This window comes from Schistocerca nitens, chromosome 1 (assembly GCF_023898315.1).
Source record: "Schistocerca nitens isolate TAMUIC-IGC-003100 chromosome 1, iqSchNite1.1, whole genome shotgun sequence".
Taxonomy (NCBI): domain Eukaryota; kingdom Metazoa; phylum Arthropoda; class Insecta; order Orthoptera; family Acrididae; genus Schistocerca; species Schistocerca nitens.
Window position 1 is genome coordinate 1,231,106,550 of NC_064614.1, and position 144,179 is coordinate 1,231,250,728.

General features: G+C 44.4%; 1 non-coding gene across 1 annotated transcript; it reads left to right on the plus strand.

Moving 5' to 3' along the window:
* Positions 1–18,321: 18,321 nt before the first annotated feature.
* On the plus strand, positions 18,322–18,396 carry Trnat-ugu (transfer RNA threonine (anticodon UGU)). The gene has a single exon. It is a non-coding gene; the product is annotated as a tRNA-Thr (tRNA).
* The last annotated feature ends 125,783 nt before the right edge of the window (positions 18,397–144,179 follow it).

Sequence of the window (144,179 nt, forward strand, 5' to 3'; positions counted from 1 at the left end):
TGTTCAGCGCTCCGATCCTGTGTTAATTAAGCAAACATGTGGAAGTAGAAGCTAATATAGGGCACAAGGGAGAGCTTAGTCTGTGCAGCATTGGAGATTTGGTGACAACTAGGGACTTGGACAGTATTTCCCGATAGAGTGCACGACCGCTTCATCGTCGCAGCAAATAGAGGACCTGAACACAACCGTTTTACGAGAATATACTCATCAACACGCAACGCCTCAAGATCAATACCGTTATAATTCACATGGTACGTCTTATTGGGAAAACCGGGTGGAAGTGAACACAAAAAGATAAGTGTTGTTACTGTGCATCTCAGGTCACCTTTAATTAGATTACTGTAAATAAATATGTTGTTAAATCAGTGAATGGAGGTATGTTGGCAAAGCGTAAGATGAATCAAGGAAGATTGGGTTTAACGTTTATCGAGATCTCTAGAGACGGAGCACAAGGTCGAATTGTGTGAAGGATTGGGAAGGAAATATGCAGTACCCTTTGACACAAACCATCCTGTCATTCCTAAAGTGATTTAGGGCAATCACGGAAGACCTAAATCTGTATTGCTGGACGCGGGATTGAACCGTCGTCCTCCAGAATGCGAGTCCATTGTGCTACCCACTGCGCCACTTCCCTCGGTAACCGTAACAGGCATTATATGTTCCGAAAGAACAGATACCATCATCATATAGTTAAGGCTAACCGGCCATTGACCTTCTTCTTCTGTGCTAGATGCACAAGCATTGCCCGAAAGCATTGCCCGAACTCTTACGGGACTGGGTAAGATTGTCTGCCGCGAGTAATGTGTGTAATGGGCAGGGGCACTACGAATGTAGTGTGTGGACATTAAGTTGGGAACGCGGACCTCACGGGGAGCGTGCAAAGCATAAATCCCTGCAGTCACACTCTCCGCTATGCCCTCAGTGGCTCAGATGCATAGAGCGTCTGCCATGTAAGCAGGAGATCCCGGATTCGAGTCCCGGTCGGGGCACACATTTTCAACTTTCCCTGTCGATGTATATCAACTCCTGTCGACAGCTTAGGGTCTTGATTTAATTATCATTTCATAACAGGCATTTATGGCACTGTTCGTTGAAATGGACGTCTCTTCCTTGGCGTGACCTCTGTGATCGATTTGACCCGAGGAATAATCAAAAGTGGAATGTTAGATGATTCTAGAAAAAAGTGGAAGTCTGCACGGTGCTTTAGCAACTACTACCTGCCACGTGTACTTGGCCGACAGTATCATATTGGATCGTTTGAATACGATAAGACAGTATACTTCACGCACACACGTAATGTTTATTTTCTCTCTCAACTTTTTTATCTTTTGACCATGGATGTAGTATAGGGAGTAAAATGTTTACGTGAACACCATTCTACTAAACCAGAAGAGCTATCCATGCTCTCATTATATGATAAAGCCACATTGCGTTATTCCATGCTTTTGAGAACTGTACAAGGTGATCTGTCAGATTTATTGGTAGAAAATTTAGAAGATGTAACAAATCTACTAAGGAGACTGCCTATGCCACACTTGTTCATCCTCTTCTGGCGTATTTCTGCGCGGTGTGGGATCCTTCCCACACATAACTCAAGGAGGAAAAGTTCCTAGAAAGGTAGACAATCTTGTTTCGTTGCGAAATAGAGGAGAGAGTGTCGTGGTTATAATTAGCGAGTTGAGGAGGGAGTCATTTACACAAAGGCGTCTTTCATTGCTCCAAAATCATTTCACGAAATTTCAGTTACTAGTATGTTGAGCACGACCTACATAGGATCGTGATGAAGTAATAGAAATCCGAGCTTGCACGGAAATATTTAGGTGTTCATTTTTCCGCCGTGTTGTGCTGAAGTGAATACGCCACGAAATAGTCCGAAAGTAGTTCTATTAACCCTCTACCAAGCATTTAAGTGTGCGCTGCAGAGTTATTATGTAGTTTTAGATGTAATGCTGGTTGTTAGCACTCTGTTCTCTAATTTAAAACGTATAAATAACATAATATAAAGTATCCTCAAACATTTCGCAGATGATGCGGTTATCTATAAAGAAGTACCGTCTGATAAAAGCTGCACAGATACGGAGTTAGATCTTGGTAACATCTCACATTGGTGCAAAGACAGTAAGCTAGCTTTTCAATGTTCAGAAATGTAAAATTGTGCATTTTATAAAACGAAAAAGTAAACTGTCGTATGACTACAATACGTCACAACTAGAGTCAGTCAACTAACACTGTTGTACCATTGAATCTATTCGCAATTGCGACTATGTACAACCATCAGCTATATAAAGGCATGACGGAAATGAAAATTTGTATCAGACCGGGACTCGAAACCGGATTTCCCGCTTGTTGTCCTTAAGGAACCTTCCTGACGCCCAAATGGAGGAGTGGGGGCAAAGTAGGCAGGAGTCGCAACCCGAGGTCTGGTCACCATGTCCAGTTTCCTCCCCCAGGAACGAAGGAAAGATCGCCAAGGCGGGGTAGAGATTCATAGAACGTCAATGTTTTTTTTATTTCCTTTGTTTTTTAACTGATTTTTTTTGTGAACATTCCAGTGACCAGCTAATAACCAGTTCTAAAAGTGGGAATGACGTAGGTCAACTCCTTATTGCAGCAACACTCCAACGTTGTGGTGGGTTAAGAAAGACACTACAAAGGAAATTCGAGAAAAATTGTCTGTGTTTGGCATTGCATGAAACAGCAAAATCGCGTTCGTCAAGGAAGTGTAAAAAATCAAGGATACTTTTTTCGCCGTCAGCAAACAAGTAGTAAACTACATGGCCACAAATCCACTTCACCGAGTTCGTCTTCGCTTGCGGGAAGTACCCCAAGTCCGGATAGAGGAGCAGGCGAGGAGGTATCTGATGAGGAGTCATACGGGTAATTAGGGCAGGCTTCTATCGCACCAAGAACCGCACACCTCGTACCATATCTTGAACAGCAATCCGCGGCAAACATACGAACCCAAAACCGCTAGCATTCGATGGGCCTTGGATGGAGGAATAGGAAGTGTCTGTGCCACGTGGGGGATACGTGACGCCAAACATACATTTACATATTGTGTACGCTGCAGAAGATCGAGAGCTCGTGAACAATGATCTAGGCGCCCAGATCGTAGTTAGGACAGTAGATGATGGCAGTTGTGGGCAATTTTGTGTCGCATGGCACTTGCGAAATCGAGTCCTAAGCATCGGATAGTAGCAACGCAAAGCAGCAGCACTGTCTGCAGGAAGCCCCGCACCTATAGACATAGCACTCGATTAGTGGGCGTTCAGGCAGCTACCAGAGGCTTCGCCACATATGGTCACCCATGCCAGGGACTCCTTGTCCTGAGCACCGCTACGAAGAACGATTATGAGATCGCCAGCATAAGCAGTGCGTTTGATACATGACCAACGAGAGACATCCCACCCCTATGGATTTGAATGATGAGACCGTCGAGGAAACCTTTTTGGATCTGCATGAGAGGCGACATACGGTCCCGACAAATTTTCGTCCACACTGGCGCCATTAGGGGACGAAATGTCCCATAAAACTCCTGTGGGAGGCCACCAGGGCTAGACGACTTGTTTGTAGAACCTCCCTGGATAGCACCATGGACTTCGTCCTCCATGATATCCATCATTGCTTCCCTCGGAACCGAACCAAAACAGAGTCGGGAGACTGCCGTAATGTTGGCAGTGAAGTATTACGACGGAGGGCCGTTCCCCTATGAAATGATACATAGATGGATGCTCCTGCGCTAAACCGTCGTGTGTACACGCCCTGACTATATAGCTCCTACAAGGTGATGGCGAGAGAGGGAAGTGAGCTGTACCCTGGCATGATTCATCATCGTCTGGCGCTTTAGCGGAGACGCCATCGTAGTACATTCCCGGAGAATGGTGAAATAGAAATCCTGGGATCATCACCGCCTCGCCGTAAACTCCATTCCATACCATATCACCGTCTTCCGGAGGGCAGGCTTTGAGCAGAGCACCCACCATGAGGGCAGGATGATGTGCATCATGGCGTCGACGACAAGCTGTCCCACGTGGTCTCGGTGAGTTGCCAGCAGTCGAGTGAAGTAAGATGTGTCGTGTTCAATTTCGATGGTCCCCGGCCGCGCCACACCGTTTGGCGGTAGAGACTGATGGCACAGATATATGCGTGAAGATCAGAGAATGTAACGGGCCAGACTTCAGCTGCCTGTACCCCGCAGACAATATCGCGGGAGATATAAACACGATCGAGGCGGCTGGAAGAATGGCTAGTGAAATGTGTAAATCCCTGACGACCACCATGAACATGCTCCCAACAATCCACAAGGTTGAGGTGCTCGAGAATTGCACTAGCACCGTGCACGGAGAGTGAGGCATCAGATGGTCTTTGGACGCCGGGGTGGAGTTGAAATCGCCTCCCACGATCAATGCAGCCTGCCGACCCAGGAAGAGAGGCGTGACTGTCCCGGAGAAGACGAGACACTGTTTCCCCTCAAACGCACCACCCGGTTTCTTTTTTTGCCTATGATTTTATTTCACTTCAACAAAATTTGCAAACAAAACCAACAACCGTAATGCTTGGTTACCCGTTTGTCTTCAAGTCGAATACTCACTCTACCGTACTGACTTTATTAGATGTTAAGATAAATCGTAATAAGACAAGTTGTGCTGTAATGTCGCCGATAAGACTGAAAAAAATCTCACAACCACACAGATATTACCGGCACATTTGCGGTGACTGGCCATTCCTGCCAGCAGACTCAAAGTTATGTGACCACCTACATATAATTTTTGTAGACGACGACTGTCAGAGAAACAACTAAAAAGCAAATGCTAATTGATTTTAAGACAATGAATTCAAATACAGTAAAACTTCGGAAATATGAATTTTAACAGCTAGGTGGAAAGCGGTTGCCAATTCAGAAAAAGAGCAGTTAAAGAAATTTACGCCGCTGTAGGCAGAACTTACCGTCATTAACTCATCCGCTTATCCTTTAACTCACTCGATATCTGAATCCGATGGATACAGGTCACCACTGGAGCTGTTGTTAGTCTAATGACGAGCTGATCACTGACACAATCCACAAAACCATCCAAGACCAAAATCCACAATTTCTCTTCTTCGTTTGTGGAATTCAGAGTGCATTTGGCTACAGCACTTTATCGGCATCTGTGATTAAGGATCATTCGCTTAGGGGAATTCCCTACGCAAGCAGTTGAGTTACCGAGCTTAATGCCGTATTACGGCTTGCCCGCTACGACGTGCCCCTGGCTGCCGTGGATAATTCTGGGATCGTGCGGAGCATAGCATTGGCAGACGCGGGGAAAGAAGGTCGGTGGTTTCCAGGGCCTGCAATTTTGCGCGCAATACCTATCGTTTTCGACGTTAGAAATGACGTGCTGCAGTAACAATGTTTCGTAATAATACATTGTGGAGACTTCATTTGCAATTGTGGTCACACATTGTATTCTCAAACACACTCGTAGTAATTTGGCAGCACCCACCGTTTGTTCGCAAAGATTGGCAGCCATGGCAACTGCGACTTCAACCGACAACACTCAAACAGCGGCAGGGTCCACGTCTCAGGGGACAAGCGAGGTTTGTTAATCAGGGTCCAAAAAGTTAATAGTCGAAAATTTTTGATTCAACTAGGATATCATATAACTTTTTCGAACGTCGTACTTGGAGGCCGAGGGGCACTACAGCCTGGGTGTCCAGGGGCACTGCCCTGCTGAGCCCTATCGTAGCTACGTCATTGGTGCTCTTCATAGTCACTGGCAGAGTTTAGAAGTACACAGAGAATGAGAACGACATGTGTCATAATGTACATTATAACGAAACGACCGACTGAAGCATTTATAACGCTAGCACATCTGAGCAAGGCGTTCTGCAGATCGTGTCAACGAAACGTCCGAGCAATCAACACAGAAAAAGGCAAGAACTTGTCGGGGCACGCAGCGTTGGCGATGCTGTTGACACGTCACAGCCAGGCACAGCCCTATAGGTGCACACTGCCCCGCTAAATCGATTAGCCGCGGATCCGAACTGCGGAAACGTAACGTTCCGCAGCTGTCTGGCCAGCCGACCAGATAACGGTTAACAGTAACACGTGAGCTGCAGATTCGAGCCGGCGATACGCGGTAATTGCACTCGACGCGCAGTTGCAGTTATCCTGATGGCTATGTGTTGATCGGCAGCGCAGACCTGATGTTTGCTGATACGTCCAACTAATAACAGATAATCATATGAAGAAGGGTCCTGTTTTCATTCTGTAGCAACCAATTGAACGCACATTTTTATCCCTAGTGACGTTTCCAGTGCGTGTCGAATAGAGCAATCTGAAATAAAGATTTTGGGATACTTCATGAAGTGATAAAATTCTTTGATTTAGCTCCAAATGAATAACCGACAATGTCCAGGTGAGTATTTATTGCAGTTCTATTGGTCCGTCTCCTCCCCCCCCCCTCTCACTCTCTCTCTCAGTCCATATGTTCTTTCCCTGTCTATCCATCTCCTTCACCACCCTCTGAGCGTCTCCTCCCGCCCCCTCTACCTACACTTCCTATCTGCTCTCCGCCGGCCGCGGTGGCCGTGCGGTTCTAGCGCTGCAGTCCGGAACCGCGGGGCTGCTACGGTCGCAGGTTCGAATCCTGCCTCGGGCATGGATGTGTGTGGTGTCCCTAGGTTAGTTATGTTTAAGTAGTTCTAAGTTCTAGGGGACTGATGACCATAGATGTTAAGTCCCATAGTGCTCAGAGCCATTTTTTTTATAATTTGTTTTTATCCCATCTCTCTGTCTAGCTCGTCCTCCACCTCTCTCAATCCATCTCCTCCTCTCTCCTCTAAATACTAACTTATTGTACTACACCATGCCTCAAGCGAGTTTTCATGCATTTTATTCCTTGTATACTCCTGGTTTATTTTTCGATGTCCGCTGCTGTTGTCTGCTGACGCTGAAGTGGCCAGGAAGTGTGTCTACTCAGTCTGGTACTGGTGATTTGCCTGAAACCTTTGAAGTGGCATTTTATGACTGTTTGCACGCAATTTTACGTAGTATAAAGATGCCTCCTCTCAAATAACTTCCGGGAATTCAGCCAGGTAACACTTTCAGCAACCGCCGATATTTCGGCGGGAGAACACCCCGCCATTTTCAAAGCAAACTGCAACGGACAGGCGGCGTACATGCAGATTTAATACCTCGGTTCTCCTACAGAAGCAGGAAAGATAACACACACACACACACACACACTGAACACTAGTGCCACCAAAGATGACCAAAGTCAGAGCTATCGATAGTGAGACTATGAATTCGCAGGTGAGGCAGCATTGACTCTGTTCCTCTGTTTTTTGACAAGGGAGAGAGCCGGATTCCAAACAGAGTTTAAACAGAAACCTCCATCCCTGTTAACAAGGTTGCTCGCTAATTTAATCTCAACTGCCTCCCTAATGACACTGTCCCAATAGCTGGTCGTGCATGCCAATATCTCGGTATTATTATATAACATGGGGTGACCAGTATCCAAGCAATGTTCGGCAATAGCAGATCTATTTGGCTGCTGTAATCGTGAGTGCCGTTTATGCTCAGTACATCTGTCCTCCACGGTCCTGATAATTTGACCAATATATGCCATACCGCAGCTACAAGGAATACGATATACACCCGCCTTACGCAGTCCAAGATCATCCTTAACGGAACTCAAAAGTGCTCTAATTTTACATGGAGGTCGGAAAACACATTTCACATCGTATTTCCGTAAAATACGACCGATCTTATTGGACGTGTTTCCTACGTAAGGCAAAAAGGCAGTAGACTTAGGTGTTAGAATTATCAATCACCCGATGTCCAGTTGGTCGATAGCGCAACGCACGTTCAATCTATCACTATAACCATTTTGACGAAATGTAACTTCAAGATGGGACAGCTCAGCTGGCAAAGTCTCAGCTTCAGAAACGACATGTGCCCTGTGTACCAAGGTGCGAAGTACCCCTTCACGCTGAGCCGAATGGTGACAACTATTAGCTTGTAAGTACAAGTCGGTGTGAGTACGTTTCCTGTAGACTGCATGTCCCAATGATCCATCATCGTTCCTCCTAACCAACACGTCGAGAAAGGGAAGGCAACCATCCTCTTCCACCTCCATCGTAAAACGAATGTCCGGGTGGATCTAGTTCAGATGTTCTAGAAAGACATTCAAATTCTCCCTACCGTGAGGCCAAACAACGAAGGTATCGTCAACGTATCTAAAGAAACAGGCGGGTTTTAAAGGCGCCGACTCCAATGCACGTTCCTCGAAGTCTTCCATAAATAAATTTGCGATCACAGGAGACAACGGACTACCCATCGCAACTCCATCTGTCTGCTTGTAATACTGGTCACTAAATAAAAAGTAAGTGGATGTCAACACATGCCTAAAGAGATTAGTTAAATCAGCAGCAAACCTGGCTTCAATTAACCGCAACGAATCAGACAGAGGAACACGAGTGAAGAGAGAGACCACATCGAAACTCACTAAAATATCAGAGTCATTCAGCCTCAGTCCCTCCAAACGTCGTAAAAAATCAGCTGGGTTCCTGATATGATGTTCACACCGTCCTACTTGTGGACTCAACAGAGAAGCAAGATGCTTGTATACACGATATGTCGGAGCGCCGATGTTACTCACTATAGGACGGAAAGGAACCCCTTCCTTATGAACCTTTGGATGGCCATATAACCTAGGGGGAACGGCACTATAGGTGTTAAGGCTCTTGATTGTGTCCTGCGACAAACCACTTTTCTTCAGGAGGCTGTTGGTCTTTCAACACTTTTCGTGAGGGCAGCATCGATTCTGCGATACGCTGAATCAGATAGTAAACGTTGCATCTTTTGTACATTATCATGTTTATTTAAAACAACGGTGGCATTGCCCTTGTCAGCAGGTAAAATAACAATACTGGGATCAACTTTGAGAGAGCGTAAAGCAGCCCTCTCTGCTGCTGTTACATTACTCTTGGGTGGACGAGCCCTAGTCAAAACACGGCAAGCCTCCCTCCTAACTTCCTCTGCAGCGTCAGGAGGTAGTTTGCAAACTGCCTGTTCAATTGAACTAATAAAATCAACTACCGGCAAATTCTTCGGAGTGGGTGCAAAATTTAAACCCTTCCCTAACACGGAAAAGGTTGCGTCGTCAAAAGATTTGTGAGATTTATCACAGAACGTCGAGATATAACATCCGACTCCGCGCGATGAAAACGTTCATACTTTGTCAAATGCCGGGCAGTAACGGAGTTGTACTCCCAGTCGACTTGGTTCCATGAGGCACCGTCCAACCAATCCCAAGTGAAATCAAACACTTCAGATGCAACCATTAAATGAAAACGATACAATTCTTTGGAAACAGAATCCAAACGTCGACGAGTAAAACGAATCCTTTCGCGAACAAGAGCCAAGCCAGCACGTTGCTTGATACGATTGGCGGCAGGAGAACTAATATGGTGCACAACCTTAGCAAATGTTGGGACATGATTTTCATCACGACACCTCAATATAAACGACAAAGAACATTGCAGTCTAACTCGACAGCTACGAAGTTTATCCAACTTACGTAAACACCGATACATTTCCTCCCCGTAGAGGTAAACAATGTGAGACCTGAGTTTCTCCTGGCGTATACAACTTTCAAATAACTTCCGGGAATTCAGCAAGGTAACACTTTCAGCAACCATGTTGTTGAGTCCACAAGTAGAACGGTGTGAACATCATATCAGGAACTCAGCTGATTTTTTACGACGTTTGGAGGGACTGAGGCTGAATGACTCTGATATTTTAGTGAGTTTCGATGTGGTCTCTCTCTTCACTCGTGTTCCTCTGTCTGATTCGTTGCGGTTAATTGAAGCCAGGTTTGCTGCTGATTTAACTAATCTCTTTAGGCTTGTGTTGACAACCACTTACTTTTTATTTAATGACCGGTATTACGAGCAGACAGATGAAGTTGCGATGGGTAGTCCGTTGTCTCCTGTGATCGCAAATTTATTTATGGAAGACTTCGAGGAACGTGCATTGGAGTCGGCACCTTTAAAACCCGCCTGTTTCTTTAGATACGTTGACGATACCTTCGTTGTTTGGCCTCACGGTAGGGAGAATTTGAATGTCTTTCTAGAACATCTGAACTAGATCCACCCGGACATTCGTTTTACGATGGAGGTGGAAGAGGATGGTTGCCTTCCCTTTCTCGACGTGTTGGTTAGGAGGAACGATGATGGATCATTGGGACATGCAGTCTACAGGAAACGTACTCACACCGACTTGTACTTACAAGCTAATAGTTGTCACCATTCGGCTCAGCGTGAAGGGGTACTTCGTACCTTGGTACACAGGGCACATGTCGTTTCTGAAGCTGAGACTTTGCCAGCTGAGCTGTCCCATCTTGAAGTTACATTTCGTCAAAATCGTTATAGTGATAGACAGATTGAACGTGCGTTGCGCTATCGACCAACTGTACATCGGGTGATTGATGATAATTCTGAGCCGGCCGAAGTGGCCGTGCGGTTAAAGGCGCTGCAGTCTGGAACCGCAAGCCCGCTACGGTCGCAGGTTCGAATCCTGCCTCGGGCATGGATGTTTGTGATGTCCTTAGGTTAGTTAGGTTTAACTAGTTCTAAGTTCTAGGGGACTAATGACCTCAGCAGTTGAGTCCCATAGTGCTCAGAGCCATTTTTTTGATGATAATTCTGAGTCAACACCTAAGTCAACTGCCTTTTTGCCTTACGTAGGAAACACGTCCAATAAGATCGGTCGTATGTTACGGAAATACGATGTGAAATGTGTTTTCCGACCTCCATCTAAAATTAGAGAACTTTTGAGTACCGTTAAGGATGATCTTGGACTGCGTAAGGCGGGTGTATATCGTATTCCTTGTAGCTGCGGCATGGCATATATTGGTCAAACTATCAGGACCGTGGAGGACAGATGTACTGAGCATAAACGGCACACACGATTACAGCAGACAAATAGATCTGCTATTGCCGAACATTGCTTGGATACTGGTCACCCCATGTTATATAATGACACCGAGATATTGGGACAGTGTCTATAGGGAGGCAGTTTAAATTAGCGAGCAACCTCTTTAACAGGGATGGAGGTCTCTGTTTAAACTCTGTTTGGAATCCGGCTCTCTCCCTTGTCAAAAAACAGAGGAACAGAGTCAATGCTGCCTCACCTGCGAATTCATAGTCTCACTATCGATAGCTCTGACTTTGGTCATCTTTGGTGGCACTAGTGTTCAGTGTGTGTGTGTGTGTGTGTGTGTGTGTGTGTGTGTGTGTGTGTGTGTGTTATCTTTACTGCTTCTGTCGGAGAACCGAGGTATTAAATTTGCATGTTCGCCGCCTGTTCGTTGCAGTTTGCCTTGAAAATGGCGGGGTGTTCTCCCGCCGAAATATCGGCGGTTGCTGAAGGTGTTACCTGGCTGAATTCCCGGAAGTTATCTGAAAGTTGTATACGCCAGGAGAAACTCAGGTCTCACAAATATGCCTCCTGTTTCCTCTGTCAGGATCGCTGCTGCTGAAATTAAACAAAAACATTATGCGTTATACACACACACACACACACACACATATATATATATATATATATATATATATATATATATATATATATATATATATATAATTTTCTAATTTAAGTCTCATCCATGGTCCATCATTTCGTTTCTGCTTTCTATTTCTGGGTCTGGGGTTTGCCACTCTACTATGACTTCTACTTGCCGTGCTAATTCCCCATACTCAATATTTTGCCGACGGCGCTCACATGGCACTAGCAAAATTCCACCACGAGACAGGCTATGTCGCACGACAGGCGATGGCTCATATCACACCGAGTCTTAGCGTCGACACACGCCCAAAGCGTGGACTGCTAACACCGTACGAAACACATTGGAAAATCGAGATGCGCATGCTCTATGACACGATTTACCGTCTAGACACCACGAAAAACAATGTGGCGTACATCCGTCCCTTGGACAGTGTACAACAAACCATGGAAAGTAAACAGAATCCATTTCATCAACCATGGTGACTATCGTGAAGGCTCTTCTACGGGAATGCTATTACAGAGTACTGAAACGCACGCTAAACACGGTGGGCAGGACAGGTGATTCGGATTGTAGAAAGGGCCAAATAAGGTGGCGGTCAGTTTCAGTTCTGAATTGTAATTTATTGTAATTTAATAACACATTTAAACCAAAGCGGCACATAGCCGAACCTTTACAACTTCGAGTTTCAAAATCCAATTCTTTAAGTCACTGAAGACATGCAGTTAAAATTGCCATTAATATATATTATTTTCTCCGCTCAGGGACTGGGTGTTGTCCTAATCATCATCAATTCATCCCCACGGAGATATCCTCCCTGGTCCTCACCAACTGACCGACTGCCGTCAGAAAGCCGACAGCATCTAAAATATTCGTCAGTGGAAATAACGCCAACTACACACACAACCTGACAAACACTTGCACGAAGACCTGAACGATACCCAACAGTAACTAATCACGCACGAAGACAAATCGGGAGTCAGATGCACACACACACACACACACACACAGCCGGCTCATGAACGATCAGCGAGCCAAAACGCGTCGTCCGGTAGGACGACTGACCGACGATCCACCAAGACCGTGGTCCGGCTCAAGTGATGCGAGGTAGCAATGGTCGGGCGGGCCATGTCGACGCAGACCTCACTGCTCCGACACGACTGTACTGGTGCCGCATTGCAACTCCCCGACTGGCAGGTCCGTACTGCGCTCCAGACGCATTCCAACTGACTGGCAGCCCGAACTCGCGACCCAAACTGGCTTACGACAGGCAACGACCGGTTAGTAATAGCAGTAGAGTAAAGATACTACCAGAGGGGATATATTGATACGCGCTGCTATCGCCGCTCACGGTCAGACAAAGCAGCAACTCAGTGACACCAGTAGTTTAAATTAACGTAGTGAGGTGGAAGTATGTTGAAAACAGGGTGTAAAATACATGATGGCAAGAACATGAGCCACGCACGGCTCAAGTACGACGCTCAGTTGCGGAAATCGGACAACAATTGTGAGGCCCACAGAAATAATTGCATTATTCAGTTGTTTCGAGTACTCATTATTGCAACGTGCCTGGTTTGGTATGCACAAAATTGGCAACGGAATTTTAATTCAATCTGCCACCTGGCAGTGCATGTTGGCGTGAAAAAGTCACAAATACGCAACTCATTTGACCACGTTCAACAAGGACTCATGCTGAAAACTAATGGAAATGACAAACAAAATAACACCGCAATACAACAAATGAAAAATTACAATATCAGCATTAAATTACGTTAAACATTTCATCCATGGAGACTATTTACATACTGCACCTTCTCTCTCCGTTGTAGTTCTCTTGTATCTTCGTACTCTAAACCACTCGTTCCGATAGTTTCTGCGGCATTGTTTTGAGCTGAGTCCGTAGCGGTTGTGTGTTAATTCCTGTTTGAATTTTCTCTTCGTAACACCTGCCATGGGTTAGGTGGCCTCAGTACCACATACTCGCTACGTTGGTCATTCCATTGATTTTGACTGTTAGATGTCCTGCTAATGTTTTGCTGTTGGTCCCTAGAATCCTGTTGATCCTGGTCCGAGTTCTGTTGCTCTCTCCAGTTTCCGTTTCGTCAGTAGTTGTTGTTATGGTTATAATTTCCTCGTCTCGTTCTATTCTCCCATGACGGCTGGTTATTCCCATTGAAGTTTGAATTTTGGTTTCGATTCGATCGATGTTTTCCCCCATTTCGTCCACCATCATTCCTCTCTGGCAATTCTGGCCAGTTACGGTCATCATTTCTACTTCTTTCCCGCGAGTTGTGAATTTCATTCACGAACTCCAGTTCGCACTACGCATTCTCGAAAGCTTCGATTGAATCGCTGCATCTACCGATGAGCAGTTGCTGGTAACGCAAAGGTAATTTACTGTAGCAGTGGCTTATAATTTCCTTGGGACTGTACAGTTGATCCAAGAATCGGTTCTTCTTGACCAGGGATTCGAAGAATTTGACAGGAGTGCGGAATCCTGATGCTTCTCTTTCCTAACATGATCTCCTGTTATCCTGTCCTGTGTGTCTTGCGACCAATATGTGCCAAGGAAAGCGTCCTTAAACTCCGCAACTCCGCGCATATGTTCTGCAATCGACCCTTATAAGAAACCACAGATAAACTGGAGTTTGTACTTCAGTGGCCAAGATTCTGGTAGCACGTAATCCAGGTCTTTGGATGTAATGCGTTGTTTTCCTCCTTGTAGACTTGAAAATACTGGGTGGAGGACGTTCTGAAGCCGCTACGGGACATAGACGTTCACACAGGAGAGGAAAGTGTTGCTAGCTTTTTCATGGTAGCCGAAGGACTTACTACAAAAACAAATTAACATGTTGGATATAACGTGAGTCGTCGCAAACCGCCATGTACACGCAATGGAAGAAAATATACACTGATTGCCTGGAAACATAGATTAGTGCAGATTATCATATGAACGGGTGGGTGACTGACATTCTGATTTAATTGGCCTCTAGATTTTTGTATTGTATCAGACGTTGCGATCAGCCAGCAATGTCTCTGAATAGTGTGCTAAAGAATGAAATTAAAGTTAATAGGAGAGAGAAAATCAGTAGCACAAGAAGACAATGTGGTGAAAAATGCGTTAAGTAATTCAACCCTGAATAACCAGGTTTTGCAGCACGGATTGCTGTGGGACAGAGTCAGTTCTGGAAGGTACCAACAAGCATGTGGAGTCATGGCTGGCTGCAGTGCCATAGCCGGCTGACCTAGGTTCGACGATGGCGCGTACAGTCTGCTCGAGGTGGGCCCTCAGCTTCTCGACTGTGTCTAAATCAGATAAATTTGGTGGCCAGTGAGTACAGTGAACTCATTCTGATGCTCTTCAAACTACGCCTGTACGCTTGAGCTGTGCGACACGTTGCGTCGTCCTGCTCTAAGATGTCATAGTGCCGAGGAAAAACAAAACTGCATGTAAGTGTGGACATGGTCTCCAAGGATAGATGCACGCTTGTGTTGACCCACTGTGTATTCCAGAATGACGCGATGACCCAGGCAATGCTACGATCATAACGCTACTTTCGCTGGCCAGGACCCTTCCTACTACTGTTCCATGGAGTTTACTTTCAGATGTTTCACGCAGTTCACGCCAACGGCCATCTGTCCGATGGAGAACTGAGCGTGATTCATCTGTCAAGGTACCTGTCGCCACCCAGTGGACGCCCAGTTGCGGTACTGGCGTGCAAATTCCAGACTTCGTCTCCGATGAACAGCAGTCGTAATGAATGCATAAACCAGGCACCCGCTGAACGGTCGTTGAGGAGACACTGTGGTAGCCCCTTGGTTCATCTGGTCGGTCAGTTACTCGACAGGTGCACGTCTTTTACCTCGTACACATCTTCGCAACCGTCGTTCACCGCTGATACAGGGTGTTTCAAAAATGACCGGTATATTTGAAACGGCAATAAAAACTAAACGAGCAGCGATAGAAATACACCGTTTGTTGCAATATGCTTGGGACAACAGTACATTTTCAGGCGGACAAACTTTCGAAATTACAGTAGTTACAATTTTCAACAACAGATGGCGCTGCAAGTGATGTGAAGGATATAGAAGACAACGCAGTCTGTGGGTGCGCCATTCTGTACGTCGTCTTTCTGCTGTAAGCGTGTGCTGTTCACAACGTGCACGTGTGCTGTAGACAACATGGTTTATTCCTTAGAACAGAGGATTTTTCTGGCGTTGGAATTCCACCGCCTAGAACACAGTGTTGTTGCAACAAGACGAAGTTTTCAACGGAGGTTTAATGTAACCAAAGGACCGAAAAGCGATACAATAAAGGATCTGTTTGAAAAATTTCAACGGACTGGGAACGTGACGGATGAACGTGCTGGAAAGGTAGGGCGACTGCCTACGGCAACCACAGAGGGCAACGCGCAGCTAGTGCAGCAGGTGATCCAACAGCGGCCTCGGTTTTCCGTTCGCCGTGTTGCAGCTGCGGTCCAAATGACGCCAACGTCCACGTATCGTCTCATGCGCCAGAGTTTACACCTCTATCCATACAAAATTCAAACGCGGCAACCCCTCAGCGCCGCTACCATTGCTGCACGAGAGACATTCGCTAACGATATAGTGCACAGGATTGATGACGGCGATATGCATGTGGGCAGCATTTGGTTTACTGACGAAGCTTATTTTTACCTGGACGGCTTCGTCAATAAACAGAACTGGCGCATATGGGGAACCGAAAAGCCCCATGTTGCAGTCCCATCGTCCCTGCATCCTCAAAAAGTACTGGTCTGGGCCGCCATTTCTTCCAAAGGAACCATTGGCCCATTTTTCAGATCCGAAACGATTACTGCATCACGCTATCTGGACATTCTTCGTGAATTTGTGGCGGTACAAACTGCCTTAGACGACACTGCGAACACCTCGTGGTTTATGCAAGATGGTGCCCGGCCACGTCTTTAATTTCCTGAATGAATATTTCGATGATCGTGTGATTGCTTTGGGCTATCCGACGCATCTCGTGGTCGTGCGGTAGCGTTCTCGCTTCCCACGCCCGGGTTCCCGGGTTCGATTCCCGGCGGGGTCAGGGATTGTCTCTGCCTCGTGATGGCTGGGTGTTGTGTGCTGTCCTTAGGTTAGTTAGGTTTAAGTAGTTCTAAGTTCTATGGGACTTATGACCACAGCAGTTGAGTCCCATAGTGCTCAGAGCCATTTGAACCATTTTTGGCTATCCGAAACATACAGGAGGCGGCATGGATTGGCCTCCCTATTCGCCAGACATGAACCCCTGTGACTTCTTTCTGTGGGGACACTTGAAAGACCAGGTGTGCCGCCAGAATCAAGAAACAATTGAACAGTTGAAGCAGTACATCTCATCTGCATGTGAAGCCATTCCGCCAGACACGTTGTCAAAGGTTTCGGGTAATTTCATTCAGAGACTACGCCATATTATTGCTACGCATGGTGGATATGTGGAAAATATCGTACTATAGAGTTTCCCAGACCGCAGCGCCATCTGTTGTTGAAAATTGTAACTACTGTAATTTCGAAAGTTTGTCCGCCTGAAAATGTACTGTTGTCCCAAGCATATTGCAACATACGGTGTATTTCTATCGCTGCTCGTTTAGTTTGTATTGCCGTTTCAAATATACCGGTCATTTTTGAAACACCCTGTATCTATAGCCCGTCGTGCACCACGCCAGTTTGAATAGCACTGTTTTGCCTTGCACGGTATACTTTAACCACAGCGGTATACAAACAGTTTACAAATTTAGCCGTTTCGGAAAAGCTTCCATCTTTGGGCCGAAAGCCAGTGACCATGTCTCTCTGGACGTCAGGTAAATCGCACTGTTTTCAGCGTGCCCCCGATACGCTTTTTATAGTTTCCACTGCTAGTGCGGCCAACAGCCGCCTGTGAGTGGTTAGTGCGCGATGGCGTCGAAAAAAGGCGGTGATCACATCGATGTGACTGGACTATATAATTTGTGTATTAGTGTAATTTCGGCACCTTATTTTATTGTGATCATTCAGCAAATGTCCGCTCCCGGTAGCCGAATGGACAGCGTGACGGATTGTCAATCCTCTGGGGCCGGGTTCGATTGCCAGCTGGGTGGGGGAATTTTCTCCGCCCAGGAACTGCGTGTTGTGCTGTGCTCATCACCATCGTATCATCCTCATCGACTGCAGGTCGCCAAAGTGGCGTCAAATTGAAAGACCGGCTCCCGACGAAAGGTCTGCCCGACGGGGGGCCCTAGCCATACGAATAAACAAATAAAATTCAGCAAATAATCGCGGATAAGCCACAAAGAGCATATGCCAAACGATCTGTATGTCAGTTAAGTGGTGGTCAATTGTCGCTATCCTCCGGTGCAAATTGTTAGGCTTGTAAAAGCCTTTGTCACTGCCTACCAGTCTAAAAATTAATTTGCATAACAGATTTTCATAACGAAAACAACTTTTTTGCTTAACAGTCTCATCGTTTTTTATATTTTTGCTGTCTGACTGGGTACACCTAAGACAGGCATACAGCTTGTTCGGAAGACATTATCTAATTGTTCTACACCTTCACAGAAATTATTCCCTTGCAGAATTGCACACACAACAGAATGAACAATTGAAAATGCACTGCAACAATGACGAAAAAACGAGAGCATAACATCTTTCGACACAAGCAACAGAACACTTGTTATGGGACACTACGAATGTAGTGTGTGGGCATACAAGGTGAGAATATGGGTCTCGCGGGAGGCGTGCACGAGATAGTCCCTGCAGACGCGGTATCCTCTGTGCCCTCGGTGGCTCAGATGGATAGAGCGTCTGCCATGTAAGCAGGAGATCCCGGGTTCGAGTCCCGGTCGGGGCACACATTTTCGCCGCCCCCGTTGATATATATCAATGCCCGGCAGCAGCTGAAGGTATTAATATAATTCTAATTTCGTTCTAGACAGCTGCAGGTCATCAGTTGTGTCCATATAAGTATGTACAAATCCATATCTGTTTTCCCTACTGATTACGAATTATGATCCACACAGCGTACGAATGTTGCACATGAGGGAATCTGGCTCTCTTCTCTGCTTGGCGTGTGAAAGGACCGCTTGTATCGAATAGGCCTCAAACTGACCCTGGACTAAGCTGTCGTATCTTAACACACTGAACAGATTTCGTATAAGTGGAATCATCAAAATAAGACACAAAGTCATATCAGCAGATACATTCCCAACCTGCATCCACATACCCATTCGTACAAGTTAATCATTGTTAACCAAGATAATGGGCGCTTAAATACATATATGTTACCTTGTAAATACTCCAGTGAATTTACCGGGTCATCATACTTTTACAATTCTGAACTAGCTCCTAGATATCATAGCACCAAAGTATAAATGTTACAATGCGTGATGCTACTATAGTCGTCGGCCCTCAGCCCCTTTAATGTGCACGTTCATGCCAAGAAATTTGCGCTGTGCTTCGTGGTTACTCCAATGTTAGTCGCGAATTAGTGTTTCACCACTAACCGCCATTCATCTCGCTATAGCATGATTTCTCAGTCCCACAGATGGATGAGGGCTATCTGTGTTGTATCTCGTGCAGTGCTCTATCTGATGGATTATTTCGCTTTCACTGTGACAGAAGCGAACTGACAACTCGATTTAAGCCAGCAACTTGTACAAGGGTTTTACACATGTAGTATGAGCTTAGTGCCTGTTTTCATACCAGATAATTTAAATGGCTTGGTGTTAAAGAGTACTAACATTTCAAGCAGTATTTTATGTTAAATACACTCCTGGAAATTGAAATAAGAACACCGTGAATTCATTGTCCCAGGAAGGGGAAACTTTATTGACACATTCCTGGGGTCAGATACATCACATGATCACACTGACAGAACCACAGGCACATAGACACAGGCAACAGAGCATGCACAATGTCGGCACTAGTACAGTGTATATCCACCTTTCGCAGCAATGCAGGCTGCTATTCTCCCATGGAGACGATCGTAGAGATGCTGGATGTAGTCCTGTGGAACGGCTTGCCATGCCATTTCCACCTGGCGCCTCAGTTGGACCAGCGTTCGTGCTGGACGTGCAGACCGCGTGAGACGACGCTTCATCCAGTCCCAAACATGCTCAATGGCGGACAGATCTGGAGATCTTGCTGGCCAGGGTAGTTGACTTACACCTTCTAGAGCACGTTGGGTGGCACGGGATACATGCGGACGTGCATTGTCCTGTTGGAACAGCAAGTTCCCTTGCCGGTCTAGGAATGGTAGAACGATGGGTTCGATGACGGTTTGGATGTACCGTGCACTATTCAGTGTCCCCTCGACGATCACCAGTGGTGTACGGCCAGTGTAGGAGATCGCTCCCCACACCATGATGCCGGGTGTTGGCCCTGTGTGCCTCGGTCGTATGCAGTCCTGATTGTGGCGCTCACCTGCACGGCGCCAAACACGTATACGACCATCATTGGCACCAGGGCAGAAGCGACTCTCATCGCTGAAGACGACACGTCTCCATTCGTCCCTCCATTCACGCCTGTCGCGACACCACTGGAGGCGGGCTGCACGATGTTGGGGCGTGAGCGGAAGACGGCCTAACGGTGTGCGGGACCGTAGCCCAGCTTCATGGAGACGGTTGCGAATGGTCCTCGCCGATACCCCAGGAGCAACAGTGTCCCTAATTTGCTGGGAAGTGGCGGTGCGGTCCCCTACGGCACTGCGTAGGATCCTACGGTCTTGGCGTGCATCCGTGCGTCGCTGCGGTCCGGTCCCAGGTCGACAGGCACGTGCACCTTCCGCCGACCACTGGCGACAACATCGATGTACTGTGGAGACCTCACGCCCCACGTGTTGAGCAATTCGGCGGTACGTCCACCCGGCTCCCGCATGCCCACTATACGCCCTCGCTCAAAGTCCGTCAACTGCACATACGGTTCACGTCCACGCTGTCGCGGCATGCTACCAGTGTTAAAAACTGCGATGGAGCTCCGTATGCCACGGCAAACTGGCTGACACTGACGGCGGCGGTGCACAAATGCTGCGCAGCTAGCGCCATTCGACGGCCAACACCGCGGTTCCTGGTGTGTCCGCTGTGCCGTGCGTGTGATCATTGCTTGTACAGCCCTCTCGCAGTGTCCGGAGCAAGTATGGTGGGTCTGACACACCGGTGTCAATGTGTTCTTTTTTCCATTTCCAGGAGTGTATTACGAACAAGAAGACGTTATAAGAACAGACAAAACAATGCTGTGCTATTGCTGCAACCTTCATACGCAGATTAAATTGCTGTCGAAAAACGACATTCCGATACTGTATAGAGGAAGGTCCATTGATAGTGACTGGGCCAAATATCTCACGAAATAAGCATCAAACCAAAATACTACAAAGAACGAAAAGCGTCTAGCTTGAAGGGGGAAACCATATGGCGCTATGATTGGCCCGCTGCCATAGGTCAAACGGATATCAGCTTCGTATTTTTTAAATAGGAACCCCCATTTTTATTACGTATAGTACGTAAAGAAATATGAATGTTTTAGTTGGACCACTTTTTTTCACTTTGTGGTAGATGGCGCTGTAATAGTCACAAACATATAAGTACGTGGTATCACGTAACATTTCGCCAGTGCGGACGGTATTTCCTTCGTATCAAAATGGATCGTTCACCAATTCCGGAAAAGGTCGATATCGTATTGATGTATGGCTATTGTGATCAAAATGCTCAACTGGCGTGTTCTATGCATGCTGCTCGGTATCCTGGACGACATCATCCAAGTGTCCGGACCGTTCGCCGGATAGTTATGTTATTTAATGAAACAGGAAGTGTCAAGCCACATGTGAAACATCAACCACAACCTACAACAAATGATGATGCCCAAGTAGGTGTTTCAGCTGCTGTCACGGCCAATCCACACATCGGTAACAAACAAATTGTGCGAGAATCGGGAATCTCAAAAACGTCGATGTAGAGAATGCTACATCAACATCGACTGCACCCGTACCATATTTCTATGCACCAGGAATTGCATGGCGACGACTTTGAAAGTCGTGTAAAGTTCTACCACTGGGCACAAGAGAAATTATAGGACGATGACAGATTTCTTGCACACGTCCTATTTAGCGACGAAGCGTCATTCACCAACAGCGGTAACGTAAACCGGCATAATATGCACCATTGGGCAACGGAAAATCCACGATGGCTGCGACAAGTGGAACATCAGCGACCTTGGCGGCTTAATGTATGGTGCGGCATAATGGGAGGAAGGATAATTGGCCCCCATTTTATCGATGGAAATCTAAATGGTGCAATGTTTGCTGAATTCCTACGTAGTGTTCTACCGATGTTACTACAAGATGTTTCACTGCATGACAGAATGGCGGTGTACCTCCAACATGATGGATGTCCGGCACATAGCTCGCGTGCGGTTGAAGCGGCATTGAATAGCATATTTCATGACAGGTGGAATGGTCGTCGAAGCAGCATACCATAGCCCGCACGTTCACCGGAACTGATGTGCCCGGATTTTTTTCTGTGGGGAAAGTCGAAGGATATTTGCCATCGTGATCCACCGACAACGCCTGACAAAATGCTTCTGCGCACTGTCAATGCATGTGCGAACATTACGGAAGGCGAACTACTCGCTGTTGAGAGGAATGTCGTTACACGTATTGCCAAATGCATTGAGGTTGACGGACATCATTTTGAGCATTTATTGCTTTAATGTGGTACTTACAGGTAATCACGCTGTAACAGCATGCGTTCTCAGAAATGATAAGTTGACAAAGGTACATGTATCACATTGGAACAACTGGAATAGAATGTTCAAACGTACCCACGTTCTGTGTTTTAATTTAAAAAACCTACCTGTTACCAACTGTTCGTCTAAAATTGTGAGCCATATGTTTGTGACTATTACAGCACAATCTATCACAAAGCGAAAAAAGTGGTCCAACTAAAACATTCATATTTCTTTACGTACTACACGAATATGTAATAAAAATGGGGGTTCCTATTGAAAGAAACGCAGTTGATATCCGTTTGACCTATGGCAGCGCCATCTAGCGGGCCATCTGGTTTCCACCTTCAAGCTAGACAAGTTTAGTTCTTTCAGGTTTTTTCATTTGACGCTTATTTCGTGAGATATTTGGTGACGATCAATGGACCTTCCTGTATATTTAGAAGGGGTGGTCAGAAAGCTTCCGTCTAAGGGCGTCACAGCAGATTATATGCAGCGTAGCATGACCCCGATGCGGGTATGTAAGCACCGACACGTACGCTAGGGATTAGTGTGACATTCGTGTCTTTCCGACGTGCGGAAACGTGAACAGTGTCGGCGTTATTACTACATGCGTCCAAAGACGACCGACATGCTGTTATTCGTTAGTAAACTGCCGAAGGACAACCACCGGTAGATATCCATCGGATAGTAAACAATATGGATCAACGTGTCTGTCGACTGCCAAGGGGTGCTGTAGCTTCCTGATACCTCACGCAGCTATAGACGTAAATATCGTAACGCAGAAGTTATGCCATCTCAAGTCGTAATCACTCGAGTAGTCGCCCTATAGTCTTTGAAAAAGGCCCTGAAGGGCGAGAATGTGCAGCTGACTGGGACAGACTTCTTCACGCAGCAGGACATCGTGTTTTACCAAACGGGTGTCTTCATCCTGATGCTTCGGTGGGATGGTTGCCTCATCTTTCACGGGGATTTTGCATGACTGACATACTGATACTGGATTCGAACGGAAACTTTTCGATCGCCCCTTATATGCTAACTATTTATACAGAGGTGATGCGATACAGTATATAGACACGCGGAGAAAAGGTAGGTGAATTCTTAAACTGTCGTTCGCTCCTGAATTCACAGAGCACTTGCCATTTCCGACGCCATACGCTGTGTTCGAGAACTGCATAATTAAGGAGACGGACCTGAGGTTTCTGGAGGCTGTTGTCGCCAAATTTGACAGTAAATTATTACGCCATCTGTACTCAATCAGCTAAACGTAGGGCGAAACCTGACGAGAACGGGCATCAACAGAACAACTGAGAAAATCGGTCGGTATCGAGGGAGTCACACGTATCGCGGTGAACACATTTGACCGTTTTGTACCATATTTGTTCAACATATGTAAAACATTAATTCTTTACATATGAATGGAAAAACTGGTAGAAGCCAACCTCGGAGAAGATCAGTTTGGATTCCGTAAAATATTAGAACACGTGAGGCAATACCGACCCTACGACTTATCTTAGAAAATAGATTAAGGAAAGACAAACCTACGTTTCAAGCATTTGTAGACTTAGAGAGTATTCCAGACTTAGAGAAAGCTTTTGACAGTGTTGACTGGAATACTCTCTTTCAAATTCGGAAGGTGGCAGGGGTAAAATAAAGGGAGCGAGAGGCTATTTACAATTTGTACAGAAACCAGATGGCAGTTATAAGAGTCGAGGGGCATGAAAGGGAGGCAGTGGTTGAGAAGGGAGTGAAACAGGGTCGTAGCCTATCCCCGATTCAATCTGTATATTGAGCAAGCAGTAAAGAAAACGAAAAATTCGGAGTAGAAATTAAAATTGATGGAGGAGAAATCAAAACTTTGAGATTCGCCGATGACACTGTAATTCTGTCAGAGACAGCAAAGGACCTGGAAGAGCAGTTGAGCAGAATGGAAGGTGTCTTGAAAGGAAGATGTTAGATGAACATCAACAAAAGCAAAACGGGGATAATGGAATGTAGTCGAATTAAATCGGGTGACGCTGCGGAATTTATGTTAGGAAATGAGACGCTTGAAGCAGTAAATGAGTTTTGCTATTTGGGGAGCAAAATAACTGATGATGGTCGAAGTAGAGAGGATATAAAATGTAGACTGGCAATGACAAGGAAACCGTGTCTGAAGGAAAGAAATTTGTTAACATCGAGTATAGATTTAAGATTCAGCAAGTTTTTTCTGAAAGTATTTGTATGGATTGTAGCCATGTACGGAAGTGAAAGATGGACGATAAATAGTTTAGACATGAAAAGAATTGAAGCTTGCGAAATGTGGTGCTACAGAAGAATGCTGAAGATTAGATGGGTAGATCACATAAGTAATGAGGAGGTATTGAATAGAATTGGACTAGAAGAAGGGATCGGTTGGTAGGACATGTTCTGAGGTATCAAGGGATCACCTATTTATTATTGGAGGGCAGCGTGGAGGGTAAAAATCGTATACGGAGTCCAAGAGATGAATACACTAAACAGATTCAGAAGGATGTAGGTTGCAGTAGGTACTGGGAGATGATGAAGCTTGCACAGGATAGAGTAGCATGTAGTGCTGCATCAAACCAGTCTCTGGACTGAAGACCACAATACCAACAACAACAACAACAACAACAACAACATGTAAATCAGAAAACATGGTTGCAATTGGAGCCATGAGACAAATATGTACTGCGCCTACAATGTAAGAAAACCCGTAGTGTAAATACACGATTTCAGAAAAATCACTGGGGAAAGGCACTTACATTAAATGTCTGGGCGTATACGAACGGTGTGGTTTAAAATGAAACGGCTACATGAAACTAACCGAAGGGAACGCAGATGCCAGACAATGGAAGAATCCTGAGACAGTGTGGTCCCTGTCGTTGACTGATATTTGAATATTGCTTATGGGTCTGTGGCCAACGCCGTTGCCCCAGAGCTAACACCGGTTCTCGTCAGATAAACCTAAGTTGAGCGCTGTCGGGCTTGGCTAGCACTCGGATGGGTCACTGTACGGGTCTGCCGACGGCTGTAGGCAAGCGGGATGCACTCAGGCCTTATGAGGCCAGATGAGGGTGACATGGCGGCCGGTCGATTGCGGTGAGGCTTTAAGGTCTTTTCGAACGGTTCTTTTATCAGTCTAGGGCCCATAGTACCAAATATGATTAACAGAGAGAATAGAAGCAGATGCTCACCCAACTCCAGAACCAGGCATTAAAAGTGGGGCGTTGTGCATAACGTCGTGGTTTACTGTTAAAATCAAAGAGCATGCGGCCTTAGAAGAGGTAATCGATATCTTCTTCACTCTTACGTATCTCATAAAAAAAAGAACATAATGGTAAAGTTAGAGAGATTCGAGTTCTCACAGAGACTTACGACTACAGTTTCCTCCACTGACCACTTGCGACCGGAAAGGAGTAAGCGTGTGTATCCTCCGCCACACATCCTAAGGCGGCTTGTGGAGTATAGATGTAAATATGTTTGTACGTTACCTGCTTCGGTGGGTCGAAGTGCATTGCGAGACTCTGCCTGCGATGGAGACAAATAACGCGCAGAGGGAACTCATTCTGCGAATCGACAAGCAGGAGTATGCAAACACCCGTAGCTACAAAGGAAATGATCGAGAGAGGCGGACGCGTCAGTATATAAGGTGGCGGGGACTATTGCGCTGTCAGTAGAGAAGCAATGACGGCAGACTGAGTCTCTCAGGATAATCACCGACTTTGTACATGCACTAATCATTGGATGACACCTGGGTAACAGATCAACCAGGAACATTTCAACCCTTCTAAAGCTATCAAAGTCTGCACCTGGTGACTGATTGTGAAATAGAAACGCGAAGGAACAAACAAAGCTAAGACCTGGCAGATTTTTTTTATTATTATAGCCAGATTTCGCAAAATAAAATTTTACATTTTCCGCTACCCCAAGACTACACATAAAATTTGATTTTCATCCTGCCTTTTCCTGTCTATCCACAAAATTTCTTCAATATTTCTTCTTATGATAGAGGTCTGAATTCATTGAATCCATGTGCTCGGCGGTCTCTCCCTTTCGTTTCTTCGTGGAGGCTCCAATTCCATAATTCTCCGTGGAAATCGGTCCTTTGACATCCTTTTTGTATGTGCATACCATAACAGTTGTTTTTCTTCAATAAAATCTGCAACTATAAAATCTGCATTTTCTTCCGGGTGACTCCATTTCTGATTCTTTCTCGCCTAGATATCTCTGCGGACCACCTCCACAAGTCCTTCTCCGTTGCCATCACCCTTTTTGCTATTTGTGATGTAACTGTCCATACGTTTGATCCATGTGTTACAATGCTTCTGATAATTGTGTTCAAGATTTTTCTCTTTGTTTCGTTCCTAATCTGTTGGTCCCATAAAATACCAATTTACATTCCAATAGTAAACTTCCCAGCATTCATTCTTGAATTAATTTTCTTGTCTTGTTTTCCATCTTGAGTGATATTGACTCCTAGATATTTGTACTCTTCAGTGCGTTTAATATTTCCCACCATATCGTTCCGTTTCAAATCTTGATTTGTGTCTCCTATTACCATATACTTTCTTTTATTTTTGTTGACCTCAGCTTCCCATTTCTTATACTCCTCTATTAGTTTCCTTGTGATGTAATCTATGTCTTCTCTATCTGCTGCAAAAATTAGGTGGTCATCGGCAAACTGTAATGAATATATCGTTATATCATTTACTGGGATCCCCATGTTTTTACATTTTCTTTTCCAGTTTCCCAATGCTTTTTCCATATATATATTTTGTAAGGTGTTGGGTGACAGACTACATCCTTGATGTGGCGAACGATGCAGGCAGCAGTCGTCGCAGCTCATGGAATTGTGCGCTACAATGTAGGCGAGCCCCATCTTTCCTCCATTAGAAATAAAATACTTCATATACGTCACTCCATTACATTTCTCACGCGACAGCCTCGACTGTACTTAGAAATATTCAGTCAGATAATTATTCAAGTTGAGTAGGCGTGGCTCTCAGCCATTCTACCGAGTAAATAACATTCTTAAAGAAAAGGGCTAAAAGAGCTTTCCCACAATTTGTATATAAATGTCATTAACAGAATTCCTATCCATAAGAGGTAACCTCCTATTTCGAAAAGCACTCGGAAATTTGTGTATCAGTTTATAAACAGATGTTTCACTTGATTTTCTTAAATTTTGCAATAAATAATATTTTCCGTTCGTTTAATGTTTTTCTTACACTAACAAGGAATACTCCAGGAACCAAGTATCCCCACTAGTTGCGTAAGAAAACAAAATATTTTAGTGTCTTTTCCTTACAGCGGACGACTCCAAAAGATATTTAGTGCTGAAAGTTTTTCAGGCATTTCTTTTTCGTACGTTAGAAGCGTCTGTCTGACTTCTGTAGTAGTGTGGGGTAGAAATTGCTTCTTGCTGGGGCCAAAGGGTACTTGTCAGGTCAATCCGTTGTGCAACTCGTCAACATAATACCCACACACTAACAGGGTGTGATTCCCTTTTTGTGCTTAGGAAGACGTTAAATGCTGAATGATATACATTTTTACTGCATGGTACAGTGCTTACAGCAGAAGGACAGCTCGATTTTTTGTATCGCTTGACAATGCACCCTGTCATAAAGCAGCATATGTGACGCAATGGTCTGTGAACAGTAACATTCCTGAAATGGAATGGCCTATCCAGGCCCCAGGGTGCAAAATCACTAACTTGAGGAAGAATGGACTGTTATTTCTCCACAGACACTTCACTGAAAGCGTTCCTAGGAGAATTCAAGGTTCAAGTCCTTATAAAGAAAAAGCGTGGACACGCCCTACGTTAATGTCCACTACCAGGTGTCAGGATACTTTTATCAGATAGCGTACACCGCGTAGCCTCTGCGCTGTGCTTTGCTGATTTTCCAGTGATATTGAAAGTAGTATGTTGTTGGAAAAGCACCAAAAATAGAAGTGTTGGTGACTTCCCAGTTTCCTGGGCCACATCTATGGAGATCTTAAACAGGTGTAATGACTGAGGATTGTTGATGGAGAACGCAACCAGCGGCAAATACTTTGAATACTTTCCTGCCAAGGCTAGTTGCCATTCTTAATACGGCTGTATTTGATTTATTACGGTATTGGAATCGTCGGCGACATGTTAATTCCTCCTCTAATTTTTTCGAGTGAAGAGAGTTTTGTATTTTTCATTTTTCTGGTTCTTATATTCCAGATTATTCTTCATTTTCCTTCAGACATGTGATTTACACATTATTTTTTGGGCAAGATCCAGCATAGGTAAGAGAACGTTGTGTACTGATTCTTTATTTTTGTTCAGCTTCTCACCACTTCGCGACTAAAACGATAAAATAGTCTCTAATTACGATTTTTTACGGTTGGAATGAAGGAATAGGCTGCAGCGGGTCTAACATTTCACTACAGGATTAATCCGTTATTCTAGCAGACGTCTTTGCCTGCTTTATACTTTACGAAACAGTTATGTTTTCGGCTCTCTTTGGGTATCGTCTCTTCACAGACGGACGGCGACATTCTTGGTTCTGTGTTCAAAGCTACTCTAGTCAATGTAGCATTACCAATTTATCAATACTATTAGTGGCTCACCTTCGTAGCTGTAGACTGAATTAATTGAAGTAATACAGCAGCCAGTAACTTTTTATCAAGCTGATTTTATACAACGTTACGTTTCGGACTTTCAACTGCCTTTAACTGGCGTAATTCCTTTAGGTATTCACCAGTATATCGTTTTCAATTATCACATTTTGAATGCTGCTGCTACTTCATACCCGTTTAGATTCGCTGAGCCATTGCGTTGTGTGTTCACGGTGAAAAAAGGTAGCCGCAAATTACAGACCAGGCTACAGATGCTGATGAAGATCTAAATGTATTACGCAAACTGGAGGTGGATAAAAGCCCGAAACACGTCCTTAAAAGTGTAGAAAAAGTGGGTAGTTGCCGTACTTCTCAAGCAGTCTGATAATATCTACCAGTCGGACCACCATATGCGGCCACATTATTGCCCCGTGCTTCGAGTTCCATGGATACGGTAAGTACAGTGTCTCACTCATAACCATCATCGCTATTTAAAGCGCTGTTTACATGACAAATAATTTGCACGATGCTCCAATTTCTTTAAAGAAGTCGTAGAGAGCACTGACAGTGTATTGTCAATCTTTTTCTTCTTCTTCTTCTTCTTCTTCGTTCTCCTACGCCAGTCCACTGATGAATATGGCCTCATTCATTTGTTTTCAGTGCCTCCGTTTTTGAGCCACCTGGTGTCATCGTGTTCCAGCCAGCGGCTTCACGTCATCAAACCGTCTCTTTTCGGTTTTCCTGCTGCAATCGCTAATCTCCTCACGTTCTCCTCCTCCTCTTTCTACTTCTGACTGAGGTTCTCTCATATTTGTGACCTCATTCCGTGGACGTAGTGTACCAACTATTGCCCCACCTCTTAAATGGTTGTCCAGACTATCGTCCACATTTAAAAACTTCAAGTAGTCTTGTGTGGTCTATGCTTTCCATATGACGCTTTCAATTCGCTTTTCTTGCCTTTGTCTATTTATTTACATCTTGTATTTCACACTGTTTCTTGTTTCACATGGCTGCTTCTTGGATCTGTCATAGTACTTTCATTTCCATTGCCGTTAACTTTTGTTTTCTCTTTTTCTCCCACGCCCGATTTGCTACTGTATGTATCGTTACAGAACGCACCATTGTTTCACAAATTTTTATTTTCCTCTCAGTCGTCATAAAAGCGTTTCTCCATACAGTATTTTGCAGGCTTGCCGCTACATTTACTGCTGTTGTCACTTGGTGTTCCACTTCCATGTTTAAGTCCTTGTAGCTGTTGATAACAGTCGCTATATAATTAAAGCTGACACTTGTTTAATTAAAGCACCGTCTACTTCTAATTTACATCTTACAGGTATTTTTGATACTATCATTCTCTTTGATTTTGTGGACAAGCTTTCCTTGTTATATAGCTTACCTGTTTCCAGAATTAGTGAAGTTAGTTTTGTAAATTATCCTCATTATTTCCTATCAATACAGTACCATCAACATAACATAAAATATTTGCCATTTTATTTCCCATTTTATATTCTGGTTACTTTCTTACGGCATCAACCATGTGGTCCTGTATTAAGTCGAACCGGAATGGGCTTTATTAGTCCCCTTGTCTATTTCCCTTATCTATAATAATTTCATCTGGAAGACTACGCGTTTTTATTCTCATATTATAACCTCTATGCTTATAGCTTCTGTGATTTTCATTAAACCCTTTGGCACTCTATTGTCAATTAACGTTTGAATTGTATCCCTTTTCTAATTCTATCAAAGGTTTTCGACAAGCCAACAAGACACAGGTAGGCTGGACTATTAAACGATATGAATATCTCCATAAGTTGTCTTTGAACGAAAACAGCACTTATTACGCCCTTGTTTCTGCTGAATCCGGTCTGTACTTCTGCTATTTCTATATAATTCTGTAATCTGTCTCTGTTTAGTGATGTCAACACACTGAAGCTGTAAGCAGAGTAAGTCCCCAGTAATTATTCAATTGTAGTGATCCTCGTTTTTTTTTTTTATTTATTGGAACTGTAATACTTTCTTTCAATTTTCTTGATTTCCAATCTTCCTTCATAATGTTGATGAATAAAGTACTAAGTTGCTGATATTATCCTTACCGCCTGTAAGGTAGCCCTTATTACAAAACCACGTTTTATTTCCAGGTTTATATTTTATGTCACGCCTGTAAATATCAGTAGCATTCAATAAGCTCGGATAACGCTGCAGAACGCAAAGCAGGGAGTAATACTACAGTTACTACGCTGGCTGAGTAGGTGATCGACCGTATGGCGTTTCCGTCATTTGGGGGAGGGGGGCGGGGGGGGGGGGGGGAGAAGAGGAGCTGGGGCTAGCTGTGAGAAAGACAGCTACGCCACCGCGTGATTGGTAGGCGAACTACGGCCGTTCTTGTACAAAGCAAATAATTCTTTTAACACAAATTTACTGATAAAAGCCACCTATTCCACAACAGAGATTAGGAGAAGCCTGCTGCTCATTAGCACTTTCTTACAATAATATTACGAAAGCAATCTTTTCATAAACAAATGAGTAATGTTTAAGGTAACGAAGTTCTACGAACAGCGGCGATGTTTCACGATTCTAAGTACGAGATGTAGACTGCGCGCCGTAGTCGCCAGTCGCACATAGGATCGTTTCAGTCTATTTCTGTCGTGAAATAATAGTCTAAGGCAACAACTGGTTTTGAGTTAAAAATAGTGGATTGTTTCGTTATTGTCAGATAACGTGTTTTGGTAAATAAACAGAAGGGCATCCGAGAACATTATTTCAACTAACATAGCTTCCCGCTTTCATCACTTAGAACCTGGATACAGAATTTCACTTTCTAGACGGTCCGATGGCGCTGATACTGCTTTCCGACGGACGTCAACTGGGAGGGCTTTGCGGTAAAACAAGCAGGAGGAAATCCTACGCGACAACGCACTAAGATAATCCAAGGACGGGTTGTCTTAATCTCTGTAAGCCTCTGATGGGAAAGCACGGCCAGTGATACCGCACGCCTCTTATGCCACCGTCTGTGGACTTCTGAGACTCTTCTGGGGCTTTAGTAAAAAGGCGGGCCGGATCTGACTCTCCCACATTCCATTAATTCGTTATAAGGGTGGTCAGAAACAGTATGTAAATCTTACAAGGGTGTTGCAGGGTAGGTTCTGCTGAGAAATAATTGTTAAGAAAAAAATTGGATACTCTGCGCTTTTTCCGAGTTAATTAGCATCGAAGTTAGCCAGTCAGGCTGTTGCGCGTGCAAACTGAAACGCCCCGCCAGATACAATTATTAGGGTCAGTTGTTCTCATAGCGCACGAGATTGCTCAGTCTTTCGCTCAGGCTGGGTTCTTACTGACGACTCACGTCCAGTTTTTCTTTTGTCTGTTCTTCGGTTTCAGAAAACCAGACGAAGAACACGTTTTGTGACACCGCCTCTGGCGGACCACGTGGACTTGGGCGTGCAACGCCCTGATTGGCTGACTTCAGTGGTAATTGATTCAAAACTTTTTTGAACAATTATTTATAGCGCAACCCACCCTGCAGCAACCCTTACACGCTTTCCACACTGTTTCTGATAACTTGTATATGCCAGCTGTGCCTCTATGTCTTTGGTTTCTTAGTCCTTTTATTGCAGTGGGTATTTCCTCCAATGGGAAGTCTATTTGGTTGTTGTTTTCTGTGCTTTGGAATCTAGTTTTAGTTTTCACATTTGATACGTCCTCATAATGCAATTTAAAATATTTTTTTCCATAGAATTGTGCTTACTTTCTATCTCTGAATGTGTCATCAATATCTTTGTTTTGCCTTTGGAACATCCAACATTCTTTCATTTGTGTTCCGTTAATACACTTGTCCGGGAGGTGTCCGTGGCGTCGAACGTTGTCAAGAGAATCGGACTGTAGCTTATCTCACTGTCGTATTTTGCCGCAAATTGTGTGGGAATTAACGCTCTAAGGGAAGGCGTATCTTCATTGTCGTTCTCTATGCCACCTCCTCCGACATTTTCGTGACGATTCTGAGCGTCGGTGAGTCTGGAATGTATTACTCGGTCACTCATAAGGAAACGGAATGATTTCAATGTTCGGCGTAATGGTTCTGATCTCCATAGCGAACGGTTCAAAATAAGGGGTTAAACTTGGGTAAAAGCTTGTGTTACGATCTCCCCATCATGTTGGCGATGGCGTTGCTCAGAACTGTGGTGAAATTTTTTGCCAGTATGACGTCCTTAACCTCACATGAACTTCTGAGCTCCGTCCTTTTTCCCGCTTGTGTCGATACCTCGCTGTTTTAAGCGTCGTCGAGCCCGAGGGTTATGTCGCAGCGTGCCATGCTTCTACGCCATTACAGAAGGGATACCTTTAAGTCAAATTTTCAACTTTGTGTTGCAATGGTAGTCAGTTACACGGTTTCAAAAAACTTATCCTCTAATTGTGTAGCGCACATTCCTGTGAAACACTGACCCTTCGGAACCTAATCTTGCGACACGCGATTCGGTGACAGCTCAGAAGCAAAATTAGACGCCCTCAAAAACTCGGCGCTATGCATCGTAAAGGGCTTTTCCTAACACTACGGAAATACCGATTGGTAGTGTTGATCCCAAAGTATCCGAAGGAAATCGTCCTAGACCAACACCGACTCTGTGGAGTGAGTTCGTGCTGCCTAAATGCGGGCAGTAGGATGTGCATCACACTGACGGCCAACAACGCAAAACTATCCGAACACATGGTGAGCATGTCACAGTGTACCACTCTCCGACGTATGATAATGCCCCTCAGCAGCACAGCCCAGAAACTGTGGATGCCAGTCTGAGGCAACGATCAGTGTTTTATTGGCTGAGGTACCGAGATTTAACAGGAAGTTTACTACTTCACTAACTTGAGTAGTGTCCGGCACCGAGATATTAAATTTCCATCAATGTTTGTATAGTGAAGACGTGTATGTCACGTTTCTTCAATGGGACGCCGATAGTAAACTAGCAGTCACCACTGGCTACAGCAAAATTATCAGTATTGCCCCGGTACTGTGATCATGTTCACGCAAATAAACCCGTGTATTCTGCAAGACCTCGTCCTCTCTGGGCGAGGCATACCCGCTCGGTTACATGATCTGCATTTGATAAATATATGTGATCCACGGGAACGAATCGCAGAGCGCAAAGGCGTACTTCTACGATGAGTATGTGCGGTGTTTGGGGTACAGGTGGTGGTGGTAAGTTCCTATGGGACCAAACTGCTGAAGTCATCGGCGCCTAGGCTTACACAGTACTTAATCTTACTTACACTAACTTACGCTAAGGACAACACAGACACCCACCTCCGAGGGAGGACTCGAACCTCCGACAGGGGCAGCCACGCCAACCGTGGCAAGGCGACTCAGTGGGCTGCAGGTGCAGGTATTTTGATTGATGGCTGTTGACAGTATACTGAACAACATTACATCAGTTTTTACTTCATTTGCGGACCAATGATTATAGCTAACACGAGTAGTATGTTTCTCGGTCGTTGGCAGCTCGACGCATGCAAAGCACAAAAAGCAATTAATGTTTATTTTCGCCTGGGCAGTAAATCAGGTATTGAAGTGTGGACGCATGGACGCAAGTGGCCAGTCTTTACTGACAGACGTAGTCCACTTGGTGGTGCAGTTACAAACAAGGCCGGCCGCTGGTGGCCGAGCGGTTCTGACGCTACAGTCTGGAACCGCGCGACCGCTACGGTCGCAGGTTCGAATCCTGCCTCGGGCATGGATGTGTGTGATGTCCTTAGGTTAGTTAGGTTTAAGTAGTTCTAAGTTCTAGGGGACTTATGACCTCAGCAGTTGAGTCCCATAGTGCTCAGAGCCATTTGATTTTTGAGTTACGAACAAGGAAGAAAACGTCAAGTTATGTGACATGTTTCCGTGTAGTCTGTTTGGCAAAGGAAAAATACAACCAAGATGACAATGATACAATATCCGTACTTACAACCCTAACGCCAAGTATAGTGTAGCTGTTCACATTTTTACATCGACGGATAATTCAAAGCGGAGATTTGCGGGTTATTTAAGAGGATCAAACCCTAGGCTACGATCATTCGGAGCAGCTTCTCGCACTTTCTAACAGAAATGATTAGAAGAGGTTTGGCGGTGACAGGAACTGAATACCGTCGCTAGCACCTTTCTCGCAGCCACTTCAGCTAACTGTTTTGATAGATTCTGCTTATGAAGAGATCTCTCGCCGTATATCGTTGATTGTGCAATCGGGGGCAGCTAAATTTGGAAGATCACTTCGAGTAAGCCCGGCAATAGTGCGTGGCTGCCGACCAAAATTTCAGTCCAGCCAGTTTGCTGCACCAGACACGTTAAGATTAAATTCATAAACTGCTCAAAAAGCTACGCAGTTAATTGACGAGATGAAATTAGTCAACGAAAAAATGTTACTTCCTGGAGTTTGAACCCATTCGCTCCATCCAAAACATCGCCACACTCAAACAGATCAAAGCCAGAATTACTAATATAGTACACCAGACCTCCACCGGTTCCAGAGTTCGTACCCCGGACAATGCTGGCCGCATTTATCAATACTCATCCATCCAACACGCAGTTCGAGAGTAGCAGAGGGCCAGCCTTCTCTTAGTGTCCACTATGGGTGATAGCATGGGCAGGCAGATAGGCTGATACAAAAAGTTTCATTACAGAGTCTAAATTAAAGTACACTAAAGAAATCATAGATCTCGTACATACCGAATCATGGCTCAGAGCACTTCGTCAATTCGGAGGGACCGCCGACGAATAAAGCAGAACTGTAACCGCAAGATTCGCAACAGAGAAACACAACTCACCTTTAAAAAGTTGGTCCACGACGAAAACATCTCGGTGTGGACGGATTTTAAGTAGAGTTTAATGATCGCTGTTGTGATGCATTCAGCGATTTCGTTCAATAAATCATTAACGAACCTCTTCTGGGTGCGTTCATACCAGTGGAATTCAGTTACGGATTGCATTCATTCCCAAATCGACGAAAGCGCTATCGTAAAATCCGGGAGGCAGTAGCGGTAGATGTGCTACGAATACTCAAGAATACAGTTGGTGGCGGAGTGTTTGTTGCTGTTTGGAACAGTTTATCTTGTAGCGAAATTGAAGTAGACAGTCCCTGTGAGTAATGGTAGAGGCTTCACTTGGTAACTAGACCGAATCCCATATCGCCCCTCAACTCACATGATTCAATTGCTGAATATCTCACAGAGGAGTTGAATATTACCTCATATAGGTACCACACTCAAACACTTTTACTTGGTGGTGACTTCAGTCTGCGAAAGCCGGTGGTAGGTGTAAAACTACATCAAAAACTGTACTAAATGCACTTTCCGAAAATTATTTTGAGCAGTTCTGGAGCCCTCTCGAAGTGTAAATGGTTGCGAAAACATACTTGACCATTTAGCAAAGTCAAGAGGGTTGAGGTCAGGAGAGCGTGGAGGCCATGGAATTGGTCCGCCTCTACCAATCCATAAGTCACCGAATCTGTGGTTGAGAAGCGTACGAACACTTCGACTGAAATGTGCAGGAGCTCCATCGTTCATGACTCACATGTTGTGTCGTACTTGTAAAGGCACATGTTCTAGCAGCACAGGTAGAGTTGTTGTTGTTGTGGTCTTCAGTCCTGAGACTGGTTTGATGCAGCTCTCCATGCTAATCTATCCTGTGCAAGCTCCTTCATCTCCCAGTACCTACTGCAACCTACATGCTTCTGAATCTGCTTATTAACCTCTTGGTCTCCCTCTACGATTTTTACCCTCCACGCTGCCCTCCAATGCTAAATTTGTGATCCCTTGATGCCTCAGAACATGTCCTACCAAACGATCCCTTCTTCTAGTCAAGTTGTGCCACAAACTCCTCTTCTCCCCAATTCTATTCAATACCTCCTCATTAGTTATGTGATGTACCCACCTAATCTTCAACATTTTTCTGTAGCACCACATTTCGAAAGCTTCTATTCTCTTCTTGTCCAAACTATTTATTGTCCATGTTTCACTTCCATACATGGCTACACTCCACACAAATACTTTCAGAAACGACTTCCTGACACTTAAATCTATACTCGATGTTAACAAATTTCTCTTTTTCAGTACGCTTTCCTTGCCATTGCCAGTATACATTTTATATCATCTCTACTTCGACCATCATCAGTTATTTTGCTCCCCAAATAGCAAAACTCCTTTACTACTTTAAGTGTCTCATTTCCTAATCTAATTCCCTCAGCATCACCCGACTTAATTCGACTACATTCCACTACCCTCGTTTTGCTTTGATTGATGTTCATCTTATATCCTCCTTTCAAGACACTGTCCATTCCGTTCAACTGCTCTAAGTCCTTTGCTGTCTCTGATAGAATTACAATGTCGTCGGCGAACCTCAAAGTTTTTATTTCTTCTCCATGGATTTTAATACCTACTCCGAATTTTTCTTTTGTTTCCTTTACTTCTTGCTCAATATACAGATTGAATAACATCGAGAGAGGCTACAACCCTGTCTCACATCCTTCCCAACCACTGCTTCCCTTTCATGTACTTCGACTCTTATAACTGCCATCTGGTTTCTGTACAAATTGTAAATAGCCTTTCGCTCCCTATATTTTACCCCTGCCACCTTCAGAATTTGAAAGAGAGTATTCCAGTCAACATTGTCAAAAGCTTTCTCTAAGTCTACAAATGCTAGAAACGTAGGTTTGCCTTTCCTTAATCTTTCTTCTAAGATAAGTCGTAAGGTCAGTATTGCCTCACGTGTTCCAACGTTTCTACGGAATCCAAACTGATCTTCCCCGAGGTCGGCTTCTACCAGTTTTTCCATTCGTCTGTAAAGAATTCGTGTTAGTATTTTGCAGCTGTGACTTATTAAACTGATAGTTCTGTAATTTGCACACCTGTCAACACCTGCTTTCTTTCGGATTGAAATTATTATAGTCTTCTTGAAGTCGGAGGGTATTTCGCCTGTCTCGTACATCTTGCTCACCATGTGGTAGAGTTTTGTCAGGACTGGCTCTCCCAAGGCCGTCAGTAGTTCTAATGGAATGTTGTCTACTCTTGGGGCCTTCTTTCGCCTCGGGTCTTTCAGTGCTCCGTCAAACTCTTCACGCTGTATCGTATCTCCCATTTCATCTTCATCTACATCCTCTTCCATTTCCATAATATTGTCCTCAAGTACATCTCCCTTGTATAACCCCTCTGTATACTCCTTCCATCTTTCTGCTTTCCCATCTTTGCTTAGAACTGGGTTTCCATCTGAGCTCTTGATATTCATACAAGTGGCCCTCTTTTCTCCAAAGGTCTCTTTAATTTTCCTGTAGGCTGTATCTATCTTACCCCTACTGAGATAAGCCTCTACATCCTTACATTTGTCTTCTAGCCATGCCTGCTTAGCCATTTTGCACTTCCTGTCGATCTCATTTTTGAGACGTTTGTATTCCTTTTTGCCTGCTTCATTTACTGCATTTTTATATTGTCTCCTTTCATCAATTAAATTCAATATTTCCTCTGTTACCCAAGGATTTCTACTAGCCCTCGTCTTTTTACCTACTTGATCGTCTGCCCCCTTCACTACTTCATCCCACAGAGCTACCCATTCTTCTTCTACTGTATTTCTTTCCCCCATTCCTGTCAATTGTTCCCTTATGCTGTCCCTGAAACTCTGTATAACCTCTGGTTTAGTCAGTTAATCCATGTCCCATCTCCTTAAATTCTCACCTTTTTACAATTTCTTCAGTTTTAATCTACAGTTCATAACCAATAGATTGTGGTCAGAGTCCACATCTGCCCCTGGAAATGTCCTACAATTTAAAACTTGCTTCCTAAATCTCTGTCTTACCATTATATAATCTATCTGATACCTTTTAGTATCTCCAGGATTCTTCCATGTATACAACCTTCTTTTATGATTGTTGAACCAAGTGTTACCTATCATTAAGTTATGCTCTGTGCAAAATTCTACCAGACGGCTTCCTCTTTCATTTCTTAGCCCCAATCCATATTCACCTACTATGTTTCCTTCTCACCCTTTTCCTACTGTCGGATTCCAGTCAACCATGACTATTAAATTTTCGTCTCCCTTCGCTACCTGAATAATTCCTTTTATCGCATCATACATTTCTTCAATTTCTTCATCTGCAGAGCTAGTTGGCATATAAACTTGTACTACTGTAGTAGGCATGGGCTTCGTGTCTATCTTGGCAACTATAATACGTTCACTATGCTGTTTGTAGTAGCTTACCTGCACTCCTATTTTTTTATTCATTATTAAACCTACTCCTGCATTACCCCTATTTGATTTTGTATTTATAACCCTGTATTCACCTGACCAGAAGTCTTGTTACTCCTGCCACCCAACTTCACTAATTCCACTATATCTAACTTTAACCTATCCATTTCCCTTTTTAAATTTTCTAACCTACCTGCCCGATTAAGGGATCTGACATTCCACGCTCCGATCCGTAAAATGCCAGTTTTCTTTCTCCTGATAACGACGTCCTCTTGATTAGTCCCCGCCCGGAGATCCGAATTGGGGACTATTTTATCTCCGGAATATTTTACCCAAAAGGACGCCTTCATCATTTAACCATACAATAAAGCTGCATGCCCTCGGGAAAAATTACGGCTGTAGTTTCCCCTTGCTTTCAGCTGTTCGCAGTACCACAACAGCAAGGCCGTTTTGGTTAGTGTTACAAGGCCAGATCAGTCAATCATCCAGACTGTTGCCCCTGCAACTACTGAAAAGGCTGCTGCCCCTCTTCAGGAACCACACGTTTGTCTGGCCTCTCAACAGATACCCCTCTGTTGTGGTTGCACCCACGGTACGGCCATCTGTATCACTGAGGCACGCAAGCCTCCCCACCAACGGCAAGGTCCATGGTTCATGGGGGGGACAGGTAGAGTATCCCGTATGAAACCATGATAACGTGCTCCATTGAGCGTAGGTGGAAGAACATGGGGCCCAATCAAGACATCACCAACAATGCCTGCCCAAACGTTCACAGAAAATCTGTGTTGATGACGTGATTGCTCAATTGCGTGCGGATTCTCGTCAGCCCACACATGTTGATTGTGAAAATTTACATTTTGATCACGTGGGAATGAAGCCTCATCCGTAAAGAGAACATTTGCACTGAAATGAGGATTGACACATTGTTGGAGGAACCATTCGCAGAAGTGTACCCGTGGAGGCCAATCAGCTGCTGATAGTGCCTGCACACGCTGTACATGGTGCGGAAACAACTGATTCTCCCGTAGCACTCTCCATACAGTGACGTGGTCAACGTACAGCAGCAACTTCTCTGACGCTGACATTAGGGTTATCGTCAACTGCACGAAGAATTGCCTCGTCCATTGCCGGTGTCCTCGTCGTTCTAGGTCTTCCCCAGTCGCGAGTCATAGGCGAGATTGTTCCGTGCTCCCTAAGACGCCGATCAATTGCTTCGAACGTCTTCCTGTCGGACACCTTCGTTCTGGAAATCTGTCTCGATACAAACGTACCGCGCCACGGCTATTGCCCCGTGCTAATCCATACATTTTATGGGCATCTGCCAACTCCGTATTTGTAAACATTGCACTGACTGCAAAACCATGTTCGTGATGAACACTAACCTGTTGATGCTACGTACTGATGTGCTTGATGCTAGTACTGTAGAGCAATGAGTCGCATGTCAACACAAGCACCGAAGTCAACATGACCTTCCTTCAATTGGGCCAACTGACGGTGATTCGAGGAAGTACAGTACATACTGACGAAACTAAAATGAGCTCTAACATGTAAATTAAGCGTTTCCGGACACATGTCCACATAACATCTTTTCTTTATTTGTGTGTGAGAAATGTTTCCTGAAAGTTTGGCAGTACCTTTTTGTAACACCCTGTATAAATGGTTACCAGACGTGGCTTCGATTCAAAGAGATAGTATTTGGGGCAACTGAGGGATTTATACCTAATACATTAATAAAAGATTGTACTGATCCGCCTCAGTACATAAAGGAGATGAGAATATTGTTGAAGAAACAACGGAAAAATAATTCCAAATTTAAAATAAAACCAATGCTCCAAGATCGGTGATGTTTAACTGAACCTACAAACTCACCCCAGACTTCAATACATGATGGTTTTAGTAGTTTCCACGACGAAATTCTGTTTCAAACTCTGACAGAAAATCCAAAGAGTACGTATGTTAAATACACCAGCGGCAAGACATCAGTATCTTCACTGAACCAATGGTAATACTACCAATGACAGTGCCACTAAAGCGGAGCCCCATACTTGGGAATCATATGTAACCGCTCACTCTACGAAAGACCCATACCAAAAGACTAGAAAGGCTTCTGACATCGTTCCTCACACGAAACATCTACTGAAACCCCTTGCCTATGGAGTGTCGCTTCAGTTGTGCAACTGGATTCATGATTTCCTCTCAGAAAGGTCAACGTACGTAGTAAACGACGCAAAATCATTGAGTAAACAGAAGTGATATGTGACGTTCTCCAAGAGACTATTATTGGCCGTCTGCTGTTCCTAATCTATATAAACGATTTAGGGAACAATCTGAGTAGCCCTCTCCGACCTTATGTAGATGATATTGACATTTACCGACCAGTAAAGTCATCAGAAGATCAAAACCAACTGCAAAATGATTAAGACAATATATTTAGTGCTAAAAATGGCAGCTGGTTCTGAATGAGGAAGTGTTTGTGGTCACCCATATCAGTACGAAGTGAAATCCCTTAGATTTCGGTTACACGATAAATCACACAAATTTAAAGACTGTCAGTTCAACTAAATACCCATAAATTACAAATCCGAACAACATAAATTGGAACGCTCACATAGATAATGTTGTGGGGAAGCAAACCAAAGACTGCGTTTTATTGGCAGAACACTTAGAAGATGCAACAGTTCTACCAATGAGACTGCCTAGTCTACGTTTATTCGTCTTCTGCTAGAGTACTGCTGTGCGATATGGAATTATTACCAGATAGGATGGCGGAGAACATTGAAATAGTCCAAAGAAGGGTAGCAGGTTTTGTGTTATCATTAAGTAGGGTAAAGAGTATCACTGGTATAATCAGCGAGGTTGGGTGGCAATCATTAAAACAAAAGCGTTTTTCTTCGCAGCGAGATCTTTTCTCAAATCTATCCTATTATGAGAAAATGTTTTACTGCCTCTAAGTTACATAGGGAGAAACGACCATCGTAATAAAATAAGAGAAATGAGAGCTCGTACAGAAAACGTGTTAATTTTTCCCACGCGCTATTGTAGAGTAGAACGGTTGAGAATAGTCTGAAGATGTTTCGAAGATACCTCCGCCAGGCAGTTAAGTAAGATTTGCACAGTAGCGAAGCAGATATAAAAGTAGATGAATTTCGCATGTTAAATTAAAAAAAAAAAATCTGAAGTTTGAGCCCTTGCCCGAAAATACGAAGCTCCCTGGTTCGAGACCGGTGCGGCACAGATTTAACCTGCCAGGAAATTTCAAATCACTGTTCACTCTACTGCAGAGTGCAGATGCACCGTAGAAATTTTATTAATTTCTGTGATTGAAAATTAAATCGTGTCCTGATAGTCACTCACTTGTTCTGGATACATTTCCGATATTTTTATTGAACTATATCGCCAGCACTCTACTTATGAGTTCGCCACAATGTAAACTGCGTTTTGTACTTCTCTTTTTCGTATTTAATTAAATGTTGTATCCGTGAGTTCGAGAAACCTCATAGAAGGGTGTCTCAGCACGTAGAAGTAAAAATAGCGTGAAGCAAATATTGATTAGGTCGTCTGATAAGCAGACCTGCGGTAGTTCCGACAACAAAGCCCAAACGTCCCCTACAAAGCTTGCGTCCGCTACCTCGTTATCGGTTGCCGTCTGAAAGCTGGTGGCTCGTACGCACATAATAACCTTTACAAACGGACAAGCGCTGGTACACAAAATATAGCAAGCGCACGAATTATACTGAAGCCTTTTAAATCACTCGCAGTATACGGTTTGCAAATTAATACAGTCTCATTTCTCTGGACCAGATAAAAAGACTCAACTTTAATTACTTGCAGATTTGTATGGAAAGTTTCACTCCGAATCCACTTTCCACGATAACGAGTCAAATACCTGAAATGAAGTCTTTCACGCCTCCTCCTGTTTGTCTTTCAAAACATGGCGCCGAAAGTTCTCTCGCCTCCGCCGTTTGGGCAAACACTGAAGCCAAAGAACGGACGAGAAAGCGGACGAAGAAGCTTGTTATTGAATTCTTAACGAATTGCTCGCGAAGAGCGACAGATTTCTGAAAAGTTGCCTCGTTAAATATCGGAAGCGCGTGAGGTAAAATTATTGCGAAAGGAAGTGGAACCAGGACACGCCGTCTTTCGGGTCGTCTCCGACATGGGTACAAATATAGCAAGATACATAGATTTCTTGTTTAGATTACCAAAGACAGACTCTGTCTCTCATCACACACGTGAAATATGCGAACTTTTTTGAGTGCTATCTTGTAAACTGCCTACTGTGAATCTTATATTTAAGGGGACCACACACTGCCTATCCAACCCATGTTAATTTAGGCAAGTATTAGACTCATTTCTGAAAAAACTATTTGATACGGGACCTTAATATTTTTCCTGTATGTTACCTGATGCTAATAGAGCAACTGTACCAAAAACCTATTTTATCCATTTTATAGTTTTTAGGAAATACTTTTTCAAATTTATTAACAAAAAAATTAAGTTTTTTCTGCAGAAAATATTTTTTGTGGACTTCCTAATGGGAGAATATTAATGAATGTAGTACCAGAGGTGCCTTTTTATGTTATTCTGAGTCTCTGAAAATGTCATTCATTTATCTATTATAGTTTCTGTGGTGTCACCGCCAGACACCACACTTGTTAGGTGGTAGCCTTTAAATCGGCCGCGGTCCGTTAGTTTACGTCGGACCCGCGTGTCGCCACTGTCAGTGATTGCAGACCGACCGCCGCCACACGGCAGGTCTAGAGAGACTTCCTAGCACTTTCCCCAGTTGTACAGCCGACTTTGCTAGCGATGGTTCACTGACAAATTACGCTCTCATTAGCCGAGACGATAGTTAGCATAGCCTTCAGCTACGTCATTTGCTACGACCTAGCAAGGCGCCATTATCATTTGCTATTTATCTTGTGACGCATGTACCGTCAAGAACGATGTTCACCAATTATGGATTAAAGTTAAGTATTCCAGAAGCTACGTACCTTTTGTACTAGTCTCATTTCCGTGTCCTGTTCCAGACCTCACGCCAGCCTGCGTGAGCTTAACGCGTGCCTTTCGGCTTCCTCCAAACCCCGTGGATTGGCTCCTGCCAATACACAACATATGGCGACGAGAATTTTGCGTTCGTGTTGATATTCCTGATTTACTTGTGTCATGGCTTCGCCACAATCTCCAGATGTACTGTCCGAATTTTATCGCTTGCAGAATCAGCAGACGCAGGCCTTATTGGATGCACTTGGACAGCTCGTCCAGGGTCAACGCGCAATGCAAAACGTTGCGGCGGCCGCCGCTCCACCGCTCACGCAGCCACAACACGCAGTTGCACCACCTTTTCGTCCTTTTGATGCTGCACTGGAAAGCTGGACGCAGTGGTAACGCCAATTTGGATTCCATCTCGCCGCCTACAGAATTCAAGGTAATGAGTGGCAGCCTTTTCTCCTTTCTTGCGTCGGAGTGGCCACGTACCGTGTGATAGTGAAATTATTTCCCCGACGCGACGTAGCAACTCTGTCCTACGACGAAATTTTGTCTGCATTAGATGCATATTTCAAAGAATCAGTCAATGTAGTTGCAAAAAGGTATACCTTCTTTCGTACAAAATGTACGGCCGGTCAAACTAATCAGGAGTGGGTTGCAACCTTGCAAGGCCTTACTAGGGATTGTGCTTTTGAGTATCAATGTGGACTCCCTTATTCAGATATTATGGTACGTGATGCAATTGCACAGAACGTTTCTGATGTTCGTATACGGGAACAGATTTTGAAACTAGTCAATCCCTCCCTTCCACAAGTGATGGACATATTGGATCGGCAGGACACACTTGACTTTGCTCAGGAATCATTTGAAACTTCACCAGCCGTGTGTCACGTTAACCGGCCCGCCGGGCGAGCTACACGGAACAGTAAACAGCCCTCGTGCCCATCCACGCAGCTGCCGCCAAGCTCTCCGCCACGTGTGCCGCGCAAGCAAGCAAATGCAGTGATCAAATCATGCCCGCAGTGTGCTACTAGACATTCGCATGAGAATTGCCCGTCACGCTAGGCTATTTGCTTTTTCTGCCATAAAAAAGGACATGTTCAAAGTGTTTGCCAGAAAAAGCTCAGAACGGACACTCACAACCATTCCAGGCCCTTTGCTTCGCGCCGGAATCGGAATCGAACCAAGAATACTCAGGCTCGTGAAACTGCGCGCATGGAAATTCATGTAGTTCATTCCACTCCGCCCAGTGCCACTCTCTCTAACAGTGACTGTGTTCGTCCCACAAATGGTGTGCGTCGACATCGCCTGAAATCCCGTCAAGTCGCAAGTGATTCTGTACCAGTGTCAGTTCACGTTGCACGAGACAGTCGCTCTTGTCGTCAGCAGGACAGTAAACTTTTTGTAGATTTGGACATTAACGGCAAAGTGATCCCATTCCAGCTCGATACCGGAGCTGCAGTTTCACTGATCAATCACGACACGTACAAACAGCTGGGCACACCTCCGTTGCGTGCCGCAAATGTTAAGCTCAGTAGTTATTCAGGACAAGCAATCCCTGTGTTAGGACAGTGCAGCCTTCTTGCAACATACAAGGGACAAACTAAACTTGTGTCATTTTACGTTCTTCGTTCTTCTTCTGCAGTGAACTTGTTTGGTTTAGATTTATTTCAGTTGTTTAATTTGTCTATAGTCAATCAGGTCCTATCAGTGAACCAGATTGTACCTTCAGACAGTGTTTCTCGTCTATGTGAAGAGTTTGTAGACATTTTTGCACCGGGCCTTGGTTGCGCTAAGAACTATACAGCACATTTGGAACTGAAAGTCAACACGCAACCGAAATTTTTCAGAGCGCGCAGTGTTCCCCACGCATTGCGTGATGACGTCGCAAGAACGTTAAACGATTTGTAATCACAAGGTGTAATTGAACGTGTGCAGGTTTCTCTGGGTATCACCCTTAGTAATTTTGCCAGAAAAATTGAGACTTTGTGTGGACTTCAAGGCAACAGTGAATCCACAACTATTTATTGCAACTTTTCCTTTACCCCGCCCGGAAGATCTTTTTGACAAACTGTGCCCGGGTAAATATTTTTCGAAGTTGGACCTAGCAGATGCATACTTGCAACTACCGGTGGACGAAGACTCCCAGCGCGTTTTGGTGGTTAACACGCATCATGGTTTGTACCGATTCAGACGACTGCCATTCGGGTGTGCATCCGTCCCTGCATTGTTTCAGCAATATTTACAAACTGTTTGTGCGTCGGTCCCTACTGCAGCAAACGATCTGGACGATATTGTGATCTCCGGAAAGACGGAAGAAGAACATTTACGAAGAACATTTAGCCAATCTCAGAACGTTATTTCAGGTCTTGCGACAAAATGGTCTTCGCTTGCAGAAGGACAAATGTGTGTTTTTTGCTCGTGACTTACCCTATCTGGGACATGTACTCGATGCCCAAGGCATACATCCCAGTCCAGAGCACCTCGGTGCCATACAAGACTTGCCTTCGCCACAGAATTTGAAGCAGCTACAGAGTGTGCTGGGAAAAATCAATTATTATCATCGCTATGTGCGAGACGCCTCTTCCATTTCAGCTCCACTTCATCGCTTACGCCGTAAAGGTGTTCCGTTCGTCTGGACGACGGAATGCGAACGCGCCTTTCGCCAGTTGAAATCGGCGTTGCTTTCCATTACTTGCCTTACGCCGTTCGATCCCCAGAAACTCCTTTTGTTGATGGTAGATGCATCGGATTTCGGGATCGGTGCTGTGTTTCCGCACAAAGATGGATCGCATGATCGCCCTATTGCCTTTGCGTCCAAATTGCTCTCGTCTGCGCAAAGAAATTATTCACAGATCGAGAAAGAAGCATTGGCTCTCGTATTTGGTGTTACTAAGTTTCATGATTTCTTGTATGGTCGTCACTTTACCGTCATCACAGACTACAAACCTTTGACGTCGCTTTCTCATCCGAACAAGCTTGTGCCTCCGCGTACAGCGCAGAAATTCATTCGTTGGTCTATTTTCCTCTCGCAGTACCACTACGATATCTTGTATCGGTCCACTGCTAAGCACGCAAACGCCGATGCATTGTCCCGTTTGCCTGTTGCTGAGGATAGAGCATTCGATTCTTCCAAAATTGCTTGCATGTTCATTGATGCGGAAACCGATGACGTGGTCGAATCGTTTCCGATTGATTTTCGTCGTGTAGCTACAGCCACAGCTGCTGACCCTGTCCTAGCTACCGTTTTGCGTTTTGTTGCTACGCAATGGCCCTTGTCAAAGTCACGGATCGAGGATCCGTTGGTTCGCCGATTTTTTGCTCACAAGGAGAGACTTTATGTACGACGTGGTGTTTTGCTGTTGCGTTCTGATAATGATCAGACCAGCGTCGTGGTCCCACGTTCGTTACAGTCCTCTGTCTTACGGCTTCTCCACCAAGGACATTGGGGTATAGTGTGAATGAAACAACTTGCTCGTCAGCACTGTACTTGGTTCGGAATCGATGCTGCGATTACGAATATGTGCTCTTCTTGCATGGCGTGTGCCGAACAACAATCCGCACCACCGCGGAAATTCTTTACATGGCCGAAAGCCACTACCCCTTGGCAACGCTCACACATCGATTTTGCTGGTCCATTCTGGAATGCTCGATGGTTGGTTGTGGTAGACTCATTCAGTAATTTTCCTTTTGTTGTCCGGATGTCTTCCACGACGTCATCTGCCACCATCCAAGCGTTATCCGCTATCTTTTGCATTGAAGGTCTTCCACAGAGTATTGTTTCCGACAATGGCCCACAATTCATGTCTGCAGAATTTCAGTCATTCTGCAGGGCCAATGGTATTCAACATCTGCCGTCCGCGCCGTTTTCGCCACAGTCAAACGGTGCCGCTGAACGATTGGTCCGGACTTTCAAGTCACAGATGTTGAAGCTGAAAGAGTCGCATTCTCGGGAGGACGCGTTATTGCTCTTTTTGTCCTCGTATCGCTCTCAGCCCCGAGATGGTCGCTCGCCGGCTGAGTTGCTCCACGGTCGTCCTCATCGAACCTTGATGTCTTTGCTACATCCGCCACCTCAGGTTCCTGTGCAGCGGCAGACACCTGCTTTTGCTCCAGGCGACGTTGTATACTATCGCAACTATCGCGGTTCACGGCGTTGGCTCGCAGGGCGCATTATTCGCCTCGGCCGCGCTATGTATCTGGTTTTGGGGGGCTCTGGTGAGATGCGTCGGCATCTCAATCAGCTGCGCCTCTGTCGTCGCACAGGTTCTACCGCTCCCCGTCTGCTCTCAGCGACGGTGCCGTCCGGTCAGCGCCCTGGGGACCCATCGACTGGCTCGCCTCAGCCCCAGGTGTTACCGACGCTGCCTTCCATTTTGCCCCATGGCGACACGCCGCCGACGCCGCCTGTTCTCCCGCCGGCGACGCCCGCAGAGGACGCGTCGCTGCAACCGCCGGGCGCCTCCCTGGGTCACGCGCCGCCGATCGCTTCCCGTCACCCGTTGTCCTCCGCCATGGACTTCTTGCCCGCTCCGGACCATAGGACGGCTTCGCCCGTCGGGTGCCCCGACCCGATGGAGGTCGACCCTTTGGCCCCTGCTGTCTCGCTGCGGGCGCGTACACCGCATGTTGGCGTGCACCCTGGACTAGGTTTTCAGGTGTTTCCTAGCTCCCCTCGGACCGAATGGCAGGGTGTGGCTGGCACAGCCTCGCCTGTTGTTAGGCTCCCCACCTCGTCGCATACGTCAACATGGGGTCCTCCCCACGGCGGGCGGAAGCCTTATAACACAACCGTACGCCGATTTGCGGGGGAGGAATGTGGTGTCACCGCCAGACACCACACTTGCTAGGTGGTAGCCTTTAAATCGGCCGCGGTTCGTTAGTATACGTCGGACCCGCGTGTCGCCACTGTCAGTGATTGCAGACCGAGCGCCGCCACACGGCAGGTCTAGAGAGACTTCCTAGCAGTTTCCCCAGTTGTACAGCCGACTTTGCTAGCGATGGTTCACTGACAAATTACGCTCTCATTAGCCGAGACGATAGTTAGCATAGCCTTCAGCTACGTCATTTGCTACGACCTAGCAAGGCGCCATTACCATTTGCTATTTATCTTGTGATGCATGTACCGTCAAGAACGATGTTCACCAGTTATGGATTAAAGTTAAGTATTCCAGAAGCTACGTACCTTTTGTACTAGTCTCATTTCCGTGTCCTGTTCCAGACCTCACGCCAGCCTGCGTGAGCTTAACGTGTACCTTTCGGCTTCCTCCAAACCCCGTGGATTGGCTCCTGCCAATTCACAACAGGGTCTGATATAATGGGGCATATGTACTGAAAATTTTAGTTTGTGGGAAATTGACTTTAGAGAAAAAACTTTTGAAATTTGTTACTTACAGTTAATTAAAACTGTCTTGCTGCATATGATGGCCTTTCGTTGGCCTCTAGCAGGCCTTCCAGCTTCTCTATCACCTTCCTGGATGTATGTCTTGCTTTCTTGGCCATATTAGATGGAGACCTGTCTGCATCGGCTATCCTCATTTTATCGCAATGTTGCAGCCCAGTGATTATATTTTCATCAGGATTTATTCCCAGCTTTTTCAGTACCCAGCACTTTCCAATATTACCACAACTGAATGTAATAACAGCATCATGAACTCCTAGTTTTATTGTATGATTGCCTACAAATAAAGTTTAAGGAAGGTGGTTCCAAATTATGCTGTTCAAACATTCATTTGTGTTCTGTGTCTGTCCATGCAGACATTTCCTTAGAAAGTCAGGATGAGGCAAGTCTCTGAAAACAGGTTTAATTGCTGTAATAACAGCAGCAGTAAGAGAATGCTGGTGAGAATAAGATTCTCCAGTTGCCTGAGCCTTATTGTATTTGCACCACGAATTTTCTCCTGATGGACACAATCCATGGCATGGCTTATCATCAGTAGAGGACTCATGGAAGAATATGGCCCAAAAATCTCTCTTCATTGCCTCCAGATTTTCTTTGTTTCTCCTAATTGCCTGCAAGTTTTCTATAACAACTACTCGCAATCACACTTGAACAAAACTAACAGCGTGTTTGAAAGCGTGTTGTTTACAAATAGCAGAAACAACAGAATACCGACCGTTGCGTTCCAAGGATAGCCAACACACTCGGGAGTAAAAAAAAAATCCCTAACGTGAAATGTAGGGGATATAAAGATCTAAAATATATGCAGAAAAGTGGGTGATAGAAAAGTGGGCGTGGCTCATAAACACATGTGGTAGGAAAATTCTCTTTAAATGCTCGAAAAAATTTTTTTCAAGAAAATCCTTTTGAGAGTACTTAAATAACACCTTAATCTATCGAAATATGATGAAAACCTAAAATCGATTTTTTTTATCTGAACCACTGTGTGATCCCCTTAATCTGCAGGGCGTGACCACCACATCACATACAGTAATGAATTTCAAGTACCGTGCTTGTCTAAATTGAACATGTTCCTAGTTACAGACTATTAAATTATTAATTTCGTCTGACGTGAAAATGTAAAAATTCAGTTTACTCACTGCAACACAGACAAAAAATTCCTAATAGCTCTTCGTTACGAACAGTATCGCATCCAGCCACAGTGTGAACTTTCATATGTATAATTCACCATTACCTTTAAATTGATTCTCAAAGTTAGTGTAAAGATGTGGTTCTGTTGCTGATCTGCCCCGTCGCTACTAAACAAACATGGTTGTCGTACATGCAGTGCAATAAGGAACGCAGTACTTTGTATCGCAACATCGGATTATATATCAGGTAATCTTTTTTCCTACATATTGTGTGTATATCACTACAAGACCGTGAACCTGATTTCTTCGGACCTACTGTTTAACATGGTTTCAAAATCACAGTGCGTCTGCGCATTTTGTATAACTATAGACAAATCATTTTTAAATTTCCATATCACAAAACACTTCAAGACATTAACTGGTTTCGGCCTACACAAGCTGTCAGCGGAACTGAAAGAGAAACACAGCGAAATAAAGACGCAGAGCATTATTAATTTATCCATGATACTGCCGACCGACCTCCGTGGGTTTGTACGATATTACTTGAAGGAATATAGCAACTATCAGCTAATTGTTTGTATTGTTTTGTGTGAAGAGGCGTTTCGGATAACCAATAGTGTAGAGCGCTAGTCATTAAATTACAAACATAGCATGTTAATAATATATGTGACACCAATCATTTTTCATTTGTGCTGATTGCATGACGTCTTTCTATTGAATATGGCCTGATTATGTTACGGTGAGTAACACTTTCTTGTGACTGAGTCGCACACAGAAGTTACCCCAACTACAAAATTCAGATTAATGTAACGCAGTCTGACTAGTCGCAGTTAAGGTTCTCAGACACAGACACCTAAATAGCGTAATGGACATTACATTTGGTATCTGGAATAATTTAACATCTACCATTGGTTAACCTTCCATTTGCTGAAACCAGAGTAACTCTCCATGACTGACTTAAACTCCTCTATAATTAGTAAAAATATGGTTGCATGTTTGTGCATTCACGTATAACCTGATTATCTGTCAGCGTAGGGAAGTTGTAATGCCACCGTAGTACAAAACACGTGCCCGTAATAGGAATGTACTGTAACTGCCCTCTCGAACTTTGCGTGACAGCTTGATAACACGAACATTGGTTTATTTCTGAGTATTCGATATCAGCAAGAGTGATACTGAATCAAACACGAATTGAATCGGGACTAAATTGTTTGGTTGAGTTACTTCGAAATAAACATTCATTAAAGGTCTTATATTTGCTTGTTTGCTCGTGTGTCTTATCTCACAAGCATTGTATCTCATTTAATATGTGAATGGTATGGATATGAAATAAACGGCATAAGAAATACACAGGATGTCCGGAAAAAGGGTTCCAATATTTACAGATGACATAGTACATAATTTGCATCAACGAAAGCAAAAAAGTTCCATTCAACGTTGGTCGTAAATCTCAGAGCTTTGGAGTTATGGCCTGCATGTGTTTAGTGATTATATGTGGCACATCGAGCATTTTGTCACGAGGAGAATGACGAAACAGCGTACTTTCTAGACGTTTACGCAGCACAACTTGTCTGCATTGGTATCAAGCACAGACCTAAGAAAGAACACGTATAGTATTCCACTGCCTACTACTGTACTTAGTGTTTTAGTCAGGTATGTTATTTTCATATGGAGTACGCATAGTGATGATATGGCGCGTTGTTTGTCGTGACACAGCAGTACATCACTGTCATTTGGTTCCATGTCCGTCATGGAAGTGCGGCCCCCGAATGGACTGTTCAGACACAGAAGATGGTAGATGTAGACTTACGATACATCAAGCAGATTGAAGCAGCTTACGGGCGTGCATCATGTATGTTGCCAAATATCCTCGACGCTGTACACCTTCTGTAAAGATGTTTAGTACCCTGCTCCAGCGACTTTCGGAAACGGGATCTCTTGCACTACGAACACAGGGTGTGGCAGACCATGAACAACTCGAACACCCAGTACGGAGCAACGGGTATTAGAACATGTGGAGGACAACCATTTAACGAGTGTCTGAAGAATAGCTGCAGCGAACGGTGTTATAAGTCTGTTGTCTCGACAGTCCTCCAAGAACAGTTGCTCTATCCCAACCACATTCAGAGAGTCCAAGCTCTGCGTCACACGACAGGCTCCACAGAGGGCAATTCTGGCAGTGGTTTCTCCAAACGTGTGGTCATGAACTGAGTTCACGGCGAAGGTGTTGTTTACTGATGAGGTGGGCTTCACGAGAGACTGTCCCGAAAATTATCACAATACGCACGTATGGGTCGATGCCAACCCGCAAGCAGTTGAATAGTATCAACGTCTGGGCAGGTGTCAATGGGGACACGTTGTTAAATCCCTAAGTCTACACAACACACTGAATGGTGCTAGGTATCGTTTCTTCATTCGGAACCGATTACCTGTGTTGGTAGAGACTGTACCATTACTTGAACATCTGCAATGTGGTACATGCATAATGGAACACCGGTCCATTCCAACGTTGGGTGAGGCGATATCTAACGCGAGTCTTTCAGGGTCGATGGATTGGTCTACTGACCTTAATCCTTTGGATTTTTGGCTTTGGGGCCTTTGTTATGTGGCGCCCATAAATGATATGGATACACTACGAGAACAATACCTGCAACGTAATCCGGAAACAACCGGGAGCGATCCAACGAGTGCGTGATTCCATGGGATGTAGCGTGGAAGGCGGCATTACAATGGATGGTGGTCACATCGAGCACATGTTGTTAAATTTAGTGCAGAGACATGATGATCACTGACAGTAGCGGAGTAGTAGTAGGCAACATTCATAGGAACTTTGTTTCTTCCCTTGTTGCATACAACGCCGTCTGTAAATACAAAATCTGTGTAGCCCACACCCACTACAGTAACTAAAAACACGTGTTGTCTTTAGTATTCCCATACAAAGACCATTTCACCGTACACTGAAAAATCGCGGAAGACACAGCTAATGTGGTGAATTAAAGTACTGACTTGCTAAACTCGATAGCGAGATATATACAATTCATGAACAGAACGGAAATTACCCCAATGATCACATTCGCGAGAGACATTCGGTCATAGCAGTTAATATTTAACCCGAACAGATTTCAACTAGCCACCACGGCTCGCCCGCATTTAGCAAAAGCAAAATTGTTACATTTTGGCCAGAATCGTCGGATGACAGGAGCAAAATGTCTCACACATACAAACCATTGCTACTTTCATATACAAGGTGTTAGCGACATAAGTTCAGATATTTCTATTGGTGACTCAGGACAGTGTACTGAGTGACATTACATCGGTATTTCCTTCATTTTCAGACTAATAATTATAATTACTGCGACTAGTTAGTTTTAGGCTGGTTAGTAACTCCAAGAACGAATGGCTCAAGCACGCTTTTAATGTTTTTTTAAAAAATATTTGCGCCATCAGCTGTGCAACTGTTTATTTATTGTCTACTGGTTTCAGTTATAACAACCATCTTACCCGGAGAAAACTGGAAGATGCAAAAGAGGGGCGAACATATATATACAGGGAGCGTAGAGATTGGGGGAAATTAAAAAAGATTTCTACGAACAGTAGTTCTTACAATGCATACTCAAACGCCTTTTCATCATGTTAGGATACAGCGAAATGTAGAACAATGATAACTTCATGATTCTGTCTGAACATAATCCATACAAATTCTGTTCATTAGCGCAATTACAGTACCTGTGATGTATATTTGGTGAGAACTTCATACTTAATAACCGACATGTTATAATTTTCAAATGCACGAACATTCTGCAATCGTCGAAGAGATCAGTTGAGAGAAATACAAAGTGTGAATACCAAAAATGTTACAAAAGATCTTCGATCTAGTTAAATATAGCAGTAACAAAAGTATAGCGATGACATGACGCCCATTCTCTGCAAAATAACACAGATAAATAACCTGATACAATGCGGTATGCTGGCCTTAGTATTGCAAGACTTAAATAACAGGCTTTTATCTCAACTAAACACTGTGAAGGGACTCAGTCTAGAGGTTCGTATTGGAGTGGGACTTTCGAAGCATTACCTTTTTTTTTGGCGGGGGGGGGGGGGGGGGGGAGGGGAGAGGGTTGTCATCAGTCTTCTGACCGGTTTGATGCGGCCCGCCACGAAATCCTCTCCTATGCCAAACTCCTCATCTCAGAGTAGCACATGCAACCTACGTCCGCAAATATTTGCTGGATGTATTCCAATCTCTGTCTTCCCCTACAGTTTTTGCCCTCTACAGCTCCCTCTAGTACCATGGAAGTCATTCCCTCATGTCTTACAGATGTCCTATCATCCTGCCCTTCTCCTTATCAGTGTTTTCCACATATTCCCTTCCTCTTCGATTCTGCGCAGAACCTCCTCATTCCTTACCTTATCAGTCCACCTAATTTTCAACATTCGTCTGTAGCACCACTTCTCAAATGTTTCGATTATCTTCTGGTTTTCCCACGGTCTATGTTTCACTATCATACGATATTGTACTCCAGATGTACAATCTCAGAAATATCTTCCTCAAATTGAGACCTGTTGTTGATACTAGTAGACTTCTCTTGGCCAGGAAGACCCTTTCTGCCAGAGCTAATCTGCTTTTGATGTCCTCCTTGCTCCGGCCGTCATTGGTTATTTCATTGCCCAAGTTGCAGAATTCCTTAACTTCATCTACTTCGTGACCATCAATCTTGATGTTACGTTTTTCGCTATTCTTATTTCTGTACTTCTCATTCCTTTCGCCTTTCTTGGATTTACTCTCAGTCCATATTCTGTACTCATTAGATTGTTCATTCCATTCGGCAGATCAAGTAATTCTTTCTAACTTTCACTGAGCATAGAAATATCATCAGCAAATTATATCACTGATATACGTTTCACCTTGAATTTTAATTCCGCTCCTGAACCTTTCTCTTATTTCCATCATTGTTTCTTCGATGCACAGATTGAATAGTAGGGGCGGAAGACTACATCCCTGTATACCTGCCTTACACCCTTTCTAATCTGAGCACTTCGTTCTTGGTCGTCCACTCTTATTATTCCCTCTTGGCTCTTGTACATATTGTATGTCACCAGTCACTCCCTATAGCCAACCCCTATTTTTCTCAGAATTTCGAACATCTTGAACCATTTTACATTGTCGAAAGCTTTCTCCAGGTCGACAGATCTTATGACTACGTTCTGACTTTTCTTTAGTCTTGTTTTTATTATCAACCGCAACGTCAAAATTGTTTCTCTCGTGCCTATAGCTTTTCTAAAGCTAAGCTGATCGTCATCTATTTTCTATTACATTTTCTGTATATTATTCTTGTCAGCAACCAGTCTTCGGAATTGTGTAGATGATATTTTACCGAATGTCAGATAGTTGTCGCCAGTCTCATACACTCTACACACCAACGCGAATAGTCGTTTGGTTGCCATTTCCCAATGATTCTGAAAATTCTGATTGAATGTTGTCTATGGCTTCTGTCTTATTTGATCGTATGTCTTCCAAAGCGCTCTTAAATTCTGATTCTAATACTGGATGCCCTGTCTCTTCTAAATCGACTTCTGTTACTTTTTCTATCACATCAGACAAATGAAGGGCTTATTTCAATAGTGGTACAAGTCCATTTTTCTTCATCCTGAGATACAGAGTCCTAAAGTTAAATGAGCGCTGAAAAATCTGCAGTTGAGATACCACAAATATTCAAGTGTATGACTTGTTGCAAGATATGAACCTTTCTTTCTATTTGTTTGGATGATTAATTTCAGCAGCATTATAGGCAGAAAAGTGGAGGTAATGGAGCTGTACCACTATTGAAATAAAATAAATCCAACATTGTATATAAACCTGTTAATGTATCACTTTCATTAGTGTTAGGGCAATGTTTATGTTCCTGTTTTGCCCACCACACGTTTCACTATACGCAACTACCTGTTTTTGAGAAGTGACACATGTTGTGCCTATAGCCATTGCTTTTCTGGCAGCTTGAGCCCTCCTAAAGTAAATCTCCTTTTCATTTTGAAGCTTCCTTTTTTCTTCTGCATTTGTAGCAGCGTTCATTTCACAGGTCAATGTGTCACAAAAAGAGCAAGTGTCCTTACTTGGTGGTCAAAATATCATGTTGAAGTCTTTGTTAAAGATTTTTCGATAGATGTGCTCCCCACAATTTCTTTAATCTGTGATGTGAGTTTACTTTTGTGCAAATCGTACATTTTGGCCATACACAGCTCAGGATTTAAAAACCTTTTGTGGGGATTAATCTTCCTTGCATAATGGCTCTCGGAAACAGGAAAGCTTTGGATGTGTTCCTTTACACCATTGATCAGACCTTCCAGTACACAGAATTTGTCCTGATGTTTGCCCCTTCCATCAAGGTGAGATGTACCTTCTTACTTGCTTTTTGTTAAAAGCCTTGAGAGTCGTCCATTAGAAATGTCAAAAGTGTTCAAGAAAAACTTCTTACATACTATTGCACAGTTACCGTTCACATGCAATCGATATTCATAAATACAGCTTTTCTGAGAACCAGAGCCATCTCTTGGCTGTCGGCGGTTAACTGAATGATACGTTCATAAACCATTCAGATAACTATTTTGCCGATTAATATCACCTATATCCCAGAAATTGTCAAATAACGTCTTCCTAATCCTCTGAAAATCTGGAACATCAGTTGTATCACAATCACTCGATAATGCTCCTGAATCCATCATATTCGCAAGAAATAGCAACAGGCTGCGATGCACAAAAGCACAAAGACTTGTACCACTACTGAAATAAATTCCTGCTTGCTTTCTCTAATGCGTCAGCATTGAGGTGCTCTTTGTTGGCAGCTGTCCTACAATACAAACAAATTAAAAACGACTTTTGTGAGTACGTACGTGAGGATAACTCCATTGTTTTGAAAAGTGGATTTGTACCACTATTGAAATAAGCCCTTCAAATCTTCCCACTCATAGAGGCTTTCAATATATTCTTCCCACCTATCCGCTCTCTCCTCTGGATTTAACAGTGGGATTCCTGTTACACTCTTAATGTAACCACCCTTGCTTTCAGTATCACCGAAGAGTATTCTGACTTTCATGTACGCTGAGTTTGCCCTTCCAACAATCATTTCTTTTTCGATATCTTCACATTTTTCATGCAGCCGTTTCGTCTTAGCTTCCCTGCACTTCTTATTTATTTTATTCCTCAGCGACTTGTACTTCTGTATTCCTGAGTTTCTCGGAACATCTTTGTGCTTCCTCCTTTCATAGATAAACTGATTATTGCTTCTGTTACCCATGGTTTCTTCGAATTTACTTTCTTTGTACCTATGTTTTCCTTTTCAACTTCTGCGATGGCACCTTTTGGAGATGTCAATTCCTCTTTAACTAAACTGCCTACTGAGCTATGCCTTATTGCTGTATCTATAGCCTTAGAGACCTGCAAGCGTACCTCGTCATTCCTTAATCCTTCTGTACATTATAATCTGTGATAACAGATAAGGCTACTAGTGTATGTAGACCAACAGAAGTAATAAAAGTCTGAAAAGAGGCGTAGAGAACATCTATTTGTAATCAACAATTAATCCTATTCAATCTTAAATTTATATTAGAATGGGAAGCAACTAGAACTGATGTAATATTTGCCTCGTGTTGGCATCGATAGCTGACGGTAGAAGACCGACAGAATTATGTCGGTTTAGCTCATGTAGACAAGTGGTCATACCACTGAATATATCTATCGAGCTGTTAATGGTGTTGGTTTACATGTGAGACAGTGAAGGCAGATAGGTAATCTATTCGTTAACAGAGAGCTTCAGCAAAATTAAACGATGTATTCACAAAGAACGTGTTTGTTAGACCTAGTAATACATCGTGAAATTATCTTAAGTGATAGGTTTCGTAGATTCCCATAAAAAGATCATACAAGAGTGAGAATTAGACCTCGCGTGACGGCTGACATGAAACCTAAACCTCGAGTAACAATGTATAAAATAAGCTGTGGTTGCCAATACTATAAAATAGTCTGTTCTTGTAGATATTGAAGCCCCATTCAACTTGGGACACATCTCAAAGAATTATGACTAAGTGCTCAGACCAACGCCCTACCTGAGGGGAGAAAGATATACTAGTTTACCAAGTGGAACAGAGCCCTCAAACTCAAATGACATAGTAGAATTCATATCCAGCAGAAACCAAAAAACGCTTCTCGAATTGTTGGAGCAAAGACTACTTGCTGCTTCTGAGGAGCTTGCATCAAGTTCAGAAAGTTACTATAAGCCAGAAGATCAGAATCGGCGACTTCGTCCTTCTCCAACGAGACCACTTGCCCGACGTATATATTTAAAAACGGTGCGAGCTACACTACTGGCCATTAAAACTGCTACACCACGAAGATGACGTACTACAGATGCGAAATTTAACCGGCAGGAAGAAGATGCTGTGATATGCAAATGATTAGCTTTTCAGAGCATTCACACAAGGCTGACGCCGGTGGCGATCCCTACAACGTGATGACATGAGGAAAGTTGCCAGCCGATATCTCATACACAAACAGCAGTTCACCGGCGTTACCTCGTGAAACGTTGTTGTGATGCCTCGTGTAAGGAAGAGAAATGCGTACCACCACGTTTCCGAGTTTGATAAAGATCGGATTGTAGCCTATCGCGTTTGCGGTTTATCGTATCGTAACACTGCTGCTCGCGTTCGTCGAGATCCAATGACAATTAGCGGAATATGGAATCGGTGGGTTCAGGAGGGTAATATGGAACGCCGTGCTGGATCGCAACAGCCTCGTATCACTAGCAGTCGAGATGACAGGCATCTTATCCGCATGGCTGTAACGGATCGTACAGCCACGTCTCGATCCCTGAGTCAACAGATAGGGACGTTTGCAAGACAACAACCATCTGCACCAACAGTTCGATGACGTTTGCATCAGCATGGACCATCAGCTCGGAGACAGTGGCTGCGGTTAACCTTGACGCTGCATCACAGACAAGAGCGCCTGCGATGGTGTACTCAACGACAAACCTGGGTGCACGAATGGCAAAACGCCATTTTTCGAATGAATCCAGGTTCTGTTTACAGCATCATGATAGTCGCATCCGTGTTTGGCGACATCATGGTGAAAGGACATTGGAAGCGTGTAGTCATCGCCATACTGGCGTATCACACAGCGTGATGGTATGGGGTGCCATTGGTTACACGTCTCGGTCACCTCTTGTTCGAATTGACGTTACATTTCAGATGTGTTACGACCCGTGGCTCTACCCTTCATTCGATCTCTGGGAAACCCTACATTTGAGCAGGATAATGCACGACCGCATGTTGCAGGTCCTGTACGGGCCTTTCTGGATACAGAAAATGTTCGACTGCGACCCTGGCCAGCACATTTTCCAGATATCTCACCAATTGAAAACGTCTGGTCAATGGTGGCCGAGCAACTGGCTCGTCACAATACGCCAGTCACTACTCTTGATGAACTGTGGTATCGTGTTGAAGCAGGTGTACCTGTACACGCCCTCCAATCTCTGTTTGACTCAATGCCCAGGCGTATCACGGCCGTTATTATGGCGAGAGGTGGTTGTTCCGGGTACTGATTTCTCAGGATCTATGCACGCAAATTGCGTGCAAATGTAATCACATGTCAGTTCTAGTATAATATATTTGCCCAGTAAATACCCGTTTATCATCTGCATTTCTTCTTGGTGTAGCAGTTTTAATGCCCAGTAGTGTAAATCATTTACTTCGTAGTAATTTGTAATGTTCGTACACATTCTGTGTTCCAAATTCCTCCTGCAAATCGACGATAGTGGCGACCGGGAATGCATGTGCAGAGATTCGGTGCTTGTAGGTGAGCACCAGTCAGTGTGAAGGCGGTGTCGCGATTGTCACCCGACAGCGTCCATGCGCAGCGGACTGGCACAATGGTCCGGGGTTCCGACGCGCAGGAGCGCCGTGACGTCACACAGTCACGCGCCGGCTCTGGGGATCAGGCGAGCTAATCAGCCGCAGGTCCGAACGTGACGGCTCGGCACGGCCGCCGCGAAACAAGCGCGCCGAAAAAGCCGCGCGGCCAGGGGGCAAAAAGCGAACCACCGAGGCGAGGCGAGGCGAGGCTAGCCGGACCAGAAGTCACGCCCCGGCCGGCACGTACGCCGCCGGGCCAGGGCGAAGCGCAGCGCCGGGCCAAACTGGACCAAACTCGCTGCAGTGGGTCGACGCGGCGCTGCGAAATCAAATCACAGTGTTTGCCATTCGTTGTCATACGTAACCGCGCGACGGGAGTTCATTATTATTTCCCATATTCTATAGATTGAGGGTAACTGGAGTTCACAGACTGAATTCGTTATTTTCTTGACATTGCAACAAAATGTAGGGAAGCTGTGGTGTCACCGCCAGACACCACACTTGCTAGGTGGTAGCTTTAAATCGGCCGCGGTCCATTAGTACATGTCGGACCCGCGTGTCGCCACTGACAGTGATCGCAGACCGAGCGCCACCACACGGCAGGTCTCGAGAGACGGACTAGCACTCGCCCCAGTTGTACGGACGACGTAGCTAGCGATGCACACTGACGTAGCCTCGCTCATTTGCAGAGCCGATAGTTAGAATAGCCTTCAGCTAAGTCAATGGCTATGACCTAGCAAGGCGCCATTAGCATTACATAGCAATTGATAGTTATCGTATGAAGCATGTCTCATCAAGAGCGATGTACCACAAGGATGGATTAAAGTATTCCAGGAGCTACGTACTTTTCTTTATAGCATTCATTACTTATCCTGTTTCAGACCTATCTACTCGCCTGCGTGAGTTAACGCGTGCCTTTCGGCTACTTCCGAGTGGTGTGGCTGTCTTGTTACGCCACAACAGAAGCTGCAGACGAAGGTTCGAAGAACAGTTGACGAAGCACTCGATAGTATAGAATATACTGAGGGTTTCGTTGGGCTCTGGAGCTTCGTTGCGTTTCGGTGGCTTCGTCTAATTATCAAAGATGCTAATCCATACGGAAGGGCGAGAATTGTATTGGGCTCATACTCCCGGCTTTTCCGTTGTTCTACATCTTGATCTGCATACATACTCCACAAACCACTATATGGTGCGTGGTGGAGGGTGCCCAACATGCAATCTTTGTTGGTGGCCGTAGGATAATTCTGCAGTCAACTTCAAATGCCGGTTCTCTAAATTTTCTCAGTAGTGATCTACATCTACATCTACACTTATACTCCGCAAGCCAACCAATGGTGTGTGGCGGAGGTCACTTTACGTGTCACTGTCATTACCTCCCTTTCCTGTTCCAGTCGCGTATGGTTCGCGGAAGAACGACTGCCGGAAAGCCTCCGTGCGCGCTCGAATCTAATTTTACATTCGTCATCTCCTCTGGAGGTATAAGTAGGGGGGAGCAATATATTCGATACCTCATCCAGAAACGCACCCTCTCGAAACCTGGACAGCAAGGTACACCGCGATGCAGAGCGCCTCTCTTGCAGAGTCTGCCACTTGAATTTGCTAAACGTCTCCGTAACGCTACCACGCTTACCGAATAACCCTGTGACGAAACGCACTGCCCTTCTTTGGATCTTCTCTATCTCCTCTGTCAACCCGACCTGGTACGGATCCCACACTGGTGAGCAATACTCAAGTATAGGTCGAACGAGCGTTTTGTAAGCCACCTCCTTTGTTGACGGACTATATTTTCTAAGGACTCTCCCAATTAATCTCAACCTGGCACCCGCCTTACCAACAGTTAATTTTATATGATCGTTCCACTTCAAATCGTTCCGTATGCTTACTCCCAGATATTTTACAGAAGTAACTACTACCAGTGTTTGTCTATGTTAAGGGTCAATTGCCACTCCTTGCACCAAGTGCCTATCCGCTGCAGATCTTCCTGCATTTCGCTGCAATTTTGTAATGCTGAAACTTCTCTGTGTACTATAACATGTGTATACTACAGCAAATTGTTGGTCTGTAACTTTGTCGGTCGGCTCTTTTATCCTTTGTAAATACAGGAGTCACCTATTCTTCTTTGCCGTCGTTTAGGACTTCCCGATGGGAAAGAGATTCGCTATAAATGTTAGCTAATTAAGGGGCCAATGCTGCTGAATATTCTTTGTAAAACCTAATTGGGGTTCCATCTCTACCTGTGGACTTATTTGTTTTCAACTGTTTCAGTTGTTTATTTACTCCAGGGATGGTTATTATAACGTCACTCTTACGAGAGGCTGTGCGATAGTCAGAGAACAGTATGTTTGCACGATTCTCCTGCAAGAACGGTATCTTAAAAGCAAACTCCAACTGGCACACCAGACTGGTTAATGAGTGACTAGATGGAAGGTTCAGGCCCGCTTAGTGATTTTACGTAGAACTAGAGTTTTCTCGGGTTCTCAGCTACATTTTTTGCTGAGGAATGACGGTAGTAGTTGTTGCATACATCGCGCATAGATTGTTTCACAGGTGCACGAATGTCTATAAACTTTGCCTGTCGTCACTTGCGAGTTCTCTTTTGGACCGAGCGTGCAACAGCCTTTGCTACCTCAGCTTTTCCGAAATTGGTTGCTAAACCACGGTGGATCTTTTTCGTCCTGAATCCACTTACTAGGGTCATAATAGTTCAAAACAGGATTTAAAATCTGTTTAAACTTTGCCCATAATTTCTCTGTGACCTTCATTCCGGAACACATGAAAGCTCTATTCATCATTTCTTCTTTTCGACTGCACACACTATTTGACTTGCTGCCTCGATGACGAGGGCCTGAACATTGCCTCTCACGACGTGTCAGTTCGCCTCGTACTTGAGAATGGCGATAAAGTCGGAAACATGACTGTGTGAAATAAATGGATATCGTTTTGCAATGAGACGCGGAAATTTCTGTCAAAACGTTTCATGGAAGGTGCTATCATGAATGGCGGACGGCTTCTCCATGGCGTACGGCCTCTGTAGAGAAATTTGTAAAGAAACACTGGGAAAGGAAAATCCAGGAGCACTATCCAGAAGGGCGATGTACATGAGGACAATATTATGGAAATGGAAGAGGATGTAGTTGAAGATGAAATGGGAGATACGATACTGCGTGAAGAGTTTGACGGAGCACTGAAAGACCTGAGTCGGAACAAGGCCCCGGGAGTAGACAACATTCCATTAGAACTACTGACGGCCTTGGCAGAGCCAGTCCTGACAAAACTCTACCATCTGGTGAGCATGATGTATGAGACAGGCGAAATACCCTCAGACTTCAAGAAGAATATAATAATTCCAATCCCAAAGAAAGCAGGTGTTGACAGATGTGAAAATTACCGAATATCAGTTTAATAAGTCACAGCTGCAAAATACGAACGCGAATTCTTTACAGACGAATGGAAAAACTGGTAGAAGCCGACGTCGGGGAAGATCAGTTTGGATTCCGTAGAAACGTTGGAACACGTGAGGCAATACTGACCTTACGACTTATCTTAGAAGAAAGATTAAGGAAAGGCAAACCTATGTTTCTAGCATTTGTAGACTTAGAGAAAGCTTTTGAAAATGTTGACTGGAATACTCTCTTTCAAATTCTAAAGGTGGCAGGGGTAAAATACAGGGAGCGAAAGGCTATTTACAATTTGTACAGAAACCAGATGGCAGTTATAAGAGTAGAGGGACACGAAAGGGAAGCAGTGGTTGGGAAGGGAGTGAGACAGGGTTGTAGCCTCTCTCGATATTATTCAACCTGTATATTGAGAAAGCAGTAAAGGAAACAAAAGAAAAATTCGGAGTAGGTATTAAAATCCATGGAGAAGAAATAAAAACTTTGAGGTTCGCCGATGACATTGTAATTCTATCAGAGACAGCAAAGGACTTGGAAGAGCAGCTGAATGGAATGGACAGTGTCTTGAAAGGAGGATATAAGATGAACATCAACAATAGCAAAACGAGGATAATGGAATGTAGTCGAATTAAGTCGGGTGATGCTGAGGGAATTAGATTAGGAAATGAGACACTTAAAGTAGTAAAGGAGTTTTGCTATTTGGGGAGCAAAATAACTGATGATGGTCGAAGTAGAGAAGATATAAAATGTATACTGGCAATGGCAAGGAAAGCGTTTCTGAAGAAGAGAAATTTGTTAACATCGAGTATAGATTTAAGTGTCAGGAAGTCGTTTCTGAAAGTATTTTTGTGGAGCGTAGCCATGTATGGAAGTGAAACATGGACGATAAATAGTTTGGACAAGAAGAGAATAGAAGCTTTCGAAATGTGGTGCTACAGAAGAATGCTGAAGATTAGATTGGTAGATCACATAACTAATGATGAAGTATTGAACTGAATTGGGGAGAAGTGGAGTATGTTGCACACTTGACAAAAAGAAGGGACCGGTTGGTAGGACATGTTCTGAGACATCAAGGGATCACCAATTTAGTATTGGAGGGCAGCGTGGAGGGTAAAAATCGTAGTGGGAGAACAAGAGATAAATACACTAAGCAGATTCAGAAGGATGTGGGTTGCAGTAAGTACTGGGAGATGAAGAAGCTTGCACAGGATAGGGTAGCATGGAGAGCTGCATCAAACCAGTCTCAGGACTGAAGACCACAACAACAACAACCCAGCTTAATTATAGCACCGTCGCAAAGATGGGTGATATAATGCACCGCGTTGGACAACAATGAGGTCATCGATTCCAGTGAGCAGATTACTTTTGCTATGATAGGTGTCTAGCCTGGCATTGCAAACGCGAGAGCAGGTATGTAAGAATTGCTTAAAATACGCGATTGCTCAGTAGCGAGTATTTTAGTCTTTAGGAGCCCTAAGTTAGTCTGTCCTCTACACTGGTAGCCCCACGTTGTGGTTGTACTTACGAGTGCTATATTCTGTTTTCAGTTTTTTTTTTACCATAAAAGCTAGCAATAAGACCAGCAGTCATCGAGTAGGTACATCTTCAAGCACTTGAGTACTTTAACTGCACCATTGCATTGCATTATGAAATTCATCATAAACAGTACATCACAGTTTCAGAAGCGGAATAATATCCACAGCTACTACGCTAGAGGAAAAATTACCTTCATTACTCGTTATTAAATATGTCAGTGGCTCAGAAGAGAAGTTCAGAACGCAGCATCAAAAATTTTTGATCCTTTTTCCACTATTGTATAATGTCCGACAGCTGGAAAAGCAACTTTTAAATCTAAGCTACAATCATTTCTCCTGGACAACTCCTTCCATCCCATGGACGAATATATAATTAAATGTGGTATAAAATATTTTAAATTGTAATTGCGTGAGTAGGACTAAAAATAAAGCGCCGATAATGTTAACACGAATCATGTGTACATATCCTGTAAACTCACCCGTTCCACGTCATTCCGATAAAGGAATCTTTCAAATGGTGTATCGAACATGTAAATAACTTATAACCACTGTTGTGATTCAGTGCCGGCCGGAGTGGCTGCGGTTCGAGGCGCTACAGTCTGGAACTGCGCCACCGCTACGGTCGCAGGTTCGAATCCTGCCTCGGGCAATGGATGTGTGTGATGTCCTAGGTTAGTTAGGTTTAAGTAGTTCTAAGTTCTAGGGGACTGATGACCTCAGATGTTAAGTCCCATACTGCTCAGAGCCATTTGAACCATTTGTGATTCAGTTTTGCAATCAGCAGCTATATGAGGGCTGTATGAGGTATTGCCAGAGAAAAAATAGAATTTTGGCACCGTTCTGAAAAGTTTCGTATCCGTCTTGAGTATAGAACAGCGCCGAAATCATCGCTGCATATAGAAGTAATTTCCCATCAACAGTGTGACCAAAACGTTTCCAAGATGTATAGTGACTGCTAAAGTCACAGTGCTTTTCGTCCGGCTCGGCAGTGTTAATACACGTAGTTCATTAGAGTTGCTGATATAAACGTGTGAGAATTTATGAATGAAAAGTCTGTATCCAGATTTCAGGAGGAGGAATACCTCTCCTATTCCCCAGTCCCCCTCCCGCCCCTCGAATAAGATAAAAGAGCATCGTCGAGCTTACCGCCCTCATCCTACTGACGTATCATCAACATTTTTACATATTCTCACTTCACGAGGCACTACGGAGACAGTACCGTCAGACACCACTGGACTGTGGGACGAGCGGAAGTTCGAGAATGTGAGAGAAACATCATTTCAGACTCTTGTTTATTGATTAGTTGCCTTTGTGGGACAACTGAGATGTCGGGTAAGTCATTGAAACAGTGAGTTGTCATTAGGCACTTTTCATGCCAGAGATGTATACTAGCTAATGCAAGTTCTTTAACCCAGTGCTAGTTAGTTCACACGAGAGATGATTTAAGGTCTTTATGGGAGGGAATCACTCGGATGCATTCTTTGAATAGGATATTGTCGATTTCCTTTATAGTCTTTTCCTTTTCCGAGCTTATGCTCCGTCTCTGACGCTTAAGTATATAGTTGCACTTTTATTTTTGCCTAGTGGCCAGAACGCAAAATAGAAGTGCTACTGAAACTTCCTGGCAGATTAAAACTGTGTGCCCAACCGAGACTCGAACTCGGGACCTTCGCCTTTCGCGGGCATCTGAGCTACCGAAGCACGACTCAGGCCCGGTCCTCACAGCTTTACTTCTGCCAGTACCTCGTCTCCTACTTTACAAACTTTACAGAAGCTCTCCTGCAGAGTGAAAATCTCATTCTGGAAACCTCCCTCAGGCTGTGGCTAAGCCATGTCTCCGCAGTATCCTTTCTTTCAGGAGTGCTAGTTTTGCAGGTTCGCAGGAGAGCTTCTGTAAAGTTTGGAAAGTAGGAGACGAGGTACTGGCAGAAGTAAAGCTGTGAGGACCGGGCCTGAGTCGTGCTTGGGTAGCACAGATGGTAGAGCACTTGCCCGCGAAAGGAAAAGGTCCCGAGTTCGAGTCTCGGTCGGGCACACAGCTTTAATCTGCCAGGAAGTTTCATATCAGCGCACACTCCGCTGCAGAGTGAAAATCTCATTCTAGAAGTGCTACTGTTTTTATATTCACTATTTTCCTTCGGTTTCTTTCTGTTTATGTTTGTTGCTATTCGACCGAAAGTGTGTTATGGATATGTTTATGATCCCATTGTCGCCAAGATTTTAAATTTTAGTGTTTTGTCTTTCCCTTTTGGACGCCCACTCATTCTCCTGGCATGCTTAAAATTTCGACCGCGATTCAGGTTAGACACTCGAAAATATACACTCCTGGAAATGGAAAAAAGAACACATTGACACCGGTGTGTCAGACCCACCATACTTGCTCCGGACACTGCGAGAGGGCTGTACAAGCAATGATCACACGCACGGCACAGCGGACACACCAGGAACCGCGGTGTTGGCCGTCGAATGGCGCTAGCTGCGCAGCATTTGTGCACCGCCGCTGTCAGTGTCAGCCAGTTTGCCGTGGCATAAGGAGCTCCATCGCAGTCTTTAACACTGGTAGCACGCCGCGACAGCGTGGACGTGAACCGTATGTGCAGTTGACGGACTTTGAGCGAGGGCGTGCCCGTCGACCTGGGACCGGACCGCAGCGACGCACGGATGCACGCCGAGACCGTAGGATCCTACGCAGTGCCGTAGGGGACCGCACCGCCACTTCCCAGCAAAGTAGGGACACTGTTGCTCCTGGGGTATCGGCGAGGACCATTCGCAACCGTCTCCATGAAGCTAGGCTACGGTCCTGCACACCGTTAGGCCGTCTTCCGCTCACGCCCCAACATCGTGCAGCCCGCCTCCAGTGGTGTCGCGACAGGCGTGAATGGAGGGACGAATGGAGACGTGTCGTCTTCAGCGATGAGAGTCGCTTCTGCCTTGGTGCCAATGATGGTCGTATGCGTGTTTGGCGCCGTGCAGGTGAGCGCCACAATCAGGACTGCATAGGACCGAGGCACACAGGGCCAACACCCGGCATCATAGTGTGGGGAGCGATCTCCTACACTGGCCGTACACCACTGGTGATCGTCGAGGGGACACTGAATAGTGCACGGTACATCCAAACCGTCATCGAACCCATCGTTCTACCATTCCTAGACCGGCAAGGGAACTTGCTGTTCCAACAGGAAAATGCACGTCCGCATGTATCCCGTGCCACCCAACGTGCTCTAGAAGGTGTAAGTCAACTACCCTGGCCAGCAAGATCTCCGGATCTGTCCCCCATTGAGCATGTTTGGGACTGGATGAAGCGTCGTCTCACGCGGTCTGCACGTCCAGCACGAACGCTGGTCCCACTGAGGCGCCAGGTGGAAATGGCATGGCAAGCCGTTCCACAGGACTACATCCAGCATCTCTACGATCGTCTCCATGCGAGAATAGCAGCCTACATTGCTGCGAAAGGTGGATATACACTGTACTAGTGCCGACATTGTGCATGCTCTGTTGCCTGTGTCTATGTGCCTGTGGTTCTGTCAGTGTGATCATGTGATGTATCTGACCCCAGGAATGTGTCAATAAAGTTTCCCCTTCCTGGGACAATGAATTCACGGTGTTCTTATTTCAATTTCCAGGAGTGTACCATAATAGCACCAGCTGTTTCTTTCACGTGTACTGTGTAGTCTGCACTGATTTATTTTTGTTTTATTTAATCGAATTCTTACGTTGGCTATAAATTGCTGCACCTTCTAAACATCTCACGCTAATTAAGGCCATCGAAGCAAGGTCTTTTCTTAATGTACTTTTGACCAACAAGTGATTTTTTTAGCTGTAGACCAAGTTTTTTTGTTAATCACCATTTGTGTTCTTGTCGTTGTGTTTTCATCCTCTGACACATATTTCTTTATATCTAAGAGAACAGTGAAATCAAATTTTCATAGATTTATGTTCAAAAATGTTTTAATATAACCAATTAATTTCTTACAAATTTTCATCCCCCATTTCAACCCCTTAGGGGCTGAACTTCCAAAAACACTGAAATTCGTATTTTTTATATCTAATACAGAAGCCAAATACAAATTTTGATACATTTAGGTTTGAAAATGGTTTGGCCCAAATGGCTCTAAGCACTATGGAGCTTAACACCTGTGTTCATCAGTCCCCTAGACTTAGAACTGCTTAAACCTGACTAACCTAAGGACATCACATACATCCATGCCCGAGGCAGGATTCGAATCTGCGACAGTAGCAGCAGTGCGGTTCCAGGCAGAAGCGCCTAGAACTGCTCGGTCACAGCGGTCGGCGAAAATGATTTCATAAGGAAGTATTTCATATAACTTTTCATACCATATTTCTCTCCATTAGAGGGCTGAATGTCCAAAAACACTAAAACAGATATAATTATTTTTTTTATTTTCAACCTATAAGTCTGATACCCTTTTGACATATTTAGCTTTACAAATGCTTTAGTAGTTGTTAAATGATATAATTTCATACAAAAAATTCACCCACTATTTCAACCTCAGAGTTTTCAATTTCCAAAAATGCTGAATCACGTATTTCTTCATTTTAGACCGAGAAACCAAACACCAATTTTCGTAGGTTTTGCTTCAAAACTGCCTTAATAACGACATATTTTCAAATAACGTTTCATCCTCTATTTCACCTCTTTCGGGGGTGAAATTTCTAAAAATCCCATGTCAAACGACGCCTACAGTAAAAGATGAAAACCGTCTCCGACTATCAAGTTTCTGCCCTTAGCGGTTTGGGCTGAGCGATGATGGGTTGGCCAGTCAGGAGATTGCCTTTTACATATAGAAATAACAATCGTGCCTCGGATGGTATTGAAATTATTAAAGTTTTTCAAGTTTGTGTGAATTCCATAGGCACCAAACTGCCGGGGTCATCGGTCCCTAGACTTACACACTACTTGAACTAACTTAACTAACTTACGCTAAAAACAACACACACACACCCAAGGCCGAAGGAGGACTTGAACCTCCAGCGGGAGCGGCCACTCAGTTCGTGACAGGGCGCCTCAAACCACGCTGCCACTCCGCGCGGCTGAAATTATTATCTTGAGCTTCGAAGGACTTGGAAAAAAGATAAAAAATTCACTACGCTCTTTTACAACTTATATGCCGCTGCACCGCGGACATCCCTGCTGGACAATGCAGCAAACGACATGCCGAAGATGTCTCTGAAACAGCCAGAAGGGGACCGATAATTGGAATCTCAGAGGAGTCCGCCTTGTGATGGGTAGCAGGGAGACGCCACAGCGCGCCTCGGGACTTGTTCTTTGCCGTGTGCACTCTGCTCTCATTATCCACCCTGCAGCGTGCAGCTCCCGCAACACAGGTTATCTGGCGGGTCTTCCTCACTCTGGGGGAGCGAGGCCACTTCCCTGTTCGTGCGGGGTCCGTCGTCGATGCTTTGAGTGAATCAGGGGAACAACAAAGTAGCAACGCTAGATTCATTGCGCCCGGTGGCGGAATGGGCACTTCGCACGTTAAAGAAGGTTTGCAAGCGAAGCACAGGCGGATGAGGAATTGTTGGTGAAAGACTCGATGATCAGCTCTCGGTCATTATATGCCAGTGCTCCATATTTATACTTGAAATTATATATCCATCTAGTTGACGACCATGACACTAGCGACCGGCACTCAGAAATCAATAAGCTTATCAATTAATGGATGTCTGTCTTATTGCATGGCAGCAGACGATATATGTGAGGAAAAGTGCCATCACAGCTGTGTCTTGAGAATGTATTTATTCAATCACTCGACTGGTTTCGGAGGCACATTACCACCATCCTCAGGCCCAGCATTGTCAAAAGAGTATTTGATTTCCTCGGCACCCTCACTGTTGGATCCTTATTACTAGCACACGTGGTCTAGCTTTGGTCGAGGGTCTGTACTCGACACTGTGTCTCCAGTGATTGTAGAGACAACACGGTGTCGAGTGTTTTTTTTTTTTTTTTTTTTTTTTTAATTTGTGGTAATGTCTTATGGGAGCAAACAGGTGAGGTCATAAGTTATGCTAAGGACAACACACACACTCATTCCCGATGGAGGACTCGAATGTCCGACGGGTGGAGCCACGCGGACCGTTACAAGGCGCCTGAGACCGCGCGGCTACCCCGCGCGGTTATCGAGTGTTTCTCACATTAATCTTACAGTGGCGAAACGCAGGCTACGACGACACTGGCAGCTATTTCGCTACCATGCTGGTCGGAGAACGCTGAGACATCTTGAAGTCAGTGTGAAGAATGCATTGGGCGAGCTCGGAGTCCGCTGCTGGATGCGAATGCTTCGATCCGCTGAAGCTGATAAAAGCCTTCGGAAACTTTGTGTAGTGACTAACGCAGGTACAAATAATACTGAAGACACGTAGAATCATCTACATCTGCGTCTACATACATAGTCCACAAGCCACTATACGGTGTGTGGCGGAGGGTACCTCGTACCACAACTAGCATCTTCTCTCCCTGTTCCACTCCAAAAGAGAACGAGGAAAAAATGACTGCCTATATGCCTCTGTACGAGCCCTAATCTCTCTTATCTTATCTTTGTGGTCTTTCCGCGAAATATAAGTTGGCGGCAGTAAAATTGTACTGCAGTCAGCCTCAAATGCTGGTTCTCTAAATTTCCTCAATAGCGATTCACGAAAAGAACGCCTCCTTTCCTCCAGAGACTCCCACCCGAGTTCATGAAGCATTTCCGTAACACTCGCGTGATGATCAAACCTACCAGTAACAAATCTAGCAGCCCGCCTCTGAATTGCTTCTATGTCCTCCCTCAATCCGACCTCATAGGGATCCCAAACACTCGAGCAGTACTCTGGAATTGGTCGTATTAGTGTTTTATAAGCGGTCTCCTTTACAGATGAACCACATCTCCCCAAAATTCTACCAATGAACCGAAGACGACTATCCGCCTTCCCCACAACTGCCATTACATGCTTGTCCCACTTCATATCGCTCTGCATGTTACGCCCAAATATTTAATCGACGTGACTGTGTCAAGCGCTACACTACTAATGGAGTATTCAATCATTACGGGATTCTTTTCCCTATTCACCTGCATTAAATTACATTTATCTATATTTAGAGTTAGCTGTCATTCTTTACACCAGTCACAAGTCAAGTCAAATTTATAGTGCACTAGCTGTAGTGCGTGACGTTGCTCGGGATGTTTAATATCTGCCACACAAAGAGACAGGCCCTGTGCCTTCTTGATAGTCAGAGCGAATGTAGGCCTCATGGGAAACATCAATCGCTTTAAATCGAAAGGTAGCAACAGATTGAGAGATATGAATATTCTTCACTTGTGGCATACACGTGACGATGGTGGCCTCTACTACTTTCAGCAAAAGGTTCTTCAAGCCCAGCCTTCTTCCACTACATATGTAACAACGGCAACTAATCAATAAACAAGAGTCTGCAATCTTCTCGAACTATCGCTCGTCCCACAGTCCAGTGATGTCTGACGGAACTGTCTACAAGACGGGTATTGCCGCTGTAACTAATTCTCGCGATAGCAATTGCAGTCAGTTTATCACAATGCATTTCGTTTGTTCTGCATTTAATTTTTTATTAGGCTTCTTTATTATTTCACCTGGAAGTAGAAATGTGAAGTGAATCTGCCAAGCATACTGAAAAAGTCGGTCAATTACTTTTGGAGATGTTTGGTAACAACGTTCCTCATCAATATATATATTTATATATTATTAAATATATAGCCTATATCCGTCCAATTGTTCATTAGTTGACCGTGTAGAAACTTGAGTAAATCGGCCAAGAACTCTTAGACAATTTTGGTAACAACTTTTCCCCTTTATACACTCCTGGAAATTGAAATAAGAACACCGTGAATTCATTGTCCCAGGAAGGGGAAACTTTATTGACACATTCCTGGGGTCAGATACATCACATGATCACACTGACAGAACCACAGGCACATAGACACAGGCAACAGAGCATGCACAATGTCGGCACTAGTACAGTGTATATCCACCTTTCGCAGCAATGCAGGCTGCTATTCTCCCATGGAGACGATCGTAGAGATGCTGGATGTAGTCCTGTGGAACGGCTTGCCATGCCATTTCCACCTGGCGCCTCAGTTGGACCAGCGTTCGTGCTGGACGTGCAGACCGCGTGAGACGACGCTTCATCCAGTCCCAAACATGCTCAATGGGGGACAGATCCGGAGATCTTGCTGGCCAGGGTAGTTGACTTACACCTTCTAGAGCACGTTGGGTGGCACGGGATACATGCGGACGTGCATTGTCCTGTTGGAACAGCAAGTTCCCTTGCCGGTCTAGGAATGGTAGAACGATGGGTTCGATGACGGTTTGGATGTACCGTGCACTATTCAGTGTCCCCTCGACGATCACCAGTGGTGTACGGCCTGTGTAGGAGATCGCTCCCCACACCATGATGCCGGGTGTTGGCCCTGTGTGCCTCGGTCGTATGCAGTCCTGATTGTGGCGCTCACCTGCACGGCGCCAAACACGCATACGACCATCATTGGCACCAAGGCAGAAGCGACTCTCATCGCTGAAGACGACACGTCTCCATTCGTCCCTCCATTCACGCCTGTCGCGACACCACTGGAGGCGGGCTGCACGATGTTGGGGCGTGAGCGGAAGACGGCCTAACGGTGTGCGGGACCGTAGCCCAGCTTCATCGAGACGGTTGCGAATGGTCCTCGCCGATACCCCAGGAGCAACAGTGTCCCTAATTTGCTGGGAAGTGGCGGTGCGGTCCCCTACGGCACTGCGTAGGATCCTACGGTCTTGGCGTGCATCCGCGCGTCGCTGCGGTCCGGTCCCAGGTCGACGGGCACGTGCACCTTTCGCCGACCACTGGCGACAACATCGATGTACTGTGGAGACCTCACGCCCCACGTGTTGAGCAATTCGGCGGTACGTCCACCCGGCCTCCCGCATGCCCACTATACGCCCTCGCTCAAAGTCCGTCAACTGCACATACGGTTCACGTCCACGCTGTCGCGGCATGCTATCAGTGTTAAAGACTGCGATGGAGCTCCGTATGCCACGGCAAACTGGCTGACACTGACGGCGGCGGTGCACAAATGCTGCGCAGCTAGCGCCATTCGACGGCCAACACCGCGGGTCCTGGTGTGTCCGCTGTGCCGTGCGTGTGATCATTGCTTGTACAGCCCTCTCGCAGTGTCCGGAGCAAGTATGGTGGGTCTGACACACCGGTGTCAATGTGTTCTTTTTTCCATTTCCAGGAGTGTATATTACATACGTCCACGCTGTCGCGGCATGCTATCAGTGTTAAAGACTGCGATGGAGCTCCGTATGCCACGGCAAACTGGCTGACACTGACGGCGGCGGTGCACAAATGCTGCGCAGCTAGCGCCATTCGACGGCCAACACCGCGGGTCCTGGTGTGTCCGCTGTGCCGTGCGTGTGATCATTGCTTGTACAGCCCTCTCGCAGTGTCCGGAGCAAGTATGGTGGGTCTGACACACCGGTGTCAATGTGTTCTTTTTTCCATTTCCAGGAGTGTATATTACATACGTATATGTTTCAAGTCAGATTTCGAAATGTTGTGAAGACACTGATCTTCCTCTTGTCTTGAAGATAAAGTGTGCATAATTCGATCAAGATCGGGATAAAACAGGACAGAGAGACGAAGTGAACTATGAAAAACTAAAGGCTAAAGACACAAACAGTAAAAAACGCAAGCCTTGGATGAAAGATGAAATCCTACAACAGATCGATCACAGAGGATCCTTCAAAAGTAAAGACCCGGTAATGTACAAAGAATTATAGGAAGCAGTGCAGGAAGCAGTTCTGAAGTAAACATGAAATGCAAAATGACATCATCATCTTGCGAGATAGAAGAACTGACTGTAAAGATGGGCTTCTTCAATATGTGCAAAAAAGAAAGGCAAGCAGCAGCGATTTACAACAGCAGACGAAGTGGGATCCTCATAAACTGAGACGACAATGTCTTCCCTAGTACTGTAGGGAAACTGCGTGAGTTGGAGGAATACACTGTGTCTGGGAGAGCGATAGTACGGATATCACAAGAGCAGAAATCGAGCGTGCTATAACAATATCAGAGAGTGGGAAGGCTGCAGGTGCTATCGAACTTCACGTAGGATTAATACATCTGGTCAAGTACGGACGATCTCTTTAAAGCTTGTTGGACTATCAAGCGGCTTTATGGCAGCCGAAACGTACCACATGACTGGCTCAGATCAATCCCACAAAGCGCAGTGCAAATTGCTCTAGTGCTTGCATAATGATCACTATAATGAATCACGCACTCAAGTTATTTCTTGAAATACTGCATTTGCAGGGGGACAGTTACCGAACTGTATCAAAAAAAGTAAGTCAGTTACAAGCGACAGCGTTCGCACACTTTATTCAACATGTAAACGTCACTACAGATTGACATAAAATTTGCCTGGGTATGGTACCGCGTTATTATACAGGGTGTCCCAGCTATCTTCTCCACCCAAAATATCTCTGGAACAATAACAGCTATTGGAAAACGACTTTCACCGGTATCAATGTAGGGCTGGGGCCCATGAATGTACATATTTGGAAACATTCTAAAACGAAAGCATATGTGTTTTTTAACACAAACTTATGTTTTTTTAAATATGATTGACATGCGTAATCACACCTCCATACTTATCAAGAGGTCCGAAACAACGGTAAAACTTTTAGTCCACTTGCTCGTTTCACTAAAACCATCAACATGAATTTTACTATTACGAGTGAATGATTAACTGTCACTTGCGCTAGATCTACAGTAAAGTAAAGTTTTAACGTTGAACAGCATTACCTTTTTAGTAACGGATTAACGATAAGTGAAGTTAACTTTGTGACTAACGTTGCGGTACAGAGATATGTTACAGAACCGCATCACCCCTAGCCTACGGGATAAATACCTGCTGGAATGTACGACGTTAATGCAGGATTGCAGCAGACCGTATTATTCGTTTCGGACCTCTTGATAAGTATGGAAGTGTGATTACGCATGTCAATCACATCGCGATTACAGGCACCATGGGGTTCACGCCTGAGCCTCAGGACGTGCGCTAGCAGCGCATGTCGGGTGTTTCAAGCGTCAACTTCGTGTCTTAATATCTCGGGATGTAATGGGAATATTGCGATGCAATCAACGCCATTGTGTATGTGCTTAGTCGTGCTATGGATTGCTGAAGAAAAAGTATAGGAGGTCCATTTAAAATAACATAAGTTTGTGTTAAAAAACACATATGCTTTCGTTTTAGAATGTTTCCATATATGTACATTCATGGGTCCCAGCCCTACCTTGATACCGGTGAAAGTCGTTTTCCAATAGCTGTTACTGTTCCAGAGATATTTTGGGTGGACAAGATAGCTGGGACACCCTGTATATAAAACTACTTTTTATACATTATGACACTGTACCATATCCAGAAACTTTTATGTCGACTGACTCTGGGCGCGGAAGCCTACGCTAATATATGTCACTACAGATATTCGGATACAGGTTATGACATGTTCGGTATGCCTGCCGTCATTGGCGATGATGTGGCCCAGACGAATAGCGAAATTCTGCGCGACCCGCTGAAGTGTCGGAACATCGATGCTGCCGATGACTTCCTGAATGGCTGTGTCCAGCTCAGTAATGGTTTTGGGGTTATTCTTGTACAGCTTGTCTTTAATACAGCCCCACAAAAAGGAGTCGCATGTTTTCAGATCCGGAGAATGTGGCGCCCAATCGAGGCCCATTCCAGTGGCTTCTGGGTACCCTAAAGCCAGAACGCCGTCCCCAAAGTGTTCCTCCAGGACATCACTCACGTGCTTCGATGGGATCGAGCTCCGTCTTGCTTTAAGCACATCTTGTCGAAACCATGGTCAATTTGGATAATGGGGATAAAATCATTTTCCAAAACCATTGCGTATCTTTCGGTAATCACCGTACCACCAAGGAATATCGCAGTGATTTCTCCATGACTGGACATTGCGCACCACAGAGTCAGCCGTTGACAGTGAAGAGACTTCTCGCTAATGAAATGCAGACTCTCAGTCCCCCAAAAGCACGAATTTCGCTTATTAACGAACCCATCCAAATGAAAGGGGGCCTCGTTGCTAAACCAAACCATACACGGGCATGAAAATTCTCATCATGCCCCACAGCCAACCTTGAAGTTTGAACATTCTAACGCAAATCGTTCAAGAAGTTATGAAGATTTTGTATCGTGTAGGATTCAGGAGTCGGTTCGGGACTCGGGAAATATTACTAAGTCTTCACGTATTGGTTCAACGATGTCATGATGATCGTGTCGAACTAACGCATTTTTTCATTGATTATGAAAAAAACCTTTAAACACTGTCCACCATGGTAAACTGATGCATATCTTAGGTGAGTTGGGACTGCATGGCTGTACCATCTGGGTGATTGGAGATCCATACGGCAAAGAAATTGTTGGTGTGAATGTCAATAATCAGCTGTCAGATAAAGTATCGATTACGGAAGCAATTCTCCAGGGCCATCTCTCCCCATTACTTTTGAACATCTCTTCCGAATACATTTTCCGAGGTTCTCTTGATGGAAGGTGTTAGTAAGTTATCATCAACAACGTCAGATATGCTGATAACGCTTTCTTACTTGCAAACAAGAGCAGAAGATCTGAAAGACCTACTAAACATTGTTATGAAAAGAGCAGTATCACGCGGATAGGTTTTAATGGGTAGAAGAAATTGTCAGGAGAAAACTGAGATGAAATTAAGTGCATTCGTGGACTCGGTAAAGATAAAAAATAACGGGGCTGATCATGTAAATATTTGGAAGATTAAATGAAGGATAAATTGCGTTTTTCACAAGAAATTCGCTGCATAATTAAGGAGGCCAGAAGTTCTTTACAGATAATGCAGTTCTGACAAACGGCGATGTAAACTATTACAGTTTGTACTCCACTGCTTCGATGCTGCGTTGTTAGTATGCTACCCTATGAAGTCAAGGACGCTTACGGCACTGTTAAGTAAGAAATTGAAGGTATATAAAATATGGATCATCGAAGGACACTAATAATGCCGTGGACAGTTTAAGTCACAGATGTGGCAGTACCCGACGTATGAACAAAGATTTGGAAATTCGAAGTACGATGACGAGAATGAGATACGAATATTTTGGCCAAATAATACGCAACTTCTAATTCAATCTGTTGTGACTAATACTTAGGGGAAAGACTGGTGACACAAGTTGTCTAGGACGAAACTATCTTAGCTAAAGCAATTGAGCCACTGATGTGCGCTGAGCACAGAATCGCTGTTCAGAAAAGTCATGGACAAACAAAAGATTGTGCTAGTGATGGTCTAGGAGCACGAGGCACTTAAAGAATAAGACTAATCAGTGGACGTTATGACCAAATCACCTGAGTAACAAACCCAGTCTCACGTCAAAAATGGTGCCGCGAGTGAGCAACAGCAGATGAATATATTGACAACAGAATGTGTGCCGTGCGCGCATGGTACCTTTAATTCCGTCCGAACAGGCCTTGAAGGCCTAGTGGTACCGACAGACTATCGTGTCATCCTCTGGCGATTCCCGTTACTGGATGCGTATATGGAGGAGCGTGTGGTCAGCACATCGCCCTCCCGGCTGTTATCAGTTTTCGTGACCGGAGCCGCCTATTTTTCAGTCAAGTGTAGCTCTTCAATTGGTCTCACAAGGGATGAGTGCACCCCGCTCGCCAACAGCGCGCGGCAGATCCGGTGCAAGTCTTTCGATTTGACGCCACTTCGGCGACCTGCGTGTCGATGGGGATGAAATGATGATGATTAGGACAACACAACGCCCAGTCCCGGAGTGGAGAAAATCTCCGACCCAACCGGGAATCGAACCCGGGAGCCGGCTGGAGTGGCTGAGCGGTTCTAGGCGCTACAGTCTGGAACCGGGCGACCGCTACGGTCGCAGGTTCGAATCCTGCCTCGGGCATTGATGTGTGTGATGCCCATAGGTTAGTTAAGTTTACGTAGTTTTAAGTCCTAGGGGACTGATGACCTCAGAAGTTAAGTCCCATAGTGCTCAGAGCCATTTTTTTGAACCCGGGCCCTTAGGATTAACATTCTGTCACGCTGACCACTCAGCTACCGGGGGCGGACTCCTTAGCTGATATTGTAGGTGAAACCTGCCCGTTTGCTTTCATAAGTCAGCACGTATTCGCTGTTTGGTGCAATCGTGTGTTAAAGGTGTCAACCTGTTCTTTATTGAGTACCGAAGCTGCGTTGTGGTGTGTGTGCGTTGAAGATAGTTTTTTGTTGTGTAGATTACTTGTTCTGTTCTTTGCCTCACGGCACCAGTGTATGCAGATGTTCAGTATTAGCTTAAGCAGTGCTCTAGACCCCTACCCCTAAGGTTCGTTGCATCTGGCTGTCTCAAATGTTCTCATGTAGTGTTATTTAATTTGTTTTGCCTGTTTTACCTACCTTTGAATGCCACACTCTTAAATTTCTTGAGTGTGTTGCAGGACACGTATTCCACTTCTAAAGCTTTATTGTGAAGGCCGCATTGTATATGTTACTGTGACAAATGTCTGACTGAATTGGTTAAACGTTCGTTTATAGTCATCTGTTCAGGTAAGCGAGCTTGCCAGCTAAGTACATTACATCAGCATTACTTATAGTTTATTATTTTTGAAATCATTCATTGCGTATTATTTTTTGTAAATTGTTTCTTTGATTGTTCCAAATTGACCTTGCCAAGTCTGTCGGCGGTTTTGAGCTGCTACTGCCGTTGTTCACTAACCTGAAGTTAACTGTTTGTTTCGCCTGAGGGCGTCCTGTAGCATGAACTTAGTTTACTACAGTGTTTGGTCAGTGGACTTGTTGTATAATTACTCATGCGTTCCTTGTGTTTTTGTCGGATTTCAGGGCAAATCCTAATAGCACCTCTGCCAACTATGAAGTTTGTTTAAGTGCCCCACAGCCGATAACTCAGTGGGTGCCTTCCTTTAAAGTACTGTAAACATTGTTTGTAAGCCTTGAATTTGACTGTAGCTATAATTTTAGGTCTAAAATGCATCATTAACCGTTCTTGTTTCTCTTACTGCTGCGGTTTAACTTCAGAAACGCCATTTAAGAGCCAATGCCTTATTTCGTTCAGCCTATTCTGCCTGGGCACTGTGCTAATCGATCTTTTCTAACACTTAAGGGGGACTTCGGCCAACCTTGAACCAACTACGCCAATTGTAAATTTCGATTTTCTTGGTCACAATTTTTCACTTAACTGTACTCACTCTATCTTAATCAAATACTGCTGGATCTCAGTGTTTGTAACATTTGCCGCCCCCTAATATGTGAAATCATTGGTTTCAAGTTTTCATATTTTCACATTTGTAATCAGCGGTTGTTCCTTGCATTGGTATATCGTATTGTAACGTGCCATCCTTTCTTTAAAAACTGGACCTTAAGCTGTTGGTGCAGCTATTAAGAAAATTTTTATTTGATCTGCACCGTTATCTTGTTAACTATATGCTTGACTGTAACTATTTCTTTGCTTTCTGATAAAACGTACCTTTAATTGGGCCTTAAGCCGTAGGTGCAGTTCTTGGGAGTATTTCAATTTTCTTTACACTAATATCTTGTTAACTATACCAGATTTGACAAATTTTTGTCTTTCTGGTAAAACATACCGTTAACTGCGTCTTAATCCAATTCTGCTGTTGCTAAGTTTCTCATTTGGTTCTTTTACCTCTCTATGAACGGAGCCACAAGTCAGTCAGCTATTCAACGGCAATTTGCCTGGTGATTCCTTCTTTAACTGTAACTAATCAAGAGTATGTTTGTTGCGCAAAGCATTTGTTATTTGACCCTACGTTATTACTTGACTTTTTGTTTTTGATCTAATTTGTTGTTTAATATTTGTGTTGCAAGTCATTTTTAAAACTTTAAAATTTCATCCCACTGCTGTATTATCATTTTAAGCATTTTGACTGTTAGGCTAATAAACTATTGTTAAAAATATACTTTATTTTCGTTGTCCGAGTACCTTTCCGCTCCCAACTAGCTCCCTACTGCTTCAGAAAAACTGAGTAGGACATCCGACGCAGTGTATGAGAACGTTTTGTACACTCGTATCAAGTGTCAAACAGAAAACGCAGCAGATCAGTTTTCATCACGTGTTCAGGAAAAAAAGATGCCGTGCCTTAGTTGTTGAGATGAACGATGCAATGTTCCTTAAGACATGCATGCAGGCACTGTGGTATCATAAACCTTCATTTGAAATGTCCGCGATCGTACGGAAATTGCATAATGTGCACACGAGTACCGGTAGTGACGCAGAAACGATGACATATGAGAGTTTATGTATCTCCATCTTTTCAGAGATGGTTGCTGTACTCGGCTGCTCGATGCAGGATGTCAAATTAAACACCTCTCAGCCATCCAGATTCTAAACTTCTTTTATTTTGTTACCAGTTTCAGCGATTTACCACGCCATCTTCAGGCCCCTGAGCGACGTGTATGAATATTGCATCTCGGTTCTGGTCAAAACAGATGATGGTCGGCAGATGATGGTTGACGTTATTCCTATAGCAAGCATAAATCTACTAATGTCAGTATTTCTGGCCCCTGTTTTGACCAGAACCGCGTTGGAATCTTTCTGCACGTCGGTCAGGGGCCTGAAGATGGCGTAGTAAATTGCCGAAACTGGTAGCCAAATAAAATGAGTTTGGAAACTAGACGGCAGAAACGTGTTTGATTTGACATCCTATGGGCGTCTGTGTCTGACCGTGAGTCATGCATGGTTAGCGAAAGCGGTTAAAGCGAGCGCTCGTGTAAAGAGAGATATCCGGCTGCGAGTCACGGTCCGGCACAAATTCTCATTCCCTCATACAGATAATGATTGTCCGCATTCGCGACCGTGAATAAATTTCAAGTAAGTTTTTGTTTTTTTTGTAATTAGAGCTCGGAATTTTTGCATTTAAGTAAGGTGCATAAACATGTGCATTTCACGAAACATCGTCTATAAGGCGATCTGCATTACGCTAAGATGTTCGCAATCATTGCATCCCCTTACTGCTACTTATTCTCAATTATTAACTAACCATTTCTTTCCAAAACTCAAGAGTCTATGTTTCATCACGCTTGCGAAGGTTAATGGTTGTCGCCATGTACGTTACACTCAGATACGTTTTGCTGAAAAAAAAAAGAACACCGTAATTAGATGAACAAATTGACCGGAGAGGTGGGTGTTAGGGGATAATAAATATAAAACATAACATGTTCGAATGTACGTACAATACTGGCCATTAAAATTGCTACACCAAGAATAAATGCAGATGATAAACGCGTTCTCATTGGACAAATATATTATACTAGAACTCACATGTGATTACATTTTCACGCAATTTGGGTGCATAGATACTGACAAATCAGTACCCAGAACAAACACCGCTGGCCGCACTAACGGCCATGATACGCCTGGGCTTTGAGTCAAACAGAGCTCGGATGGCGTGTACGGGTACAGCTGCTTACAGCTGCCAATGCAGCTTCAACACGATACCACAGTTCATCAAGAGTAGTGACTGGCGTATTGTGACGAGCCAGGTGCTCGGCCACCATTGACCAGACGTTTTCAATTGGTGAGAGGTCTGGAGAATGTGCTGGCCAGGGCAGCAGTCGAACATTTTCTGTATCCAGAAAGGCCCGTACAAGACCTTCAACATGCGGTAGTGCATTATCCTGGTGAAATGTAGGGTTTCACAAAGATCGAATAAAGGGTAGAGCCACGGGTCGTAGCACGTCTGAAATGTAACGTCCACTGTTCCAAGTGCCGCCAATGCGAACAAGAGGTGACCGAGACGTGTAACCAATGCCGCCCCATACCATCACGTCCGGTGTTACGCCAGTATAGCGCTGACGAAAACACGCTTCCAATGTGCGTTCACCGCGATGTCGCCAAACACGGATGCGACCATCATGATGCTGTAAACAGGACCTGGATTCATCTGAAAAAATCACGTTTCGCCATTCGTGCACCCAGGTTCGTCGTTAAGTACACCATCGCAGGCGCTCCTGTCTGTGATGCAGCGTCAAGGGTAACCGCAGCCATGGTCTCCGAACTGATAGTCCATGCTGCTGCAAATGTCGTCGAATTGTTCGTGCAGATGGTCGTTGTCTTGCTAACGTCCCCGTCTGTTGACTCATGGATCGAGACGTGGCTGCACGATCCGTTACAGCCATGCGGATAAGATGCCTGTCATCTCTACTGCTAGTGATACGAGGCCATTGGGATCCAGCACGGCGTTCCTGAACCCACCGAATCCATTTTCTGCTAACAGTGATTGGATCTATACCAACGCGAACAGCAATGTCGCGATACGATAAACCGCAATCGCGATAGGATACAATCCGACCTTTATCAAAGTCGGAAACGTGATAGAACGCATTTCTCCTCCTCACACGAGGCATCACAACGTTTCACCAGGCAACGCCGGTCAACTGCTGTTTGAGTATGATAAATCGGTTGGAAACTTTCCTCATGTCAGCCCGTTGTAGGTGTCGCCACCGGCGCCAACCTTGTGTGAATGCTGTGAAAAGCTAATCATTTGCATATCAGAGCATCTTCTTCCTGTCGGTTAAATTTCGCGTCTGTAGCACTTCATATTCGTGGTGTAGCAATTTTAATGGCCTGTAGTGTATGTAGTCCATCCATTCTGCGAATGGAGAATTTTTGCGTATTATCGACATCGATATTGGCAAGATACAGGTCCCAGGAATTCCAAGACCGTATCAGAATCTCTACAGTAATTCGTCAGACTAGGCTGGACGTACAAAAAGAAGCGACCAGGTGACTTCACTTTATATATGTGGAGAGAGAGAGAGAGAGAGAGAAGATTTAATGAAACATTTTGATTTACTTACTGAAACATCACTACAACTTACATTTTATGTTAGCGTGCCGTATTGTTCGTCTATTAGGCTTTTGAAAGGTGATGAAAGCAATGTATGTTCAAAGGTAAGATATTTTCTATGTGATGTAATATACTCTAACACGTTTCAGATTATTTACTTTACATGTAGTGTGAAATCATGCATCTTGCAGAATTTCATGAGAGTAGATGGACGGGAACAACCCTACAGATTCTTAAGAGTGAATTTTCGAATGTCACGATATGTGACATAAATGGCCGTATCTTTTGACTGAATGGACTTAGAATTTTACAATTTTTACACCGACAAGGGGCCAATAACATCGGTATGTGAAATAAATTTGAACTTGATACGTCAAACTTTTCTGGTGCTGAAGGGTTGTAACAGACGAACAGACAGACAGAAAATGGACAAAGAATATTTTTTCGTGTGATACAATTAAAAATTAGCAATTTTCGTATTTGTTCCTTTTCTTGTACTTATAATTTGAAAATTAGCTTCTTGCCACATTTTATGATACTAGGTCAAAGGAAGCATTCTACAGGTTTTGATGAGTGAGTTTTCTCGTATCAAAATATGTATATAAATGGACGCGTATTTTGCTTACATTGACTTAGAAGGTCAACACGTTTACACCACCCAGGGTCCTTTACATTAGTATGTGACATAAATGTGAATTCGGTACGCCAAGCTGTTCCAGGTAACACGAACGGACAGACAAGCAGACGCATAAAAATGAGAAAAAAATATTTTTCGTGTTATAAAATTACAAATTAGCCATTTTCGGATTTTTGTTCTTTACTTGTGCTGAGAATTCTTGCTTATTGCCAAATTTCATGCCGGCCGAAGTGCCCGAGCGGTTCTAGACGCTGCAGTCTGGAACCGCGAGACCGCTACGGTCGCAGGTTCGAATCCTACCTCGGGCATGGATGTGTGTGATGTCCTTAGGTTAGTTAGGTTTAAGTAGTTCTAAGTTCTAGGGGACTGATGACCTCAGATGTTAAGTCCCATAGTGCTCAGAGTCATTTGAAACATTTTTGAACCAAATTTCATGATTCCAGGTCGATAGGAAGCACGCTATAGGTTTTGATGAGTAAGTTTTCGAGTATCAAAATATGTTACATAAATGGTCGTGTCTTTTGATTGCATTGACTTAGAAGCTTAAAATTTTTACTCTGCCAAGGGATCACAGACTTCAATATGCGACATAAATTTTGAACACCCGTTGCTTAGGAGAAGGGTTTTTAACGATCGGGCAGACAGACAGACGGGCAACTAAACGATTCTATAATGGTTCGATTTTTACATTTTGAACCACGTAACCCTGCAGGCAACACATATAGATGCAAATAAGGGCAACAGTGGCTCTACAGCGCTGCCTAGCGGGAACCTGATAGCCACGGCCCCACTTACCCACTGGCTGTGTAATTAGCACGACGATGGAGCCGACCCACCACAGGTGGTGTCACAGACAGATGCTCGGCGCCCGAAAGCCCGACGGCCAAGTGGACGCGCGCGGCCGCCCGGTAGGCAGGTGGGCGCACGGACACGACAGCACGCGACAGCGCAGCCTCCCTGGGGAGACCGGCCACGTGGCCCGCGGTAATCCTGGACAGCGGCTGCGGGGACGGCGGGGGCGGCGCCTAACCCGCACGTCCATCCAGGGGCCTAGCGGCGGCCCCGCGAGGCGCTGTGATGGATGGCCGCCGGGATTTGGCGCCACGTCGGCGGCCGCGACAGGGTGCAGTCTAGTCTGCAGACTGCAGTCCGCGCTGCCTCCGGCGGCATCCATCTTCCGGCAGCCCGGAGTACCGGCAGGCCCTCTGGCTGAGCGCCGACGCTCGTGTATCGCGGGCTGCCTGCTTAATGTGCCAACTCGAGCTGTCGCTGCCGCCGGCGCTCCTTAAGTAATGGAAGGCTCGCTGGGGAGGAACAGCGGCGGCGCCCGGCTGCCCGCGTCCTGTCCCGTCCTGTCCTGTCTGGACGCCTGCCGTCCCGTCGCACATAGGGTGTTCTGTGTCTGTCGCTAACTGTGCCTAATAAATCCGTCGACAACTCCCATGGCTAAACAGTCCTGCAGTCAACCTGTCCAGAGAAAATCATCGCAATGAATCAGCGATTGGGTCTGCTTCGTGCTTCGCCACTCGTAGTCACCACGTCCTGTACATCCCCGATGTCACTTCCTTATTAGCTGTAATGGTAATCGCCGGCCGAAGTGGCCGTGCGGTTAAAGGCGCTGCAGTCTGGAACCGCAAGACCGCTGCGGTCGCAGGTTCGAATCCTGCCTCAGGCATGGATGTTTGTGATGTCCTTAGGTTAGTTAGGTTTAACTAGTTCTAAGTTCTAGGGGACTAATGACCTCAGCAGTTGAGTCCCATAGTGCTCAGAGCCATTTTTGTAATGGTAATCTGTCAGTTTTCATCCATCTCACATTTTTCTCTCTGCTTTACTATTGTGTGATTAACTACAGTTCTAAAGAGTAGACTTCTGATATATTAGTTTCTCTTTCGGTCTCGTCTTCGTTGCGTCACTTTTCTTGGGAACCTCTATTGACACAGCATGGGCAAATAAAACTGGCCAAATTGATGCTTCGTGCACCTTAAGATAGGCAACCCAGTTTAACATCATCTGTCCTCCTTGGAGAAAATTTGGGTTGTCTACGTGTATAAGTTATTTCACTCTTTTAATACTCGTCGAGTCTCCTTTCCGTAAGTCCCGTAAATCATTGTTGGTTGTCTTTTATTGCCATTACTAGCTAAGTACCAGGAATTGCCCGGGAATGTATTTATTACAATCTCCTATCAGTACATCTCATCCTTCCCTCTCTCTGTGCCCATCTACTCCTCCACCCCTCTCCACCGCCACGCAGAGTGGCCGCATGGTTTAGGGCACCATCTCACGGATTGCGCAGCCCCTCCTGCCGGAGGTTCGAGACCTCCCTCGGTCATGGGTGTGTGTGTTGTTCTTAGCATAAGTTAGTATAAGTTAGTTCAAGTAGTGTGAATGTCTAGCGACCGATGACCTCAGCAGTTTGGTCTCTTAGGAATTCACATCCATTTGAACATTTGAACATCTCCTCCACTCCCTCTCTCTCTCCACCTCCGCCACTCCCCACTCGCTATCCACCTCCCCTTGCCACTCTCTCCCTCCATCTCCTACTCCCCATCTCTCGGTCCTTCAGCTCTTCCCACTTTGTCCATCTGCTCCTTGCCTCTATGTCCATCTCCTCCTCTCCCCCTCTAATTCTAGCTCCTTTTCCCACTCTCTTTGCCGGTCACCTCTTCCCCCTGTCTCTGTCCATCTCGTCCTCCATCCTCTCTCACTTAATTGCCTCCTCTCTCCTTTCTCTCTCCTTCTCTCCCCTCTGTATCTCCATCTCTTCCTGTTTCCTTTCTCCATACACCTCCTCCCCCCACTCTGTTAACCTCATCCTCCCCACTCCCTCTGTATATCTCTTCTTTCTCCAGTCTTTGTCCATCTCGTCCTCTTCCCTCTCTCCGTCCATTTCTGCCTCATCTCTTTTTGTCCACCTTATCCTCCCCTTTCCCGTGACCAACAACTCCTTCCCCCTTGCAATATGTTGATCTACTCCTGCCTCGTTCTCTCACCACATTATCACACTCATCCCAAAAGGAGGCTGACTGTTTTTGGTGTCAATTTCATTCCACATAATAACTAAAACTTGTTTGATTTCGTTCCAGTAGTTTAGGGTGAACTTTTCACCCGTGGCTTTTCCCACAAACACGTATGTCAAATATATTTCACACAAATTTAACGCATTTTACACTTATTTGTATACGAATTATACCTGTATCACTTGCAAATTTCCTCCTACAGTTTCATTTTCATGCATCTTAGTCCTTATGACGTATTTCCTGAACTCTGCTCTGTACAGTGATACATTTCGCAGGTATATCCAGTGGTATATTTATTGCTACTGTCTGTGAAATGCGTTAATAGAGTTAGTACCAATTAAGTAATAAACTGAAACTTCTTGCACGTCACGGCAGTTCTATTACTCATCTCAGTGTTTACGACGTCATACCTTATGAACTATGTGTCGCTCAGTAATAGAATTTTGCTGGTACCTTCAGTCATACATATAAACACTGTCTGCAAAATGTGCCGCGAGTAAGGTTAGTGGTAAAGAAGGAATAAGTTAAAACGTCGTTCTTCATCCATCAATTTTACTGATGAACAGTGAAAACGTAGTAAGCGATAAACCTTTTCCCTTTCATCATTTTGTGGGGGTTAACAGTGAGACAAAGTTTCCTAAGGTTTTGAAATTACGGGTCAAGTTTGCTGCAAGTCACTAAGCGCTCTTATTTTCAAATACTGGATGACTAAATATGAGTATTAGCACGTCATGGACAACACTAGCGTTTCCTCACTCATCCCCACGCCTTTGATAGGTAGATGGTTCTCATACCCACGGCGATTGTTTCCAGACAGAAAGTGATACGTGTACCAAATTTAGTTGAAATCGGTTTACTTGAAATCGGATCAATGGTTTACGAGGAAACGTGGAACATAGATACATATATATTTACTTACATCCATTTTTATATTAAGTATGGATTCGGCCGACTCAGCAGTGTATGGGCTATGATTACCCAGCTGCCTTTATATCTTGAGATTTTTTTTTTCCTTTCCCCAGTGTACCTACATTCTGAGACTTTCGCATGCTCTTCTTGTGAGAAATCTCTTCGTGTTCTGCATGCTTTATCGTTGGACTGGTCTCAACTCCCTGTACTGGTCCCCTGAACCTTTTCTGTTTCCAGGATCATCTTCACTTGTCCCTGATTTCCCTCAATAGTCATTTACGTCTTTCACCCTCGGAATTATGTATTTTCTTGGCCAGCTGGTGTCGCACTAATTTCCTTTCACCAACATTCTACCAACCCCTTCATTCTCACATATACATTCCACGTTCTTTTCTATATAGCTTCTCTGTGATATTTGCGACATACCAATCTCTACTCACAGCTAACAGGATCCTCAATCAGATGTTGCCATATTGAAGAAAATGTACGTCACATCACCGTTAGCACCAGTAATTGTTCTGTCTTGACACACATACAGGCCTCATACTTTGACACCTCTCCCTGTCTCGTGCATTCCTATTTTGTTGCACGTACTCATCCCTTTTCTCCCTGACACTGTTAGTTGGTATCTTCTTCTTTCTCTCTCACTCTTGCCCTTATTATTCCTTCAATTCCTTGCTGATATAAGCACTAACGTCTCAGTTGGAGTCGTGAATTTTTTCTACCTTTTCGTATTCGTTTCTGAAAGCTTTTCACCCAACTCTTCTCAAAACTCCCTCGTTCTTCAGCATCCGCTACTTTCCTCCATACCTACATTTCCAGTGCCTCTAGCCTTCTTCCCTCATCTTTTCGGAAGGTCCAGATCTCTGCATCTCATAAAACTATGCTCCGTAATAGCATCCGATCAATCTACTTCTCCAGTTTTTATTCAGTAGTCCGTTCCCTGCTTTTATCGAATTCCTCCTGTTCTCATATCTGTATTAGAGCTATTTTGAATCTTGCAACCTCTTGTAGATCTTTTCGGTTTATCGTTCTTTTGGTCTTCTCTCCTTTTCCAACCAGTTTCATGGTTTTTTTATATTTTTAAAAATTTATTTTAATTTCAAATTCTCTGCGTTTGCTGTTTAGGCCTTCTACGATTTCAGTAAGCACCTTCTCGAATTCTACCAACATATGCCTGTCTTCAGTAATCTTTTGCCTCCTACAGACACTATTGTCGTTTCACCCATGCTCTATTCTATAATCACTTCCAAGTAAATGTTAAACAGTATACATAAAAGACAATATCATCACCTGAGTCCTCCTCCTGTTATTCTATTCCTAGACCATCTGTTAGACCTTCACCAACTCTGAATCTAGATTTTTGGTTCAAGAGTAACTCCTCAAGCAATTTTATTTCTCTACATCTAGGCGCTCAGTCCGGAACCGCGCGACCGCTACGGTCGCAGGTTCGAATCCTGCCTCCGGCATGGATGTGTGTGCTGTCCTTAGGTTAGTTAGGTTTAAGTAGTTCTAAGTTCTAGGGGACTAATGACCACAGATGTTGAGTTCCGTAGTGCTCAGAGCCATTTGAACCATTTTTGAACTTCTCTCCAGCCGATAACAACTTTTCTTATCATAAATATCAGTCAATACCACCTCAAATTATCGAAAGCATTTTCAAGATTAGTGAAAAACGGCTTAAATCTTCCTATTTCATAACCCTTTTTCAAACTACGTTTCTCCTCGACTCGTAGCAAGCCTATAGCATATCCCTGCCCTCTTATGAAACCTCATGATAACTACATAAACATTACCTATGTCATATTCTCAATTTATTATATTAAAATTGTGAATTATATATTGCAGTGGCTGAAGGAGGATTATTTGATCGATGCCTGGGCACTCATAGAAGGGGAACGGTAAGGAAAAAGAACGAGCTATAATGACAACACGACATTGCTATAAACAAAGGTGATTCACAAACTGACATGGCATGAAAATCATGTAGCTATAGCGGGACGTCTATGGTGTTCGATGGTGGACGCAAAGAAGTTGCATTAATAGAGCAATAAAAAGAGATAAACGTAAGGTATTCTTATATTTCTTGCATTTTCCTTTTTTATTTGCGTTTTAGAACAGTTTTTGGTGTGGGAGTAACCTCTGTTGTCTTTGTGGAAGGTGAGTCTAATATAAAGTGGAGCAACAAATCACAACAATAAATAACAAGAACCTCCGCCATGCTGTACCTGAAATGCGTTTGTTCATGAAACAGATATCAAACTCTGATACATGGAGCACTGCCTACAGTAGTGCATTGTATTGTATTAAAGCCTATTTCATCTGTGGACTTCCGCCAAAAAAGCCAGCAATGTTAAATGCGTACAACACTCTTGTGTGAATGTCTGACGTTTCGTGCAAAATGTCAAGAAGCACACCAGGTGCAGTTACACAAAGCAAAGGAAGAACTGGGTAGTTTGAGGAGGGTAATTGGCGCTGGGGAATGAGAACTGGCAGTTGTTAAAAAGGCTGCTAGGAGGAGGAGATATTCAGACAGTTGCATTCTGCATATAACCAATAGATTTGACCAACTGTCAGAGTTTAGTGAAGAGGAGCCTCTTGTAGCTGTAGGTGTAGGGAACGTGCAGCAGTCCTCAGCAATTAGGGAGCCCAAGTCAGTTGTAAATTCTAACAGAAAGAAGAAGATTCTGCTGCTAGGTATTCGCATGGGAATGGTATAGGCCAGCAGTTTCAGGAAGTGTTGAGGTTACCGGCACTGAGCAGGGTTGGCTCCAGTGACTAACAAAATAGCTGAGTTATGCAGGAATCTTACGAAAGAGGATCAGGTAGCAATTATGGGTGGAGCTGGGAGTATGATGTAGGTGGTGACCTGGTAATGATAGCTACACACTACTGGTGGCACTAATGTGCACTTCGTGCAGCTGTTTGTGTCATGATCGGCGTCTTCTTAATGGTGCTGTTATGCTGATAACATGGAGCTGGAGAAGGCGCTGATGGCCGAGGGCATGGCTCACAGAGCAACGGTGCCAGTTGAGTCTATCAAGAGGTCGGGTTTCTGCACCACAATGGGTATTGGAAGGGGGTCTGGCAAATCTTATAGGTTACAGTGTAGTGAATGGTGATGGGATCACTCATGGAAAAATTCCTGTAGTAGCTGATGTTAGCGCTGCAACTTTTTTAGATAGAAATCAGCTGATAGGTACCCCTGCTTCAAGGAAACTCCCCTAACAAAGGAATCACCTTCCAAGAAGACCAGATATCCAAGCAGTGAAGGAATTAGCATCTTTCATCAAAATTTTAGAGGTGTTAGAGACAAAATTAGTGGGCTGCTTAAAGCCGTTGAGTCTGACATTTTTGGATACAACGGAGCACCATATAAACAATTTGACAATTCGGAGGCTTCCTTTACCAGGATACAGATTAGCTGGCTGTTTATCAAGGAATTATTTGCGTAGTGGGGGAGTGATATTGTACGTAAAAATACAGTATTCCACTCGAGTCCATAGAGATATCTCGGCACTGCACTGAACAGGTATTTGAAGTTTTTCTCAGCGCCAACTGAATCTGGTGAAACTAACCTTCTAATTGTTGTTGTTTATAGAGCCCCTAACTCTGACTTCATAGCATTTCAGCTCACGCTAGAGGGGGCTCTTGATTCACTTTATAGGAAGTACCAAAACTAAGTCCCATGTGATAATTAATTTAGTATGTGATTGTTCAAGGAAAAAGGATGTTGGAAGGTCTAAATTAATACGATATGATACCGACTGTGTTTTTTTCCATCCAGTGTGCAGGGGAACATATTGTCATTCATTATTCATTACTACATGGGCATCTCGTTAGTAAAAAGGTGATTGTTCTTTCAGACCATGACGCACAAATTTTAACACTAAAAGGTTTTTGTACTCAAACAACTGTTGTATGTAATTACAAACTACGTAGGAAAGGTAATTCAACGGCCATAGAGAGTTTTTTAAACCTCGTTAAGGAACAAGAGTGGCAGGATATTTATAGTGACGATAACATACACTCCTGGAAATGGAAAAAAGAACACATTGACACCGGTGTGTCAGACCCACCATACTTGCTCCGGACACTGCGAGAGGGCTGTACAAGCAATGATCACACGCACGGCACAGCGGACACACCAGGAACCGCGGTGTTGGCCGTCGAATGGCGCTAGCTGCGCAGCATTTGTGCACCGCCGCCGTCAGTGTCAGCCAGTTTGCCGTGGCATACGGAGCTCCATCGCAGTCTTTAACATTGGTAGCATGCCGTGACAGCGTGGACGTGAACCGTATGTGCAGTTGACGGACTTTGAGCGAGGGCGTATAGTGGGCATGCGGGAGGCCGGGTGGACGTACCGCCGAATTGCTCAACACGTGGGGCGTGAGGTCTCCACAGTACATCGATGTTGTCGCCAGTGGTCGGCGGAAGGTGCACGTGCCCGTCGACCTGGGACCAGACCGCAGCGACGCACGGATGCACGCCAAGACCGTAGGATCCTACGCAGTGCCGTAGGGGACCGCACCGCCACTTCCCAGCAAATTAGGGACACTGTTGCTCCTGGGGTATCGGCGAGGACCATTCGCAACCGTCTCCATGAAGCTGGGCTACGGTCCCGCACACCGTTAGGCCGTCTTCCGCTCACGCCCCAACATCGTGCAGCCCGCCTCCAGTGGTGTCGTGACAGGCGTGAATCGAGGGACGAATGGAGACGTGTCGTCTTCAGCGATGAGAGTCGCTTCTGCCTTGGTGCCAATGATGGTCGTATGCGTGTTTGGCGCCGTGCAGGTGAGCGCCACAATCAGGACTGCATACGACCGAGGCACACAGGGCCAACACCCGGCATCATGGTGTGGGGAGCGATCTCCTACACTGGCCGTACACCACTGGTGATCGTCGAGGGGACACTGAATAGTGCACGGTACATCCAAACCGTCATCGAACCCATCGTTCTACCATTCCTAGACCGGCAAGGGAACTTGCTGTTCCAACAGGACAATGCACGTCCGCATGTATCCCGTGCCACCCAACGTGCTCTAGAAGGTGTAAGTCAACTACCCTGGCCAGCAAGATCTCCGGATCTGTCCCCCATTGAGCATGTTTGGGACTGGATGAAGCGTCGTCTCACGCGGTCTGCACGTCCAGCACGAACGCTGGTCCAACTGAGGCGCCAGGTGGAAATGGCATGGCAAGCCGTTCCACAGGACTACATCCAGCATCTCTACGATCGTCTCCATGGGAGAATAGCAGCCTGCATTGCTGCGAAAGGTGGATATACACTGTACTAGTGCCGACATTGTGCATGCTCTGTTGCCTGTGTCTATGTGCCTGTGGTTCTGTCAGTGTGATCATGTGATGTATCTGACCCCAGGAATGTGTCAATGAAGTTTCCCCTTCCTGGGACAATGAATTCACGGTGTTCTTATTTCAATTTCCAGGAGTGTAGATGATAAATATAATGCTCTCCTTAACACATTTCTTATGCTCTGCAAAAATTGCTTTCCATTAGAACGTTCTAAACAGAGTACTAGTAGTAAAAGGCAGTCTGGGAGGCAGATTAGCAGGGTAACGGTATCATGTAGAACAAAGTGGGATTTATATCAAAATGTTAGAAGCAGTCACAACCGAGCTACAGTAGCCCATTACAAACAGTGTTTTAAAGTGCTTAAAACGTTATTAGGAAGGCAAAGAATATGTGGTACTCAAATACAATAGCTAATTCGTAGGATAAATTTAAAACCAAATGGCCAGTCGTGAAGAAAGTGTCTGGTCAGCAGCACAAGTTCGACAGTATAAAGGCAGTTCATAGTAAAAATATTTCTGTTAATGATAAACCAGATATATGTACAATATTTAACAATCACTTTCTGAGAATTTCCGGTCACTATTTCTACGCGCAGTCATATCACTCTCCTGGAAAATGCCTTTCCGAGACTGATGTCTGAAATACTTCTCTATGATACTGATAAGGAGAAGACTGACTCAATAATTAAATCACTGGAGACTAAGGACTCTCATGGATACGATGGAGTACCTAGCAGAATGTTAACTTACTGTGCTGCCCATGTTAGCCCTCTACTTAGCCACATTTGTAAATTTTCCTTTAAGAATGGTCAGTTCCCTGAACAATTAAAGTACTCAGTAGTAAAGTCGCTTTATAAAAAAAGAGAGAAAGGCATAATGTAGACAATTTTAGACCTATTTCTGTGCCACCAGTGTTTGCTAAAGTTATTGAAAAGGCTATTTATGTAAGGATAATTAATCATTTAATTCCACATAAATTGCTGTCAAATGTACAGTTCGGTTTTGGATGTGGTTTAACCGAAAATGCTATATTCTCTGTTCTCTTTGAGGTACTGGCTGGATAAAAAAAGGTTCCGGGCGCTAGACTTTTTTTTATTTAACTAAGTTAGTTAATTGTAATACCTCAATATTGGTTCACCTCTTATTTTAACAACAGACAGCAAAAAGTCATTCTCGACAGTGTTGAGAATGGCCATGACGTAGGGTCTCAGTCGGGCACAGACAAGTTGGGGGTGACCCAGCGTTCAGTGCTGGGGCCTCCCCTCTTCCTTATTTATATAAATGATATGCCCTCCAATGTTACACGCGTTTCTAAAATATTTCTGTTTGCTGATGATACTAGCTTGGTAGTAAAGGATGTTTTGTGTGACAATGGCACTGTTTCAAATAGTGCAATTCATGACATAAGTTCATGACGTGTAGAAAATAAACTAACGCTAAACCACACTAAGACTCAGTTTTTAAGTTTCTAACACACCCTTCAACGAAACCCCGCATTTTAATTACACAAAATGGGCTTATGGTTAGTGAAACTGAACAGTTCAAATTCCTAATTGTTCAAATAGATAGTAAACTGTCGTAGAAAGCCCACATTAACGATCGTGTTCAAAGACTTAATGCTTCCTTTTTTACTATTAGAGCGTTATCTGAAGTAAGTGATAACTCGTCACGAAAATTAGTCTACTTTGCATATTTTCTTTGAATTATGACATTTTATTCTGAGGTACCTCTCCCCATTCACAAAGGATATTTTCGGCTCAGAAATAAGTGGTTTAATTTTGCAATCATTTTGTCGACCAATGTTCACTAGTTTGAGTAGTCTGACATTGGCGCTCAATATATATACACTTCACTGTCGTTTCTTGTTAACAATATACGCTTATTCCCAAGAATTAGCAGCTTTCACTCAGTTAATACTAGGCAGAAATTCAATCTGCAGTTGGATCGCATTTCCTTAACTCTTGTGCAGAAAGGAGTGCAGTATACTGCTGCATCCATTTTCAATAAGTTATCACAATAATTCAAAAATCTTAGCTCTAATCAAAGAGCTTTTAAACCGAAACCGAAAAGTTTCCTCATGGGTCACTCCTATTCTGTCGAGGAGTTCCTTGAAAAATTAAGCTGTTTCCTGTATTATATTGTCGACTGGGTTTACATAAACTTACAGCTCGTCGTTTTTGGGCTCAAACATTCTATTTTACTTGTTAGGACTTTTGTGTTGTAATTTCATGTACTAACACGTTCCTTAGCCTTATGGGTTTACTCGTCAATTTGGTCCTACGGATCTAGACATGTAAAATAAAACAAAATTAAATAAAACAGTAGACATTCCTTCTCTAATTACCTTGCAGTTGGTGGGATCCCGGCACTGATGACCTGAGGGGTTTGGTTCCTTAGGAATTCGCACACACACATTTGGTGGGATCCTATTTTACAATTTTCTTTCCTCCTGTCCTTCCTTCGGATGGATAATTCTCATCGAAATAGGCAGCTATGACGCGTAGTACAGTCTTGGAAAGAAAATAATCATATTTGCCAAATATGGTAGTACTGTCACGGATATTCTATCTCGGAATGTAAAATGAGAAAAGTAGAGCCAATGATACATTTTATGTATTTGAATTTAATGCTATAATACGTGATTGTATATTGTTACGTATGAGTAAGCGCCGAGAAATTACCACCTTATTCTTGCTAATGCATGATGTGCCCTGACAATAAGGGCCATGGGGTCAAGCAGTCCTTCCTACCCCCCTGCCTTTTAACTAATTCAGCATAAGACCTATTTATATCGGAATGTCTAGTCAAATTTGTACTTTTGATTAATTATGTCTTACTTCAAAATTCAGGGAAAAGAAAAGCATTATGTTATGAATATAATATGTATTTGAAACAATTTTCATAAAAAGTGAGATTATATGTAATTTGCGAAATAGAGCTGATGAAAGCTTGTAAGCGTTCGTGACATTTTTGATATGACAGTTTACTGCCATTTAAATGGAGCTGTCTGTTTTGAAGTGAAACATAATATTACAAGCAATGTGACTTCATTTGATTTTAGTTTATTTCTTTATTTAGCACTGTGTAAATGGGCAGCAAACTGCCTGGTTTCTCCAAACTCGCTTACTGTTATGAGTACCTGAGTACTGACTATGTGTACATCAAATATCATATGTAAAATATTTTTTAGTTGCATGGTGTTTTCAAAGATGATGGTATGAAGATATGGAACTCAAAAAATATTTGTCTATGCAAAAAGTGGATCGATAAATATTTTATCACTTCAGAGGAGGAACTGCACCAAGCAAAGGTCTAGAAAAAAGTATTCTATTGTTAGATGACTGTTTTTGTCAAAACTGTCATTTGCCATAATTAAATTCTAATAAGTTAACAAGTCCAGCCAATCTCATTTAACACCAAGCTAGCAACAAGAGAGCTAGTATGATTAATGTTATTGATTGCCACTGCTAATTACTATGTTTCCGTATTAAATTCTTCTTCTGGGTGTCTGTTTAAAAGTAGCTGGGAGTACAAACCGAAAAGAGGCCAGCTGAACAGAGGAGATAGCCAACGTGTGGTCATTAAGATTGACCGCAAGCATTTTCAAAGAACAAAAACCGTTAGGGAAAGAAGCAAAGACAGGCAGAAAGTTCGGGAAAGTATACTGCATGCAGGCTGACCTCCATCAAAGAGGCACTTCTGTGTTGCGTCCTAAATGATGGCCTGTTTGTAACATGGCCATTTCGCTGACAGTGAGAGTGTGCTGTTATGTGGTGCAGAGCTGTCTGCAGGGAGTCAGTATTCCAGGAACACTAGACATAAATCAGTACAAACATAAAATCTCTGAAGTGGAGTTAGAAGGGAGGCCATCTGGTACTTCTGTGTTTAAGAACTCAGGACACGCAGCTGTCTGGCTGGTGCCAAGTTACTTGTCTTTTTGTTGACTCCTTAAGGAAATAGTAAGAGATGTTGCCACCTGATAATATAAATAAATTCTGGAGTAGGAGAACTGAGACAACTATGGTTAGCTAAAATGTGAAGTACGACAGAGGCTGGGAGGCAGAAGCAGTTTGCTTCTGAACTCCAATGCGTTTCATGCCTGGTTAATTACGTTTAAACAGAGAATGGAAGGCAGATAGTTGTAATATTACAATGGACGAGATTGGCCTACAGTCACAAGAATCATTTTCATTGATCAACAAAAGTATACACTGGTAAAAATTTTGATTCTTTCTGGGAGCTCTCCAGGAAACTTAGTTCCCTTCGAGACTTGCCAGAGATGCTTCAGCTAAGAGAGAGACTTCAGTTCTGAACTCGAGATCAGCATTCGGTGCTGGTCAGATGACACAGTTTTCAGCCATCACAGTCATCTCTTACAGGTACCAGCAATGCAAAGTGTGGTGAACCACTGCAGTGTTCGCAAACCAAGTGATACTATGTATGCAGAGCTTTCTGACACTATGGTTATTACCTTTCTAATTCAGACAGTTATTAGCGATCTCCAATTCAGCATGTGCTCAGTCAACTTAGTTGGTATGTCCATGACTTTTTCTGAAATTCTTTTTTTTTGCATATCTGATGAACATTTGACAGCCAGTGGGCAATTTCGGTTAACTTCATCTTTCTCAGCAACGTTCTGTTGTTTTTAATATACACTCCTGGAAATGGAAAAAAGAACACATTGACACCGGTGTGTCAGACCCACCATACTTGATCCGGACACTGCGAGAGGGCTGTACAAGCAATGATCACACGCACGGCACAGCGGACACACCAGGAACCGCGGTGTTGGCCGTCGAATGGTGCTAGCTGCGCAGCATTTGTGCACCGCCGCCGTCAGTGTCAGCCAGTTTGCCGTGGCATACGGAGCTCCATCGCAGTCTTTAACACTGGTAGCATGCCGCGACAGCGTGGACGTGAACCGTATGTGCAGTTGACGGACTTTGAGCGAGGGCGTATAGTGGGCATGCGGGAGGCCGGGTGGACGTACCGCCGAATTGCTCAACACGTGGGGCGTGAGGTCTCCACAGTACATCGATGTTGTCGCCAGTGGTCGGCGGAAGGTGCACGTGCCCGTCGACCTGGGTCCGGACCGCAGCGACGCACGGATGCACGCCAAGACCGTAGGATCCTACGCAATGCCGTAGGGGACCGCACCGCCACTTCCCAGCAAATTAGGGACACTGTTGCTCCTGGGGTATCGGCGAGGACCATTCGCAACCGTCTCCATGAAGCTGGGCTACGGTCCCGCACACCGTTAGGCCGTCTTCCGCTCACGCCCCAACATCGTGCAGCCCGCCTCCAGTGGTGTCGCGACAGGCGTGAATGGAGGGACGAATGGAGACGTGTCGTCTTCAGCGATGAGAGTCGCTTCTGCCTTGGTGCCAATGATGGTCGTATGCGTGTTTGGCGCCGTGCAGGTGAGCGCCACAATCAGGACTGCATACGACCGAGGCACACAGGGCCAACACCCGGCATCATGGTGTGGGGAGCGATCTCCTACACTGGCCGTACACCACTGGTGATCGTCGAGGGGACACTGAATAGTGCACGGTACATCCAGACCGTCATCGAACCCATCGTTCTACCATTGCTAGACCGGCAAGGGAACTTGCTGTTCCAACAGGACAATGCACGTCCGCATGTATCCCGTGCCACCCAACGTGCTCTAGAAGGTGTAAGTCAACTACCCTGGCCAGCAAGATCTCCGGATCAGTCCCCCATTGAGCATGTTTGGGACTGGATGAAGCGTCGTCTCACGCGGTCTGCACGTCCAGCACGAACGCTGGTCCAACTGAGGCGCCAGGTGGAAATGGCATGGCAAGCCGTTCCACAGGACTACATCCAGCATCTCTACGATCGTCTCCATGGGAGAATAGCAGCCTGCATTGCTGCGAAAGGTGGATATACACTGTACTAGTGCCGACATTGTGCATGCTCTGTTGCCTGTGTCTATGTGCCTGTGGTTCTGTCAGTGTGATCATGTGATGTATCTGACCCCAGGAATGTGTCAATAAAGTTTCCCCTTCCTGGGACAATGAATTCACGATGTTCTTATTTCAATTTCCAGGAGTGTATTAACCTCCATATTATTACCTGATCTTTGCCAAGTTCCTGTTACTTTAAAATGAACACATTTCGTACACTATGATTGCAATGTAGACGTTTTTATTGTTGCAAGAAGACCTGTTTCAACAGTCTTATGCTGCCCTAATCAGACAAAGGGGGAAAATGCTTTATCGGAGATCTTCGCAACAGCCATTGGCAACCTTCCGGACACCTAGGGCGCGCGTGCAGCCTACATGGCCCCTGTACACCTCAGCATCACGAAATCGCCCTGTCGCAGTAAAGGACGGACACCAAGCTGCGGTACTAGCTCTAGTAGAGGCCGCTCCTTCCACACATGTGGCCAGAAAAGAGTAACGTGGTTATTCCGGCGCCGGCCGCTATAAAGGTGGGCGCCAGGGCTGGACAGTTCAGTTCTTCAGCCTCGAGAGCCTCTCCACGCCTCTGGCCGTGTGATACTCACCGAACGCTTTCGAAGTCCATCGTAGGAACCGACGCTGCTGTGTTTCAGCATTCGTCATAGTTTCCCTTTATGCAATCACACTGTGTCCAGCATAGACCTTTTTGTTCCTGTGGTGGTGTTATTCAGGAGAGCTTTATTGGACTCAAAAGTGTATTTCTTTACGCTTCTATACACTGCCACATCTATACCCTTCCATACAAGTGTATTTCTTTATGAAGTTCCTAATTGTGTTTCCTTGTGAGACTCTGTAATCAGCATGCTCTCAAGTCTTCATACATGTGAGACACTGTAATCGTGATTTTGTTATCATCATCGGAGGAGACTTTTCTTTCCTTGGTCAATGTACTTTCGTAAACTTTGATCACTGTTCTCCTATGTGGGTGTGAGCGACACATCAAGAAACATTAAGATAATAAGTGGGGGAGGAGGGAGTCTACAATTAATATCACGGATTGTATAAAATACACAAAGTTCTACGTACCTTATGTAGACTGCTGTAAAACTCCCATGTTACAAAACATTGAGTCAAAGCATATAAGGCAATCCACACGTATCCATGTCTTGACAAAAATCCACTTGATAAAATGCTTGATGAAATCCTCGTATCGTCCATGCATGCTGATGGTAAACACGATTCTCACAAGCTTGCTGCACAGCACCACACTGCCGGTCGATTGTTAACACTGAGGCGGCAGACCCACTACGAAGCTACCTAGCTCACCGCTGGATGGCGTGTGCAGTTCATGGTAAATGATCCCATGCTGTGGTTGCAAGCAATAAATAGCGGTGCATCAAAAAGGAAGGTGAAATTTTCAAGTTCTCAATATAATAATTACATAATGTGCCTTTATTGACAGTGACAAAACAACAGTAATAATGAAAAAGTTTTAAAAAACTTTTAGTAATAGAGCAAAGTGATGAAAAAGAAAACTTCATTGGTCTCAGCGCGAATGTTAAATCGGCCACACCTGGAGGGGTCCACCGAAGTGTCACCCATGGGAAAAGGCGGGGGGAGGTGGAGTCGGGAGGGGGGGGGGAGGGGCGATGTGCGAAAAAACTACGCGGCATTGAACATACTTCAAAAGTCATCTAATCCAGATGAAGCCTTACTGAGTATGAGGCGTCTACTACAGAATCATACAAAATAATGTTACGAACAGGTCGTAATAGTGCGTGCGTGAATACATCACACGGCGCGTAAAGGGTGTCTGTAATCCATGCTGTGTGCCCAGAACTACTGTACATAGGCGCAGTTAAACAAATAGCAGTAACGAAAATCAAGTAGGTTGGCTGAGTCCGAGACCATAATTATTACTATGGTTAAGGGATGAGACGGTATCTCTTATGTCTGCTGACGCTAAGGGCACACGACAATCAGACTTCAATTCAGTGCAGTAAACGTTGAATTGCTAAATGCTTGCCATGGAAGATACCGTTAACTGTTGGATGCAAAGTGGACGTTCGTCATACAATTTGACTGTTACACGTGGGATAGGTTACCTATAGGGTTTGGGGGTAATGGCAAGACACCTACTATCTGTTCCACCATAAGCGCCTAAATGTCAGTATATACACACTTCATTTATAAATCAACCACCGTAGTAACGGGCGACCTCTTCCTCTGGCTTACCAAGTCTTGTAATACATCATCAAAAATTCTAAAAAAATTATCGTCCGCTGGTCATTCAGAAGATGATCTGGGCGTCTCCCTTTATTTCAGTAAATTTGTACGTTTTCCAGAATATTAAGCTTTTTATCTTTGGGAGTTTTATGAAGAATTTTCATATTATGGCATATATCTACTACTCTATGCTTAGATGTGCGAAGATGGATCCCAAAGGTTGATCTGTTATGTACACTCGGTGAATTGTCTGAAGCGGATGAAAAATAATCTACTCGTCTGGTCAACATAAAAGCCGCAGAGCAGCACTTCAGAATTTCTATACCTGTCTTGCTGATTTTCTATTCTATGCTTCAGTTTAGGACGTGAATTATTAGTTGTATTAATGGCAAGGAATATATTAGAATTATGAAATATTCCTCAGTTTAGTTCGAGAGTGGCTCATTGTAGGTCATGAAAATATGCTTCTTCTCCTTAGTCTTATTAGAGATTTTATTCCTATCGTTTTTCTGTTTCAGTTGTTAATAAGTGTCATCAGCTGCGGTTGGATCATAACCATTTTTATAAGGGATATACTACAAAATTTTCATTTTCTGCAAGGCGTTGTCTCGTTAGAATGGAATTCCTAACAGCCTATGTATCATAGAGTAAAAGTATGCTTTTTTATATTTGTTGAGCTGCCATGAATTGATATTAGTAATCAGATCTGTAGAGGCCTTTTTTATGGTAAAGTATAAATAGTTAAACCACTGTCTTCTCCAGTTCAACAGTAAAAGTAATCTGGTTAGGCAACAGATTGAGAGCTCTAAGACAGCTGTCCACGTCCTTGACAATGCCTTGAATAAGAGCGATAATGTCATCGACGTACAATCTTTAATATACTGTTTGACCTTTAAGAGCAACTTTGTCATTAAAAAAATTATTTTCCAAGCTATTAATAAAGATATCGGAATAGTGCCGGTAAGGCAGGTGCCCATGGCTAAGCTATCATGTTGACGGTAAATTTAATTCCTGTATTGGAAAACATTGAATGGGAGCGACAAATTTTATCTACAGTCAGAGGACCATAAGTTTTTTTTTTTGCGTTTTTGATGGTCTATTATAAATCTAGGTAGACAGAGGAAGAAATTGCAGGTTACTATTTTGGTTGCTTTGCAAATAAGGTATGTATATACTGACATGTAGGTGCTTACAGTAGAAGAGCCTGTTGGCACCATACCATTAACCACAAACCTTCTAGGTGACCTATCTCACTTGCAGCACAGTATGACGAACGTACACTTCGCGTCCAACACTTAACGGGTATTTTCTATGGCAAGTGTTGTGACTGACAATTCTCAATTTCTCACAACACAACTTTTATTAATGTAAGTTCACAAGTTTGATGACTGAACATACAAACGAAAGGTAACAATAACGATGCCAGTAAAAGTCTCCCAATTTAGGCAAACAAAAGATTTCTTCTAATTTTCCACAAAGTTTCGTGGTAACACACTCACACACTAGTAACAGTCCAATTCAGAGAAGAAGACGTAACCTTCCACGGTCGCAGTACATGGGGTCGGCATCTGGCGTGAATTGAACTTCGGGGCTCGTTCTAGCCCCTAAATAGCTGTCTCCAGGTAATCAAGTTTTTTCGTAGTGATACTTCCTGCAGAACGTGGCTCGATCTCCCCCTGCAGGAAGTAGTTCTCGGAATGTCTGTTTCCATTATCTTGTATATACGAGGTGCATTCAAGTTCTAAGGCCTCCGATTTTTTTTCTAATTAACTACTCACCCGAAATCGATGAAACTGGCGTTACTTCTCGACGTAATCGCCCTGCAGACGTACACATTTTTCACAACGCTGACGCCATGATTCCATGGCAGCGGCGAAGGCTTCTTTAGGAGTCTGTTTTGACCACTGGAAAATCGCTGAGGCAATAGCAGCACGGCTGGTGAATGTGCGGCCACGGAGAGTGTCTTTCATTGTTGGAAAAAGCCAAAAGTCACTAGGAGCCAGGTCAGGTGAGTAGGGAGCATGAGGAATCACTTCAAAGTTGTTATGACGAAGAAATTGTTGCGTAACGTTAGCTCGATGTGCGGGTGCGTTGTCTTGGTGAAACAGCACTCGCGCAGCCCTTCCCAGACGTTTTTGTTGCAGTGCAGGAAGGAATTTGTTCTTCAAAACATTTTCGTAGGATGCACCTGTTACCGTAGTGCCCTTTGGAACGCAATGGGTAAGGATTACTCCCTCGCTGTCCCAGAACATGGACACCATCATTTTTTCAGCACTGGCAGTTACCCAAATTTTTTTTTGTGGCGGTGAATCTGTGTGCTTCCATTGAGCTGACTGGCGCTTTGTTTCTGGATTGAAAAATGGTATTCACGTCTCATCCATTGTCACAACCGACGAAAAGAAAGTCCCATTCATGCTGTCGTTGCACGTCAACATTGCTTGGCAACATGCCACACGGGCAGCCATGTAGTCGTCTGTCAGCATTCGTGGCACCCACCTGGATGACACTTTTCGCATTTTCAGGTCGTCATGCAGGATTGTGTGCACAGAACCCACAGAAATGCCAACTCTGGAGGCGATCTGTTCAACAGTCATTCGGCAATCCCCCAAAACAATTCTCTCCACTTTCTCGATCATGTCGTCAGATTGGCTTGTGCGAGCCCGAGGTTGTTTCGGTTTGTTGTCACACGATGTTCTGCCTTCATTAAACTGTCACACCCATGAACGCACTTTCGACACATCTGTAACTCCATCACCACATGTCTCCTTCAACTGTCGATGAATATCAGTTGGTTTCACACCACGCAAATTCAGAAAACGAATGACTGCACGCTGTTCAAGTAAGGAAAACGTCGCCATTTTAAGTATTTAAAACAGTTCTCATTCTCGCCGCTGGCGGTAAAATTCCATCTGCTGTACGGTGCTGCCATCTCTGGGACGTATTGACAATGAACGCGGCCTCATTTTAAAACAATGCGCACGTTTCTATCTCTTTCCAGTCCGGAGAAAAAAATTCGGAGGCCTTAGAACTTGAATGCACCTCGTAAATAGCCGGTGTTTACCATGGCGCTTTTAGTATGCCTTGGGCATAGGAAACCTCGTCCTCAGTGGTGTAATATGGTTTGCCGTCCCTTAGGGGCTACCCTGGCTCTGATATGACAGTAGGCATTTAGTATTTCATCGTCTATTGCATTAATTTAAAGCGGATATAACAGTTTCCGTCTCATGCCTTAGCCATAATACAAATTATGGGACTCTTACTCAGCCTAGCTGCTTTCGTTACTGCTGTTTGTTTAATGGGACATTGTATATTCTATGCCACCAATATTAAATTACCGTGTGACCCATTATCTTGGAAACTTTTTAAGACACCAACTTACAATTTTCCATAATTATTGAATGCACCTTTCTAGAATTATTACTAAAATTGTATTGTGGGGCACGTTATATGTTTTCAAAAACTCAGTTTTTTGACAGTATTTTGTAAATAAATGAACATAAAAACAAAACAACTCAGGATATTTTAATTATTCTAGTTCCATACGCGTTGAATCTCACACTTATCATGCTGTGAAAATTTTATGTCTCTACCATCAGTATCTTTTTATAAAACGGGTCATTTATTGTAAAAAATGTAGTTCAGAGACATTGCGGTTTAAAATTTTTTCATTACAAATTCTTATATAGACTTATATTTCTGTGTCTTTCATGCACTAGAATTGCCCTGAACCATAGTCTGCGTCTTCTTGAGTGTCACAACAGCCCAGTGCCTGCCTCCTCGTTTTCTTTCTTGCTTCTTTTGTCATTTTCTGAGCAGCTAACTCTTCTTCACGTACATGAAGCTCATCCAGTTCCTGCATCCTTTAGTGGTGTTCTGCCCAACTCTTACCCCTAACTTCTCAAGAACCTTAAGTCCTTCATAGTACCCACCATTAAAAGTTATTACGGCATTAGACGCTGCTGTAAGTCAGTCATAAGGCCAACAAATACATTTTTAGGCACACGGCACAACCCAACGTTATTGAAGGACTCATTCACATTCTGGGTCTTCCCATGTAAACACTTCTTTAGTAGCTCAGAATTTGCCAAATCTCTGTAAATAGGTTTGATTGCCTCCATTACTGCCGAAGGGAGAGAACGTTTATGAGTAAATTCATCAGGGTGCGAGAAAATTCAGCTTGCCTGTATTTGCACCAGATGTTGCTGGGGGTGGACACAAAGCAAAACATGGATTTTCATCGGTTGATATTCGATGAAAGAAAGTGCTCCACACATCTTTCATCTTCTCTAAATTGTCACAGATACCTCTAATGGCCTTCCCATAATTTTTGTATAAAAAGCAAGGGAAGTTAGCTTACCAAAAAAATAGCAGATAATGACACTACTTTCAACGAAAACTAGTATCAGAAACAAAGGACTGATTTGTTTATTCGTAATGCCAACTCCTCAGATATAGCAGTATGCACAAAACAAAGCAATTCACAGCCTTCTAGACTGTGTAGTTCCCAAGATATGACTGTTCAACTGTGGCAGTATATGTGTAGCCGCGAAATTTGACAGTCACACGTCAACATTCAAAATATTATTTGAAGATCTCACAACTATCTGATTTTAATGTATTATATACCAAAATGTTCAGAAAAGTCCAAAGTGTATTATGGACTAGAAAATAAGAAAACGTCAAATTTCAACGAATTTCACGTACAATGTCCCCTTAAATACGCTCTTATACAGTAGTTAGTGACACACAGCACGGTTACAAACATCCTCTTAGCGCTACCATGATGTATTTACATGCCGGCCGGAGTGGCCGTGCGGTTCTAGGCGCTACAGTCTGGAACCGAGCGACAGCTACGGTCGCAGGTTCGAATCCTGCTTCGGGCATGGATGTGTGTGATGTCCTTACGTTAGTTAGGTTTAATTAGTTCTAAGTTCTAGGCGACTGATAACCTCAGAAGTTAAGTTGCATAGTGCTCAGAGCCATTTGAACCATTTTGTATTTACATACACACGGCCCACTCCCACCTTTAATTTTATTGTAGTCATGTGCATTATTTTTTATGGGAAATATAATTCCGATCGATTCTGTAATGTATGTCTAACACCCAATAAAGCTTGTGTCCGTATCTGGGTTAGATGACGTTTGAAGTAAGTTGAGCGTCACATGGTTTTTGTGCAAGGCCCCTCCCTCCCTTTCTCCATGGGTAATGCTTTGCAGGTCCCGTTCAGGTCTGGCCGGTTTAGCATTCTCTTTCGCACTAGTGTCGTTTTCTTTTCACGTCAGGATGTTCGGTTGGTTAAAGATATAGGTTTTTAATTTTTTTTTTTTGATTATTACTGTTCTTTTGTCATTGTCAATAAGCACACAACATGTAATTACTAGGGACTTTATATGTAAGGCGGGATCATTCCTGACCGTTATATCAGGGACTTTGAAAAATCCCCGTTTCTTTCTGGTGCAGCACTATTCATTGCTTGTAACTACAGCATAACCTGCGTGCATTTCATCAAGTGTGTGCATTTTATCAATAGGATGTTTACCAATACTTGTATACGCAGGAATGTCTTTTATGCTTGGGCATCATATTATGTAACATGGCAATTTTACATTAATTTCCATAAGGTATGTGGAATTTTGTATGTTTTATATAATCCGTAATAAGAATCGCAGTTTCCCTCCATCCCCTTTATATCTTTACGTTTTCCCCTTGGTTCAGATAACGGCAGCATAAGACTGTTAAAACCTGTCATTTCGGAACAATAAAAGTGTCTACACTGCGATCGGGGCGAACAAAATATGGTCATTTTCAACCCTACCGACCGCCTCAAAGCACGGCATGTGCGCCTTACAAAATAGCAGATGTTTTAATTCCATTGAATGAACTTAATAATTTCACGTTGTTGTGTACTTTTGTTGAACTTGAAGTCTACAGCAAATTATCAGAAATGGTATTTTATAGTGACGTTTATTTGATTCAGTAATGATGAAACGCAGTACTTTACCATCTTGTGAGTTCCTGCACCCATGTTTCACGAATGCTAGGACAATCCCTCTTTGATAAAATAAGTTTGTTTGGTTATCGATTGCCCGACACTTGTAATTAAAGACATGTGATTCTGTGGGTAGCCAGCTGATTGTCGGTAAGGTCATCTTCTACAGCTCTAACTGACATCCACCAATGGGGTATGTCGAGAGCACAGCAATAACCTCACACCGTGACCGAACATGAATGTAATATTAGAACCTTAAAAGCACAGAATCATTGCACTATCACCGCACATGAAAACTGCATAGCAACAGGACGCTCAAAGGTCTTTCAATACGTGGGTGTGCTGAAAAGTAATGCATCCTAATTTTTTATAAATTTGTAAATAAAATAAACGTTATTAACATTCTACGCTTTTATGTTCATGTCTACATATTTCCAGCCCACTGCAAGTGGAGGTGTGTAACTTATGACTGCGTGTGAGAAATAGCGTGCTGTAATCGAGTTTCGAATTCGAAGAGTTCGTCCACAAATTGACTTCCCTCTCCTTCAGAATGGCAATGCCAGACCAGCGGAAACGCTACGACATCTGCAACACTGCCGTCGATCATCCTCCATGCATACCTCATCTACATCTACATCTACATCTACATTTATACTCCGCAAGCCACCCAACGGTGTGTGGCGGAGGGCACTTTACGTGCCACTGTCATTACCTCCCTTTCCTGTTCCAGTCGCGTATGGTTCGCGGGAAGAACGACTGTCTGAAAGCCTCCGTGCGCGCTCTAATCTCTCTAATTTTACATTAGTGATCTCCTCGGGAGATCCCCCATCTAGTTTTCATCTCTTCGAATGTCGATAACGGCATCTAACAGGTTGCTGTAGTAGATCTTCCTGTGAGCAGTTCGTCAAGCACATTTTGCGCACTTCCAGAAACGGGACTGGCAGGGTACTGGCAAGATATTACGGTCTTAGGGTGTACATCGTGAGCCGGTGAGAACGTTGTTACACATACCACTCGTACCCGCCAGCTATCACATGCGACGGGTACAGTCTATTTTGCAAAGAAACGCAATAGGGAAACTCACTTACTGGGCGACCGTCGAATATATTCTGCTAACAAATATCGCCTTCTTCTTCCTATCCTTTTCTTGCGGATTATCTGTGGCTGGCGCTGCTTCTGGGCTCCCAATCGCCATCTTCTTCTGTCTGCGCCGAGGGCTATCAGTTTTTTTCCACTTCGATGGTATCCATCGTAGTATCCTATTTAGCATCTCTTCATTCGTCCTATTTAAATGGCCAAACCACATCAGCTGTTTTTTGTTGGATGTCGTCACAGATATCCAATTCATTTTCGTCCTTTGTCGCATGACGACATTTCTTATCCTGTCCATTCTAGTACAGCTTGAGCTTCGTCTTAAGAAATCTATCTCAGTGTAAAGCAATTTATTCTTATCTTTTTCTACGAAAACATCCCACGCTTCTGCTCTGTACAAACCTTCATTTTGGATCATGGTCATATACATTCTCTTCTTCGTTGTTCTTCTTAACTTTTTGTTCCACAGAATAGAGTTCATCTTCCTCGTTACAGCACGTCCTTTATTAATCTTGCTAGTGATGTCATCATTCCTTGTGCCCTGTTTATTACATTACTGGCTATTAAAATTGCTACACCAAGAAGAAATGCACATAATCGGGTATTCATTGGAAAAATGTATTATACTAGACCTGACATGTGATAACATTTTCACTCAATTTGCGTGCATAGATCCTGAGAAATCAGTACCCAGAACAGCCACCTCTGCCCGTAATAACGGCCTTGATACGCCTGGGTATTGAGTCAAACAGAGCTTGGATGGCGCGTACATGTACAGCTGCCCATGCACCTTCAACACGATACCACAGTTCATCAAGAGTAGTGTCTGGCGTATTGTGACGAGCCAGATGCTCGGCCACCATTGACCAGACGTTTTCAATTGGTGAGAGATCTGGAAAATGTGCTGGCTAGGGCAGCAGTCGAACATTTACTGTATCCAGAAAGGCCCGTACAGGACCTGCAACATGCGGTCGTGCATTATCCTGCTGAAATGTAGGGTTTCGAAGGGACCGAACGAAGGGTAGAGTCACGGGTCGTAACGCATCTGAAATGTAACGTCCACTGTTCAAAGTGCCGTCAATGCGAAAAAGAGGTGACCGAGACGTGTAACCAATGGCACCCCATACCATTACGCCGGATGATACGCCAGTATGGCGATGACGAATACACGCTTCGAGTGTGCGTTCACCGCGATGTCGCCAAACACGGATGCGACCATCATGATGCTGTAAACAGAATCTGGATTCATCCGAGTAAATGACGTTTTGCCATTCGTGCACCCAGGTTCGTCGTTGAGTTCACCATCGCAGGCGCTCCTGTCTGTGATGCAGCGTCAAGGGTAACCGCAGCTATGGTCTCCGAGCCGATAGTCCATGCTGTTGCAAACGTCGTCGAACTATTCGTCCCCATCTGTTGACTCAGGGATCGAGACGTGGCCGTACGATCCGTTACAGCCATGCGGATAAGATGCCTGTCATCTCGACTGCTAGTGATACGAGGCCGTTGCGATCCAGCACGGCGTTCCGTATTACCCTCCTGAACCCACCGATTCCATATTCTGCTAACAGTCATTGGATCTCGACCGACGCGAGCAGCAATCTCGCCATACGATAAACCGCAGTCGCGATAGGCTACAATCCGACCTTTATTAAAGTCGGAAACGTGATGGTACGCATTTCTCCTCCTTACACGAGGCATCACAACAACGTTTCACTACGCAACGCCGGTCAACTGTTGTGTATGAGGAATCGATTGGAAACTTTCCTCGAGTCAGCACTTTGTAGGTGTCGCCACCGGCGCCAACCTTGCGTGAATGCTCTGAAAAGCTAATCATTTGCATATCACAGCATCTTCTTCCTGTCGGTTAAATTTCGCGGCTGTAGCACGTCATCTTCGTGGTGTAGCAATTTTAATGGCCAGTAGTGTATAATGTACCTTAAGAAATTGTGCGTTTCTCTCATCTACTGTTACTTCTCCATCTATCTCTAATTAGTCGAGTTAAATTATGTGATAGAGCTACTTCTCCATCTATCTCCAATTAGACGAATTAAATTAGGTGATAGTAAGGGAATTAGATTAGGAAACGAGACATTTAAAGTAGTAGATGAGTCCTGCTATTTGGGCAGCAAAATAACTGATGGTAGCCGAAGTAGAGAGGATATAAAATGTAGACTGGCAATGGCAAGAAAAGCGTTTCTGAAGAAGAGAAAGATATATGTGTGGGGTGTACCCATGTATGGAAGTGAAACATGGACGATAAACAGTTTAGACAAAAAGGGAGGTTTCAAAACGTGGTTCTACAGAAGAATATTGAAGATTAGATGGTTCGATCACGTAATTAATGAGGAGGCCCTGAATATAATTGGAGACACAAGAAATTTGTGGTACAAGTTGAACAAAAGAAGGGCTCGGTTGATGGGACACATTTTGAAGCACCAAGGGATCATAAATTTAGTGCTGGGGGGAAATGTGGGGAGTTAAAATCGTAGAAGAAGACCCAGAGATGAAAGAGGGTTGAGAAGAATGTAGGTTGTATTAGTTACTCGGGGTGAAGAGGCTCGCACAGGATAGAGTAGCATGGACAGGTGAATCAAACCTGTCTTTGGACTAAAGATCACAGCAACGACTACCTCCAAATTATTTACTTTTTCCGTTCCAGTAGCCAAGGACTCACACTTCTTCATGTTCATCTTCAGGTCAGCCTTACCGTATTCGTCTTTGAACATTCTTGTCATATTGCTCCAATCATTTTCTGTTAGTGCAATCTGGTCGTTTGCAAACTACAGACCAAATATTTTGCTATCCCCTACTGTCATTATGATAACATGCCGTTTTCTACGACACTTCTGCAGGACTGCTCCTAAATACAGCTTAGAGACGGTGTGTGACAGCCTATTTCCCTGCCGCAGACCCTAATTCACCTCGAGTTTTTCTGTTCAAGTACTCACAATCTTTACGCCCTCTGTGTTGTTGTCATATAATTTCATAACGGGCTTTAGCAAGCATTGCTCTGACTCTAACTCTTCATTATCACATGCTTTCTCTAGACCTTCAATGCAACATTCGTCTCCAGTCCTACCTTAGCGCGTTTATCACGTGTTTCGTTGTGAAGATATCGTGCATTACCGATCTTTCCGCTCGGAATCCTGCTAGCTCTTCTTGCTGCTTGTGACTGCTTTCTTTCTCTAACACATCTTCCAGTACCTTCGAGTACAGTCTTCCAACGAAAGGGAGTACTGTTGTTGTGAATTGGCAAGAGGGCCAACCCACTAATTTAAGAGGAAGCCGAAAGGCACGCGTTTTAGCTCACGCAGGCTGGCGTGAGGTCTGGAACAGGACAAGGAAGTTAGACTAGAAAAAAAGGATGTAGCTGGTGGAATACTTAACTTTAATCCATTAATGTTGAACGTAGCTCTTGTCTGTACATTCTTTACAATATCAATAGCAACTGATAATGGCGCCTTGCTAGGTCGTAGCAAATGACGTAGCTGAAGGCTATGCTAACTATCGTCTCGGCAAATGAGAACGTATTTTGTCAGTGAACCATCGCTAGCCAAAGTCGGTTGTACAACTGGGGCGAGTGCTAGGACGTCTCTATAGACCTGCCGTGTGGCGGCGCTCGGTCTGCAATCACTGATAGTGGCGACACGCGGGTCCGACGTATGCTAACGGACCGCGGCCGATTTAAAGGCTACCACCTAGCAAGTGTGGTGTCTGGCGGTGACACCACATTCCTCCCCCGCAAATCGGCGTACGGTTGTGATATAAGGCTTCCGCCCGCCGTGGGGAGGACCCTATGTTGACGTATGCGACGAGGTGGGGAGCCTAACAACAGGCGAGGCTGTGCCACCCGCACCCTGACATTCGGTCCGAGGGGAGCTAGGAAACGCCTGAAAACCTGCTCCAGGGTGCACGCCAACATGCGGTGTATGCGCCTGCAGAGAGACAGGAGGGGCCGAAGGGTCGACCTCCATCGGGCCGGGGCACCCGACGGGCGAAGACGACATATGGTCCGGAGCGGGCAAGAGGTCCATGTCGGAGGACAACTGGTCACGGGAAGCGATCGGCGGCGCGTGACCCAGAGGGGCGCCCGGCGGTTGCAGCGACGCGTCCACTGCGGGCGTCGCCGGCGGGAGAACAGGCGGCGGCGGCGGCGCGTCACCATGGCGCAAAATGGAAGGCAGCGTCGGGAACACCTGGGGCTGAGGCGAGCCAGTCGATGGGTCCCCAGGGCGGTGACCAGACGGCCCCGTCGCTGAAAGCAGACGGGGAGCGGCAGATCTCATGCGACGACAGAGGCGCAGCTGGTTGAGATTCCGGCGCACCTCACCAGAGGCCCCCAAAACCAGATACATAGCCCGGCCGAGGCAGCGAAGAATGCGCCCTTCGAGCCAACGCCGTGAACCTCGATACTGACGATAGTAGACAACGTCGCCTGGAGCAATAGCAGGCGTCTGCCGCTACACAGGAACCTGATGCGGCGGATGTAGCAAAGACATCAAGGTTCGATGAGGACGACCGTGGAGCAACTCAGCCGGCGAACAACCATCTCGGGGCTGAGAGCGATACGAGGACCAAAAGAGCAATAAAGCGTCCTCCCGAGAATGCGACTCTTTTATCTTCAACATCTGTGACTTGAAAGTACGGACCAATCATTTGACTGAGGCGAAAACCGCGCGGATGTCACATGTTGAATACCATTGGCCCTGCTGAAGTTCTGCGGACATGAATTGTGGGCCATTGTCGGAAACAATAGTCTACGGAAGACCTTCAATGCAAAAGATAGCAGATAACGCTTGGATGGTGGCAGATGACATCGTGGTAGACTTCCGGACAACAAAAGGAAAATCACTGAATGAATCTACCACAACCAACCATCGAGCACTCCAGAATGGACCACAAAATCGATGTGTAAGCGTTGCCAAGGGGAAGTGGCTTTTGGCCATGCAAAAAATTTCCGTGGTGGTGCGGATTGTTGTTCGGCACACGCCATGCAAGAAGAGCACATATTCGTAATCGCAGCATCGATTCCGAACCAAGTACAGTGCTGACGAGCAAGTTGTTTCGTTCGCACTAGACCCCAATGTCCTTGGTGGAGAAGCCGTAAGACAGAGGACTGTAACGAACGTGGGACCACGACCCGGGACTGATCATTATCAGAACGCAACAGCAAAACACCACGTCGTACAAAAAGTCTCTCCTTGTGAGCAAAAAATCAGCGAACCAACGGATCCTCGATCCGTGACTTTGACAAGAGCCATTGCGTGGCAACAAAACGCAGAACGGTAGTAAGGACAGGGTCGGCAGCTGTGGCTGTAGCTACACGACGAAAATCAATCGGAAACGATTCGACCACGTCATCGGTTTCCGCATCAATGAACATGCAAGCAAGTTCGGAGGAATCGAATGCTCTATCCTCAGCAACAGGCAAACGGGACAACGCATCGGCGTTTCCGTGCTTAGCAGTGGTCCGATACAAGATATCGTAGCGGTACTGCGAGAGGAAAATAGACCTGCGAATGAATTTCTGCGCTGTACGTGGAGGTACAGGCTTGTTCGGATGAAAAAGCGATATCAAAGGTTTGTGGTCTGTGATGACGGTAAATTGACGACCATACAAGAAATCATGAAACTTAGTAACACCAAATACGAGAGCCAATGCTTCTTTCTCGATCTGTGAATAATTTATTTGCGCAGACGAGAGCAATGTGGACGCAAAGGTAATAGGGCGATCGTGCGATCCATCTTTGTGCGCAAGCACAGCACCGATCCCGAAATCCGATGCATCCACTATCAACAATAGAGGTTGCCGGGTATCGAATGGCGTAAGGCAAGTATTGGAAAGCAACGCCGATTTCAACTGGCGAAAGGCGCGTTCGCATTCCTTCGTCCAGACGAACGGAACACCTTTACGGCGTAAGCGATGAAGCGGAGCTGAGATGGAAGAGGCGTGGCGCACATAGCGATGATAATAATTGATTTTTCCCAGCACACTCTGTAGCTGCTTCAAATTCTGCGGCGAAGGCAAGTCTTGTATGGCACGGAGGTGCTCGGGACTAGGATGTATGCCTTCAGCATTGAGTACATGTCCCAGGTAGGGTAAGTCACGAGCAAAAAACACACATTTGTCCTTCTGCAAGCGAAGACCATTTTGTCGCAAGATCTGAAATAATGTTCTGAGATTGGCTAAATGTTCTTCCTCCGTCTGTCCGGAGACCACAATATCGTCCAGATAGTTTGCTGCAGTAGGGACCGATGCACAAACAGTTTGCAGATATTGCTGAAACAATGCAGGGGCGGCTGCACACCCGAACGGCAGTCGTTTGAATCGATACAAACCAAGATGCGTGTTAACCACCAAAACGCGCTGGGAATCTTCGTCCACCAGGATTTGCAAGTTCGCATCGGCTAGGTCCAACTTCGAAAAATATTTACCCAGGCCCAGTTCGTCAAAAAGATCTTCCGGGCGGGGTAAAGGAAAAGTTGCAATCAGGAGTTGTGGATTCACTGTTGCCTTGAAGTCCACACAAAGTCTCAATTTTCCAGAAGGTTTTGGTAAAATTACTAAGGGTGATGCCCAGAGAGAAGCCTGCACACGTTCAATTACACCTTGTGATTCCAAATCGTGTAATGTTTTTGCGACCTCATCAAGCAATGCGTGGGGAACATTGCGCGCTCTTAAAAATTTCGGTTGCGCGTTTACTTTCAGTTCCAAATGTGCTTTATAGTTCTTAGCGCAACCAAGGCCCGGTGCAAAAATGTCTGAAAATTCTTCACATAGACGAGAAACACTGTCTGAAGGCACAGTCTGGTTCACTGATAGGACCTGATTGACTATAGACAAGTTAAACAACTAAAATAAATCGAAACCAAACAAGTTCACTGCAGAAGAAGAACGAAGGACGAAAAATGACACAAGTTTTGTTTGTCCCTTGTATGTTGCAAGAAGGCTGCACTGTCCTAACACAGGGAGCCCGTGACTTGAATATGTAGTTAGCTTAACATCTGCGGCACGCAACGGAGGTGTGCCCAGCTGTTTGTACGTGTCTTGATTGATCAGTGAAACTGCAGCTCCGGTATCGAGCTGGAATGGGATCACTTTGCTGTTAATGTCCAAATCTACAAAAAGTATATTGTCCTGCTGACGACAAGAGCGACTGTCTCGTGCAACGTGAACTGACACTGGTACAAAATCACTTGCGACATGACGGGATTTCCGTCGATGTCGACGCACACTATTTGTGGGACAAACACAGTCACTGTTAGAGAGAGTGGCAGTGGGCGGAGTGGAATGAACTACATGAATTTCCATGGGCGAAGGTTCATGAGCCGGAGTAGCCTTGGTTCGATTCCAGCACGAAGCAAAGGGCCTGGAATGGTTGTGAGTGTCCGATCTGAGCTTTTTCTGGCAAACAGTCTGAACATGTACTTTTTTATTACAGAAAAAGCAAATAGCCTGGCGTGACGGGCAATTCTCACGCGAATGTCTAGTAGCACACCGCGGGCATGATTTTAGCACTGCATTTGCTTGCCTGCACGGCACACGTGGCTGAGAGCCTGGTGGCAGCTGCGTGGACGGGCGCGAGGGCTGTTTACTGTTCCGTGCATCGCGCCCGACCGGCTGTTTAATGTGACACACGGTTGGTGAAGTTTCAAATGATTCCTGAGTAAAGTCAAGTGTGTCCTGCCGATCCAATATGTCCATCACTTGTTGAAGGGAGGGATTGACTAGTTTCAAAATCTGTTCCCTTATACAAACATCAGAAATGTTCTGTGCGATTGCATCACGGACCATAGTATCTGAATAAGGGAGTCCACATCGACACTCAAAAGCACAATCCCTAGTAAGGCTTTGCAAGGTTGCAACCCACTCCCTATTAGTCTGACCTGCCGTACGTTTTGTACGAAAGAAGGTATACCTTTTTGCAACTACATTGACTGATTCTTTGAAATATGCATCTAATGCAGGCAAAATTTCGTCGTAGGACAGAGTTGCAACGTCTCATCGGGGAAATAATTTGATGATCACACGGTACGTTTGGACGCCGACGGAAGACAACAAAAATGGCTGCCACTCGTTACCTTGAATTCTGTAGGCGTCGAGATGGAATCCAAATTGGCGTGACCACTCCGTCCAGCTTTCCAGTGCAGCATCAAAAGGTCGAAAAGTTGGTGCAACTGCGTGTTGTGGCTGCATTAGCGGTGGAGTGGCGGCCGCCGCATCGTTTTGCATTGCTCGTTGACCCTGGACGAGCTGTCCAAGGGCATCCAGTAAGGCCTGCGTCTGCTGATTCTGTAAGCGATAAAATTCGGACAGTACATCTGGAGATGGTGGCGAAGCCATTACACAAGTAAATCAGGGCAGTATAGTTAAGAACGCAGTTTTTCCTCGTCGACAAAATGTTGTGGATTGGCAGGAGAGCCAACCCACGAATGTTAGAGGAAGCCGAAAGGCACGCGTTTAAGCTTACGCAGGCTGGCGTGAGGTCTGAAACAGGACAAGGAATTTAGATTTCAGAAGAAGGAGGTAACTGGTGGAATACTTAACTTTAATCCATTAACGTTGACCTAGCTCTTGTCTGTACATTATTTACAATATCTATAGTAACTGAACATGGTGCGTTGCTAGGTCGCAGCAAATGACGTAGCTGAAGGCTATGCTAACTATCGTCTCGGAAAATGAGAACGTATTTTGTCAGTGAACCATCGCTAGCAAAGTCGGTTGTACAACTGGGGCGAGTGCTAGGAAGTCTCTCCAGGCCTGCCGTGTGGCGGCGCTCGGTCTGCAATCAGTGATAGTGGCGACACGCGGGTCCGGCGTATACTAACGGCCTGCGGCCGATTTAAAGGCTACCACCTAGCAAGTGTGGTGTCTGGCGGTGACACCACAACTGTCAATGAGCTATAATTATTTCGTTTATTACGTTAATCTTTCTTATGCACTGTTCTTATGTAACGTGTTTTACATTCACATGGAACGTATTCTCTATTTAATACTCTTTCAAACAGCCTCTTCAGCACCACCAACAACGCGATGGACCAAACTGTACCAGTTCCGGATATAATGATCCATATCCTGATACCTTCTTCATCTTACAGCTCCTCACAGCCTGGAAGAACTCCTTTATCTAAACGCTGTAACTCCTCCCGTTGCATCCTAACCTCACATCTATGTGAAAATTCAGGACGATTTTCCTGGAATAAATCGTTAAAATACGTTGTCAATTTGCTGTGACCAATATTATTATGTAATTTATCACTAGATGACACTCGAATGTCGTACGTCTGATGATAACGACTTGCAGATGTTTCGCCTCGCTCCTACTGGAGTGGTGCGAAATACCACACAGTCCGCCTCTAAAAACTAAATTCCATGCCCACCAGTAACCGCCACAGCACCTGACTGCGTTTTTCAACTTCGCTCCAGGTCAAACGGAGGGCTGGAGCAGGCAGAATGGCAGAACGCGGCGCACCTGCTGCGTGAGAGCTTCGGCAGTGCAGGGTCGGCGGGTTAATGCCTGGTGACCGCGGTGGGCGGCTCCCAATTTCGCCCACAGCACGAGCTGCCCGGGGCGTTGAACCCGGCCAGCGTCCCACGGTGCGGCGCCGACTGCCCCCTCCCGCTGCGTCGGCCGGCATTCTGGAGCGAAACTCCGTCTGGCGGGCGACACAGCCGTACCCTAACATGCGCTGGACCGTTCTGCATCCGTGCTCTATCCTAGACTGAACGACGTCTTACTGGGCTCCCTGTGCAGTATGTTTCACTAGGTCCACCACTGCACTTAGCCAAAACTGTTGGCCCTACCTGATTACCTCCGTCGCAAAGATCACCGTGTTAGCAGCCACATTTCGTTCGTCAATCACATGTTCAATCGGTCACAAAAACAGTCACCTATATTGATGTGCAACTCGTTAGATAATTCACAAGTATAATAAAGTTTTTCTGTCTAGATACAGGGTGTTTCAAAAAGATTTGTGCGACTTCACTAGACTATATCATCTATATCAGCGAAGGCAGTAACTTGAGGTGAATTTTAACTTACGCACAGAAAGTCAAAAATTACTTCGACGTCAGCTAAAAGTTTCCGAGTCACGTGGGCGCCGTTATAGATAGATTTTCCTGGCACAGATAGCCCAGTCGTCCCCTACAATCGTGTAAAACAGCGAGAAGCGGACGAAAATTTCAGCTAGACAGAGGACCACCGTACTGTCTCTTTCATAGCTTTCTGGCTCTTACTGACTTTAACGTTTTAATATCTATCAAAGTATCCTACGTACTGTTACAAAATGTCATTAGAAAGTGCAGGCTGTCCATAAATAAATTTCCCGTCTCAAAACACTGTAGAAAGAGAACCACCGGTCAGAATGAGGTCAAATTTGAACAGCATATTATTAGGAATGGAGTGAGACAGGGTTGTAGCCTATCCCCGATGTTATTCAATCTGTATATTGAGCAAGCAGTAAAGGAATCAAAAGAAAAATTCGGAGTAGGAATTAAAATCCATGGAGAAGAAATAAAAACTTTGAGGTTCGCCGATGACATTGTAATTCTGTCAGAGACAGCAAAGGACTTGGAAGAGCAGTTGAACGGAATGGACAGTGTCTTGAAAGGAGGATATAAGATGAACATCAAAACAAGGATAATGAAATGCAGTCGAATTAAATCGGGTGATGCTGAGGGAATTAGGTTAGGAAATGAGACGCTTGAAGTAGTAAATGAGTTTTGCTATTTGGGGAGCAAAATAACTGATGATGGTCGAAGTAGAGAGGATATAAAATGTAGACTGGCAATGGCAAGGAAAGTGTTTCTGAAGAAGAAAGTCGTTTCTGAAAGTATTTGTATGGAGTGAAGCCATGTATGCAAGTGAAACGTGGACTATATAGATTTTAGACAAGAAGGGAATAGAAGCTTTCGAACTGTGGTGCTACAGAAAAATGCTGAACATTAGATGGGTAGATCACGTAACTAATGAGGAGGTATTGAATAGAACTGGGGACAAGAGAAATTTGTGGCACAAATTGACTTGGAGAAGGGATCGCTTGGTAGGACATATTCTGAGGCATCAAGGGATCACCAATTTAGTATTGGAGGGCAGCGTGGAGGGTAAAAATCGTAGAGAGAGACCAAGAGATCAGTACACTAAACAGATTCAGAAGGATGTAGGTTGCAGTAGGTACTGGGAGATGAAGAAGCTTACACAGGATAGAGTAGCATGGAGAGCAGCATCGAACCAGTCTCTGGATTGAAGACCACAACAACAACAATAATTTTTGACGCAGGGGGAAACGTCATGGAACGAAAAAGTATTGAACAAAAATTTGACCGATAGATGGCGCTGTAAGCGGTAGAATTCACAAATCAGCAGGCGCGACACACGACTCTTCCTTAGTTTACGTCCGAGACGCCCGGCCTCAAAGTCATGAAGGATCTCACGCTGTTGGTAAAGCTCTTTTACAAGGAAGCTTGCTGTGCGCCAGTAGCCCTGCAGAAGTTTCGGACACCTAAGGGTGTAAAGACGGGATTGGTACGACGCTTTCTAAGGGTCTACATCCACATCTACATCTATACTGTGCAAACCACTGTGAGATGCATGGCAGAGGGTACTTCTGACTGTATTCGTTATTAGGATCTATTTCCGTTCCATTCACGTATGGAGCGTCGGAGGAATGATTGTCTGAATGCCTCTGCGCGTGCAGTAATTATCCTAATCTTATCCTCACTAACCCTATCATTTAAAGCCGGTTCTTGAAACTTATTCCCACAAAATGTTAAACACACGAATTTGTATGAATTGGCGATTCCAACAGTGGCTCATTGATATTATAGTCATAGTTTTTTGTTTTTTTCCTCTTGTGAAGAGGGTATGAAGAAAATTATTACAAAATTCGAAAAGATAGGTTTTTTTGAAGTGCATTTTGGCGGTAGGAAGGAAAGCATTTGATCCTACGACTGTCGAAGATGTGGCCGCAGCATTTCAGGAGGGGTCGAGCGGTGGTGTGAAAAAATGCGGTGCCAAAATGTTGAACATGTCTGAGAGCACGGTGGGAAAAAAATTAATAAAAATTAAAAGTAAAAAATAAAAAAAACATTATTTTTTAAAGTGTAGTTGCATGAGTAGAAATAAAATAATAATGCATTCTTTAATGTTAAAAGTAATTATGAATACATATCCTTTAAACTGATTCGTTTCACATCATTTCGATGAAAGAGTCGTTCAAATGATTTATGAAATAAACTTGCTAACCGTCTTGTATATTCACAAAAACCGACGGTTGCTTCCTGCTGACCTGCCAGCAAGTGAAACGTTCGTTCTCGAATTCCTTGCTCGCGTGGAAGTGGATAATGAATGGCCATGGAACAGCCTGTGGACGAGTGAAGCATATTTTCATCTTCAACTAGATGTCAGTACGCATAACTACAGAATAGGGGCGACGGAAAATCCCCACGCACATCAACCGGCACCACTTCATTCTGCGAAGGTGATTGTGCAGTGCAGGTTGACAGCATTGTTTATAGTAGGGCCGTATTTTTTCGAGGAGATGAGTCCTGCGGGTCCTGTTACCTGTACCGTTACGGATAAACGCTACGAGTGTATTTTGCGCACCATCGTCGTTCCAGTGCATCAACAGCCGGACGTGTGGGTACGGTCACTATTATGCAAGATGTCATTCCTCCTCACACTGCACCAGCCAGTGAAGTGGCTCCTGCAGAGTCAATTCGGAAATTCTAGAATTACAGCCGTAATTTCCCTACAGCCTGGCCCTCCAGAACACATGATCTCAATCGGTGTGATTTTTGGCTGTAGGCTTATCTGAAATATGTTGTATACTGTGCTCCAGATACTAACATATCATTCTGGACGTGAGCACCGAGACACTCCGATTGTTGTGAGACATGCTGTGTCTCAATTTATAGTTGTGGTAGAAACTAATGAACTGCATATTCAACAAGTCTTGCTTCAGTCTCGCGGTTGTTAGGAACGGATGTCATTTTTCTTTTTATGTGGTGTTTGGCCTCAGTACAAGTAAATACCAGTTTTTGCCATCCATTGTAGTGTGACCTTGCCGTGGTGGATGTGTTTAACTAACTAGCACTGCCACAACTGTTGAGTGCTGATCTTTGTGTGCAGTCATACGCATTGAACACGGCGGATGGTGTAAAGTGCAGCTCAGACTGTAGCCGTCGTTTTGCGGTGCATATGTAATTTGTAGCCGACCCCATTTACGCTAAGACGCTTACAGCGCCACAAAATGTTAAAATTTTCCCTCTTTTTTAAATTTTATGTTCCTTGATACTTCTCCTAGTATCATTAATGTACCGTTCAAATTTGAACCCCTTCTGACCAGTGGTTGTCTTTCTATGGCGTTTTGAAACTGAGATTTAACTATGGACAACCTGTATTTTTCAGTGTATGCGACCAACCAAATCTTCTTTCAGCTCATGTGAAACCAGCGGAGCGGTCCTAAGCTCTGATTCCTAGGCTGCTGCATGAGAGTCGAATCTTACACATCATGGTTATTATTTGTTGTATATAACATCTAATATGAATACAAATAAGTATAAAGCCTCTCTCATTAATGAAGTCATCAGGAAGTACTAACGAATATGACACGACTGGACTATTTAACAGGTGAGAAAATTTATGAACACCCTGGTGCATTGTCGTGTCGTGTTGGTGCGAACGACATCTCGGCTTTACTCTCGCTGAGTAAAAACGCAACAAAAAAATGCACAGAAAATATGTCGCAAACAGCGACAATAGTTCTCAAAAACATGCTGTAAAAATGTTCAAATGGCTCTGAGCACTATGGGACTTTACTGCTGAGGTCATCAGTCCCCTAGAACTTAGAACTACTTAAACCTAACTAAGGACAACACACACATCCATGCCCGGGGCAGGATTCGAACCTGCGACCGTAGCAGTCGCGCGGTTCCAGACTGTAGCGCCCAGAACCGCTCGGCCACACTGGCCGGCAACTTGCTGTAACATACAATAAATAAGGTAGTATGAAAGTATCCATAGAAAACTATATTCCAAAAAACGAATAGAAAAAATGTAATAATGTGCCACTACGTATAACCATGCTATTTTCTGCAAGTTTCAGATTAAAAAAACCACTGATGATGGTGATACTTGTCGCCGAAACTAGTTTGGCTAAATAAAGAAATAAACGAATAAAAAGGTGTTTTGCATCAAGGCGGACTCAGTTTATGATATTGTTGTTTTTCTACGCAAACACGGACCAAATGGAAGAGTTCCAAGATAAAATTATTATCTCACTGGAGTGATCCGCCCAGGAAGCTTAAAACCAGGTCTTGCCGACAGCCAGTCACCTTCCTTGTTGGTGGCGTACAAAGTTGGAGCTCAGATTTCCTCGGTGGTCTGTAGAGATGTTATTGGCTTCGAAGACTCGAAGACTGGAAATACCGGCTGTCATATTGTAATGAAATTGAAGCTACCCAAGGAACTCAACGACTATGACAGCCGAGCTTTTGGCTCTTCTTCTGACCTTTCAACCCGTCTAGAAGCACTTGGTCTCTGACTTCGTTATTCTTTCTGACTCCAGACCAGCGGTGCAATTATTACGTCAGCTGCACATCGGAGGATCCAATCATCCTGTAGCATATAACATCATGAATCTGATGTTAGAGATCACAAATATTATTCAGGAAATTACCACGTGGTCGATGGAAGCACAGTCTGACATATCTGGAAATGAAAATGAAACAGTAGAGAAGCTATCCAAATCAGTCGTCTATGGTGGAGCGAGAGAGCACCAGCCGTAAATTATATCAACATTATTAAATGAACAATCACAGGAAAGTGGAACACAGAATGGCAAGAGACCTTCAAATACAAAAGCAAAAATTATGCCAAAGTGAAACTTGTGCTGCCTCCTAACATTTGGCTCGAAAAACATTTGTCTTTTTATGCAGTGACTTAGCAATGAAATACAATGCTTCATTTACTTTAAAAGATTAAAGCTTTGTCTATTACTTCTATTAAATAATAAAAGAGAAAGGAAGTTATGTTAACAACAATAAATTAATAACTTACCAACAGATCATTCACAGGATACAATAAAAATTGAAAGTAGCTGATCTGGTCCATATTATGCCTTTTTTGCATGTAGACCTTGAAAACGGACTAAGTAACACGAGAAAACGGTGTTCTCCAACCTCAGTTTTCACCATTTAGCACTATTCCTAGCGCAAAAATAGTGGATGATCGCCGATTATAACATGATTTTTGAGCAGTGTTCTATAAAATTTGAATCAATAGGAGAATACTGGTGATTTTTTGTTGTATTCAACCAATAACAATGTTTCGAGAAAAAACAGCGTACAGTAGACGGCCTAAGTTTTATTTTCCTATTTAATTTAATATTTCGAGTCTATGTATCTAGAAAGTGACAGTCATAATTTTTCGTACTTTATTCGATTTGTGCGTTTATTACAGGAAATATTAAGAATAAAAACCGAAAATTGGTTATTTCAGAAACCAGTTATTTCGAGCTGTTTTAACACTAACGTTAAACTGGCGTAAAAAGAAGAAGATATAACTAAAACCGGTTGTTTCAGTGATAACCGCCATCCGTAGATCGAGAATACTTACAATCACTACAGGGCATCTCATATTCGACCACGGTTGTTACGGGAAGCATACACACTGATCGGCCAGAAGATTATCACCACCTACCTGATAGCCAGTAAGTCAAACTTTGGCACGAATAACAGCGGCGAAGCATCGTGGCATGGAACCAATGAGACTTTGGTAGGTCGCTCGAGTGAGTTAGCACCTCATTTGTCCACACGGGTCACCTAATTCCTGTGCATTCCGGGGTGGGGGGCCAATGAGCTCTGCCGCCACGTTTATTCACACCCCAGATGTGCTGTATCAGGTTCGAATCTGGCAAGTTGGGGAGGGGGGGGGGGCACATCAATTGGAACTCGCCACTGTGTTCTTCGAACCATTCCATCAAATTCCTGGCCTTGTCGTAACGGCTCCAGGTGAGTCGCTACATAATTCAATGAATGTTAAGAGCAGTGTAGCCAACCATCGTGTAGACCTTCAAACACGGTTACGTTGGGTCAGAGAGCCATTACTGGCCACTGGTTAGCACCCAGCGTGACGTTGGTATAGGTAGAAACCGCTTACGCTCTCTGAGCCCTTCCGGCCACATTTCCCCCCCCCCCCCCCCCCGGACGGGGAAAGACGATTAGGATACTCTTCGCTAGGACGCTGGAGAGTACAGGTGCTCCAAGCAGCATCTCTGTTTGCTGAGTTGTAATGTGTAAGAGCTCTTTCTGAGTTTCCGGTAGTTACTCTGGTGCGTGACGTTGATAATCATGCCGCACCAACTAATCCAATCAGGGAAGGTCTTAATTTCAGTAATATTCAGTTCATTCGGTGAGATCTTTTGTGCAACTATAACTTGACGTGGACGAGCGGTGCAACTACATGATGTACAGCTTTAGTTAGTTTAGCGGATTATGTATGAATGTGTTGTTTGCTTTGTGGAGTGCTTGTGCTAAATTTTATTTAATACACCATCCAATTTGTGTTTCATTCCCACGGACTTAGTAACCCGTACTCTGGTACACCACATGTGTTTCTGTGTACACCATGAGGCAAATTATTAATGCATAAACAAACTGATGTATAGGACAACGCCAAAGAACTCTGTCAGTAGATTTCTACTACTTTCCATCATTTCCTTAATTTACTTCAACCTGTTCGTGGTTGTTGTGAAGAAATTACTTGTGCCGTGCTGTCGCAGCCACCTTGTGCGACTGTTAAATCCTACACAGTCTAAGGACATGAAAGATAACTTCCTTGTTTACTGCCTAAATGGTAATGGGGCCGGGTCAGGAAGGGCGAGCGGGGGAGAAGAGTACAGATACGTGGTTTTTTAGAGCGTTCACGAGTGAAACGTAAGGATTCTGTGACAGTTAGCTTTCCTCCACTTGCTTATTTCTTGGTCTTCAGTCCGAACAGTGGTTTGATTTATCTTTCTCTATGTACCCATTGAAACTGAAACCCATTTTACGTTCTTACTGGCTTACTGCACCCTGTCATCAGTTTTCACACGCCACATGTCCCTCCATTAACACAGTAGCTCTTCCTTGATGCCACAGGATGAATGACATCTATCTGTTCCTCCTTCAGTCAAGTTGTGCTGTAAATGATTTTCCCTCCGATTTAGTTCAGTACACCTTCAGAGACTATTCCATCTACCCATCTAATCTTTAGCATTCTTCTGTAGCAGCACATCCCAGTAGCTTCTGTTCTCTCATTATCTGGACTGCTTATAGCCCACATTTTACTTCTATACAAGGCTACATCCAATTAGAGACTGTCTAAAAATATTTCAAAACGATTAGTTTTGCATAGTGTATCAACTAATTTCTCTTTGCCAGAAAAACTTTACTTACTATTGTGTGCCTGCAGTTTATATCTTATGTTGTCAACCTGTTGCCACTTGTTTTGATGCCCAGGTAGCAAAACTCGTGCGATAGTTTCAATCTCTCACCTCGAAATATAATTCTCATAGTGTCTTCTCAGTTCATTCGGTTACACTCCATTGCCCTTGTTTTATCTGATAACTTATTTTCAAGACAATACGAATTCTGTTCAACTGATATTCCAAGTTCTTTGCCGTCTGTGACAGAATTACTGTATCATCAACGAACTTGAAAAATTTCATTTGTTATCTTTGAAATTAAATTCCCGTGCCAAGTTTCTCCTTTATTAACTTAACCTGTTGCCCCAATGTACAGCATGAATACCGGGGAGAACAGGCTCCTGCTACATTATGTTACTCTCAAATACCTACAGGGATTCATAAGATTAGTGCGTGAAAATTACAAAACATACAGCAAAGTGGCACACAGCTATGGATACAACATCTCTCCAAATTTTTAGCTCATATCATACCTTCTCGTCATAGGCACCGTTTATGATGCGGCAAACGCCGTAAGTGCATGAAGTTAATTCAAGCCGCTGCTGCTGATGCTGCCCACGAAGGCGGAACAACAGTTCCTCGTTTTGGAACTCTGTTCATTGGACTGACTATCTGCAGACGCGAACTAATTCGATGTGACATTACAGACTGCATAATACGTCGGCGTGTTTTGAAATGCCGGCTTCCCAGTGATACGTCCTGCATGTACCACGTATTTCGAATTGAAACTTGAAGAGCTGCTGGGCGTGTATGGCGAAACTCATTGCCAGCTCGGTGCCGCCTGTGTCGTCGACCTGGACTGTTCTGTTCGTCTGCAGTGACTGTTTTTGCTAGCGCAGTGTTTCTGATGCCTCCTTGCGACTTTTTCTTATTTCCACGCAGGAAAAGGGCACAACACTGAAGAAGTCAAGAAAAAAACGAGGGAGGAGCTGTCAGCCACTTCACAAGATGACTACAAAAATGTTTCAAAAAGTGGGAGCACCAGAGAGACAAATGTATTAGTTGTAACGGAGAGATTTTTGAAGGGGATAAGGTTGTTCTGTAATGTAAAAAAATATATAGCTTTTTAAAAAATAATTCCAATTTCTTTGGGTAACCCCTCGTAAGACATTTTGTTTCTTTCGGGAGTGTGCTGCTTTCGCGAGACACGGAGGGGAGGCCGTCAGAGCGTCACAACTTGTTCGTCGCCGATGGACGACGCGCCGCCGCCGGCACGTCGCGTGTGGCCTCCAGTCCGGGGGCTGACCTCGCCTCCAGCCAGAGGCACTGTTTCCCAGCCGGCGGTAAAATTTATGTCCGCCCTCTGCGCGTCACGTTCACGCCGGCAACTTCCTCTGGCGAGTTGCTCGCAAGAAGAATAACCCGGCCAGCCGAGCGCCGCAACTTCCGCCGCTTCAAGTTGCTGCTCCGCCTCGCCACGTCACGACTTACCTGGAACCAGCAGCGAGCTAGTCCTCAACATCTGCGACGGGTGTGTAGCCCGTTACATACTTTATCGTCCTCTTTTCTGACACTGTATACCGCGATACCAACGTTTCAAGACGCATACAGAAACTATTGGTCCACCACCGTGACTTCGATAGCTTGTCTTTTTTTTAAAAATTGGAAATGGATGTGTCAGTAGTACCTTAACTACTGGATATCACTGTGTACAGTCACGTCCGTAATCGAGAATAACGTAAAGCTACAGTACTAGTGCAGTTCAGTAAAACGCACCGAGGAGAAATCACGAAGGGACTTCCACAAGGTCCAATTTTCGTTCCCACTCATATTGTACACTACTGGCCATCACAAATGCTACACCAAGAAAAAATGCGGATGGTAGAAGGGTATTCATTGGACAAATATATTACACTAGAACTGACATGTGATTACATTTTCACGCAATTTGGGTGCATAGATCCTGACAAATCAGTACCCAGAACAACCACCTCATGCCGTAGTAACAGCCTTGATAGGCCTGGGCAATGAGTCAAACAGAGCTTGGATGTCGTGCACAGGTACAGCTACCCATGCAGCTTCAACAAGGCACCACAGTTCATCAGGAGTAGTTAGTGGCGTATTGTGACGAGCCAGTTGCTTCGCCACCATTGACCAGACATTTCAGTTGGTGAGAGATATGGAGAATGTGATGGCCAGAGCAGTAGTCGAACATTTTCTGTATCCAGAAAAGCCCGTACAGCACCTGCAATATGCGGTCGTGCATTATCCTGCTGAAATGTAGGGTTTCGCAGGGATCGAATGAAGGGTAGAGCAACGGGTCGTAACACATCTGAAACGTAACGTCCACTGCTCAAAGTGCCGTCAATGCGAACAAGAGGTGACAGAGATGTGTAACCAATGGCACCACAGGCCATCACGCCGGGTGATACGCCAGTACGGCGATGATCAATACACGCTTCCAATGTGCGTTCACCGCGATGTCGCCAAACACGGATGCGACCATCATGATGCTGTAAACAGAACGTGGATTCATCCGAAAAAATGACGTTTTGCCATTCGTGCACCCAGGTTCGTCGTTGAGTACATCATCGCAGGCGCTCCTGTCTGTCATGCAGCGTCAAGGGTAACCGCAGCCATGGTCTCCGAGCTGATAGTCCATGCTGCTGCAAACGTCGTCGAACTGTTCGTGCAGATGTTTGTTGTCTTGCAAACATCCCCATCTGTTGACTCATGGATCGAGACGTGGCTGCACAATCCGTTACAGCCATGCGCATAAGCTGCCTGTCATCTCGACTGCTAGTGATACGTGGCCGTTGGGATCCAACACGGCGTTCCGTATGACCCTCCTGAACCCACCGATCCCATATTCTGCTAACAGTCATTGGATCTCGACCAGCGCGAGCTGAAATGCCGCGATAAGATAAACCGCAATCACGATAGGCTACAATCCGACCTTTATCAAAGTCGGAAACGTGATGGTACGCATTTATCCTCCTTACACGAGGCATCACAACAATGTTCCACAGGGCAATGGCGGTCAACTGCTGAGTTTTGCTAAATGGGACGAACTGTAGGAAACCATCCCTAAGAGAATGAGGAGAAAGAAGTTACATCGACATACGCCAAGAAACCCTCTCCAATGGAGGACATCCAGGGTTTTGAAAGTGACCCTAGCATCAGCGTCAGGCAGCTGCCTCGGCAGCAAGTGTTAAGGCAGATGATCACGCGAATCATTATCCACGATAGCTACCTCTATTGGTATCAGTTACAATGCGTGCAGGCCATGTCACCCAAGTGGCGTGGTTTTGTTCCTTGTTCGCCACTGTAGCCACCACGGTGCTTGGATTTATGTCATCCATCCTATTCACTGATAAGGCTACGTTTACGAGAGGCATGATCTTCAACCTTCACAACGCCCATCAATGGGCTACTGAGAATCCCCATGACATGGTGCAGCGAAACATGACGTCATTGAAACATCAGCCCGGGTTCAGTTCCTATGTGCGGCCGTGCATTATTGGCGAATGCCTTGTGGGACCTGTCATTCTTTCTCGGCGCCTCACATTCGACGTATAACTGAACTTCCTGTTGGTGACGCTACATTTCCTGCTGGCAGATGTGCCTTCGCTGGTACGAAGACTAATGTGGTTACTATATAATGGTGCTCCAGATCACTGCCCTCTTGAGTGTGGATCTCAAATACTGGTATAGAGGGAACATTCCCAATGGCGTGTTCTCATTTATGCTTTCAATAACTGAAACCTATGCTATCAAAGTCTTATCTCTATGTAGATGTACCTTCACTGGAACACATTTTTGGCCTTATGGCCGTACGATATTTTTAGTTCCTCATCTCTTGGGCCACTTCTCGCCGTTTGTCCCCACTTAACAAAGTGGCCTTGTACATGTGAATGAGCTTAACGTAACGTTTATCAAGCAGAATTGATACTTCTTGTATACAATGCTTAAGTTCTAACAAATCCCAATAAATACAAAGTAACAGAAAAAATTATCTACGACGTTTATCAAAGAATTATTACGTAGTTCTCTGAAAATATACTTTCCTTCAATTTTGAAAAGACTCGCTATACAACATTTAGTGTCATGCCAACAATTGACGTAGCACATCTAAAGCAGTCAATAAATGGTGAAGAATCCTCAATTTATTTGGGTGTATGCACTGACGAAAATCCAAATTGAAAAAAGCATGTTACTGAGAAGGTCAAACAGAAGAGTTCAGCTGATATTGCTCTTCGGATAAATGACAGTCTTGGAAAAAGGACGAATCGATCACATAACATTCTCTTGTTGTTCTGGTCTTCAGTCCAGAGACTCGTTTGATGCAGCTCTCCGTGCTACTCTATCCTGCGCAAGCTTCTTCATCTCTCGGTACCTATTGCAACCTACATCCTTCTGAATCTGCTTAGTGTATTCCTCTCTTGGTCTCCCTCTACGATTTTTACCCTCCACGCTTCGCACCAATACTGAACTGGTGATCCCTTCATGCCTCAGGACATGTCCTGCCAACCGAACCCTCCTTCTAGACAAGTTGTGCCACAAATCCTCTTCTCCTTAATTGTGTTCAGTACCTCCTCATTTACTCAAAAAGGAATACAAACGTCTCAAAAATGAGATCGACAGGAAGTGCAAAATGGATAAGCAGGGATGGCTAGAGGACAAATGTAAGGATGTAGAGGCTTGTCTCCCTAAGGGTAAGATAGATACTGTCTACAGGAAAATTAAAGAGACTTTTGGAAAAAACAGATCCGCTTGTATGAATATCAAGAGCTCAAATGGAAACCCAGTTATAAGCAAAGAAGGGAAAGCAGAAAGGTGGAAGGAGTAACTAGAGCGTCTATACAAGGGCGATGTTCTTGAGGACAGTATTATAGAAATGGAAGAGAATGTAGATGACGATGAAATATGGGATATGATACTGCGTGAAGAGTTTGACAGAGCACTGAAAGACCTATGTCGAAACAAGGCCCCGGGAGTAGACAACATTCCATTAGAACTAAGTCTTGGGAGAGCCAGGCCTAACAAAACTCTACCATCTGGTGAGCAAGATGTATGAGACAGGCGAAATACCCTCAGACTTTAAGAGGAATATAATTATTCCAATCTCAAAGGAAGCCTGTATCGACAGGTGTGAAAATTACCGAACTATCAGTTTAATAAATCACGTCTGCAAAATACTGACACGAATTCTTTATAGACGGATGGAGAAACTTGTAGAAGCCGACCTTGGAGAAGATCAGTTTGGATTCCGGAGAAATGTTGGACCACATCAGGCAATAATGACGCTACGATTTATCTTAGAAGAAAGATTAAGGAAAGGCAAACCTACGTTTCTAACAATTGTAGACTTAGAGAAAGCTTTTTACAATGTTGACTGGAATACTCTCTTTCAAATTCTGAAGGTGGCAGGGGTAAAATACAGATAGCGAAAGGCTATTTACAATTTGTACAGAAACCAGATGGCAGTTATTAGAGTCGAGGGGTACTAAAGGGAAGCAGTGGTTGGGAAGGGAGTGAGACAGGGTTGTAGCTTATTCCCGATGTTATTCAATCTGTATATTGAGCAAGCAGTAAAGGAAACAAAAGAAAAATCCGGAGTTGGAATTAAAATCCATGGAGAGGAAATAAAAACTTTGGGGTTCGCCGATGACATTGTAATTCTGTGAGAGACAGCAGAGAACCTGGAAGAGCAGCTGAACGGAATGGTAAGTGAAAGGAGGATATAAGATGAACATCAACAAAAGCAAAACAGAATAATGAATATTGTCGAATTCAATCGGGTGATGCTGCGGGAATTGAATTAGGAAATGAGACGCTTAAAGTAGTAAATCGGTTTTGCTATTTGGGGAGCAAAATAACTGATCATGATCGAAGTAGAGAGGATATAAAATGTAGACTGGCAATGGCAAGGATAGCGTTTCTGAAGAAGAGAAATTTGTTAACATCGAGTATAGATTTAAGTGTCAGAAAGTCGACTCTGAATGTATTTGTATGGAGTGCAGCCGTGTATGTAAGTGAAACATAGTCGATAAATAGTTTGGAAAAGAAGAGAATAGAAGCTTTCGAAATGTAGTACTACAGAATAATGCTGAAGATTAGATGGGTAGATCACATAACTAAAGAGGAGGTATTGGATAGAATTGGGGAAAAAGAGGAGTTCGTGGCACAACTTGACTAGAAGAAGGGATCAGTTGGTAGGGCATATTCTGAGGCATCAAGGAATCACCAATTTAGTATTGAAGGGCAGCGTGGAGGGTAAAAATCGTAGGGGGAGACCAAGAGAGGAATACATTAAACAGATTCAGAAGGATGTAGGTTGCAATAGGTACTGGGAGATGAGGAACCTTGCACAGGATAGAGTAGCATGGAGAGCTGCATCAAACCAGTCTCTGGACTGAAGACCACAACAACGAAAAGCTCCGCATTAGTTACGTGATCTACCCATCTAATCTTCAGCATGCTTCTGTAGCTCCACATTTCGAAAGTTTCTATTCTCTTCTTGTCTAAACTATTTATCGCCAACGTTCCACACCCATAAAAATACTTTGAGAAAAGTCTTCCTGACACTTAACTCTATACTCGATGTTAGCAAATTTCTCTTCTCTAGAAACGCTTTTCTTACCATTGCCAGTCTACATTTTATATCCTCCCTACTTCGACCAGCATCACTTATTTTGCTCCCCAAATAGCAAAACTCATCTACCACTTTAAGTGTCTCATTTCCTAATCTAATTCTCTCAGCCTCACATGATTTAATTAGACTACATTCCATTATCCTCTGTTTGCTTTTGTTGATGTTCATCTTACATCCTCCTCTCAAGACACTATCCATTCCTAGTTTTCTGTCTCTGAAAGAATTACAGTATCATCGGCAAACCTCAAAGTTTTTATTGCTACTCCAAATTTTTCTTCGTTTCCTTCACTGCCTGCTCAATATACAGATTGAATAACATCGGAGAGAGGCTACAACCGTGTCTCACTCCCTTCCCAACAACTGATTCCCTTTGATGGAGTTCGACTCTTATAACTGCCATCTGATTTCTGTACAAATTGTAAATAGCCTTTTACTCCCTGTATTTGACCCCTGCCACCTTCAGAATTTGAAAGAGAGTATTCCAGTCAACATTGTAAAAAGCTTTCTCTAAGTCTACAATTGCTAGAAACGTAGGTTTGCCTTCCCTTAATCTTTCTTCTAAGATAAGTCGTAGCGTCATTATTGCCTGATGTGGTCCAACATTTCTCCGGAATCCAAACTGATCTTCTCCAAGGTCGGCTTCTACAAGTTTCTCCATCCGTCTATAAAGAATTCGTGTCAGTATTTTGCAGACGTGATTTATTAAACTGATAGTTCGGTAATTTTCACACCTGTCGACACAGGCTTCCTTTGGGATTGGAATTATTATATTCTTCTTGAAGTCTAAGGGTATTTCGCCTGCCCACTAGATGGTAGAGTTTTGTCAGGGCTCTCCCAAAGCTATCAGTAGCTCAAATGGAATGTGGTCCTCTACCGGGCCCTTGTTTGGACTTAGGTCTTTTAGTGCACTGTCAAATTCTTCACGTAGTGTCATATTTCCGAGTTCATCTTCACCAAAGTTCTCTTCTATTTCCATAATATACACTCCTGGAAATGGAAAAAAGAACACATTGACACCGGTGTGTCAGACCCACCATACTTGCTCCGGACACTGCGAGAGGGCTGTACAAGCAATGATCACACGCACGGCACAGCGGACACACCAGGAACCGCGGTGTTGGCCGTCGAATGGCACTAGCTGCGCAGCAGTTGTGCACCGCCGCCGTCAGTGTCAGCCAGTTTGCCGTGGCATACGGAGCTCCATCGCAGTCTTCAACACTGGTAGCATGCCGCGACAGCGTAGACGTGAACCGTATGTGCAGTTGACGGACTTTGAGCGAGGGCGTATAGTGGGCATGCGGGAGGCCGGGTGGACGTACCGCCGAATTGCTCAACACGTGGGGCGTGAGGTCTCCACAGTACATCGATGTTGTCGCCAGTGGTCGGCGGAAGGTGCACGTGCCCGTCGACCTGGGACCGGACCGCAGCGACGCACGGATGCACGCCAAGACCGTAGGATCCTACGCAATGCCGTAGGGGACCTCACCGCCACTTCCCAGCAAATTAGGGACACTGTTGCTCCTGGGGTATCGGCGAGGACCATTCGCAACCGTCTCCATGAAGCTGGGCTACGGTCCCGCACACCGTTAGGCCGTCTTCCGCTCACGCCCCAACATCGTGCAGCCCGCCTCCAGTGGTGTCGCGACAGGCGTGAATGGAGGGACGAATGGAGACGTGTCGTCTTCAGCGATGAGAGTCGCTTCTGCCTTTGTGCCAATGATGGTCGTATGCGTGTTTGGCGCCGTGCAGATGAGCGCCACAATCAGGATTGCATACGACCGAGGCACACAGGGCCAACACCCGGAATCATGGTGTGGGGAGCGATCTCCTACACTGGCCGTACACCACTGGTGATCGTCGAGGGGACACTGAATAGTGCACGGTACATCCAAACCGTCATCGAACCCATCGTTCTACCATTCCTAGACCGGCAAGGGAACTTGCTGTTCCAACAGGACAATGCACGTCCGCATGTATCCCGTGCCACCCAACGTGCTCTAGAAGGTGTAAGTCAACTACCCTGGCCAGCAAGATCTCCGGATCTGTCCCCCATTGAGCATGTTTGGGACTGGATGAAGCGTCGTCTCACGCGGTCTGCACGTCCAGCACGAACGCTGGTCCAACTGAGGCGCCAGGTGGAAATGGCATGGCAAGCCGTTCCACAGGACTGTATCCAGCATCTCTACGATCGTCTCCATGGGAGAATAGCAGCCTGCATTGCTGCGAAATGTGGATATACACTGTACTAGTGCCGACATTGTGCATGCTCTGTTGCCTGTGTCTATGTGCCTGTGGTTCTGTCAGTGTGATCATGTGATGTATCTGACCCCAGGAATGTGTCAATAAAGTTTCCCCTTCCTGGGACAATGAATTCACGGTGCTCTTATTTCAATTTCCAGGAGTGTAGCATAGAATATGGACTAGGAGTAAACTGAAGAAAGACGAAAGTTATGAGAAGTAGCAGAAATGAGAACAGCGAGAAACTTAATATCAGGAGCAGTGGTCACGAATTAGATGAAGTTATGGAATTCTATTAACTCGGCAGCAAAATAACCAACGGAGCAAGGAGGACGTCAAAAACACACTAACATTGGTAGAGAGGGCATTCCTTTCTAACTAATATCAAACATAGGCCTTAATTTGAGAAAGAAATTTCTGAGAAGATATGCCTGGAGCACAGCGTTGTATGATTAGTTAAACATGGACTGTGGAGAAACCGGAGCAGAAGTGACTCGAAGCATTTGAGATGTGGTGCTACAGGCGAATCTTAAACACAAGGTGGAATGATAAGGTAAGGAATGAGAGGGTTCTGCGCAGAATCCTAGAGGAAAGGAATATGTGGAAGACACTAACAAGGGGAACGGACAGGACATCTGTTAAGAGATTAGGCAATTACTTCCGTCGTACTAGACGGAGCTGTAAAGGGCAAAAACTGTAGAGGAGGACAGGGGTTGGAATACATCCAGCAAGTAATTGAGGACGTAGGCTGCAACTGCTCCTCTGAGATGAAGAGGTTCGCACAGGAGAGGAATTCTTTGTGGGCCACATCAAACCAGTCGGAAGACTGATAACTCAAAACAAAAAAAGGTGTGGAAGGGAACAAGGAAATATTGTCCGATAAACGTGGCCTCTAAAACGCATACCATGAGAGCTATGAGTACTTGTTCGCCAGAAGAAATGTGTTTTACAGTAGCGAAGGTGTGGACGTGCTCATAACACGTGAGATATGCGTTTTAGAGCCCACATTTGCTGACGCTTTTTTTGTTTTTCTTTATGTGGTTTCAATTGTATACGTTTCTGCCATTATGAGTCACCCTGTATAAGTGACTGGTTGAAGATCAGATAGAGACTTCAAGCTCCCAAATTATTTGACAAGCAACAGCACACACTTCTTATATGGTTTTTTACACAAACGTGACGCTCGTCAGCTTCTGTCGCCCAGAGAATAGCTGGAGTAACGCCACCCAACAGTGTTTTGCCGCTACGTAGCAAACCACATTTAAAGGCGGCCGTGCAGAGGCTACGGCTCCCCTTTAGGTACGAACACACACCAGTCAAATCCGAGGACGATGATGCGGAGGATTCGTGGCCCAATATCGCCGGCTGCGACTCACTCGACACAATGGCCGCCTTCTCTCATTAAAATTCCCCGAAAATATCGCGCATTCGAGGAGCAGTTCGTTACTGCCGCAGCGAGAAGATGGCGTTGGCTCGCAGCCTGATGACGGTCGCACGGCGTTCCGGAGGATAAAAGATCTGCCAGTCGCTGGAGAAAGCAGGAGGTCGGCGGTGCGATGAGTGACGGAAGAGCGCCATTGTTAAGAATTGTGCTGTCCGCGGGAGGAGCGGGACGGCTGAGGCAGCCGCGAACTCTGCTCCGTGCAGGCGGTAGAGTAGGGTGGGATGGGGTAGGTGGTGGGGTAGGGTTGGTGGCGGGTGAGGGGGAGGGGGAGGGGCTGAGTAATATCGCGGTCTGGCCGTCCGCGAATCTCGCACCCGCCCAATATCGGGAGCGCTAATACCGCGAAATTAAATGAAGAGCGCCTGATAGTTGCTGAGGCGGCCTGGACCGAAGTCCACCCCGGCTGACCAGCGCCGAGGGTAGCCGCCCCTGACCGCGCGGAGGCGGACCGCGGACCGCGGTATGTGCTCAGTAGCCAGCCAGCCAGCGGCGGCGGCTCACCTCTGAGGCTGGGATTCCTCCTCCCTCATCACTCTGTGCCCCAAAGCACGCCGTCAAGCCAGCGCAGGTGGTTGCCGGCTTGAGTTGCTCTACGCTTCAGCTCCTCACTCATTTCATGTGTTCAGTAATAACTTCGGTACACTGAAGTAATAAAACTAATGGAATAGAAACATGCACCATATACCGACGGCGGTGGTATTGCGTACACAAGATATAAAAGGGCAGTGCGTTCGCGGAATTGTCGTTTTACTCGGGTGATTCATGTGAAAACGTGCCAGACTTGATTGTGGCGTGTGACTTGGCTTAACAGATTTTGAACGCTGAATGGTAGTTGATGCACGGGGCTTTCCATTCCGGAAACCGTTGAGGAATTCGATATTCCGAGATTCGCAATGTCGACGGTGCGCCGAGAATAGCAAATTCCAGGCATTACCTCTCACTGCGGACAGTTCAATTGCAACGGCCTTCAGTTAATGACCGAGGGCATTGGCTTTTGCGTAGATTTGTCACTGCTAACGTTTATCATGTATTTCGCATATATTTCTACACATGTTTCAACTATATCTCTTGGGGATTTCGCCCTGCAGTTTCGTTTTCATACATCTCCATGCTTACAAACCTACATACATTTTTATAATAAGTATGAATTTAGTAGCATCTACTGTAAGTTTTAGTCGATGCTTGTGAGTACCATTAAGAAAGTTTACGTTTGCAACGTAGTCTTTAAGGAATATGGATTATCATGTCTAATGAAGGATAAGTATGGTCCCACCCTCTGTAACTTATCATTTTGTGGTGTGCGTACTATAAGACCTTCGGTACACACACCATCAGATTATTTGACTTGTCGCTCTAACGAAGTAGGCGAGTGTCAGCAATATGTCTCTTGGTCTTATCGTGGCGTGTTATTTTCTGCCGTTAGGTCAGACGATAGAAATGCCACTTGCACGCTTAGAGTAGCAGATTGACGGTGACCAACTTTAAAGAGAACTTGATTAATTTTCACACACATTTATTAAAATAATAAAAAGCATAGACATTACGCAACTTGATTCTGGATGCTGTTTACAATTGACAATCTGAAGTTCCTTTGATCTTGGTGCGTTAATCTTATTCTCACATATCTCTGATACTTGACAAAGTGTCTATACATTTATCTTCATGGCTATGTACAGGAGTATAGTAATCTTATTAGGCGCAGACTGAAACTTGACTATAGACTGGTACAGACTAATGCAGACTGGTACAGACTGCTGCGGACAAATGCAGACTGACTAATTGGAGGTCTGTACACTCGTTATAATACCTCGCGCATTCAGGTATCACTGCGCGAGTCTGCTCCGCGAGGAGAAAAGGTTCTACGTTAGCCGCAATCTCCTTGACTGCGTTACATATTAATACGTGGATCGGCGGAAGCAGAATTTGGTCCGTCTCTAAGGCAGCGCCATCTCGTAGTGCGGGGACGGACGAGCGCTGCGTCTGCGCTGTTGTGCTTACCGGGGCGCGCTCTAGTGGGAAAGTTGTGTATGCGCTGACTACGCAGAACTATGTACACAACACATTTATACTGTAAGGTTGCTGTAGAAAACCCACACTGTTTACTGATAAGACACCTCAACGATGTACCCGATGTCAGTCACACGTACTAGTGTGGTAGTACTTGACTTGAAAATAACTGGTTCAATTCCTTCATTACCAATGGTTACCCCGCTAAGATAAAAATTTTGTTAGACACACACACCAGTCTCGTAGGTCGTATCCCCGGTGTGTTTCCCGCAACTCACTTTACCTCTACTGAGTATGTTGTGGCACACTGCAGGAATTAAGCTTATTATTTATGCGTAATTGAAGGTGAAAATTAGTTATAATTTACTAGACAAATTTTCTGATGATACTGCAGTAATTTGTATCCGACATTACTTCTTCACAAGATACATGAAATACTTTGTGAGTCAGCCTGCGCATTTTTCTCGCGCTGTCACACCGTACAGAGGTACCGATGTCACGAAACTATAATAAGTAACATAGGGCAACCTTCCAGGCTACAATGTTGAGCTACAATATTGTGTAATAATAGTGATATCGATAATGAAATGGCCATATAGATCAACAGCCGAGGTGTTCTTAGTCACATTGTTCGCATGTAGTCACTGACGAAATACCTATTTGTGAAAGGACCTAAGAAAATCTGTCATGGCATCTGATCAGCGTGCGCAACACTGGAATGCTCGTACAAAGAGCTGAGGGCATTCAATGGTGCACAGAAAGCACGAATGTGGCAGAGTTGCTGTTCGAGCGACGCCAACATGCCAAAATCATTCATGTACTAAGCTCGTACTTGTGAGCTTACAAAGTATTCATTTTTCATAATTTTGTAGGAATAGATATCACACTTTATCTTCTGGAAGCAACACTTACGGGGTATTGCCATAACGAAGTACACGGATAATGAATTTGCCGATGCATACTTATGAACTAGACTCACAATTTTTGGACATTTGCGGGTCTGGCGTAACAAGGACGATGCACCGACCGACGTCAAACATCCCAGTGTCCTTCTTGTGTTTCTTGGCTGCTCTACCCTGCAACTGATTTTGCGAACAACAGCCGCCGACGATTCGCATATCTGGTGCTATAATAACAAATCAACACAACAATCTGTTTGTGGTAAAAGTTAAAATACGGATTCAGTATCATAATTTTCTGTTATTCCTGCGTTACAAGTGATGGAGAATGATGATTATAATTATGTAAGTCATCATTATTAGCCACTCTAAACGGAATGCCGCAGTACTGCCTTGAAAGGTTAATATCCTGACGACGGTAGGTCTGTCGTTGACACTTGCAATCGCTGAAGGTGGCGACACAGTGATATCTAGCACATGTCCTCCCTGCTTCATCGTACCAGAAGCTGCTTCACACATGAGTCTCACTTGTTTCGTCTGCATTAACAGAGATCACTGAAACCTTCCCGCCTCCTCTATACCTCTTTTGTTAATGATAACCTTCCCTTTTACAATAACCTATGTAACCTTCCCTTAGGATTTCTATCTCTTGCTTAAAATAAGAAATGAAATCTTGCCTTTGAAATTTATTCTCTTTCTCAATCTTCGCATAAAAATTTAATTGCTGCTTATTAAAAGTGATTTTTTGATTATTTCGACGAAACATATAATGTGTCGTCGTCGTGGCCCTCAGTCGTTATCTGCAATAACCCAAAACTGTTCCTAACTTTTTTTTTTACTGTTACTGGATCGCCATCTGACTGCTACATCGAACTGCAACATGAATATACTTTCTCTGGTTTACTATTCTATACTAACTGCTGGTCGGCTGTCATAATAAGTGGCTGTATTTATTACCAAAGCTGACGTTATTCTTTAATTAATTTGACTGAAGTTACGTAATTCATAGTTACACTTTTTCTTGACAACAATAAAATTTTTGCAAAGTTTTACGTTGATGGTTTTTGGGATGGATTATAAGCAGTAATGCAACATTGCTGGCAAAAATTAATTATATTCTGAAAACGTTTCTTCAAATATTTACTACTGGTAATGAAATGATTTTACAAACGTTCAAATGGGACTTACTTTTTACAATAATCTTACGACTAGCATTGCGCAAACATACCTTCAGTAGTCTTGAGTTTCTCAAAAAAACAATAATATTAGTTCCTCTTATGGTAATAGTTAGCTGATGTCTCTGTTCATCCGTTTATAATCTCTTGTAAATCATAGCTGGTGGCTGGCAGGCACACCGCTCCTCTCAACCTCTCGCTTCAGACCTGCTACCGACTCGCTTCACATCTCGCTTACTACTGACTTCCTACGAACGCTAAAGTGCGTTCTCTCCCGCCAACAACGCTTTCTGGTGCAGACAACCCCTGCTATCATTACAAGATGTATCAACGCGCGGTCTTTCCCGCTCTTTTCTTAAAATGTATCCATACGCGGTATCTCCCGACCTTTTTAAAATTACATCAATTTGCGGTCTTTCTTGCCAACAATACTTTGGTGCAGACATTCCCTGCTACCACAGTTATTTCCAACATGACAAATATTAATTATTATTACTTAATCCTATTAATAAAATATAAACATCTTTAATAAATTGTGATTTGACAATAGACAATAGAAATATACACGTCTTTCATCACTTGGTTAAGTACCTAAACCCACCTCAAATCGACAAAAAGGCTGCTGTAGATCGCTATACCACCTGAAATATTCGGTACATTGTTTGACCCGTGTTTGTGTGTCACATACGATGTAAATAATGATTAGTATAAAATAAATAGCGCTATCATCGTTTCTTTGAGTATATTTACAAGTACATAATACAACTGTTATTACATTCTGAAGTGTGGCACCATATAATGACTTAATGCCATGGCTAATTAACGTGTATTTGATACACGAACTAACGCCTAAAATTAAACGATACAGATGTGATGACAATTTGAAACACGATTTCATTCCGATTTCCAATGATGAAGAAATGTTCTGCAAAAAATTTCACAAAATTCGTTTCATAAACATAACAAGTTTTCATGAAGGTAACCGCAGCTTGATCTATAGATAGTTAAAGGATCTTTTAAAAATTTTAAGGTACGATCCTCTAAAAATTGTAGTTCGCTTGTAGCTGCTGGTCCACATTTATTGTGAGATCAAGGTATACTACCAGTTTCGCGATAACGAATCGCAGCTTCACGTTAACATAGCTGGATTACAATAAGGCATTAAATCAATACGGTCTCCCAAAGTACTATAAGACACATATCCTCGCAACATCAAATGCAATGCATGTTGAAAGATCCGTTAATAATGTTAGATATTTATTGATCATAATTTTGTAAAAGATCTTCTAACTAAAAATCATTTTCGCTTATTTCATGTTACAAATTACGCATCGTATCAAAAATATGAAAGGACATAGTTTACTTTCATTGACCATAAATGATATTTTTCGAAATTCTATAACTGTGCCAGTAACGATTTACATAATTAAAACACTGCAACGGGCACGATTTTCCATGCATAGAGCGACACGTTTCAGGAATTTATCACCATTCTCAGATGTTGTCACCTTACATCAGTACAGTGTATGAGGTGTGCGTGCGTGTGTTGCTATGCTTTTCTTGCCTTGCTGCAATTTTCTTTTTCTTTTCTTTTTTTCCTGTCTGGTTTGACGCAGCCTGACACGGATGCCTCTTCTGTATCAACCTTTTCATCTCAACTAGCACTTGCAACCTACGTTCTTAATTATTCGCTGGATGAATTCCAATCTCTGTCTTCCGCTACATTTTGTATCCCCCTAGATGTCTTACCATTCCGTCGCTTCTTCTTGTCACTGCTTTCCATATATTCCTTTCCTCACCGATTATCCGGAGAACCTCCTAATTTCTTATCTCATCAGTATACCTAATTCTCAACCTTATTCTGTAGCACCACATCTCAAATTCATTGATTATCTTCTGTACCGGTGTTGCTACAGTCCATGGTTCACTAGCGTACAGTGCTGTGCTCCAAACGTACATTCTCAGAAATTTCTTCCTCAACTGAAGGGCTCTGTGTGATACTAATAGACTTCTCTTCGCCAGGAACAATCTTTTTCCAGTATTAGTTTGCTTTTTATGTTCTCCTTGCTCCATCCGTCATGGTTAATTTGCTGCCTAGGTAGCAGAATTCCTTACCTTCGTCTGCTTCGAGATCATATGTTCTGACGTTAAGTCTCTCGCTATTCTCAATTCTGTTTTCGCTTTTCTTCGATTTACTTTGAGTCCATATCCTGTACTCAGTACTGAATTCATTATATCCAGCAGATCCTGTAAGGCGTGTTACCTTGGTTCACGCGGCTCCCCCGGTCGGAGGTTCGAGTCCTCCCTCGGGCATGGGTGTGTGTGTGTTGTCCTTAGTGTAAGTTAGTTTAAGTTAGATTAAGTAGTGCGTAAGCCGAGGGACCGATGACCTGAGTAGTTTGGTCCCATATAACTTAACACAACACTTAATTTAAAGATCCAGTAATTCTTCTTCATTTTCACTAAGGATAGCAATGCCATCAGCGAATATTACCACTGATATCTTTTCACTTTGAATTTCAGTTCCACTCTTAACCATTTTTCTTTTGTCTCTGTCATTGTTTTTTCTGTGTGTGGACTGAAAAATAGGGCCGAAAGATTATATTCTTGTCTCACATCCTTTTTAATCCGAGCTCTTCGTTCTTTGCCTTCCTCTCTCATCGATCTCTCTTGGCTCTTGTACATACTGCATATTACCCATCTTTCCCCATAGCTTACTCCTGTATTTTTCAGAATTTCACACACCTTACACCATTTGATACTGTCGAACGCTTTTTCCAGGTCGACAAATCCTATGAACGTATCTTGATTTTTCTCTAATCTTGCTTTCATTATCAACGGCAACGTGAAAACCGCTGTTATGGTGCCTTTGCTTTCCCCAAAGCCAAACTGAACGTTATCTAACACATCTCCAATTTTCTTTTCTATTCCTCTATATATCACCTTTGTTGGAAACTTGGAT